The 144,179-nt window shown below is 44.0% G+C and overlaps 1 protein-coding gene across 1 annotated transcript; it reads left to right on the forward strand.

Moving 5' to 3' along the window:
* The first annotated feature begins 49,514 nt into the window (after positions 1 to 49,514).
* UBE2H (ubiquitin conjugating enzyme E2 H) lies at positions 49,515 to 116,632 on the forward strand. The gene is made up of 7 exons (XM_073652507.1): positions 49,515 to 49,951; positions 84,581 to 84,657; positions 91,364 to 91,438; positions 98,913 to 98,952; positions 100,854 to 100,906; positions 107,545 to 107,673; positions 111,247 to 116,632. Exons 1-7 carry the CDS (start codon positions 49,899 to 49,901, stop codon positions 111,369 to 111,371), a joined length of 552 nt encoding a protein of 183 aa, XP_073508608.1. The 5' UTR covers positions 49,515 to 49,898; the 3' UTR covers positions 111,372 to 116,632.
* The last annotated feature ends 27,547 nt before the right edge of the window (positions 116,633 to 144,179 follow it).

Below are 144,179 nucleotides of genomic sequence, written 5' to 3' on the forward strand. Positions count from 1 at the left end.
TGTGTTCCTGTCCTCTGAGCAGATAAACTGCAGTGTAGGAAGATGCTGTTTATACTATGCCTACTCTGCCTGCAGTGTGAACTATCAACCCTGTGAGGGGCCACAGTCATGTGCTGTGACCATAAATGGAGTGTTGGGATTTCTGGACTCAGTAAGTTTGGTGACCCCGGTAAAGGCCACACTCCCCCACCAGTTGATCCCAGGGAAGTATGTGGGCATCCGCTGTATCCACAGGGACGCCAAGGACTACCCCGTCACCCGAGTGACAATAAAAACTGACTGTGGGGCTGAGTCGCATGAGGTCTGGGTGGTTGAGGGTCTGCTACACCCGGTAATAATAGGGCGGGACTTTAGCCTGTTCTGGAACTTACGGCGGAAAGCAGGCGTACCATGTGACGTAGACAAGAAACAGTTCCGCCATGTTGAATCCTCAGCGCAGTCAAAGGCAAATTAATTTCCCCTGTGTGTCCTTGCTGGTGACGAGGACAAGACTGTGACCCAAGAGGCAGAGATTCAAGAGTTGGGAGTTTTTGGGGAAATTTTGAGACTGCTCAAATGGAGGACCTTACGTTAAAAGGGGCATGTGACAATGTGACGGTGATAAATGGACTTGCCCAAGAGTCGGGGCTGACACCATGTTTCCCTATTTTTCAGTGCATGATGATTTGCTATATCGGGTCACTAAACAGAGAGGGGAAGTGTTAGCACAGCTATTGATACCTGGTCCCTATAGGCATATGGTACTAGACGTAGCCCATTCTCATGTCTTGGGTGGGCATCTGGGCGTAGACAAAACCCAGGAGCAGGTCCTTCAAAGATTTTACTGGCCTGGGTGTCATCGGGAGGTGGTTAACTATTGTCGATCCTGTCCTACGTGTCAGTTATCTGCTTGCTATGGACCTTGTAGGGCCCTTAGCCAAGTCTGCCAGGGGACACCAATACATCCTGGTGGTGCTGGACTATGCAACATGGTACCTGGAGGCTGTACCACTGAGAAACTCCTCTGCCCGGAGTATAGCGTGAGAACTAGTCCAGATCTTCTCCCGGATGGGCCTGCGAAAGGAGATCCTGATAGACCAGGGAACTTCGTTCAAGTCAAAGGTGATGAGGGAGTTGTGTAAGACTCTCCAGATTACACAACTCAGGACGTCAGTGTACCATCCGCAGAAGGACGGCCTGGTGGAGAGATTCAATAAGATCCTAAAGTCCATGCTTAAAAAGATCGTGGGGAAGGTTGGCCACAACTGGGATTGCCTACTCCCCTACTTGCTATTCTCCATTAGAGAAGTACCACAGGCCTCTACGGGGTTCTCACCCTTGAAGTTACTATACGGATGGCACCCTCGGGGACTTTTGGACATTGCGAAAGCGACCTGGGAAGCCGAGGCAACACCCCACCGGAGATTCATAGAGCAAGTGGCCCAGATGCAAGACCGGATCGCGAGGGTTGATGCCAATTGTAAGGGAAAGCCTCCTACAAGCACAATAGGCCCAGGCAAGGGTCTACAATCGATCGGCGAGATTGAGACAGTTCAGCCCTGGAGACCGGGTGTTGGTGTTGATCCCAGTGGTAGAGAGTAAATTCCTGGCCAAGTGGCAAGGGCCATATGAGGAGGTCGAAAAGTTGAGTGACGTCAACTACAAGGTCCAAATACGAGGAAGAAGAAAGCCGTATCAGGTATACCACGTTAACCTGCTCAAACCTTGGCGAGACAGGGAGCCGGTGGAAGCTACGTGCCTGGGGGTCCATCCTGAAGTCAGAGTCGAGGATGTCACAGTGGCGGAGACATTATCACCGGCCCAGAAAGAAACAGTGCCGAGAGCTGCTTCAGCGCAACCGGGACCTGTTTTCAGAGCTGCCAGGTTGTATGCAGGTAGTCGAACATGAAATCTTGACAGAACCACATGTGAGGGTGAATCAAAGGCCGTATCGGATTCCTGAAGCCCGCCGCGAGGTGATCTCCAATGAGATGAGGGTTGGTCCAGACTCATTATTCTGGTGCCAAAGTCGGACGGAGAATGGCGGTTCTGTAATGACTACAGGAAGCTGAATGAGGTGTCAAAGTTCGACGCGTATCTGATGCCCTGTATCGATGAACCTATTGAGAGGCTAGGGACAGCCAGATATATTACCACCCTGGACCTAATGAAAGGGTACTAGCAGATTCTTTTGTCCCCAAGTGCCAAGGAGAAGACAGCCTTCTCTACTCCTGACGGGTGCTTTCAGTACACCAGGATGCTGTTCGGTCTGCATGGAGCCCCAGCTACCTTCCAGAGGGCCATGAACTGGATCCTAGTCTTTCATAAGAAGTACGCCGCAGCTTACCTGGATGACATTGTAATATTCAGCCCGGACTGGGGAAGTCATTTACAGAAGGTCCACGCAGTACTGGATGCGGTAAGGAAGACAGGGTTTACGATAAACCCAAAGAAATGCGCCATCGGGAAGCAAGAGGCAAAATACTTGGGCTACATCGTCGGAAGGGGCGAAATAAAGGCACAAGTAAATAAGGTGGAGGCTATCCGAAATTGTCCCCAACCGAACTCCAAGTTCGGGTGTTTCTAGGAATTGTGGGGTATTATCAGCGATTTATCCCGAATTTCACCAGGTTAGCTACCCCCCTGACTGATCTTCTTAAATTCACGAAGACATCGATAGCCAAGTGGTTCCCTGAAGCGGAGATGGAATTCCAGGAGTTGAAGCTCGCCCTATGTAAGCAGCCAGTCTTAGTGGCGCCTGACTTCACTAAGGAGTTCGTGGTTCAGACTGACGCCTCCGAGGTCGGTTTGGGAGCTGTGTTGTCCCAGGAAATAGATGGGGATGAACATCCAGTCCTACTCCTGAGTAGGAAACTCTCCTCCTTTGAAAAGAACTATACCATCGTAGAGAAGGAGTGCTTGGCCATCAAATGGGCAATTCAGACTCTAAGATACCTGTTGGGCCAAAAGTTCAGGCTAGTATCAGATCATGCGCCCCTGAGATGGATGAGGAAAAGGAAGGGGAAGAATGCCCGGGTGACTAGGTGGTTTCTAGAACTCCAGGACCTTAATTTTCATGTGGAGCAAAGGCCAAGGAAACTACATTGTAATGCAGATGTCCTGTCCAGACTTCCCTGCTTAGCAAGTAAAGGTGACAAAACCCCCGGCTTTGGGCAAGGGGGGGGGGGGGATATGTGACAAAGTCACTGGTAAGGTGCTGGAGGGGAGATATGTGTCTCTGAGGCTGTTGGCTTCAGTGAACTAAAACCATTACGTTTCCTCCAGCATGTTATTTGTTGAGAGGGGTTAAGTCCATAGTAAAGGGTGTGTTTTTTGTGAATGGCCATTGTAAAGGGTGGGAGGTCATTCACCATATCTCCGCCTCAGGGTGTGGTCTGGAGGAGTTTAAATACTCGGTCAGCTGAGGCATTCAGTGTCTGGAGAAGCTCCAGAAGGGAGCTTGTGTTTGTGTTATGTTCTGCTACCAGAGCTAAGGAAAGAGAGGAGATCTGTCCCTACGATAGAACTCAGCTAGATCCCTACGATGTAACAGGGAACCTGATCCTGCGATCAGACCTGCTAAAGTCCTCAGCTAGTCTGTACGGAGACCTATAGATGTGGGGAAGGAATCCCTACAAGTACTAGGGACTGGGAGCAAAATGGACATCTCCTAACAGAAATAGTAGCAGACAGACGAACAAACAAAATATATAGAACACAGAGGTCCGGAGACCAAGCAAACTAACAGAGTAAGATTCTGAGCACAGGCTAGCTAAAGTGTAGTAATACAATGAAGTCCAGCAAAGCCAGAAGGGCGGAGCAGGACTAAATAGGCCAAACAAGGTCATGTGACCAACAATAGAAAAAACCTAAGAGCAAGGTTCTAACAGTACCCCCTCTTCTAAGAGGATCCTCCGGATCCCCTAGGACCAGGCTTATCAGGAAATCTCCTGTGAAACGCTCTGATAAGTCTGGACGCGGAAACATCATCCGACCTCACCCATGAGTTATCCTCGGGTCAGAAACCTTTCCAGGCCACGAGATACTGCAAACTACCTCTATACCGTCTAGAATTAAGGATGCGAGAAATTTCATATTCCCCGTCCTCCACCACCGGAGGAACAGAGGCAGAGGCGTCACCATCCGACACAACAGCTTTTTTTAACAGAGAGACATGAAACACCGGATTAATTCTCCAGGAGGTAGGAACCTCCAACCTAACAGCAGATTGGTTGACAACCTGAAGCACCTTAAAGGGCCCTACAAACTTGGGACCCAATTTCTTAGAAGGAATCCTCAACCGCAGATTCCTAGAGGACAACCAAACCATGTCACCAACAGCGAACAAAACCTCCTGTCGTTTCCTATCAAAGTAATCTTAAGATTTTCTGTTAGCCTCCTGAAGATTACCACGCACGTCCGTCCAAACTCTCTCCAAATTGCCGGAAAAATTCTCCTCCTCAGGCACGGCAGATACCAACTTGGAGAATGACCCAAACGACGGATGTCTCCCAGAACAACAAAAAAAAGGCGAACAACCAGCAGAAGAAGATGTATGATTGTTCAGAGCAAATTCAGCAAGTGGCAGAAACTCAGACCACCCCTCTTGATTGTCTGCCACAAAACAACGCAAGAACTGCTCAACATCCTGGTTTTTCCTTTCTGTCTGGCCATTAGATTCAGGATGATATCCGGATGAGAACGACAAATGAACTCCTAACCTGTCACAAAAGGCGCGCCAAAAACGAGCCACGAACTGAGGTCCCCTATCAGAAACAATGTCAGTAGGAACGCCATGAAGTCTGACAATTTCCTTGACAAAGGCCTTAGCGAGAGTCTTAGCGCAGGGCAGTTTGACGAAGGGAACCAAGTGACACATCTTGCTAAAACGGTCCACGACCACCCAGATGACAGTGAAACCTTCAGAGGGGGGAAGGTCAGTTATAAAGTCCATAGCCAAATGTGTCCAAGGAGCACTGGGAACCTCCAGAGGGCAAAGCAACCCCGCAGCAGGAGTATGTGAGGACTTAGATCTAGCACATATAGTACATTGACGCACCCACTTAATGACTTCCTTCTGCCATCCAGGCCACCAAAAACTGCGACCCACCAGTCTCTTGGTCTCAGAGATTCCAGGATGACCTGCCAACCGAGATTCGTGACACTCAACAAACAAATCTCTCCTAAAGATCCCAGGCACAAACAACCTCCCATGGGGAGTGTTAGATGGGGCATTCTCCTGTGCTTTAAGAATCTCATCTTCCAAAACGGAGTCCAAAGCAGCTATCACAACACCTTCTTGTAAAATGTTCTCCTCTTTCTCAGCACCGACTATGGGAGAAAAGCTGCGAGACAAGGCATCCGCCTTAACATTCTTAGTACCTGGGATGTAACAGGGAACCTGATCCTGCGATCAGACCTGCTAAAGTCCTCAGCTAGTCTGTACGGAGACCTATAGATGTGGGGAAGGAATCCCTACAAGTACTAGGGACTGGGAGCAAAATGGACACCTCCTAACAGAAATAGTAGCAGACAGACGAACAAACAAAATATATAGAACACAGAGGTCCGGAGACCAAGCAAACTAACAGAGTAAGATTCTGAGCACAGGCTAGCTAAAGTGTAGTAATACAATGAAGTCCAGCAAAGCCAGAAGGGCGGAGCAGGACTAAATAGGCCAAACAAGGTCATGTGACCAACAATAGAAAAAACCTAAGAGCAAGGTTCTAACAGTTTGTTCCTGAACCACATGGAGTTACTGAACTCTCAGCAGGCGGATCTCTGCTACTACAAGGATTGTGTTCTTTGTGTGACCGATTTTGCTTTGCTTTCCTGTTTTCCCAGCGGGCTGTGTTTATTTTCACGGACTAAATGTTGGTTTATGCCACATTACAATAAACCAACCAAAGATTTTAAGAGACAGCGTACCTGTGTCTACCTCCGTGTGCAGCCGAGTAAGCAATCTACCACAACTGGTGGAGGAAGTAGGCATCCTGGGTGTCTGCTGGGGATATGGCAAAACGATGGAGATGGACACATCTTGATGATATAGTTAAGGAAGGCCCTGAAAAAGATGAACCCACCTAGGAATCTATCTGATAAATAGGAAAAAGTTACTCTCAAATGAGGTATAAGAAGATGGGAACATCTATATAGTATTCAGAGAAGAAGACCTCTGTGATCTAGAAAAAAGGAAAAGATAACCTCCCATCTAAAAAGCACCTTATTTGTGGAGAGCGTATTAGTTCCAAGTCTGGCAGCAGTCTGCTGGGCTGAATACTGGGATGCTAATAGGAAGCAGGCGAGAGGAAGATTTTCTCATGTATTAAGGAGTTGATGCCATAGCCGCTCGGGTGAAGGGAAAACTAGTGAAAGGGAAGGCTGAAAACCAATGTGTTCTACAGGAGAAAGTAACTCTTGCTGCTGGTTGCCTCAGAGAAGATCTCAATAAATCTAGTACCAAATGTGAGTTCCTGGGAATAGCAAACCTACCAGGTATCCTTAGAGGCTGCTTCTGCAGCGTGGGTAATTCAAAATTGTAAAGTGCTGCGGAATATGTTGGCGCTATATAAATAAAAATTATTATTATTCAAAAACCAAAACAGAAACAAAATAAATAAAATAAAGAAATACCCTGCTGTAAATAAATAAGTGTGTCCATGTTTGGGACCCGATCCTTCTCAGCCCTTATTCACACAGGATGTCACTATGACGCAGGGTATGGTTTTAATATTAGAGATTAGGACCATCTCAAACTTGGGTACACCGTGACGTTGTTGGGATGGCTTCTACCCTTTTTTGATCAAAAATGGTGTTTACTAAGTACCCAATGTTATTTATATGCACTATTGCTTTTACTTATTTATTTATAGCAGGGTATTTATTTATTTTGTTTCTGTTTTGGTTTTTGTCTGTTTTTAGGCCAGTCTGAACATGCTTCTATTTGGCATGTATACCAACTTGACTCCAGTTCATTTCTTTCGATTTAGTGTGGGTATTCAGCCAAGGACCTTGTGAAGTCCAACAATCTCACCAGTAGCCTGAGAAAACTATCTGGAAGATAGGAAAAGAAGCTGTGTGAAGTCAAATGATAATATGGACAATCTGATTGCAAAGATCAGAACATTCCTGGGTACTGGCATAAATGCTTGGATTAAGTAGAGACCGCTTCAGAAATCTTAGGTGGCTGTGAGGGCTAGATGACAGAACTGAGCCACTTTGAGGGCAGGCTTCACCAGTGGCTTTATGTGTCTGTCCATCATTGTATCCACCTGAGAGGGCAAGTCTACTAAGTAGTAAAGTCAGCTGAAAACAGGATACGAAATAACCGGACAGTTGGTCTTCTGGAAATGTCTGTCCAAGTGTTTCCATTTTCTGGTCAGATATACAACAAAACAACTCTGAATGATTGCTGAAGTGACTAGGAGTGCACGTCACTCATTTGAAAAAGACCCTCTTAATGAAGCTGTTGACCACGTCCCTCAATTAGAGGAATGGTCCATGACAAGGTTGGAATAAGAAACAAAATAAGAGATGTCCTCCGCCTAAGCAAGTGGAGCTGGAGAGAGACTACCTGAATTGCTTGCAGTATTTATTATTCAGAGAGGTCTCTACTAGTGGTGCGACTACCACTGGAAGTATTCACCCTAAAAAGCTTGTAGGATTTGCAATATTGAGAGGTCTCTGATGGTGCATATGACTCACTCCAGGAAATGGTCAGAGCACCATCTTGTTCGCTTGCATAATATGCTATAATGTAAAGCCTCTGCTAGTGGGTCTGACTTAACCTGGGAAGTGGTCAGAGAAGTGTCTGGTTCACTTTCACGAAATGTGTTGTAGAGAAAAATTAAAATCCATCTGACTTAACCTGGGAAGTGGTCAGAGAAGTATCTGGTTCACTTTCATGAAATGTGTTGTAGAGAAAAATTAAAATCCATAAAGATATCTCCAGATATGGGACTAATCATACTCACATTGAACATATGGGATTAATTGTACCTGGGGAAGTGAAAAGAGCTGACAATTCAACCTCCATTGAAGTAGGACCTCCTGCCATGAAGAGGTTATTACAGCATAGATCTGCTCTAAGAGCTAGTCAACAAGTCTTGGATTTGTGTACTCACAGGCGAAGAAGTACAGGGACTTCCTATGTTCAAAGGAATCAGCTTCCTCTGTTTAATGGATTTGTCTAAGATGCTCTGGAGCCAGTGGTCAGTGATGAATATTGAGGTTTGCATTTATCCAATATATATGGGAGATATATTTTAGGAGTTGTAGCAAAGGGATGAACATAATGCATTCACTCACATCAGCGTAAGGCAAAGCGAACGCCTCCAACTGAATAGCAATAAATTGGATGATGCTATCCATGCCATGTGTCATCTCTATAGAAAGGTAAAATCATGATAGGAAACATGACAACAATATCTCCCGCCTGGGACCTCCAGGGGCAAAGATATCCTGAAAGTTGGGGATCTCATAAAATTCTAAAGGACCTAGCACATTCCACGATCAGCCACCATATGAGCTCACCAAGGGGAGATATGTGGGTGTAACCTTGATCTAATAAAAAGCTGAGTTTTGGTCCCTGTCATTTGTCACTCCTGGAAGGTACAGCTTCCTGTAGTTCTGCCCGTTTCCTGAAGGAGTACCTCCCTCCGCTTAGCTCTGAGTCTGAGCTCTTTTTTTTATCCCTTTTAAAGCATGTGATTATATATACCATATTATTTTGTTCCCATTTTGTAACATCTTTGTATATTTTTTATAAAAATTCTTGACTAGGTTCTTGACTAGGTTATTCCAACCTTGTCATGGACCATTCCTCTAATTGAGGGACATGGTCGACAGCTTCATAAAGAGGGTCTTCTTCAAATGAATAAAGTGCACTCCTAGTCACTTCAGTAATCATTCAGAGTTGTTTTGTTGTATCTCTGACCAGAGAAAGGAAACACCTAGCTCTGCCAAAGTCCCCCGTTACCATTTACAGGGAGCTGCGTTAAGAGTATTCCCAGCCCACAAGGGCTCGCCTGGCTGGGCAGCTTGTGCCAAGTGCATCTGTGGCTGCGCCTTTGCTGGTTTGGTGCCAGTCTTTCTGGATCCCTCTGCAAAGTGAATAACACAATCAGCCTGTATAAACGATTGATGGTGGCAGCTAGTAGTTCCTTTTGTTATTGTGGAGTTGGCAGTGATCATATCGGGGTATATATATATATATATATATATATTCCATGCGTTGGAATCAGAGGTGTATATACCATACGCTCACTGTGTGTTCCCCAATAGCCCGCCTAGTAGTGGAAAGAGCCATCACTCGTCCTGATGATTGAGGGCAGCGGAGTTGCCTTTCCTGACAAACTGGTGGCAGTGGTGGGATTTGCACGATTAACCCTTCTGCTATACCTTGAACTCGCAACAACGCTGCTCCCTGTTACTGGAAACCAAACGCTGCCGGGGGATTAAAGTACATTTTTCCCAGCAGGGTTCAGCTAAGTGCCGGCGCCGGGCAGGTTCAGAACTCTACTAACCTGCAGACTAACCCGATATCAGCAGGTTAATAGTGTGTTTTTCTGGTGACAGGTTCCCTTTAAGATAAGAAAAATTATACATAAAAAAGAAACATATCTGGAAAACCCAGATCTGTGTCTGCCTCCTATGTGAGACCAAGCTAAACTTGGTTAGTCCAGTGCCAGTAGGCGGGTGTAGCTTGCACGGGAGGAGCTGTCTTGGTTCCTGTGCCCCCCAATGAAGCGACCGAGAATATATAATTACACTCAGTAATTAAATTTTACAAAACCAATGCCACCACCATGAGACCCCCAAAAACAGAAACTTGCCATTATAAAAAAGTAGAACAGCTCAACAATGCCTCGCAGCTTACAGAACAAATTGAGATTACTGTATTTAGAAAAAATCCTAACAATTTAAATATAAGCATTTTTTTTTGCAACACCGTGTGCCAAAAACCTCCAGTACCAGAACTAAAGAAAAGGGAGGAATTGAAAGGGGGTCTAGAAAATCAAATAACCTGTGAGTATAATCATTTTTTCTCTTCAAACATGACAGCACCAAAAGAAAGATCAGATCCAGACAAAAAAGTTCAATCTACAGTGGTGAAGACATTAAATAATGCAAACAAAGTAACTCCACTTAAGCTGCTACCTAAAGCTACCACCTTTTCAGCCCATGTTTACAAAGATCTAATAGAATGAGCCCTTAGGTCTATAAAAAAAATTCTCCCAGGGATATATAAGCCATTCCACTATCTGTTTATTTATTTGGGCTATTGTTAAGGCGATCAGAAGCCATTAGGTCAAAAATGGCTACAACATACAGATCTGGCACTCGCCATTCCATCTGGCAGATCCCAAAGTAAACCCTTGCCTTTACACTTTAACCCCCAAATAAGAATCTGGACTTACAAAGAGATCTGCTGGATTGCTCCCATGGACTAGCTGATGGCTGGAGAAGCAAGCCTCAGGCAAGAGAATCTAGCTAGGGTAACTTAAATTACAGATCAAAAGACAGAATTAGAAATGAAATGCTGACGTCAGAGGGTTAGCCATAATCAGACACCAGGTAATCAATTAAAATGTAATCAGACAGGCCTAAATCAGGAGATGATTACACCTGATGGGCTTCTTGACAGCACACACAAATTAGTCTGTCTTAGCGGAATCAGAGGTCTCAGCCAGAATAATTTTTGGCTGGACAGTGTCTGCACACTCCAGAGTTACTGGCTATAATGTCTCTTCCATTGCTGCCCACAGTGTAAATAAGTGCCTGGCGAATAGAGCATATGCCGCTGGAGCAGATCCAGGTAGAGATGTGACAGGTACACAATATTTACTAGTCCCCTGCCTTATTTAAGACCCTAGAACTGTTGTATAAAAAGACAAGTGGCCTTTCACAAGCTTTAACCCTGCTGTTCTGCTCGTATTGGCTATACACTTGTACTATTCGGGTCAATATGACCCGACCTATTAAAGTCTGTTAATTTTGACATTTAGCTACTCTAAGCGTATTATTTGAATACCAGTTGCATTATTTAACTGTATGTGAATATGGTTGGTCAAAAACAAATGAAAAATAAAAATCAAAACTTCAGTTTTCTAAAGAAAATAAAGCAAAGGGCTGTACAGGTTCACTTATTGCTATAGTCAGGCATTCTTACATTCTGCACAGAAATAACTCACATGTGCTTTACATAAATATTTACTACAACTAGAACATGTAATATTTGTTTTATCACACGAAGATGGACAAATGCTGCATCTTTTCCTTTTTAGTGTTTTTCCAGTGCCGGTGGAGGCCGTGGGTTCGCTTTGTTGAGCATGCAGCTGGATACTATGGCTGCTGCTCCTTCACTTTGGGGGTTTTACTTTTCTTCCTAAAATAGATGGCATAACAAATGACCTTCCTAATTCGTCCAGAAAGAGTCTTCATTTATGCAGTTTATTGGTGTTCCAATCGGGGTTTATTTCACACTGTAAAACAAATGCATTGTAGGCAGATACATTAAGAATGTTATGAAGTAAAACCATTGACCACCAATTGGTTTTACGCTTGTGTACGTAGCTATTAGTTGATCCAGTGTATCAACTGCCCCTCTGGTGGAATTATAATCTAATATCATCTGTGGCTTTGTCATCTCGACTACTTACTGCATTGTCATGGTGCATAGTGCTCATCAGAATTACTTTTTTGTTTTTTATTTTTGGGAATGTAAGAAACCACTGTCGTATCTTCAGTAATATAAAACGTTGAACTATGAACATCTTTTTTTACCAAGGATACCCTGCGGCAGTTCAGGCTTGCTTTTTCTTATAGGGCACAGCATTGCAAGTTTTCGTTTTAGCCACAGCTGCCCCAGTTGGTGCAATGTAAAAAAGTTGTCACCTGTCACTTTTTGCCCTTTTAGTCCATACGTCAAATCTAAAATGACTCGCATACCCTGATTCTTTTCAGGTTTTTCTCCAGGCTTTTTTCCTGCACATACCTGAGCACTTCGCCCCGTCATGCATTTAAATTGTCACTGCATGTAAACACACAGTGACAGTTCCATGCCGATAGCTGTCACAGACAGCTGATCGGTACAGGAAGAGGTGCAGAGACCCATGCCAGTGGTCCCCGCACCCAGATCGCTGTGATCGGTCAGTCACCGATTACAGCCACTCACTGGCCGCTCACAGGCATCATGTGACCTCCGGCTGCAGCCGGCTTTGACATCCATTGTTGTCATGACAAGTGCTGGCAGCAGCCGGGGGTCTTCCTAGTTCCACGGTGGATGCCAGGCTGTCGGCGGGGTTACCCCCGCGTCACACCCGGCATCCATCGCGCGCTCTCCCTCTTCTCATTCATTGGGAAAGCACGCGGTGGATGCTGGGTGTGACCCGGGGGTAACCCCGCCCACAACGCAGCAGCCACCGCGGGGACCCCAGCGCTGAGTCACACCTTACTTGTCGTGACGTCAGCGCGGGGTCATGATGCCTGTGAGCGGCCACCGATACAAAGAGAAATCTCTATTATGTTTCCACTGTGCATGTGTGGATTATATATGGTAAAGACCAATCGGAAAGTCATAAGTTACTTACCGGTAACAGCACCACGAGAGAGGGGATCCGCCCACCAAGGACAGGAAACCTACAGGCTTAAAAGGGGGCGGCCCTCTCTCTCGCCTCAGTTTGGATTACAGAGCATTTAGAGGACCACCAGGTTAGTAGACATAGCAAACAATCATAAAAATAATATTTTTATACAACACCACTAAGTGAGAAAATTGTAATTAAGAGATGAGGAGTGCTCCCATAAAGTGAAGGGAGGGAATATAAGGGTGCTGTCATGGTCTCCGAAAAATCCCGTTACCGGTAAGTAATTTATGACTTTATCGGTCGACCATGACAGCACCACGAGAGAATTGCAGAGATGAAAAAGTCTAGGGAGGGACCACAGCCTGGAGCACCCTTCTTCCAAATGTGAGGTCAGATGAAACACCCAAATCCAGTCTATAGTGCCTATAGAAGGTAGATGGAGAAGACCAGGTAGCAGCCTTACATATGTCTTCCATCGAGACACCCGTCTTCTCCGCCCACGAGGTTGCCACTGATCGGGTAGAGTGAGCCTTCAACCCCTGTGATGCTTCCTCACCGCTGGAGACATAGGCTGGGTAATAGCCTCCCTGATCCACCTAGCTATGGTGGACTTAGCAACCTTAAGCCCCTTTCGAACCCCTTGGTAGGAGATAAACAAGGAACTATCTTTCCTGAAAGCCTGGGTGACCGAAAGGTACCTAATCACACATCTTCTTACATCTAAGGTATGGAACTCTGCCTCTTTTTGGTTACTTGGATTAGGACAGAATGAGGGTAGTATTATTTATTGGAGTCTATGGAAACGGGAAACTACTTTAGGGAGATATGCTGGGTCAGTTATAAGAATTATTCTATCGTCCAGGATCTGAGTGAAAGGTGAAGCTGAAGACAGAGCCTGGATATCACTAATCCTTCTAGCTGATGTTAGGGCTATTAGACGCGCTGTTTTAAGGGAGATGGACTTAAGGGATGCTGAATCTATTGGTTCAAAAGGTGAACCAGTTAATGCTTTTAGAACTAAATTTAGATCCCAGGGTACTAAATTGCTTTTGATAACAGGCCTGGATCTAAACACAGCTTTGATAAAGCGAGAAATCCAGTAATTTCCTGCCAAGTCACAGTTATATAGGGCACCTAAGGCAGAGACTTAGACTTTAAGGGTACTTGTTGCCAACCCCAACTCGAGGCCCTTCTGTAAAAATTCTAAAATTTTACCAATTGGCGCCCCCTCACCAACTGTAGAACCCGAGAAAGATAAAAAAAATGTCCAAGTTCTAGCGTAAATCCTGGTAGTGACAGGTTTTCTACTACGCATTAGTGTAGCCACTAGATCTCGGGAGAATCCTTTGCGTTCTAACAGAGACCTCTCAAGTTCCACACCGTCAAGTGGAGGCCAGGAGCTTGAGGATGGACTATTGGACCCTGGCTGAGGAGATCCGGAATTTCGGGTAGGACCCAAGGATCGGAGATGGACATGTTCCTCAGGCATGAGAACCAGGGCCTTCTGGGCCAAAAGGGGGCGACCACAAGGACCCTCGCCTTTTCCTCTCTGATCTTTCTTAGGACCATGGGAAGGAGATTCAATGGGGGGAAGGCATAGGCCAGACTGAAATCCCAAGTTATTTGGAGAGCGTCCACTGCCAGGGGGTTTTCTCTGGGATTTAGGGAGCAAAAGAGCTCTGTCTTTCGATTTAGCCTTGTGGCAAAGAGATCTACCACCATAAGTCCCTATTTTCGGACTATTTGTGAAAAAATGTCCTGCTTTAGTTCCCATTCGCCCTACTTCAGAGAAAAATGGCTTAAGTAGTCAGCCTTTATGTTTTCTTTTCCTTTGATGTGGAGGGCCATTAAGGAAAGGAGATGGCATTCCGAAATCTGAAAAAGATGATCCGTCACTCTCATCAGTGATCCAGAACGTGTACCCCCCTGATGGTTCACGTAAGCTACAGCTATCCTATTATCTGAAAGGATTTTAACGTTCTTATCATGAAGGAAAGGCAAGAAATGATTAATCGCCTTATCCACTGCTAGCAGTTCTTTAGTGTTGGAGGAAAGACCCTTTTCAGCGTCTGACCAGGACCCCTGGGCAACCATATCCCCCAGATGGGCCCCCCACCCACAGAAGCTTGCATCAGTTGTAATTATTTTAGTGACTCTAAACACCCAGGGAACACCTCGTGACAGGTTCGCCTCGTTCACCCACCACTGCAAGGACTCAACTGATCGGGGTGACAAGGACATTCGTCCTTCTAAGTGCCCATCTAACAAAACCTCATTATGTAGAACGTCCCATTGTAGAACCCTGGAGTGGTATTATGCCCACAGAACCCCGGGAAGGCAAGATGACAGGGTACCCAACAAGGACATCGCAGCTCTAAGGGACATGACCGGGTTTGATAATGCTTTCTCTACTAGAATTTTAACCTTTTTTTTTTGGGCTTCCGGGAGGAAACATATTTGAAGGTCTGAATCCAGCATAACACCCAAGAACTGTTGTATTTTTGAAGGCACTACCCTGGACTTTTCTAGATTTAGGATCCAGCCCAGACTTTCTAAGATGGAGGATACTAATTTAAGATGATTATCACATTGGGAGGCTGAGTCTCCAACTATCAAGAAATCATCCAGGTAAGGGATAATTAAAATATTATGCTCCCTAACATGAGCTATGACTTCCGCTATAACCTTAGTAAATACCCTGGGGGCTATGGCCAGACCGAACGGTAAGGCTCTAAACAGGAAATGTTTAATTTCTCCATCTATGATCAAAGCCACCCTAAGGTATTTCTGGCAATCCGTATGTATAGGTACATGGTAATAGGCGTCTTTTAGATCTAACACTACCATGTAACAGCCTGAAAAAAGTAACTTTATTGTAGATTTAATGGATTCCATCTTAAAGGTGGGAACAAACAAAAACTTATTAAGGGCTTTAAGGTTAATTATGCACCTAAAAGAACAGTCAGGCTTAGAAACCAAAAAGAGAGGCGTGTAGAATCCTAGCCCCTTTTCTGCTGTCGGGACTTCCACTAGGACCGCTTTATGAACCAAGTTCAGGACTTCCACTTGTAGGGCCGTCTGCTCTAATACTGAGGAACGGTTTGGGGTCAAGTTGAATCTCCCACTAGGAATCTGCTGAAACTCGAATCTCAGACCCGAACCTACCAGATCAAGGATCCAGTTACTAGAAGAAATTTTTGTCCAGGCAGGTAAGAAGCCCAACAGCCGGGGCCCTCGGTTAGAAGGAGAAGAGCCGAATAGGAGCCCTCTACCTTTCGGTCTGCGGTCTTCCCATTTCTCCTGACCCTTCTGCGGTCTTTTTCGTAGAAACCTTCTCCTATGGAAAGGACGTTTATAAGCGGGGATAGACAAGCTAGGGAAACCTTTCTTTTTGTCACTAGCTTTATCCATAAGCTCGTCCAGAACAGGCCCAAAAAGATGCTCTCCTTCACATGGAATAGTACAGAGTCTCGTTCTTGTCTGAATATCACCTGGCCAACATTAAAGCCACAAGGCTCTACGGGCTGAGTTGGACATGGCGGCTGACCTCACTGCCAATCTGACTGAATCCGCAGAGGCATCCGCCAGGAAGGCTGCTGCCCCCTGTAGGAGTGACATATTTGATAAAATCTCCTTCCTGGGGGTGTTATTTCTCAGATGGGATTCAAGTTGGTCCAACCATATCATTAGGGACCTGGCAGTACAAGTAGCGGCAACCGCTGGCTTTAAGGCCCCCGCAGACGTTTCCCATGTCCCTTTGAGAAAGGTGTCAGCTTTCCTATCCACAGGGTCCTTAAGAGCCCCCATATCGTCAAAGGGGAAAGAGGATCGCTTAGATGCCTTAGCTATAGCCACATCTATTCTTGGGGGCTTTCTCCCTGGAGGAAGAAGCTGAGTCTTCAAAGGGGTATTTTCTTTTAAAGAACGGAGGGAGAATATCTTTTCTCTCTGGCCTTTTCCATTCTCTACGTATCAAGTCCTGAAGTTTATCGTTAAAGGGAAAACTTCTTCTTTTCCTTTGCCACAGCCCCCTGAACATTACGTCCTGGACTGATTTTTCCGGTCTGGCCTCTGTAATACCCATGGCTGACCGAATCGCTTTAATCAAACCATTAACTCCATTAAGTGGGAAACAATGCTGACCCGCACCACTGTCTGAGGAAGTGGATGATGAAGAGGCTGAGTTGTCCGAGTCCAACTCATAAGCCGACGACAAGGAGTCATCAGGGGCTGGGGAGATCTCACCGTCTATATCCACCTTTCCTTTAGTCTTTTTAGAGAGGATTTTACTAATTTCAGACTTGACCAAGGTTTTCAATCCTGAGGCCAAACTAGGGGTCTCCTCTGCTAGCGTCTGATTTATACAGGACTGACACAATTTTTTGGGATATGAGTCGGGAAGGACGGTGTTACACAATGCACATTGAAAATACTTGGTCTTGGAGGTACACTTCTTCCCCTATTAAAAATAGAAGGGGAGAAGGGATACTCCATTACTAAGTGAACTTTCTCGAAGATCACTTACCCAGGCGGCTCAAAAGGGCTGGTACCGATTTGGAGGAAGGACCCTTCTCAGCCGGGGGATCATCCCTGGATCCTGCAGATTCGTCCATCCTGCTGGAGCCGTGATGACTGGACTTAGACGCCGAACCTCGTTTTCCTGAGGACCGGGCATTATCAGTAGCGCGAGGGCGATGCACTTTTTGGAGCTCCCCAAACAGCCGCTGAGATGGTGGAGATGGCGGCCGCTGAACTTGCTGCTGCTGCTGACTATCAGACTCCATGATCGGGAGAATGAAGCTGGGAAGCCCTGAACAGCGGTGCCTGGGCCAGTTAAATAGCACTTGTTCCACCCTTCAGCCACCTGACTTTAATCAAATATATCTCCCCCATTTTTTTTTTTTTTACTTTCCTACAGGGACGCCGCGGTTAATACAGCACGGACACTTAGATGCACGTGACCGGACTTCCGGGTCCCGGTCACGTGACCGCCCCGAGGCGCGGTGATGTCATCGGACCGCGACTTACAGGAGGAGGCCGGAAGTGCGCGCCCGCACGAGCCTCGCGCCGGGAAGTTCCAGTCGCCGCCGCTCCAGGTAGGCTCTGCTAAGACCGACGGGCCTGCTACCCCAGATCAGGGCGCAGCCTCCCGGATATCCAGCGCGCCGACTTCCGCTGGGTGTCGATGGGGACGGCATCCCACATCATCTTCAGGGCGATGGTGGGCCTGCCACCCCAGATAGGGGGGCAGTCCCACTGTAGTCCGGATCAGTCCAGGGGCAGACCCCCCCACAGAAAGGGGCGCAAACCTGGCTGAAGCAGATGATGAAAGGGCTGCCACCCCAGATAGGGGCGCAGCCCCCTGCTTATCCGGTGCAAGAATGCTCTGCCTTTCCCAGATATGGGTGGACCCGCATAGCAGATGCTGGAGCTGCCGATCCCAGATAGGGGCGCTGCTCGACAGCTGTCGCCATCCAGTTCTTCCACGAGCCTGCAATAGGTTCCCTCCATCAAGGACAGGAAACCAAACTGAGGCGAGGCGAGAGAGAGGGCCGCCCCCGTTTAAGCCTGTAGGTTTCCTGTCCTTGGTGGGCGGATCCCCTCTCTCGTGGTGCTGTCATGGTCGACCGATAAATTATAGATACATCACCACAAGAAAAACCGACAAGGAGGTCAATGATAGGTGCAGTATATTGAAGATTTTATTTTAATAAAAAAAATGAGTGAACATGGGTGGGAACAACAAACAGGAAAGCGGGCACATGATCCGGAGGACAAGTAGGTGATCACAAATATATAAATTGAAAATCCTATTAAAATATCTGGTAATGGCTGTTTAATCAGATAAAAGACAACAGAATAATAGAAAAAATAATAATAAATAAGGTATGGACACATATATGGACTAAAAATCAAAGTGAAAGGAAGACATAGGGACATGCACATACATGCTGGAAGAGGTAAAATGGAATATAAATAAACCACAAATGGGTAAGTATATAATGAGTGTGAATACTCAGAGTAAAGTGCTGCTGTGCAAGAAAGTGTCTCTGTGCAGGGGTAACAGACACGTGATTGAGTGAGTCAGTACATTTATAATCTCATATGTGAGGTAAATAATATCTACACTACACGTAATGCTGTTAGATGTTGTCCATATGAATATATGGTAACCCTATAGTACTATCCATGTAAGTATATTGTGTCCATATAAGTATACCTGTATTTAGGTCAGCCACTTAGCTCCCAGGATGCGCCCACCCCAACGAGCATTTCGGGGTGCATTGCAATACAATCTAGTGCATTCCAATACATTAAACCTGTGGAAAAAGTGAAAGTCCCATAGTGGAACTAAGTAAAAAAGTAAAAACAAAATTGTAAAAAAAAACCCAACAACAACAAATATTACACTAATAAATACACATTTTTATGTAAAAAAATAAAAATAAACAAAAAAAGTATACATATTTGGTATTTCCGCATCCGGAACAACCCAATCTATAAACGTGTCACACTAGTTATCCCCTTCAGTGAACGCTGTAAAAAAAAACATGGGAAACTACGCTTTTTCATCATATCGCTAAAAAAAGTGGAATAAAATGCAATTAAAAAGATGAATGTAAATAAAAATGGTACCGCTGAAAACGGCATCCTGTGCAGCAAAAATCAAGCCACCATACAGCTCCATCAGCCGAAAAATTAAAAAGTTACAGCTCTCAGCATACAGCGATGCAAAGATGATTATTTTTTCTATAAACGTTTTTATTAGGTAAAAGCGCGAAAGCATTAAAACAATTACATAAATGAGTTATCGCTATAATCGTACTGACCCAAAAAATAAAGCTACCTTATCAATTTTACCACAACAAAAAAACACAAAAAACAATTCCTGAATTGCTGGTTTTTGTTCATTCTACCTACCCAAAAATCAGAATAGAAAGCGATCAAAAATGTAATTTGCCCGAAAATGGTACCAATAAAAACGTCAACTTGTCCCGCAAAAAAACAAGCCATCACATGACTCTGTCGGCCAAAATATGGCAATTCAAAAATTAGTTTTTGCAAAAAAAGTGTCTTTTAGTGTGTGACAAAAGGTGGATGATGACGAGACACAATTGCCACGAAGTGAGGAGGAGGACCGTGGTGCAGAAGTGGAAGAGGAGGAGGTGGTGGATGATCTAGTAACTGACCCAACGTGGCAGGAGGACAGCAGCACACAGGGGGAGGGAGGCAGAGTACCCCAACAGGCAGGAAGAAGCAGTGTGGTGGCCGCAGACAGAAGGCGGGCAACCATTCCCCGTAACACCAACACGAGGGACGTTGCCAGTACAGCCGGTAGGTCTTCCAGAGTCTGGAATTTTTTTAAAGACTCTGCTGATAACCCCAAAAAGGCCATTTGTACCACCTGCCAGGCCAGCATCAGCAGGGGTGACAAAACTACCAGCCTGACCACCACCAGCATGATCAGGCACATGTCAGCAAAGCACCCGACTTTGTGGGGCGAACCCCAGGGTCCACGACCAGTGTCAGCGGGTGTCACCACTGCTTCTTCTGCTGTTGTGCGTGTAAGAGAACCCCCTGTTGTGCGTGCAAGGCAATCCTCTGTCCATACTGCATGCAAAGATGCCCCCTCCTCTCAGTCTTCACTTGTTATGGCAGTTTCTCAAGAAACAGCATCAACGTCCAAGTCCACGTCCCACCGCAGCTTTGAATTGTCCATATCCCAGACCTTTGAACGAAAGCGCAAATTCGCAGCCAAAGCCCCACAGGCCACAGTCCAAAATTCGCACATTTCACGACTGCTTGCGTTGGAAATGCTGCCTTTTAGGCAGGTGGAGACGGAATCCTTCCACAACCTTATGGCGGTGGCCGTCCCTCAGTACTCAGTCCCCAGCCGACACTATTTTGCCCGGTGTGCCATCCCCGCACTACACAAGCACATGTCCCAAAACATCTGCCGTGCCCTCAACAACGCAGTTTCTGGGAGAGTCCACCTGACAACGGACACGTGGACAAGTGCTTGTGGCCAGGGACGGTACATCTCCCTGACGGCACACTGGGTAAACATAGTGGAAGCCGGGACCCAGTCTGACCTTGGGACGGAACACATCCTCCCCACACCGAGGATTGCGGGCCCTATGTCAGTCAGAGTTGCTCCCACAGTGTACAGCTCCTGCGCATCATCCCCCTCCTCCTCCTCATGTTCAGCCTCCATCTCAGATATCACCAGATCAGTTACAAGCTGGAAGCACTGCAGTACTGCCTCAGCCAAGCGGCAACAGGCTGTGCTGAAACTCATAAGCTTAGGTGATAAACCTCACACTGCTTGTGAGTTGTGGACAGCTGTGAAAGAGCAGGCAGATCTGTGGCTGAGACTGCTGAACCTACATCCAGGCATGGTTGTGTGTGACAATGGCCGTAACCTGGTGGCGGCTCTGAGGCGAGGCGAGATCACACACGTACCATGCCTGGCTCATGTGCTTAACCTCGTGGTTCAGCGGTTTCTTAAATCGTACCCCGAGTTGCCAGATCTGCTCGTCAAAGTACGCCGCCTGTCAGCTCATTTTCGCAAGTCGACTACAGCTTCCGCCGCCCTTGCTGTGTTGCAGCAGCGTTTGCAACTTCCGGCACACCGACTGGTGTGTGATGTCCCCACACGTTGGAACTCTATCCTCCACATGTTGCAAAGGATTTGTGAGCAGAAGAGAGCAGTTGTGGAGTACCAGCTGCAAGAAGGCCGTCGATATTCAGGTCAGACTCCACACATAAGACCTCAGGAGTGGACCTGGATGTCTGACATATGTACCATCCTGACAAACTTTGAGGAGTCCACCAAGATGGTGAGTGGCGATGACGCCATCATTAGTGTCAGCATCCCACTTGTCTGTCTTTTGCAACGCTCTCTGCAGAGAATTAAAGAGAAGGCATTGCAGCCAGAGTATGATGAGATGGATCAAGAAGCCGTAGTGGGCGATTACACACAGCCCAGCCTCATCTCATCCCAACGTGCATTGGGGGACATTGAGGGAGAGGAGGAGGAGGAAGAACAGGAGCTGGTATCATGCGCTGTAGACGGTAGTACCTGTACAACTGTCATACAGTCGGTTCAGCGTGGGTGGCCTGAGGACAGGAGGGAGGAGGAGGAGGAGAGCATGGTCAGTCGTCATCTTGGTGAGGACACGGAAGACTTGCCCGTTACCAGTCTGGCACGCATGGCTGACTTTATGTTACGCTGCCTTAACCGTGACCCTCGCGTTGTCAAAATGTTGGGTGACAGTCATTACTGGTTGGTAACACATTTAGACCCAAGCTACAAGGAGAACTTTCACTCTCTTGTTCCTGAGGTGGAAAGGTCTACAAAAATGGGGCAGTACCAGAAGGCCCTTGCTGCAGAACTGTTAAAAAAATTCCCATCTGAACACTCTAGCGGCAGAGGTCACAGTTCGTTGCCCAACCAAGGCGTACATGCGAGAGAGACGCAACTCCAATCCAGCAGAGGCAGGGGAACACTGTCAACGTTCTGGGACAGTTTTCTGAGACCCGCCCAGCTTACAGGCCCTGAGGCGCGGGGTACTCTCACAAGGAGTGGAAAGTTTCAAAAGATGGTGAGGGAGTACCTTGCCAACCGTACCAGCATCCTCCGTGATTCCTGTGTGTCTTTTAATTATTGGGTATCCAAGCAGGACACTTGGAATGAACTCGCTCTGTACGCCTTGGAGGTCCTGGCCTGCCCTGCCGCTAGCGTGTTATCGGAGCGTGTTTTTAGTGCCGCTGGGGGAATTATAACTGATAAGCGCACTCGCCTGTCAACTGATAATGCTGACAAGCTGACCCTTATCAAAATGAACAAGGGCTGGATTGGGCCAGACTTCTCATCACCACCAAATGACAGCAGAGTAACATAAAGTCAAATCCACTGTGTTATTTCGGGAGGTGTATTCCCATGCACCGCTTCACACCCACACATGGGTATACGCTTCCTCATTTCGGCTGTTTTTTACTCTTCTCCTTATCCTCAGCCTCCACCACCACTATACCACTAGGGTGACCGTGGTTCGTGTTGCCAGCATTGCAAGTTCATCCGTCCTAATTTTTGGCAGTTTTTGCTTGGAAGGCATAGGCAAAGACTATGGGAGACCCACTCCCCAATAATGGGAATAATGTTTTTAATATGCTGTACTGCATGGCTCTTGTAAGGGACATTGCAAGTTCCTCCGTCCTAATTTTTGGCAGCTTTTGCTTGGAAGGCATAGGCAAAGACTATGGAAGACCCACTCCCCAGTAATGGGAATAATGTTTTTAATATGCTGTACTGCATGGCTCTTGTAAGGGGCATTGCAAGATCCTCCGTCCTAATTTTTGGCAGCTTTTGCTTGGAAGGCATAGGCAAAGACTATGGGAGACCCACTCCCAATAATGGGAATAATGTTTTAATATGCTGTACTGCATGGCTCTTGTAAGGGGCATTGCAAGTTCCTCCATCCTAATTTTTGGCAGCTTTTGCTTCGAAGGCATAGGCAAAGACTATGGGAGACCCACTCCCCAATAATGGGAATAATGTTTTTAATATGCTGTACTGCATGGCTCTTGTAAGGGGCATTAAAATCGTCTTGTTAAGCTACTGTGACCTCCACGTCTCTTCCAAGGGGCATTGATATTGTCTTTTTATTCCACTGTGACCTCCACGTCTCTTCCAAGGGGCATTAAAACCGTCTTGTTAAGCTACTGTGACCTCCACGTCTCTTACAAGGGGCATTAAAAACGTCTTGTTAAACCACTCTGAACTCCACGTCTCTTTCAAGGGGCATTAACATCGTCTTTTTATGCTACTGTGACCTCCACGTTTCTTCCAAGGGGCATTAAAACCGTCTTGTTAAACCACTCTGAACTCCACGTTTATTCCACTGGGACTTCCACCACTCTTCCAAGGGGCATTGATATTGTCTTTTTATTCCACTGCGACCTCCACCACTCTTCCAAGGGGCATTGATATTGTCTTTTTATTCCACTGGGACCTCCACGTCTCTTCCAAGGGGCATTAAAACCGTCTTGTTAAACCACTCTGAACTCCACAGCTCTTCCAAGGGGCATGGAAATGTTGTTTTTAATTACCTCTAACCTCCACGACTCTTCCAACGGGCATTGCATTTCCTCCTAATTTTAGTCAGCTTTTGCTTTTCAATGCATAGGCGAACACTAAGGGAGACCCACTCCCCAATAATGGGTAGAAGGTTTTTAGTACGCTGTAATCCACGTCTGTTTCAAGGGGCATTGCAGTTCCTCATAATTTTTGGAAAGCCTTCCATTCACTGCTTAGGCCAACAGTGTACAGGAGACCCAGTTGCTATTAATGGAAAAAACGGTTTAGTTAAGGCCCTCTGACCTCCATGTCACTTCCAAGGGGCATTGGAGTGCCTCAAAATTTTTGGTAGGCATTGCACTCACTGTATGCCCTATAACTGTGTAGCCGAACCGCTCCTTTTAGTACAGAAACATATCCTACAAGACATGTGTGGTTGACTGGCCTGATATTGATGTGAATGGTCCCTGTTCCTCCTGCTCTTTCTCCTTTGCCACCACCTCATCCATCATTCATCACCTGAAGCTTTGTTTTAACGGGAGTCATAGAGCTGGGATAGTAGCAGGAAAACATCCAGCAATCCTCGGAGGAGGTAGGATATGCGCCAAAACGCTGACCACCTCAGGCCTAGCCGCTACTACATGATGCGCTTGCATTGCAAGGAACAGAAAGCTAAGGAGATGGATGGCCTCATGATCATGAATAATTTGCTCATTGTGTAGGAGGCCGACCACTGCTGCTGTCTACCTTCTGAACTTTGTGCTGAAGCCTGATTGACCCAGGACCCGCAATCCTCTATGTCTGGAGGACGTGTTGCATCCCAGTGTCCAACTGTGTCCCGACTCCACAATATTAATCCAGTGTGAAGGCGTCAGTGAGATGGACCATCCCTGGCCACATTCACTTGTCCACGTGTTTGTGGTTAGGCTGTCCTTCCCACTAAATGCACTGGGGAGGGCACAGGTAATGTTTTGGTATGCGCGCTTGTGTATAAGGCGCACCGGGACAAATAGGGGCGGCTGGGGACCGTTTATGGACACCCGGCCGCCCCCAGGCGGCTGGGGACCGTGTGTGAACACCCGTCCGCGGGGCGGCTGGGGACCAAGCGTGGACACCCGGCCGCAGGGCGGCTGGGGACTGAGTATGGATACCAGGCCGCCGACGCAGCCATGACGTGGTGGCCAGATTCCGCCTCCACACGCCTAAAAGGCCCAATTTCAAGTGCAAGCAAGCAAGCAGTATGGTATTGCAGCCTGGGGGTGGGTGGGTGGCAGGCTGCATACTTGCGCTTGCATTGCAAGGAATGGGGGAGGTACAATTGAACATTGCCCTGGGACAAGGACTTGAACGGGGATAGTTGCAAGTCTGCAATGACAGGTGCAGGGCGGGAGGCATCTTCGCATGTGCCATGAACAGGGGGTTGGCGTGCACACACTACAGCGGAATAGGCTGTCCTTTCCACTAAATGCACTGGGGAGGGCACAGGTGATGTTTTGGTATGCACGCTTGTGTATAAGGCGCACCGGGACAAATAGGGGCGGCTGAGGACCGAGTATGGACACCCGGCCGCCGGGGACTGAGTATGGATACCAGGCCGGCGACGCAGCCATGACATGGTGGCGGACGTCTGCCTCCACAAGCCTAAAAGGCCTCATTTCAAGTTCAAGCAAGCTAGCAGTATGTTATTGCAGCCTGGGGGTGGGTGGGTGGCAGGCTGCACACTTACGCTTGCATTCCAAGAAAACAAAGCAGATGCTAACTTCTATCATCATCATCATGCTCCTCACCTTGGCACTCTCAACTCCCCTGATGGAGAAGCTAGGGCCCACCAGAGGAGTCTGGTTGTCTGGTGGGCTCGTCCAATGCTGCCCTAAAGCAGGCCAGGCTAAGAAAAGTGTGGGGAAGGTTACCGGGACAAATAGTGGCGGCTGGGGACTGAGTATGGAGACCTCGCTGCCGAAGCAGCCATGAGGTAGTGGCCAGCTTCGGCCTCCTCCAAACTAAAAGGCCCCATTTCAAGTGCAAGCTAGCAGTATAGTATTGCAGCCTGCGGGTGGGTGGGTGGTTGGCTGCATATTTGCGCTTGCATTGCAAGGAATGGGGGAGGTACAATTGAACACTGCCCTGGGACAAGGACTTGCACGAGGATAGTTGCAAGTCTGCATCTTCTGATGCGGCTAGGATCACTTCTGATGGACACACTTTTAGGCAGTGACCTGGGAGTCAAAGATGCTTCCAGGGGTCTTCCCCATGCTGTTCCCATGTCTTTTCAGCACTGTATGCATGTGTCACACAGCACATGGCCAGATAAGGTTGTAAAATGTTAAAATGACATTTCCCAGTGAATGCATTTGTCACGGTTGAAAGCAATACAAAAGTGCAAAAACGCATAAAAAATGCTACTTGTGAACATAGCCCAAGGTGTGGAGGAGTATTTTTGTTTTTGGTTATTTATTTTACCTTATACACAAGTCTTTACCCTGGAAAGGATGTTCCTTAACATATTTCACAGGAAAAGAGTTTCAGTTTCGTTTTTGAACGTTTTATTGTGAGCCCGTGAAAGTGGCTTAATACCTCTGACCACGTTGTTGACAGCAGTGACCTGGCGGTCAGAAATGCTTCCTGGGGCGATCCCCATGCTGTCCCCATGTCATTTAAGCACTGTCACTATCGTTTTGGGCACTTTTTAGGCTTTCTACAGACTGCCGGGGGTGCCGCCGCAAAAATGCTCGGGTTTCCCATAGACTAACATTGGGCTCGTTGCTCGGGTCGAGCACCCGAGTATCACGGTGAGCTCGGCCCGAGCTTCGAGCACCCGAGCATTTTACTGCTCGCTCAACACTACTCATAATAAATAATCTGCAGCTTCACAAACTTTTTTTCTCGTCAAATAGACCCGAACAGTACAGCAGGGTTAATGAATGTTTTTATCTTCGGTCAGCTAGACCAGACCTGGGCAAAGTGCGGCCACCGGCCCATATCGCCACCTGGCTGTTCCAGTCCGGCCAGCGGACTGAGAGAGCCAAAGTGCTGAAACAGTGGTCCACGGGCCACACCATGCTCTCCACAGTCACCGCTATCCGCATACTCGGGATGAATACACCGCATACAGCGGTGAATACATCGATGGAGGAGGGGCCGCCAGCACCTTCTTTCACCAATCAGCATTTGAGACAGCTGACGCGATGATGTAATTTCATCATGTCAGCTGTGCACTACGACAGTCAGTGCATCGGAGAGAGCAGAGACAGAGAAGCTGAGGAATGAGACCGAGCTGAGTATGAGGTGTGTTTTTTTTTTCATGTGTATGGGATATCTGTATGTAAATAGAAGGTTATGTGGGGCTCATGCTGTATATTGTAGTGCGGCGGTGTTCACACTGTGCAGAAAGGAGGCAGTGACCCAAGGAAAGTCCAACTTAAAAAGCTTTATTCAGCAAAACTCACAGTTCAAAACAAAAGCTGTCCTCCGGATCGCAGCCGGGATGTCCACACAGTTCGTAAGACCCTGTTGCCGTGGGAGACGGCCGCGCCGTGTCACTCAGGGTGCGTCAGATGCAGAGCCTTCACAGGCCTGTGTTCAGCCTCACACAAGCCTGTACAGAGCAGAGCCTCTTGCTCTGCTGCTTGCAAACCAAAAACTGACACACCCAAACCTTCACAGCAGGTTTTTAAAGGGAATCTGTGGCCATGAGCCACTTGTAAGACCCGGGCTGGAGGGAGTGGACCACCCCACTGCCATTCCTGTAGTCCAGTCCAAGAATAAAAGCCCATTCTGGGTTTTCTTAAATCCAACTCCGCCAAATAGCTTGACTAAGTTCAAACTTTAGTTTTACGCTGCACTGCAATCACAGCTGTGTGTCTGTAATACCAATGCACTCCAGTGGGTTCAATATGCTTCGGTGTGCATTCTGGGGGATATATATCGTCCCTCACATATAATTCCCGTCACTGCCTCACATATCCCCCCCCTCTGTTCAAACTTGTGGGGTTGAACACTTGTCACCATACAGGGTGCCCGTGACAGGGCATCCGCATTTCCCTGCGACTTCCCAGCCCAATATTCCACTGAAAAACTTAAATTTTGTAGGGACAGGAACCATCTGGTGATCCAAGCATTCCTCTCCTTTGCGTTTCTCATCCAGGCGAGGGGTGAATAGTCTGTAACTAAGCGAAACTGTCGCCCGAGCAAATAATAGCGTAGGGACTCCAAGGCCCGCTTCATTTCCAAGCACTCCTTCTCCACTACGCTATAATTTATTTTTGCCGGGGTAAGTTTCCTGCTCAAGTAGGTGACCAAATGTTCTTCTCCGTTCACTTCCTGCGACAGTACTGCTCCTAGGCCTACCTCTGAGGCATCCATTTGCACGATGAAGCCTTTTTTGAAGTTGGGGCTGGTGAGGACCTGCTGTCTGCACAATGCCAACTTCATAGCCTGGAACGCTTCCTCCGTCTGAGGGTTCCACCGAACCATGACTGACTTCTTCCCCTTTAGGAGATCAGTCAGGGGTGCCGATCTCCCAGCAAAATTAGGTATAAACTGGCAGTAGTACCCAATGATGCCGAGAAACGCTCTCACCTGTTTGGTAGTCAAAGGCCTGGGACAGTTTTGAATGACCTCAATCTTGTTTACTTGGGGTTTGATAACCCCACGGCCAATCACGTACCCTAAGTATCGGGCTTCCTCAAGACCTATCGCACATTTTTTTTGTGTTCGCTGTTAACCTCGCGACTGAGTGAATCCAGCACCGCTTGCACCTGGGACAGGTGGGTATGCCAGTCGGTACTAAAGATGATGATATCATCTAAATATGCCGACGCATACTTCTGATGAGGCTCTAATACTATGTCCATCAACCTCTGGAAGGTGGCCGGGGCCCCATGTAAACCAAAAGGCAGGACGACATAGAGATAGAGGCCCTCTGGTGTTACAAAGGCGGTCTTTTCTTTTGCCGATTCTGTCAGCGGCACCTGCCAGTATCCCTTGGTCAGATCGAGCGTGGTGAAGTACTGGGCCTGCCCCAGTCTCTCAATCAGCTCATCTACCCGAGGCATTGGATAAAGGTCAAATTTTGACACCTCATTCAATTTACGGAAGTCATTACAAAATCTTAATGACCCGTCTTGGTTCGGAATCAGCACAATGGGACTAGCCCACTAACTCCTAGATACCTCGATGACTCCTAACTGGAGCATTTGTTTCACTTCAGCCGCAATGGCTTGCCTCTGGGCTTCAGGTACACGGTACGGTTTCATCCGCACCCTCACCCAAGGTTCGGTGACAATATCATGTTAGATGACAGAGGTGTAGCCAGGTAGTTCAGAGAATACATACGTATTCTGGTGTACTAACCTCCGAGCCTCCCGCCGCTGCTGTTTGGTGAGAGAGTCACTTATCTTTACCTCTCCTCCGGTCTCCGCCCGGGCCGGTGTTGGAGGGTTCACAGACGAAATGACTGGAGTAGCATCCGTAATCATACATTCCTGGTTTTTCCAGGCTTTAAGCAGATTGACATGATACAACTGTTCGGGTTTCCTCTTACCGGGTTGGTACACTCTGTAATTTACCTCCCCCACCTTTTCCTGGACTTAATATGGCCCTTGCCACTTGGCCAAGAGTTTACTCTCAGCAGTGGGCACTAACACCAATACCTGATCCCCTTCTTTAAAGGACCTGACTGTGGCCTTTTTATTATATGCTCGGCTCTGTGCTGCCTGAGCATCCAGGAGATGTTCCTTTACTATGGGCATTACCGCCGCGATCCGGTCCTGCATACATGCCACATATTCTATTACACTCCTATGTGGGGTAGGCTCCTGTTCACATGTCTCTTTGGCTATGTTCAACAGACCCCTAGGATGCCTGCCATACAGTAACTCAAAGGGTGAGAACCCCGTGGTAGTCTGTGGTACCTCACGGACAGCGAACATTAAATAGGGCAGTAACATGTCCCAATCCCTCCCGTCCTTGGAAACTGCCTTTTTCAACATGGAATTGAGGGTTTTATTGATCCGTTCTACTAACCCGTCGGTCTGTGGGCGGTACACCGACGTGCGCAACTGTTTTATGTTTAGCAGCTTGCATAGTTCCTTCATCACCTTGGATATAAAAGGAGTCCCCTGATCCGTCAGGATCTCCTTAGGTAACCCAAGGCGACAGAACATGGCAAACAGCTCCCGTGTAGTGATGAGCGAGTATGTTTTGTTAACCCTTTCGCCGAGTATACTCGGCCGAGCACAGAGTATTTATAGCGTGCTCGGGCTTTAAGTTTTCGTCGCTCCGTGAACATGATTTGCGACTGTTTGACAGATTTAATACATGTGAGGAATGCCTGTTTTTCCAGCATTCCTCACATGTATTAAATCTGGCAAGATTCGCAGTACCTCTGGACCCCAGCGTAAATCCCAGGCCAAAAGAATCGCTGCAAGATGCGTTCTTGCGTCTTTTTAACCCCCAAGTGTCCACCCAGCGAGTGTGTGTGGGCCATCTCTAGCACCACCCAACGGTACGTCTGAGGCACTACTAGTTGTTCCACGACCTCATCACGAATTTTGTCAACTCGATAAAGTAACTCTTGGTCGACCGCCACGCGCTTAAAGACAAACCTTGCTCCCGGTTGCTGAGCCATCCCATTTACCTGTATTACCCTTTCCCGGGCTCGGGTCAAGGTAGGATCCTGTAGCTGAGCTGTCCCAAACGCTTCCCGGGACACTTCCAGCTCTGGGATCAATGGGGTCTCCACGACCTCTCCTGCCAACACCTCTAGGGAAAACCTATCGGGTTCACACTCTATCCCTAGGTTGGAGACCCCTACGGCAGGTACCCCTGACTCGGGATCTTCGGGTTCTGCGCCCGGACACATCTTTTTTCTGGGAGGGTTCATTTTAGTCTCCCAAAAGGACCAAAACAGTGGCAAATATCTTCCCAGCACAGTCTCGTAAGGAAGAGTCTTTACCACTCCCACCACATGTTTAACCTCTCCACACGGAGTGAAAAAGGTAGCCTCCGCCGTCGGATACTCGCGGCGTTCGCCATGTATGCAAACAACCTCGACTTTACCCCCAGTGGTTTCTAATCCCGAGATCAATGACCCATGGACGAGGGTCACTAGGCTCCCCTAGTCCAAGAGAGCCTCCACTCGATGTCCATTGACGCGCACTTGGCACAGATGGGGTTCGCTTGTTGGACCTACAGGGTCCGCGGTGTAGACGGTCCGGGCATACATAGACGACCTGTGGTTGTACCCGCAGTCCATGGGTTCAACAGTCAGGGGGCAGTTGACAGCCATATGACCTGGCCTCTGGCAACCCCAGCATCTAATAGCAGTGGCCTCCTGCCACCCTCACTCCTAGGTACCCCCTCAGTATGGGCTCGGTACTGACTGTCCCCAGCAGAGGGACGTGGCCCTTTCCCAGACTCCCGGACTTGCATGGGCTGGCATGCCATTCGCATTGGGGCAGAGTCCCGTACAAAGTCCTGGGTGGCCGTATATCTCTCAATCAGGCTAACCACCTGGTCCAGGTTACCTGGGTCCCCTTGCCCCACCCAACGCTGTATAGCAGCTGGTAGAGTTCTCACAAGCCGGTCGACCACCACCCTCTCTACCATCTGGGATGGAGTGAAGGTCTCAGGCTGGAGACACTTTTTAACCAGCTGCAAGTCATACGCCTGAGACCTGGCGGGTCGGGACTCTGCATAGGACCACTGGTACACACGTTGGGCTTGCACATAGGTATTAACCCCCAGTCGGGCAAGGATCTCACCTTTTAGCTTCCCATAGTGCTGGGCATCTTCTCGACTGAGGTCAAAGTAGGCCTTCTGTGCGTCACCCATCAGGAACGGAGCCACCACTTCAGCCTACTGGCCGGCTGGCAGGTTTTCCCGCTCCGCTGTGCGCTCATAAACAGTGAGGAAGGCTTCTACGTCGTCCTCTGGACTCAGCTTTCTTAATGCGGAACGGACCTTGTCCCGGGCCTCACGACGTTCCGGAGTTGGTGATGGTGGCGTCTCTCGCAGAGCCGCAATCTGCTGCACAATCAGTTCATTAATGCGCTGCTGCTGGAACTGCTCTTGCTGCTGCCGCTGAGTGAAGACCAATTGCCTTAGCAGTTCCTCCATTTTGTCTGCGGACTTGGGTTGCAAGGTGGCAGGCCTAACAACAGACATGCAGCTGCCGTTGGGGTATGCCTCAGTTCACACTGCCCGCATTTTCCACCATACTGTAGTGCGGCGGTGTTCACACTGTGCAGAAAGGAGGCAGTGACCCAAGGAAAGTGTAACGGGTCTGGGAGGTGGAACCTCTGAGCTACTATACAAAGGGGCAGTCCTTGTAAGGAAGCGGGTGGCTCCCAGGGAAGGCGGGCAGGTAGTCACGGCAAGTGACAGGAACAGTCACTGGGTAGAAGGGCAGGAGGTCACGGCAAGTGATGGGAACAGTCTCTTGACAGGCGGGTGGTCACGGCAAGTGACAGCAGGGTAAGAGTCTCTAGACAGGCAGGTGGTCACGGCAAGTGACAGCAAGGTAAGAGTCTCTAGACAGGCAGGTGGTCACGGCAAGTGACGGCAGAGCCTCCAGGTAGGCTAGCAGGCGAATAGCAGGTGAACGCTCCCAGGTGAGCGGGTAAGAGTCTCTCGGCTGGCTGGTGGTCACGGCAAGTGACGGCAGAGCCTCCAGGTAGGCTAGCTGGAAGGTAGCAGGTGAGCGCTCCCAGGTGAGCGGGTAAGAGTCTCTCGGCTAGCTGGCAGGTGGTCTCAGGCAGGGATCAGGCAGGTGCTTCCTGATCCACTGGCGGACTGGTCCATAGACAGACTGGCGGATGCAGGTAGACAGACTGTCGGACCGCAGGAATGCAAGCAGGTAGACCAGAGCTGGAAAGCAGACTGGCAACGGAACCTGAGGTCTGAAGCAGAGGTGAAAGGCTTTGCAACAACTTTGCTCGGGCACCTCCATTTTGGAGGAGGTGCCTTATATATGGGAGCTCCACTGGCAATTGGCCGGGGACTCCTTAGGATGGCGCGCGCGGCCCATTTAAGAGAGAGGGAGCGCGCGCCCTAAGCACAGTGCCCGGGAAGCGGTGAGCGCTGCCAGCAGCGCGGGAAGAGGACACCGAGGACGGAGCAGGGAGGTGAGAGGAACGGCATCTCTGCCTAGCAGGAGGCAGGGACGCTGACGCTACGGTACCCCCCCCTTTAGGCCCCCCTTTTTTAGGCCGGAGAGAAATTTATCAAGGATGAGCGGGGCATGGATGTTCTCCCGGGGCTCCCACGTTCTCTCCTCAGGACCAAACCCCTTCCAATCCACTAGAAAAAAGGTCTTTCCTCTTACCCTTTTGGTGGCCAGAATGCTCTCTACCTCAAACTCGTCTTCAGCGGAAACCGGAGCAGGAAGCGTACCTGTAGACTTGGAAAAAGAGTTAAGTACCACAGGTTTGAGGAGAGATACATGGAAGGAGTTAGGGATCTGCAAGTTGGCCGGGAGTTTCAATTTATAGGCCACCGGTTGATTTGTTTGATAACTTCCAGTGGGCAGATGAACCGAGGCCCTAACTTGTAGGAAGGAATCTTGAGCCGGACATACTTGGACGAGAGCCAGACTTTATCTCCAGGACGGAATTGGGGCGGATCCAGACGTCTTTTGTCAGCCTGTTTCTTCATCCGCTCGGAGGATTGAAGAAGTGCGGATCTGGTACTCTCCCAAACGGAGGAGAATTCGCTAGCAAGAGATTCCACGGCCGGATTATCCACCGAGGCGGAGACGGGAAACGGGATCCGAGGATGTTGACCGTAGACAATAAAAAACGGGGATTTGGAGGAAGACTCGCTCTCGTGATTATTATAGGAAAATTCGGCCCACGGTAAAAGATCCACCCAGTCGGAATGGTGGGCATTAACAAAGTGCCGGAGGTAACTGGTTAAAATTTGGTTGATCCGCTCTACTTGACCATTGGACTGTGGGTGATAAGCAGAGGAGAAGTCCAAGGTGACCCCCAGCAATTTACACATGGCTCTCCAGAAGCGAGAGGTGAACTGAACTCCTCGGTCAGATACGATGTGGAGAGGGAGACCATGAAGACGGAAAATATGATGGATAAAGTCTTTAGCCAATTCAGATGCAGACGGAAGGCCCGGCAGGGGAATGAAGTGAGCCATCTTAGAGAAGCAGTCAGCGACCACCCAAATGACCGTACAACCAGCAGAGACAGGGAGATCCGTTATAAAGTCCATGGCTATATGCTGCCACGGGGCAGCAGGTATGGGAAGAGGCAGAAGGCGGCTGGCAGATGTCTAGGAACCTTGTTGCGGGCGCAGGATGCACAGGCTGAGACAAAGTCTATTACGTCCTTGTGCAGGGTAGGCCACCAGTAATGCCGGGTAATAAGCAGGAGGGTCTTTTTCTGGCCAGCATGGCCAGCTAGCTTAGACGAATGTCCCCAGTGTAGGACTTTCTCACGATCAGGTACTGTTACGAACGTCTTACCGGGTGGGAGACGATTTAGATCCACGGGAGCCACCAGCATTACCTTGGCGGGGTCAATGATGTGCTTTGGCTCCTCCTCTAGATCGGAGAACAAAAAGGATCGGGACAAGGCATCAGCTTTGATATTTTTGTCTGCCGGGCGAAAATGAAGAATGAAATCAAAGCGGGAGAAGAACAAGGACCACCGGGCTTGGCGCGGGTTAAGTCTTTGGGCACTCTGGAGATAAGCCAAGTTTTTGTGATCCGTGTAGATTATTACCGGGTGAAGAGCCCCCTCGAGCAGGTAACGCCACTCCTCCAGTGCCAACTTAATGGCTAACAATTCTCGGTCTCCTTTAGAATAATTGCGCTCAGATGAGGAGAAGAGTTTGGAGAAGAAGCCGCAGGTTACCATTCTTCCGGATGACGACTTTTGGGTGAGCACCGCTCCGGCTCTGGCGGAGGAAGCGTCTACTTCTAAGAAGAATTGTTTGTTGCTGTCCGGACGGTGCAGCACAGGAGCGGAGGAGAAAGCTTGTTTCAAAGACAGGAAGGCCTCCTCTGCCTCGGGCGGCCATTCTTTGGGATTAGCGCCCGTACGGGTGAGCGCAGAGATAGGGGCAGTCCGGGAAGAGAAGTGCGGAATGAAGAGGCGGTAGTAGTTGGCGAAGCCCAGGAACCGCTGGATAGCCTTCAACCCCTCCGGTCAGGGCCACTTCTGGATGGCAGAAAGTTTCTCAGGATCCATTCGTAGACTGGTCTGAGAGATGATGTAGCCCAGAAATGGAAGCGAGGTCTGCGTAGAGGTGGTTTTGCCTGAGCCTGAGCAGGACCTGACGAACGTCCCTCCGGTGTGTAGGGAGATCCGGAGAGAAGACCAAGATGTCGTCCAGGTATACCACCACGCAGGAGTAGAGAAGGTCACGGAAGATATCATTGACCATCTCTTGAAAGACGGCGGGAGCATTACAGAGACCGAAGGGCATTACGAGGTATTCATAGTGGCCGTCCCGGGTGTTGAATGCCGTCTTCCATTCATCCCCCTGACGGATACGAACCAGGTTATAGGCCCCACGGAGATCCAGCTTGGTGAAGATTCTAGCACCCCTCAGACGGTCAAATAATTCAGGAATGAGCGGAAGGGGGTATTTATTCTTCACCATGATCTGGTTAAGGCCTCTATAGTCTATGCGGGGACGAAGTGAGCCGTCCTTCTTTTTAACGAAGAAGAAACCTGCTCCCGCCGGGGAGGTAGATTTCCGGATAAATCCCCGGGCCAGGTTCTCATTGATATATTCAGACATGGACCGGGTCTCAGCAGCGGACAAAGGGTAGATATGCCCTCGGGGCGGAGTAGCGCCAGGTACCAAGTCGATAGGGCAATCGTATGGTCTATGAGGAGGTAATGTCTCTGCTTCCTTTTTATTAAAGACATCAGCATAAGACCAATAGGGTACCGGCAGGCCGGGTAGATTGGCTGGGGGAGGAGAAGGACGGGCAGGACGAACGGGAACTAAACAAGTCTTATGGCAGTCCTGTCCCCAGCGAAGGACTTCTCCGGTCTGCCAATCAAGCACGGGTGCATGTCTCTGGAGCCAAGGTAGGCCAAGCAAAAGGGCATGAGAGAGTCCAGGTAGAACATGAAAGAAGATGCTCTCAGAGTGCAGCATTCCCACCTGCAGAGTTATGGGTTCGGTGATAAGTTGGATGGGATGCGGTAAGAGACCCCAAGCCACGGAGGCGACAGATAAGGGTTCGGCCAGAGGTTTGGTGGGAATGCGGTATTTCTTTACCAGGGACTGAGAAATAAGATTTCCGGCAGCTCCAGAATCAAGTTGAGCTAGTTCAAAGTAACGGTTCTTCCCGCAGATGATAGAGACCGACAGCATCAGAGATGGAGAGGGTTTATTCTTGTCTAGGACGACCTCTCTGAGCGATCCTAGACACAGGCGTTTCCCGACCTCTCCAGGCAGGAACGGATCCAGTGCTCCTTACTGCCACAGTAGAAGCAGCTCCCCTCGGCACGGCGTGACTCTTGACGGGTTTTGACCATCTTGGTCTGGTCGACCTGCATAGGCTCGGGTGAGTGCGCCTGTATAGTAACAGAGGAAGTGACGGGATTCCGGAAGGTAGGAGCAAGGCGAGGAAACCTCCTCTCACGGGTGGCCTCTTTGGTACGCTCCTGGAACCGAATGTCAATAAGGGTGGCAAGTGTTATTAAATCTTCGAGAGTGGTAGGAATGTCCCGACCGGCAAGTTCATCCTTAATCCGGCCGGATAGACCTTCCCAGAAGACGGACAAGAGGGCGTCGTTATCCCAGGCAAGCTCAGAAGCAAGGGTACGGAACCGTATGGCATATTGGCCCACGGTGAGACTCCCTTGACGGAGGCGTAGCAGAGATGAGGCGGATGAGGTCTTTCGTCCTGGTTCGTCGAAGACTTTCCGGAAGGCCGTGAGAAAGGCTGGCAGGTTGGACACCAGGGGGTCTCCTCTCTCCCATAGAGGATTTAGCCAAGCCAGCGCCTCCCCAGTGAGATGGGACATGATGAAGGCCACTTTGGCTCGGTCGGTGGAAAACTGGTGTGCCAAAAGTTCGAAGTGCAGGGTGCACTGGTTAATGAAGCCCCGTGCCTGACCGGGATCTCCACCAAAACGAGGCGGGGCGGAAAGGCGGGGACCGGGAAGGGATGCCATGGTATTGATGGGCAGCGGTGCTGCCGGGGTAGTAGTTGTGTGAGTGGAAGCAGCTCCCGACGAGGCAGTCAGTGTGTCCAGGCGGGAGTGAACACTACGCAGGTGGCCCAAGATGGAGTCCTGTTGGGACCTCTGACGGGAAAGTTCATGACATAGGTCCGAGAGCGAGGGAGCTTGGTTGCCACCGGGTTCCATGGCCAGAGCAAACTGTAACGGGTCTGGGAGGTGGAACCTCTGAGCTACTATACAAAGGGGCAGTCCTTGTAAGGAAGCGGGTGGCTCCCAGGGAAGGCGGGCAGGTAGTCACGGCAAGTGACAGGAACAGTCTCTGGGTAGAAGGGCAGGAGGTCACGGCAAGTGACAGGAACAGTCTCTGGGTAGAAGGGCAGGAGGTCACGGCAAGTGACGGGAACAGTCTCTTGACAGGCGGGTGGTCACGGCAAGTGACAGCAGGGTAAGAGTCTCTAGACAGGCAGGTGGTCACGGCAAGTGACGGCAGAGCCTCCAGGTAGGCTAGCAGGCGGGTAGCAGGTGAACGCCTCCAGGTGAGCGGGTAAGAGTCTCTTGGCTGGCTGGCAGGTGGTCACGGCAAGTGACGGCAGAGCCTCCAGGTAGGCTAGCTGGCGGGTAGCAGGTGAGCGCTCCCAGGTGAGCGGGTAAGAGTCTCTCGGGTGGCAGGTGGTCTCAGGCAGGGATCACGCAGGGATCAGGCAGGTATCAGGCAGACAGGTATCAGGCACGCTGGCGGACTGGTCCATAGACAGACTGGCGGATGCAGGTAGACAGACTGTCGGACCGCAGGAATGCAAGCAGGTAGACAGAGCTGGAAAGCAGACTGGCAACGGAACCTGAGGGCTGAAGCAGAGGTGAAAGGCTTTGCAACAACTTTGCTCGGGCACCTCCATTTTGGAGGAGGTGCCTTATATATGGAAGCTCCACCGGCAATTGGCCGGGGACTCCTTAGGACGGCGCGCGCGGCCCCTTTAAGAGAGAGGGAGCGCGCGTGCCCTAAGCACAGTGCCCGGGAAGCGGCGAGCGCTGGCAGCGCGGGAAGAGGATGCCGAGGACGGAGCAGGGAGGTGAGAGGAACGGCGTCTCTGCCTACAGGAGGCAGGGACGCCGACGCTACAGAAAGTCCAACTTAAAAAGCTTTATTCAGCAAAACTCACAGTTCAAAACAAAAGCTGTCCTCCGGATCGCAGCCGGGATGTCCACACAGTTCGTAAGACCCTGTTGCCATGGGAGAGGGCCACGCCGTATCACTCACGGTGCGTCAGATGCAGAGCCTTCACATGCCTGTGTTCAGCCTCACACAAGCCTGTACAGAGCAGAGCCTCTTGCTCTGCTGCTTGCAAACCAAAAACTGACACACCCAAACCTTCACTGCAGGTTTTTAAAGGGAATCTGTGGCCATGAGCCACTTGTAAGACTCGGGCTCGAGGGAGTGGACCGCCCCACTGCCATTCCTGTAGTCCACTCCAAGAATAAAAGCCCATGCCAGGTTTTCTTAAATCCAACTTAGCCAAATAGCTTGACTCAGTTCAAACTTTAGTTTTACGCTGCACTGCAATCACAGTTGTGTGTCTGTAATAGCAATGCACTCCAGCGGGTTCAATATGCTTTGGTGCACATTCTTGGGGATATATATCGTCCCTCGCATATGATTCCCGTTACTGCCTCACAATATATAGAGGGTATGTGGGGGCTCATGCTGTACATAGGGAGACTATTTGGGGCTCATGCTGTATATGGCGAGGCTATGTGGGGCTCATGTTGTATATGGCGAGGCTATGTGGGGCTCATGCTGTATATGGAAAGGCTATGTGGGGCTCATGCAGTATATGGCGAGGCTATGTGGAGCTCATGCTGTATATGTCGAGGCTATGTGGTGCTCATGCAGTATATGTCGAGGCTATGTGGTGCTCATGCTGTATATGGCGAGGCTATGTGGTGCTCATGCTGTATATAGCGAGGCTATGTGGTGCTCATGCTGTATATGGCGAGGCTATGTGGGGCTCATGCTGTACATGGGAGGCTATGTGGGGGCCCATGCTGTATATAGGAGGCTATGTGGAGGCCCATGCTGTATATAAGAGGCTATGTGGGGGCTCATGGTGTATATAAGAGGCTATGTGGGGGCCCATGCTATATATAAGTGACTATGTGGGGGCTCATGCTGTATATAAGAGGCTATGTGGGGCTCATGCTTTATATAAGAGGCTATGTGGGGGCTCATGCTGTATATAGGAGGCTATGTGGGGGCTCTTACGGTATATAGGGGCTGTGTGTGGACTCATATGTTATATGGGGGGGCTGTGTGCAGGCTAATACGGTATATAGGGGGCTGTGTGTGGGTTCATGAGGTATATAGGGGGATCTCAGCATACTTAATTCTGTTCAATATTAAGTGATAATATTAATATAAAATAATTAATGTGTTAATATTAATATTGAGCAGAATAAATTTCAGTCTATTGGTTCTGCCCTCCACAACAATCATGGTCTCTCATGTGGCTCCTTGGGAAAATAAATTGCGCACCCCTGATCCAGACAATTAAATCACTTCTCTTTTCTGGCAATCTTTTGAAACTCAAATAATTATAATATACGAATTAATCAATCTCAGCTGATACTCCCTCCCTGAGCTTCCTATATTTAGACCAGGTATCACACTAAGGGATTACCCCTGACGAAGCTGCTAGTGGGCAGCGACACTAGTTGGGCTACAACAAGCAGGTATGCTGACTCTGACCTCTCAACAGTGCTTGTAAATATTGTACATTGTTCATTCATTATATACTGTTGCATTTCATGGTTACTAGTATTTGCATGTTGGGATGTTGATGACCAAACTTAATGGTCGTGATTATTAGATGACCTTAGTAAACACCCTTTATTCTGACCTCTCAACAATGCTTATTCATATTGTATTTTGTTCATACTCTATATACTATTGCACTTTATAGCTATATACTATTGCACTTTATTATCATGAATATTTGCACATTGGGCTGTCTATGATTAATCTTATGGTCAGTATAATTTTTTAATCTAAAATTAAAATTGATTATAATATCATAAACTATAAAGTACCTGTTGGTGCATGTTTGGGATATCATACCCTTACACGGGTCTCTTTCTTCCTTTTAATTGTTTTTAATGTTTTTTTGTTTGATTTAATGGTCGTAGTCAAATCCTTGTCTAATAAAATATATATTTTCATAATACAAATATTTGGGTGTGCCCGGCTTTTTGTACCTGTGGCTTTCTCTCCCTCTTTACAATCTTTTGAGACTTATGACACCATGAAATTATATTATGCTGAAAGGTTGGTTAGGTTTGGTAATAACCCCCTTTTCACCAACATCCTGGAAGATAAGGTTAACAGACAAGGAATACAAGTCACCTACTCATCTGACTGAGGTAATGTCCATCTAGAAATGATCAAATCTTACAGCGGTTTTCAGATATCACAATATTGATGGCCCATATTTAGGTAATAAACAGCAAATTGCTGGAGGTCCGACGCTCAACACCTCAGCCAATCAGCTTATTTGAGGGGTTTGCAGCCTCTAAAATGGTTACATTGCCCCACCTAATACATACCATCCACTTTGTAGCAGCTATGCTGGGTATTGTAGCTCTGTTGCATTTAAGTTAATGCAGAACATAGTCGCTACTAAGTAGATGGCGTGCAGATAGACAAAGCAATGTAAATAGTAAAGGTTTCAATGCTTGCACAAGATTCACTGGCCTATGAACAGCTTATCAATGGGTACTGAGAGTTCCCCTGTACCAATCCTGAGGTTAGGCCAACAATATTGTTTCTTCAGAGAACTTAACTGGGTTTGGTGAATTAAATAAGATTTAGTGCTAGTAAATGTAAAGTCTATAACTTTGGTTCATTGTCACGCTAGAAAAAAACATGTTTGGAAAATTATAATAGCCATATATGCCTTGCTGGGTTTATCCCATAAGATTTATAAATACAAAGAACTTTGCAGAAAACAAAAAGAGTCTTGTTGATATAGATAGCCATGTCATTGGTTTCATGCTATCAGCTGTTGTACAAGTTTCACATAATAAATTGGTCAGAAGAAGTGAGTACAGCTGGTCATCAGACTGAAGGACAGTTATTTGGTTTCACACCTCTGAGAGATGTTAAACATATGTCAGCTGAAATCAACTACTTGTATGTAAATGCATTTGTTAACAGGTGCAGTTGAAATTTTACAAAATTGCTCAAAAACATCACGACAAATGAATAAACTCTAAGGGTCAACAGATCAAGGTCTTTCTCTCGCAACTGTATGTCAAGTCTATATTTTCCTAATTTGTTTATCTAATATTTGAATAAACATTAAATTCAATCTGTTGGAAATTGGACATTTTCACCTTTTCCTCAACAATGTGTGATACATATTATTATAAGCAATTCAAGCTCTTGCGCACAGCTCTGCTTTCTTAGATCAGATTTAACTATGGCAAAGGATGTCCCCCACCCGCATTTTAGTATGAATGCAAGGAGTCTGAGGCTCAATTTACATTATTATCAATGAACTGACCAAACTGACCATAATGCCACGATCGCACATTCAGTATTTGGTCAGTATTTTGCATCAGTAAGCCAAAACTAGGAGTGGGTGAAAAATACAGAGATAGTGACGTGTTTCTATTATACTTTTCCTCTGACTGTCCCACTCTTGATTTTGGCTTACAAATACTGATGTAAAATACTGACCATAGTTGCCATGTAGCTCTAGCATAATGTGATAAACAGGAATCTAAAGGTGCATGTTAGTAACCTGTCCGAACTCCAGTGCCAGTCTTTATTACATTCTTCTCTTCCGGTTTCCTCTGTTCCTGTACAAGCTGTTTATTTTGCCAGTTAGTCATAGCTCAATATGCTGGACAGCAAAAGACAAGAGTATTCAAGTAGTTAGACGTTCATGCGCTTTCTTTTGGGTACTGCTCAAGGTATGCCTCCTGTATATACTCCCATCCCAAGTGTACTGTCTGGAATCTCCAGATCTGCTGTTTCAACTAGCTACAGATGCCATCTGGCATTTCCAGCTCTGCTGTTCCATTCTGCTCCAGGTGCCGTTCGGTTTATCCAGCTCTGCTGTTCCACACTGCTCCTTGTGTCACACAGCAAATCTGGCTCTACACCTCCACGTACAGTCCCACATATCCAGTTCTGTTGTTCCGCAATGCTTCAAATGACATCTAGTATACTCAACCATGCTGATCCACGTAACTCCTGGCGCCATCTGGCATATCCAGCTCTCCTGTTCTACGCTGCTCCAGTGCAGTACAGCATATCCAGTTCTCCTGTTCCTCAAGCATTCAGGTATACCGGTATATCCTGCTATGCTTAGCCACGCTACTCCGGGTGCTGACCAGCATATTCAGCTCAGCTGTTCCACGCTGTTTCAGGTGCTGTTCAGCATTTCCAGCTCTGCTGTTCCCCTTGCTGTTTAGCATAATCAGCTCTACTGTTCCATGTTGCTTCAAGTGCCGTCTAGCATATCCAGCTCTGCTGCTCTACACTGTTCCATTTGCCGTCCAGCATGTCTAGCTCTCCTGTTCCAACGTATTGTCCAGCTTATCCAGCAATTCATACAGCTCAAGGTACCATCCAGCATAACCAGCTCTGCTGTTCCCGGAGCCACCCACCATTTCAGGCTCTGTTGTACCAGGAGCATTCCAGCTTTTCCAGTTCTGCTATTCCTCAGAACACCAACAATATGCGGTCTGCGCTGCACATCCAGATTTAGAGGTTATAGAATCCACTTCACCAGGTGAGCCATCAGACGAACTCTTGTTCGGCCAACTGTCATTTTTGCCACGCACATAGACATTATGCTCTGCTCCATCAGGAGAATTGAGTAAGCCGCTGCCAGACTGATCTGGCAATAGTTAAGTCTATATGAAAAACAAAAGGATAAATGATTTAAATTGCTCAATCTCTATCGCCCTTGACATCATCTGTCAGGAGAGAGTAGGGAGGCCACATATATTTGTTAGATGTCTGACCAATCCCAATGAAATCAGTGGGAAATTAACTTTATTCCCCCGGCAGTGTTCTCGTCTCAGTCACGGAGGCAGCACCTGCAGAAGTTCAGTTAATTTGAGTAAACATAGCAGTGGCTATAACCACGCCCCCGACCCTGACTCACAGCCAGCCCCAATGCAGAGCGAGTGTCAGTCAAGGACAGGAGCGCGGTTACAGCTGCCACTCTGTATACTCAGAGCGGTGACTGAACCCACACCCATTACTGAAGAACGCTGTCGGGGAGAATAAAATTAATTTTCTCTCCGCAGCGTTCGGCTATGTGCAGGCAATAATAACGCTATTAAGACCGCACTGACTTGTTTCACGGGTTATGGAAATGTAAAATAATCCAAATTTTTTGGAAGAGTGTCAGGAGCCTGGTTAAGGAGATCTGGGGGGGGGGGGGGCATTGGATCCATACTTCTGGATTTTTCATTACGGAGGGGATTGAAGGGGAGGGCATAGGACAACTGGGGCGCAAACACACTCTAGTACACAGCATTATGATCTTGGCAAAAAAATGCATTCTATGGAACTGGATATCGTAGAAGGCTCCCACTGTGAAGGAAGTGTTGTCCAACCTAAAACAGCTGATGCTTTTAGAAAAATTGGAGGCAGAAAGGCACAAGACTAAATTGACCGGGAAATTCTTTGAAAAGTGGAGACAGTTTCTGGAAAGGAAATGTTCACGCGATGAAATCATTGCAGTGGTTCAGCCATTTGCTCATTCCGAGTGGTATCTATTAAACGACATTCAAGGCAGTTTTCGGATCCTGAAGGTTTAGACCGGTTTAGACACTTGTAGTTATGGAACGTGGATAATAGGGCGGACAATATTGGAGATCGAAATAGAGTTGACTGGGTAGGTGAGTGTCCAACAACATCAGATTTGGATGACATTATACATTATCTAAACTGCTGCATTCCGGAAGGGGAGAAGGGTAGAGGAAATTTTATTTTATTTTTTTCTTATATTTTCTATCTTTGAGTATTCATGTAAAGCTTTGATATGGAGTTTTTGTACACATGCTTTGTTCAAATGTTAAAACGTTTAATAAAAATGTTTTGTTCAAAAAAAAAATAACGCTATTAAACTGGAGATTAACCCCCATATCTGAAGGTTAATAGTATTTTTTCCTGGTGACAGGTTCCCTTTAAGGCGATATAAGGCAGTTGTCTTGTACGAAACAAGTAATTAAAGGGAAGCTGTCAGACAATTCATGCTGCCTAAACTGCAGGAAGCATGAACTGCAGGTAGGCCGCACAATTGCAGCCAGGTATATTATCTGAAACGCTTCGGTGTTTCAGAAAATGTATTGTTTGAAGATCTACCTGTCTCGGCTAGAGGTGATGGACGGGTCTCTCCAGGGCCACCATCAGGGCATTACTGCCCTTGCTGCAGTATGGGCCCGGTGAAAAGCAGTTAAGAGCAGGGCCCCCCCCCCCTCTTGTGCTTTTGCTCACTGGGCCTCGGGTTGTCGCGTGCTGCTGTGCCACCGCCGTATATCTTGGCGCAGGAAGCTTCTGCCTTGGAGCTCTCAAGGCCGTGCAGCTCCAAGGTCTTCCCTCCGCCTCTACTGTGAAGCGTTGGAAGTCGGCGCGTACGCGATGACTCTATTGCGTATCGCTGGCATTGAGCACCAGTATGCCAGTCCGTAAGTGGAACTGCGTCTGCAGGGATCCTGTGAGAGGTAAGTATGAAAAATTTTTTATTTTTTTTTAAAAAGAACTATATGATGAACTGGGAGCGGGCAGAGCATACATGATGAACTGGGAGCGGGCAGAGCATACATGACGAACGGGAGCGGATGAGCATATGATAAACTGGGAGCGGGCAGAGCATATGATGAACTGGGAATGGGGGTGAGGAGAGCTAATGATGAATTAGGAGTGGAGGGGGGAGAGCAAATGAAGAATGGGGGTGGGGCGAGCAAATGATGAATTGGGAGGGATGGAGGCGGAGCTTGGGTGTAGGCGGAGTATGGGGCCCTTAAATTCCTGGTGGCAGCCCTGGGACTCTCCCCATGTATACACAAAGGAAAGACCTGTCAGTCACCTGCAGTGGCACTGGGAAGAGCCGGCCAGAGGCGGAACTCGACTAGACTTGTCTTCGGCTATGGTTCCCGGCCAGATCTTCAAACAAATTTTTTTCTGCAACAAAAATGCTTTTCAGAGAAAAACATACCTGGCTGCAATCGTGCATCCAGGTTGAGATGTATGCTGCCCGCGATTTTGGCAGCATAAATGGCCTGACAGGTTTCTTTTAATCTTATAGGACTCTGAACCCAAGCTAATGTTAACACAGGTACCTACATTAAAAGTGTCACAATGCAGATATTGCTGGGTACAATAACAAGGGAACAATCTGGTGTTATTGCTGTAGATAAGGAGTAAATACATAGTGGAGGACAGATGTAGATTACAGATGATTTGGTTAACCTAAATTAAACTTTTAAGACTATTATATCAGTGTAATTCAAAATTACATAGGCATCTCTGAATAGCTTATTTTTCTGGGGCACACTTAAAAATCAGGAGGGTACAGATCAGAATAAGGCTGGCAGTCCACATTAGATAGCTGTCGGCCGAACAATGCTTCAGCCGATGGCCAATTCAGACAACTATCCTATACACAGCAGCGCTTACACAGTCAGCCAAACCCGACGATATCGGAGGGTTCAGCCGACATTAGTCTTATGTGTATTGTTAATAAGATCTCTAGTTGGCCTTGTTGACAGACTCAAGGAAATGGTTAGGTAAATTGAAGGCCACTAGTATAGGCTAATTTCAGCCCATAAACAAACTGAGATCGACTATATACAAATCAATCAATGTTCAGTAATGTGGTAATGGCCTGTTCACATGGACTGACACATACTGTATGAGGAAAAAAACAGTGAACTGTAAATACAACTGCTCTGTCCCCATACAGCATATACATTGCCATTGCCATTCTACAAGACGATGTGCTGCTGACAATGATTTACAAGGAACCGGTCACCAGAAAAAATGCTATTAATCTGCAGATATGAGGTTAATAGCATTATAATATTGCCCGGCGTCTGCACATAGCCTAACGCTGTGGGGAGAAAATGAACATTATTCTGCCCAGCAGCATTTCTGTTTCAGTCACGGAAGCGGCGCCGGTTCAATCACAGCTCTGGGTATACAGAGAGGCGGTGTATCCGCGCTCCCGGCCCTGACTGACACTCCCTCTGCATTGGGGCCGGCTGTCAGTCAGTTCCATGGGCGCGGTTACAACGGCAGCTCTGTATACATAGAGTGGTGACTGAACCTGCGCCGTCGCCGCCCTCCTGACTGAAACGGGAACGCTGCTGGGGAGAATAAAGTTCATTTTCTCCCAGCAGCGTTAGTCACCTTCAATAGTGACTGTGCATTCAGCCAACAACTATTTCGTTTAAACCCCTTACAACATTCTTAACACATGGTTAGTTCAAAGAGCAAATGTGTTTTCGAAGTAGAGAGTGAAGAAAGCTGATGGTAACTTATCTACCCTGAGAACAAAAGGATCGGTGCTGAAATGCAACATGCCTGATTATTTTTTTTCCCCTCGACATCGTCTGTAAGGGAAGAGCTGGGAGGCACTATACAGAATAGATGGTCTCATGTAATGGGTTCTGCTGGCCTAAGTCTATTGTGTATGGGCACCTTATGGATCCCCACTGGGGTTCGCAATCCAAATTACTTTTCACTAGAAAACTCGTGTTTTTACACTGCCGGAAAAATGAACGAAGTGCACAGCAATGTAAAAACGACATTGCAGAACACATGTTCAGCCTATTGTTACTTCTTTTAGCAGCTTCAAAAACCATGAAGCAATTAAAAGTAGCAAGCTTATTCTTCAGGTGTCTTCGTTCGGAAGCCCCCGACTCTTTGAAAGTATAAGGAAAAAACAACAGTGGCAGTGCCACTGCATAAATGACAGCAGAGCTGTCCGTGAAGCAGCTTCAAGGAAAAGACGGCTAGCTTCTTCCTGAAGGGGCTTAGCCTAAGAAAACTTCTGTGGGTCCACCTTCGAAAATAAAGGGAATCTGTCACCAGGTCTTTGCTATCCCATCAGAGAGCAGCAAAATGTAAGGGCAGAGATTCTGATCCCGTAATATGTCAGTTACTGGGCTGGTTAATGCATTTTTGAAGAAACCATTGTATTATCTACTCCAGTACTGAATGCTGAGCTCTCTATTATTCCACCCACCACTGATTTGCAGCTTTCTGCCCATGCACAGTGTACGCAGAAGGCTGCCAATCAGTGGTGTGCAGGGTTATACAGGGCTCATGAATGTGCTGGACTACCAGGCAGCAGGTTTACTAGTCCTCGAATGATAATCTCCTGCTGACAAAACAGTGATTTTATCAAAACTACAGCAAACAGTAACACATTGCTGGAATCAGGGTCTCTGTCACTTCATTATGCTGCTCTCAGATTATAAGGCAATAACCTGCTGACAGATTCCTTTTAAGGCATTGTGTGTACATACCCCAAGAGCTGTTTCCATGTCATCTGCTATATGTAGTTTGTTACCTCTAGACCAGTGGTCCCCAACCTTTTTTGCACCAGGGACCGGCTTGAAGCAAGATCATTTTTCCATGGCCCAGCAAGGAGGGGGTGGGGTGGGCAGGGCTTTGGTCATATGGGGGCGGGGTAATGGAGGGATTTGGAGTTTAGTGCATACTTATCATATAGTGTAGACCAGGTCCCCGCCAGGAGCTATGCCAGGAGCCCCACATAATGTGCTGTGCCAGGAGCCGCATCACTGAGGCCCCATCACGCCCTGCAGCAGGACAGGGCAGCTGTCCTGACAGCTGCTGTTCAGCTGCATTTACTTCATCCCAGGGGCGGACACAGACTGTAGTGGGCCCCTGTGCAAGAAATTTTTGGGGGCCCCCCCCGCCCTTCATAAGGCAACAAAGTTATGTAAACATAACCCCCCCATGTGCATCTCTCACCCCCCCATGTGCAGCTCACCCCCGTGCATCTCTCATCCCCCCCGTGCATCTCTCATCCCCTCCGTGCATCTCTCATCCCCCCCGTGCATCTCTCACCCCCCCGTGCATCTCTCATCCACCCCCCGTGCATCTCTCATCCACCCCTCGTGCATCTCTCATCCACCCCTCGTGCATCTCTCACCCCCCCGTGCATCTCTCATCCCCCCCGTGCATCTCTCATCCCCCCCGTGCATCTCTCATCCCCCCCGTGCATCTCTCATCCCCCCGTGCATCTCTCACCCCCCCGTGCATCTCTCATCCCCCCGTGCATCTCTCATCTCTCCCCTCCCCCCATGTGCATCTCTCATCTCTCCCCTCCCTCCCATGTGCATCTCTCATCTCTCCCCTCCCCCCATGTGCATCTCTCATCTCTCCCCTCCCCCCATGTGGATCTCTCATCTCTCCCCTCCCCCATGTGCATCTCTCATCTCTCCCCTCCCCCCCATGTGGATCTCTCATCTCTCCCCTCCCCCATGTGCATCTCTCATCTCTCCCCTCCCCCCATGTGCATCTCCCATTCCCCCCACTCCTAGTTAATTGTATTTAAAAAAAAATAAAACTTGTTATACTTACCCCCATGCGATCCCTGCAGAATCCTGGCGCTCGTCCAAATCGCTGACACCAGGTTCTCCTGACTTCCGGCCATGTGACGGCGCCGTCACATGACCGGAAGTCAGGGGAATCATGAAGGTGCTGCCGCAGCAGCGCAGCGCTAAGATGTCCCGGCGCTTAGCATGCGGCCGGGGGCCCCATGAGGAGAGAGACGCACAAGAGGGGGGCTCCGAGGGGGCTCCTACCGGCCGGGCCCCATACTGGAGTCAGGGCAGTCATGCCCTGATGGCGGCCCTGCTGGAGGCTGGAGGGGCCCCCTCTCCCCGCGGACCGGCTGAAAAACCCCAACGGCCCGGTCCTGGTCTGCGGACCGGCGGTTGGGGACCTCTGCTCTAGACCACCGGTGGACAGTCAGGAGTGGGCCCCTGTGCAAGAGCAATATATGGGCCCAGTAGCTCATTATAATGCACGATTCTACCTGCTTTGGAGGTGGTGGTGGCCCCTTACCTCCTGGGTCCCTGTGTGGCTGCACAGTTGCACCAATGCTATCTCCGCCCTGCTCTAGATATTTATTTTATGCAAATTCATAACCTCCTTACTATAACCGGCCTCCTGTCATACACCACTGTTAGTCCACGGCCCCACTACCAGTATTTGGTCAGTATTCTTTCTCAGGAGCCAAAACCCGGTGAGGAACAATCAGAGAAAAGGTATAAAAGAAACAAGTCACCAATTCTGCATTTATCACCCACTCTTGGTTTTGGCTCCCACTCCTGAGAAAAAATACTGACCAAATACTGATAGAGGGGCTGCGGCCTTATGCTTACACTAAAAACTGAGACCCAGGTGGAAATTCATTGCTTGCACTATTGGGGAGCAGTGCTGACAGTGCAAGCTCCCACCTGCTCACTTTATTTCACTCAGTGAGAGAAACAAACAGTCTTGCAGCCACAAACAAACTGACTACAACTCCCATAAGGCTTCGTGTCTCCCTTTAACGCCATCTTCGATATCAGCCGCCAAATGTTCCTCGCTCACATAGAAGCCGACTAGAAAACAGGTAGTCCCTTAAGTCCAGAGCGAGGCTTGGAACTCACTATAGATCACTCCGCCCATCTAGTTTGACTCCTCCTCTCCCTTCTCTGTTTTTAAGTCTTCCTCCGCGACCGGCGCGTCATTATTTGGCGAGGTCACGTGACAGCGGTTCGCGTAGTCGGTTGTATTATTTACGTGTTTGGAGGGGAGTCCCCCGGAGAGCGAAGACGTCGGCGGCGCTGACAACACCGACAGCGGGGTCCAGGGGGAAGCGACAGTGAGGCCCGACCCCTCAGTCACATATATAAACACCGACTGAGACTAAAGCTCCGGTTTGCCGAGCCCGGGGGAGAGAAAAATAAGTCCAGCTTTCTGTGTCAACGACGAGCCTATTTTCCAGTCCTCAGCACTGCGGCCAGCCGAGAGGGAGACCCCGGGGGGGAGCTGAAGCCATGTCATCTCCCAGCCCGGGCAAGAGGCGGATGGACACGGATGTGGTCAAACTGTATCCTTCTCGGGGTGCTGGGGATCTGGGGGGCGGTGTGAGGACTGCGGCTGGGAAAGCTTCATTGTGGCTGCCATCTTACCTTGTCATGGCTGCTGGACAGCAGTGGTGGAGTGTAGCTATGTAGTCTACGTGTCCTATGTGCTCCCAGTGCTGGGGGATGGGGCACACTGTATATATTCTATATACTGTATATGTGTCTTCCTATTCAGGGGCTCTGATTACAAGGCTGCTCAGCCCCAGGGCTGCCATGGCTCTTGGGCCCATTAGATTATATTGGGTGGGGGTGACAGATCTGGAGATCTGCCTGGTTTGTGTTGAGCTGCTTTCTTGTGACCATTTCCATAAGCTGATCTTTGTACTTCCAGCACTTTGCTTTGTCCCTTTAAGAGCTGTCAAGACCTACTTGTTGGTGTGAGCTGCCCCCTGCCTTGTGTGACACGTCCTATATTAATAATCTGTTGTGTCAGTCACGTTGTGTCATCAGGGCTGGACGCACTCGCCTTATTTCTGTCCTGGTGGTTTTTCTTGTTGTAAGGCAGCACACAAAAGGCTGTTGTCACATCAGAACTGGATCAGGCCCCCATTGCTGATCCTTTCTCCTTAGTCTCTGTTGTAGATTAATAAAACAGATTTCTCGCTGATCTGCAGGTTCTTCACCCCAGAGCTTAAATTAGATTGCTAACCACAGGGTACATTGGTGCTTTCACGCACCGTTTGGGCGAGAGGCTTTTAGACTACACGGCTGCTTCTTTGTTCATTTCTAGCTTCAGACACAATGATTTCTGAAAGTGTCATTACATTAAATGAACACACAGAATCCTATTGGACTTTTCAGGTCTGCAATGCAGGATCTCCGGTAAAGAATGGTCACCGGTCTCTACTATACATTATACATGGAGATTATTCTTTACGCTGTATCTTTTTGTGTATAGGAGCATTTGGGCCTGCATTAAGTAGCTTTCCCATATCGAACACCCCCCCCCCCCCCTTCCTTCCTTCCCTGGGGTGTTCAAAGTTAACTTTGGTATCTAAGATTGCAGACCTTGTATGCTGCCTAGGGGTCTGTCTGGCACCAATGGCTTTAAGGGGGCTGTGCTAAAGGAAGGGGGGGGGGGGGGGAATGGCTCAGAAGCTGTTTTGTATGAATGTTATTCCTCTCCACCCTTTTATTTTGCTGGAAGTCCATTTGCCCCAGTGTATAAAGTGGGAGAGGACACTATAGGTTTGTTTTGCTCCAAAGAAATGAAGGTGGTGGGTTTTTTGCTGTGAAAGGGAGTTTTGTTGAATATGTTTGGTGAAGCAAAGGAGGAATGTGACCCTCCAGTCTCCTCAAGCCTACGTTAAGCATCCAAGCCTAAATTCAGCCGTAGTTCTGATCCAGGAGTTATATTTTAGGAAATAAATTTTTATAGTCTACGTGAATAGTGTCCAGCCTGGTAGGGAAGGGTTAATGTATGGTTACCTTTTTAGGAGCTGTTTTAATACTGAGGTGGAAATGTTTAGGGCTTGGTAATGACAACCAGCCACCAGAAATTGTGAGTCACTGATTTTCATTCCCCCTCCCTACAGCTGGCCCTATTTTTATGCCTATTACTTATGACATTATTCTTGGCTTAGGTTTCTTGTCGGGCTTAAGAAGTTTGTTTTGTTTTTGTTTGGGCTTCCTTGTTTTCTGTCATGGAGCTGAGAAGATGCATCTTGTTCAGGAGAAAAGTTTCTCCAAGTTCAGCACCTATGTAGGGAAGAGGTCACATCTAAGGTTTAAAGGGCCTTGCCAGTATCTGCTGTAAATATGTAGCCCCTACCCCCTTCTCTGACTTCCTCTCCTCTTAAACTGTTGCATATTACTAGAGCAGAGCTGGAGTGCTGAGCTGCTTGTTTTGTCAGCTTGCTGTCATATTATTGGCTGCTCTGTTACTACCCGGAAGTAGGGAGAGAGGAGGGCCAAGCAAACAGCTGATCGGTGACAAAGGAAGCTGTTCTGTGTATAGGGCAGACTAGCCATGCAGGCTGTGTACATAGTTGGGAAGTCATCTGGTGTTGCCGAGTAATGACCTTAGCTTCACTTTATTTTTCTGGTTGCCGTTTTAGTTTACACATTGTGAGGACCCTTCAGCTCTGATGTGATGATTGCATGTTGTTACCTTGGTGCAATTGGAAATTAAAACCAATAATTTATTTGCGTTTTGTATGCAGTGATTGACATGGAGCAATTATGTATCGTCCATGATCATAGTGTGTTTTTATTGTAGTTTGAGTGTTTGTTTTGTACCTCTCTGTAATTATAGAGTTTTTTTTTCTGCTCTGCAAAAAAAGGATTTTTTTTCCTCCCATAAACATGCATGATTGGCTTATGTATGTTCAAATCCATCTAGCTCCATTTTAGTTCATTCTAATACCAATTATGAGATAGTTGAGGTGCCTTATAAACATGGTTCGGGGTCTGATGAGAGCGTTTTATGTTTATGGGCATCTTTAGTGTGTGGTAATACTTTGTGACCAACTTTTACAAGGGCAGAGACCTCACGTGGCATGATGTTTATACCCTCCGAGTCTTGCATGATTTAAGCTCGCCATGCACATTAGATAGGTGTCAATGAAACGATAACTTGGCTGGCCGCTATATCTCCCAGCTTCCCCATACAGAGGAGTCCTCAGCTAAGACGACACTTCTAGAACTATCTGGCTTATCTCCCCTCACCGCCGAACAAAAGGATTGGTTGATTGAATGCCATCCGCCTGATCTTTATGTCCCCCTCTACATAGTATGCCATGCCAGGAGTGAGTAGGGAGGCTCCCATACACATTAGATGGTTGGCTGACCTGGCAGGTTTGTTTTTTGCCACCTCCAACATGCTGAGAAAGCTGATGGGTTTTAGGCCACAGCCACATGGTATACAGTATTCAGCTGTGTGACACCTGTTGAAACAAGGAGGGTTACATTTAGAACAGATACAGCAATTTCCATGAAATTTATATGTGTGCATATTTTTTTTGTCTGGGTTGCACAAAAATGTACAATCTTCATTCCCAAGGGAAAACTTTATCTTCCAGAAACCAGATATTCTCCACTTATAATATGATGACCTGTGCAATGTCTTGTGGCCACTTCCGAATAGTGTAGATCAACTCGTACAATTTTCAGTGCCTGGCAGCGGTTGCTACACATTGACTAGAGATGTCCAGCTGATCGGTGGAGGTGTGGCAGTGCTTCCTGTCAGACCTTCACCAATCTTTTATTGATAGCCTATCTTCAAGATTGGCAATCAATATTATATGCCAAGAAAAACACTTTAACTCCTTCTCGACATTTGAGGTACCCATGAGGTATGGGTGCATCATGGGGATCATGTGGGTGCAGAAGCTTGTGCCCACTTGATCAGCGTCTGAAGCTCTGCTTAACTGATAGCTGAGCTCCTACAGCAGCAGTAAGGGTTGCAGTCGGCACCAATCCAGGGTGTTTAACACTCTATATTCCACGGTCAGTAGCGACAGCCGCATTCAATGGTTGTGAGAGGTAAAAGACTTCCTCTTACCCCATTGCTCCCCCTACCCCTATGCAAATAAAGGCCAAGCATTGACTTCTGGGTATGCCCGGAGGGTTTTGCAGGCTGTTACACAGCTGGGCTCCTGCTGTAACTGCTAGGATCAACATTCTTGTTGATCCTTGCAGTTTAATGCCGCATATGCTGCTGCCATATTGACAGCTGCATATGCATTGTTAAATGAAATCGCTCCCTGTCAGCCCATCGGCACCCTACGCAGCACGATCGTGGAGTGCTCATGGTTGCTATACAAACCAAGACCAAGCATTGACCTCTGCGTATACCAGCTGGGTCTTCAAAGTTGTTACCCAGCTGGGCTTCTGCTTTAACTGCTAGGATTGGGTTTCTTGCCGATCCTAGTTGTTAACCACATCAAAGGGAAATTGCTCCCTCTGTCATCTCATCAGTACCCCTGCAGAGTGATTGAGGGGTGCTGATGGATTGCTATGGCAGTTTATTGCCTGACACAGGCCTCCAGCCAGGTTTACCGTTCGCGAGGTGATGCCTCACTTAAGCACTGACAGGATAGTGTAATACACAGCCCTATTGTAGAAGCGCTGTGTTATAAGGGTGCTTTCACATTACATCCAGTGACACCCATTCAGTGGCTTGCGTCCGAACAATAGTGTATTTCTCTTGGCTTAACTAATCTAGATGTCTGGCTGATTAAGAGTAGAAGCTGTTTCATCACATTGCTCCCCCATCTTAATTAGCCAGACATGATAGGATCCCAATCATCCTTCTCCACTTATTGGGGACAGCCCATTAGCATGTCTTTAAGCACAGACACGAATGTAACAGGTCTCACCTTCATGAGAACAAAACTTTGCATCATCCAGTTTCCTCAGAGCATATTTCATGTCTTCCTTGCGAATAAACTCCATACGTAATTGACGAGAACAGACTCGTATCCATTGCGTCCACACATGCCGTCCTCCGCATCCTGTGTTTCCTGAATTAAATCCCATGAGTGCCTGGTATTCAATCCGTTGAAGCTGGCACAGCTCCTGTAGTTGCAGTTTCTTGTTGCTGCTGTATATCCTCTCCAGTCCTGTTCCCAAGGCCGGGCTGGTGGGGTTGGACACGGTAGCATCCGAAACCCGCTGTGTATGCCTCACCTATGGTCTGCTGGGTCTGTCGCTATACCTCCCTGGTTGTGGAGCCCTTTGGACGGTATGTGCTAACACCAGTCCCCTTGCAGCTCCACCAGATCTGCTGGGCTGAGTAGTATCCCACTGTTGACACCAAACTGCAACAAAATATCTTTGTTAAAAAGGTAATTTTATTGTGCAAAAGTAGTAAAGTGACAATAAAAGTGACACTTGTGGGAAAAAAAAAAACCCATACAACTGTCTATGGAAGAATAAAACTTTTACAGGTAACAGAATGACAACTGCCCCCTCCAAAAGAAAAAAAAAATCTCTGGTTTAGTTATCTTAAATTTAATTTGTTTTTCTCTTGTTACTAAAACATAAAAAAAAAAACTTCTGTGGATGGATACAATAATGACAATAACCTATTTATATAAAGTTAATATGTAAATTAAACTGAATAGTGAACAGTCTTTAGAAAAGCAAAACAAAGTCCAGAATTGCTGTTTTTGTATGCTTTACCTCCAAAACTGTAATGAAAAGATTGTATGGACCAGAAAATAGTACCACTGAAAACATGTCATGCAAAAAATAAGCCCTTATACAGCTCCATTAATGGAGAATTGTAAAACGTACGGCTCTCAGAATGTGGTGACACAAAAACTATTTTTTTTCAAGGTGTATTTATTGTACAAAAGTAGTAGTAAAAGTATCGATATATGAATTGCCATAATTGAGCAGACTTGTAGAATAATCGTATATAGACACGATGCGTCACACTGCGATTAATGAATACAGGAACTACAAGATTTCTGTAAACGTTAAAAAATGTATGGTACTTGGTTAACGATTTTTATTTATTTATTTATTTTTTATCAAAGGGGGGAAAAAGCCATCCAACCACATCAGGGTGTACCTTTTTTAATATGGATGGTCCCGAACCACTAAATGTCCTACCCCTGTGCTATGCAAGGTTTGCCAAACCCACAGTCTCTTAATGTGTATTGATATAAATCCCTAGGTGTGGGGCATCCATCCATCCATGATTAACATGTTTAAATAGTTGTCTGCTTTGGACAATCTCCATTTGTGGTCAACTGATTGTCAACGGATCCTTCTTACAAAGCTTCCCTGCTGCTGGTACTCCTTGTGATCATCTGTAATATGTGGGAACACCTGGTTGAAAGTGTTCGGTGTCGGTATAGTTCTACCGTAGATGAAATTGCGCATTGCATATTGCCAATTGAATTGAATGGATTGTCTGAATAAAGGACAAGGTATCTCCACAGTGAGTAGCCACATATACATATAAGCCAAACTTCTATAATGGAGACATGATGTCAAAGACTTTTCCTTCTAAACCTCCAGCTTCCCATTATTATGCCCTTTACTTGCATTAATACTGTCCTTTTGTTGTCCTTAACAATTAAAGCTTTAAATGCAAAACCAAGTTTTAATGTACCATAATTGTGATTCCACTAACCTGGCTCCAGTCATCAAGGTGGTGCCTCATACTAGAACCAGTCCAGCTACATGTTCTGTAGGCACTTCGGGAGGGTCTTGATTGATGCTCTCCAAACTACCCCATATCATGGTTGTAGCTAGTAATGTAAGATCCAAAATGTTTTCTCCCTTGGTATGTACAGTAGCTAGTCTGAATTGTGGTTCAGAAGAGGACCTGAACGCTGCTGACAACAGAAGGCAGCAACTGGTAATTATATTAAGATATGCATTGTGTAAGCAACGGGTGCAAAGAGAATAAAAGACAAACATTTTCATGGGAGTACTTTTGTAAAAAAAATTGCACACCTTGTAATACAAAGATGGATTAATTAAGGGGTTTTCCACTTTAAGAAAAGTGGACCTTATATGCTTTTATATACATATCCTAACAAAAGATCAGGCACTCGCCCTCGCTGGGTTCTAAGTCACTGCTTTGGTCTGAGTGTTCTGGCTGCAGTGGTGACGTCATGTTGGCAACTCTCATCACAACTACAGCCAATTCCTGAGCTCGGCGGCGTGTGCCATCTATATCAGGGATAGGCCTGAAGTGTGTTTAAAAAAATCAATTCTGCAGTTCTAACTTTGATATTTTAAATTTTATGTTATTCACATGCTGCACAAAGATGTTAACTGTTCTGTGCATCAGCAGGATTATGGCGATAACAAATGGGTTAATTTCTGTTTGAGTTTTTCTGGATTAGAATAATTTTCATTTGTTGCCATATTTTGAGAGCCATAAGCTATACAATATTTTTTTGGGACTGAAGCTATGTGTGGGCCTCCTTTTTGCATGATAAGTTATAGGCTTATAGTAGCATTTTCTAGTGCATACAACAATTTTGTGGCGATGAAATGTAGAAAAGAATCAGCAATTCCTGAATATTTTTACTCTACTTAAAGTAACATTCAGTTCAAAGTTTATATGGGCTAAACCCTTGTGAAGGTAAAATAATAATAATAATAATGTTGATTGTTATCTTTATTTATATAGCGCCAGCATATCCTGCAGCGCTTTACAATTCATGTATGTAGTGTAGGTTTATTAACATACTTGCCGACCGCCGTCTTCTCCGGCGTACATCTCTGGTCCTCTTCTGAGACCAAGGCTCTGTAGGCCTATATTTTGTTTGCCGGAAGTCACTTTTACAAAAATCCCTATGTGAGCCAGAGAGTGGGAACATCAGTCACGCATCTCAAGAGGACCAGATCAGCGGTGGACACCGGAGAAGACTGCGATTGGTGAATATATTAATACACCTGCTCTACACTACAGATATATTCACACAGGTTTAGTGAATAAATATTTTCATGGGAGTTCTCCTTTAAACACAAATTACTATTTAGTATAACTGACATATAAACTTCATTTTTGCAGGTCGATGCTAAAATAACAATACCCAATTTAGAGTGTGTGTGGTTTATTTTTGCGTAAAAAATAAAAAAAAATTGCTCATTTTATTTTACTGTAAATAGTTGTATGAGAGGTTTTTCGTGTGGGAAAAGTTGTAGTTTTCACCTGATCATTAAGCTTCTGGATTTTTTTTTGCATTTTTTTCTTCTGTTGGTAAGATTACAGTGATATCCACTTCATATACGGTAATTTTTTTTTTAAATTATACTTTCAGTTGCACAGGAAATATATTTTATTTTTTTGCATCAGTCTGAGTCTTAAGGCTTTCATTTTTTTTCTTCGTTGATAAGGCTTTGAGAATTTTTTTGCATGAAGAGCTGTAGTTTTACTGGTAAAATTTTGGGATATATACAACTTTCTGAACACTGTTTTTTTTTGTGATGTAGGATGAATAAAAATGGGAATTCTAGCATTGATTTTTTTATTTATTTTTGCACTCATCAGTGCGTGATAAATGATACAGTTGTACTATACATTATTACAGATGTGTGAAACTATCAAATGTGACTTTTTAGGTACATATGTGTTTCCAAAGATTAAACCCTTTTTTATTAGGAAAATTGGGATTTGGGAGAAAGTGTTTTTTAAATATTTTTCTAAAATCGTTTTAAAATAACTTTTCTTTTATGATACTTACTAGCTCCCTCCTCACTTGTTGCATGGGTAATTAACTGACCTACTCAAAGGGGTTGTGCCACCATAAAGAATACTTTTAACTAAGCAGAATATGTTGAAATAAATGGTTTTGTAATTGACATTTATTAAAAATTATGCTCCATTCAAAAAATAAGCTTTCATCTCCTGAATTATGCCCCCTGGCGTTATTCCATTCCAGCGGCCGATCAGCTAGCCGAGCATGCACAGTTACTGTCATCGGAAGAGTTCCAACCCCCCCCCCAACTCTCCACCCCCAGTGTGCGCAACGTATGCTCCCTGCGCTCACACAGGTCTGACCGTCTGCATATGAAGCAGAACGATCTCATCCAGAGGTCAGACCTGTGAGTGCGGGGGGAACAAGCACTGACACGCTTCCGTGCTTCAGCTATCTGCCCCCTGTGCTCGCTGTCAGACCTGTGTAAGCGCAGGGAGCATACGTTGTGCACACTAGGGGTGGGGAGTTGGGGGGAACTGTTATGATGACAGGAACTGCACATTATCGGCCACTGAGAGGCCGGAATGGAATAACGCCAGGGGGCATACTTCAGCAGATGAAAGCATGTTATTTTTAAAATGGAGCATACTTTTTAATAACTGTAAATTACAAAGCCATTTATTTCCACCTTTTATGCTTAGTCAAGTGTATTGTTTATGGTGTCACAACCCCTTTAAGTAATGTAGTGTATTACTTTGTCCTGTTAGTGTTTGACAGCCTATCAGACCCTACCTACAGTGGGATCTGATTGACTGTGGTGTATGGCAGATCCAAAAGCCTATGTCAAGCTTTTCATTGCTATAGCATCCCATTGGCACTGCACAATCACACAGTGGAGCTAATGGGTTGACAGAAGGAGCACTCTCCCTCTCTCAAATTCCTTAAGTACTGGTGTCAATAGTGCATGGTAAACTGCTGTTATCAGTATGCACACTGATCTGAACAGTTACACCAGGACCTAGCCATGTATGTCTGTTGGGCTTGTGCAGTTGATAACACTGTTACAGAAACCATGTGGTCAGCATGACCTACGTTTCTCTCAAGAGTACAAGGTGACATGTGCGCGTGATAGATATGTCAAATGGCGCCAACGGCGGCCCACAGTGAATTGGGGTTACCTTCATGAGATCACCACTAGCACCGTGAAAATTTTCTCACTGAACTGTGGTCATCTCACTGAGGTCACCACAGTTCAGGGGGCCGCTGGCTGCAGCTCATTTTCCCCTGGTTTGCAACATGAATGGTCGCATCAGTATGGTGACCGGTCTGCAAACAATGTCCTATGAGGAACGGTTAGAGGATTTGGGAATGTTTAGCTTGCAAAAGAGAAGACTCAGACTGAGAAGAGACTTAATAGCCCTTAAGATATTTGTAGATAGCTATCACACTGTAGAGGGATCAGCTTTATTCTCATTTGTACATGGAAACACGAGAAGCAATGGGATGGAACTGAAAGGGAGAAGATACAGATTAGATAATAGAAAAAAACTTTTTGACAGTGAGGGTGATCAGTGAGGGGAACAGGCTGCCACAAGAGGTGGTGAGTTCTCCTTCAATGGAAGTCTTCAAACAGAGGCTGGACAGACATCTGTCTGAGATGGTTTAGTGACTCCTGCATTGAGCAGGGGGTTGGACACAATGACCCTGGAGGTCTCTTCAAACTCTTAACATTCTATGATGCTATTACATATGGATGTCATCAGTGTGCACGGGTGCAGCACGCATTTTGTCCGTGCTGCGCAAAAAGAACTGACGTGGGGTTTTCACATGGACCATGTGCGCACACCCATTGAATACAATGGGTGTGTGTATGTCCGTATTTCCTTTTTTTAAAAAACGGAGCGCAAACGGACATACAAAACAGATGTGTGAAGGGGGCCTTAAGGTTGGTAAGATAACTGGTAATTTTGTAATATTCACTTTGTGTTATTAGCTATTGGTGTTTTGTTTCCATTGTATGAATCAAAAATGTTACCTTTTTAAAATGTAGCTTTATTTGGAGAATTCCCAAGCTGCGTGAATTTGGTCCTTTTGTGAAGTCTTGTATAGCAAATGTAGGTCTTGCCAGGCTGTGTTACAGTTATAGCAATTACTTGATGGCATAAAATATATTGATGGATGACTAGATGAGAAAAACCTTTTCAGTAAGCTTACTACATAAATGTGAATGCAGTCTTCAAATTGTAAATTTAAAGTGACATTGAAATTGAATAAGCTCGATACGTAGTCTGCTTGAAGTCTGTGTAATCTTGGTAATGCAGGTGTTAAAACATTGGGGTGGAAAAGAGTTTGGTTCCTGTTACTGTATTAGTGTATTGAAACAGGCAGATGTATTCCCTGGATGAGATGGAATGAAGCCTGCTGTAGAAATTCTTTAGTCAATTCAGATACTTTGATATTAGTCAGTAGATGCACATTCTGTTTTTCAAAACTCCAGTGCTACATGGAATATCTAATTACTGTCAGAGGACACTGTATCTTCGATGGATGTTTACCTCTTTATCGCTTTTAAGGGCTCCTGAATAAGAATCTGCCTCGGTCGATGTCCGCACCCTGAATCTCACTTTTCAGTGGGCTATACAGATATACCACAAGCACTAGTTTGTAGGAAGAAACCCTATCCCCTGCTGCCTTTTCTCTGTACCATTAGCATTATAAGGATAGCGTTCCCAGGTGGAGTGCTCCCATACGTCAGCCCTGCCTATATTATGTTACAGGAGTGGCCAGATAATATACAGTTATGGCTGAAAGTGTTGGCATCCTTCAAATTGTTCCAGAAAATGAAGAATTTATTGATCACCCATGACAGCACTGCGAGAGAGGGGATCTGCCCACAGAGGACAGGAAACCTACAGACTTAAATAGGGTGGCACCTCTCTCCCGCCTCAGTTGGTTTCCTTGTCCTGATTATCTTCAACAGGTAAGCTTGCAGCAGGTTCCCCCAATAAGACGTCCTTCTGTCCTGTGCCGGCCAGGTAATAGGCAGGGACCCCTTCTCTGTCCTGGCCAGCACAGGACTCTGAACCATCACTTTGCGCTCAAGAGGACTGGCACCGAATGGTAAATCGAGCTGTTGAGCGGCGTCCCCTGCCTGGGGTCTGGCAGCTCCAGCATTGCGCAAGCGGCGCTGTGTCCTGGGCCCCCCGCCGTAGCCACATGGGCCGGTTCCGGAAGTGCCGTGCACCTGAGAGCGGACAACGTGTGCTGGGACAGCAGGGGTTGCGTCTGACGCACCTGATCTCTGCATCGGATGGGAGGACGGGTCATCAGCTCAGGAAGCAACGCAGAAGTGACTCGGAAGTGTTCTGGTACAGGGAGCAGGTGCCTCTATTTAATGGTGAGTCACCATTGCTCTGGGATTCCCAGCCCCATCTGTACCCTATTATTGGTAAGGAAATGGCGTGAGCAGCAGTTGCGGTGGCAACAGCAGTTGCCGCCACCACAGCCGCTGCATGGGAAGCCCCAGGAGCGACAGTGTCTTCGGGTAAGCGGCAGCAGCCAGACAACGGAGAGGCGAGGATCTGTGAGCAGGTCCAGTTAGCAGAGCTCCAGCAGGATGGATGAATCTGCAGCCTCCAGGGACGATATCCCAGCTGAAAAAGGTCCTGCCTCCAAACCGGTACCAGGCATTTGAGTCGTAAGGGTAAATGATCTTTGTGGAAGTTCACTTGGTAATAGGGTGTCCCTTCTTTCTTGTCTATTTTTACTAGGGGAAGAGGTGCCTTACTAAATCTAAGCACAAAGAATGTGCGCTGTGTGAATCCCTATTAGCGGACTCCTATCTGAAGAGGCTGTGTCAGTCCTGTATTAATCAGGCTGAGGCAGAAGAGACCCCTAGCTTCGCACCTGGTTTAAAAACCATTGTTAAGGCAGAATTCAGCAAGGCCCTTTCTAAAAAAAAAAAAAAAAAAAAAAAAAAAAATTAAAAAAGGAAGGTGATGGGGATATTGCTCCAGTTTCTCAGGTCTCCCTCCCATCAGGCTAAGAGTATGACTCGGACTGCTCTTCATCTTCGGCCTCTTCCTTGGATAGTGGCTCAGAGCGACACGGTTTTCCATTAAATGAAGTTGATGGACTAGTTAAAGCAGTCCGTTTGACCATGGTTATTATGGACACTAGACTGGAGAAATCAGTTCAGGGTTTCATGGCCTAGAACAGAGGAAGAGGTGGTGTTTTCTGGTCAATGGCAAGATCCAGGGGCTGATGCAATAGAAGCGGAAAAGACCGGACGGAGAGGAAGGGGCTCCCTTCCCTCTTCTTTTAAGAGAAAATACCCCTTTGAGGATTCAGTTTCGTCCTTTTGGGAAAAATCCCCAAGACTAGATGTAGTGATAACTAAGGCATCTAGAAAATCCTCGCTACTCTTTGATATGGGACCTCTTAAGGACCCTCTAGATGGGAAAGCGGACACCTTTCTCAGGAGTACTTGGGAGAAAACAGCGGAAGCCTTAAAGCCGGCGGTAGCAGCAACGTGCATGACCAGGTCGTTCATAATCTGTCTGGAGCAGCTAAAATCCCAACTGAAAGAGGGGGGCAAGAAAAGAAGTATTATCCAACATTGCGCTGATGCAGGGCGCAGCAGCCTTTTTAGCAGATACCTCGGCAGACTGTCAGATTGGCTGCGAGGTTTGCCTCCCCTTTCCAATTCTGCCGGTAGAACCTTGTGGCTGAAGTGTTGGCCGGGAGATATCCAGGCCAGAACGAGACTGTGCTCTATTTCATGTGAGGGGGAGTATCTCTTCGGTCTGGCTCTGGATGAGCTCCTGGAAAAAGGTGAAGTGAAAAAGGGTTTCCCTAACTTATCCATGCCTACATATAGGTGATAATTCCGTATAAAAGCTTTGTCCGTAGAAGACCAGATCGGGACAAATGGGAAGATCACAGGGCAAAAGGTAGAGGGCTTCTGTTCGGTTCTTAGGGGTCCCCAAAAGCCGAGTCAATAACTCCCAGCCCAGGTGGGGGAAGGCTTTCGGCTTCTTCCTTGCCTGGAAAAATATTTCAGCCAGTAACTGGATCCTCAGTCTGATTTAATTCAGGTCTGAGGTTCAAGTTCCAGGCAGTCCCACACAAAAAATTTGTGTTGACCTTGGTCCATTTCTCCCTGAGAGAGCAATTGGCCCTACAAAAGGAGGTTCTGGACTTGGTTCGGAAGGCCATCCTGGTGGAAGTCTCGGTGTTTCAAATAGGGATGGGATTCTACACCCCCTTCTTTTTTATATCTAAGCCTGACTGCTCCTTTAGGACTATTATCAATTTAAAGTCCCTGAATAGTTTTCTGAAGGTTCAAACCATTAAAATTAAGTCTCTCAGATCAGCAATAAAACTACTTTTTTTCTAGCTGTTAATGGTGGTACTGGATTTAAAAAATGCATATTATCATGTATCCATATGTGAAGAATTGGCAGCAGAGAGACCCTGCAGAATCCCACCGCAGCCACCACTTGTGATGGATATACCACCCGCTTGACGTCACTTTTACGTCAGACGGATCACGTGATACGGATCTGCCCTTTGCACCAACGTGACATTCGGCACCCCCTCGAGGACGCGTAAGGTCAGATTGGTACAGTTGTACGCAGACACCCCCGTCCACACGGGTACAGGAAGGCACCAGGAAGTGAGAAGAGGTGGCCCACTCAGTCACTGATGTGGCACCACACTCGCTCACACCCCTGACAGGCTGAGTCTCCTTCACTAGCTCCAGTGAAGCAGAACCTTGTCGGCCTGGGAGAGCTGCCACCAGTTTCTATTAGATAAAACGGACTTGTATCGGGCTAGAAACCAGCCCGGTGGCGTGTTCGTCGGATCGAACGGATGTGGAGTTCATGGATCGAAATAAGAGCAGCCCAAGGTTAAATTATATATTTAATCTCTGTAAGGGCACACTAGACATTACACTATATATACATATGGGTTATACATACATAATGGTCAGAGATGAAAGCACACTAGTAGTGGTGCAAAAGATATAAGCTGCCTTAAGACTCAATTACCAGTCAGGTGAAAGGCCTGGCTTGTGGGGGAGGGGCTGCCACATGGGAGGCTTGTGAGGCCCTCTTTCTTTGTTGCAGGACTTTGCCTACACAATGTAACCTCGTGACTTCCCAGTGACAGACACTGGACTCTAGCTGCAGGGGCTCTTAACCTCTCTGGGTCACTCCCCTTACTGCCCCTTGGTTGAGCCTAAGTCTCCACCCCTGGTTTCTCTCAGCTAAAAACTCCCAAAAACTAAAACTGGCTATACCTCCTTAATGTACGGTCCTAGGGTGCCAGTTCTGGTGTCATCGGACCCAGCCGGGTCCCTGCTACACGTGTGTACCTAGCATTGGGGCCCAAGGGGCCCCTGCAAGGCTGTGCCGTGTATCTCCCTTTCCCTACACGCTGGACTTTGCTGAAAGCCAGGGTGACATTCCCAATTCTTTTGGGTTTCCAAAAATCTATTTGGTGTATCACTGGGATGTATCATATTCCCATAACTCTGTATTGAATTATATCTGACACAAAGGACCGCATGGCTTGGGGGTCCACAGGGGGTCTTTCTGTGCAGCTCACAGCTGCTTTGAGGTATGTCATTCCTTGCCTCTCGGCCCCCTCCCTTGCAGGAGTGTCGAATTACACTGTACATTGAAGATCTCTATAATTCCTGCCAAACAGGGCACAATGATTGATTGACATGGGATTATCTTGAATATTCTTCATACCATACATGCGGAATATGAGAAATACCTTAGATGGCTATAGTCATGGATGGGGAAATTGGTCATTTCCAGTTTAGGGCCCTGCCATTTGGACTAGAAATAGCCCCTAGAATGTTTACAAAGGTAGTGGCTGAGGTCATGACTCGTATCTGGGAACATGATATTTTGATTATCCCTTATCTGCACGATTTTTTAGTGGTGGGGAATTCGGCCCACCAATGTAGTAAACACCTAGAGGACGTAATGACCATACTAAAAAAAAATAAAAAATAAATAAATCTGGGCTGGTTGCTGAATGTAGAGAAATCCAGATTAGTGCCCACGAGAGTTCAGCAGTTTTTGAAGATTATGCTGGATTTAGAAACTCAGGAATGTTACCTCCCAGTATCTAAAATAGGAAAAATTAAGGGCCCTGGTGGAAAAAGCTATAGCAAATCCCACCATGTCCCTTAGAGGTGTAATGTCTCTGCTGGGTACCCTGACATTGTGCTTCCCAGCGGTACTATGGGCACAATACCATTCCAGTGTTCTGCAGCGGGTTGGGTTACATGGTGAATTTTCCCTTAAGGGGCACTTAGAGGGAAATATGTCATTGTCCCCCTCGGTCAGTAGAATCTTTACAGTGGTAGCCGGATGAGACAAACTTGTCTCGGGTGGTTCCCTGGGTTCTTAATAACACTCGAACGATCACCACAGACTCAAGTCCCATGGGGTGGGGAGACCATCAAGGGAAAGAGGTAGTCTGGAGAACCTGGACAGAGTGTGAAAAGATCCTTTCCTCCAATGCGAAGGAACTACTGGCGGTGGATAAGGCGGTAAACAGTTTCCTGGTATCTCTACAAGGCAAGAATGTGAAAATCCTCTCGGACAATCGCGTAGCGGTAGCCTACGTGAACCGCCAGGGGGTACACGGTCTAAATCATTGATGAGGGTGACAGATTCTCTTTCAGATCGCAGAAAGACATCTCCTCTCCTTGACTGGCCTCCATATAAGGGGAAAAGAAAACACTAGATTGGATTTCCTAAGCTGCCATCCTCTAACGCAAGGGGAATGGGTACTGAATCAAGAGGTATTCACCCAGATAGTACAATGGTGGGGTCCTCCGGTGGAAGATCTTTTTGCCACAAAGCTGAATTGGAAAGTGAGGAACTTCTGTTCTCTAAACCCCTGGGAGAATCCCTTAGCGGTAGACACTCTCCTGATACCCTGGGATTTCAGCCTGGCGTATGCCCCCCCCCCCCTATTTTGTCACTGCTTTCCATGGTCATAAGAAAGATCAGGGAAGACAAGGCGAGTATTGTGTTGATTGCCCCCTTCTATCCAAGGAGGCTTTGGTTCTCATGCCTGAGGAGCATGTCCGTGTCCGATCTGTGGGTCTTCCCCGAGATCCCTGACCTCCTCTCCCAAGGGCTAACATTCCATCCACAAGCAACCGGCCTCCACTTGACGGTGTGGAACTTGAAAGGACACTGCTAAAACCAAAAAGGATTTTACCAAAATCTCATAGCCACTGCTGCAGAGTAGAAAGCCTGTTACAACCTGGATATATGCTAGAACCTGGACATTTTTTTTTTTAATCCTTTTTCAGGTTCTAGGGTGGAGGAGGGGGGCACCAATAGGAAAGATTTTGGAATTTCTACTAAAAGGCCTTGAATTAGGCTTATCCACCAACACTCTAAAAGTTCAGGTGTCAGCCCTCGGCGCTCTGTATTGCTGCGATCTGGCAGGAAGCTATTGGGTTTCACAATTCATTGAGGCAGCTTCTAGATCTAGGCCCATTGTTAAGGTGAACTTAGTGCCATGGGACCTAAATTTAGTTCTAACAGCCTTGACTAACATGCCGATTGAGCCACTAGAGTCAGTAACCCTTAAAATCCTTTCCCTTAAAACAACCTTGCTAATAGCTTTGACCTCAGGGCCTGGATGTCGCTAACCCTTCTGGCTGTCTGGAGCACCACCATTTACACAGATCCTGGACGACAGTGATATTTAGACCAGATACAGCCTATCTTCCTAAGGTAGCCACTCGTTTCCATAGGCTTCAGGAAGTTGTTCTACCCTCCTTTTGTTCTAATCCAAGGAACCAGAAGGGGGAGAAAGTGCATACATTAGGTACCTTTCAGCTACTAAAGACTTTAGAAAGGATAGGTCTTTCTGTGTCTTGCCAAGGGTCTAGGAAAGGGTTTAAAGTCGCAAAATCCACCATTGCTAGATGGATTAGGGAGGCCATTTCTCTAGCTTAGGCTTCAAGCAGCGAGGAAGTACCGGAAGGTTTAAAGGCTCATCCCACTTGGGCCATGGCAACCTCCTGGGCAGAGAAGGTGGATGTCTCGATAGAAGAGATTTGTGAGGCCGCTACCTGGTCTTCTCCGTCTACATTCTATAGACACTATAGATTAGATATGGGTGTATCTGCTGATCTCACCTTTGGGACAGGGTGCTCCAGGCTGTGGTTCCTCACTGGATCACGTTGGTCTCTGTAATTCTCTCGTGGTGCTGTCATGGGTGATCGATAAAATCTTAGTTACTTACCGGAAACGGGATTTTTCGAAACCCATGACAGCACTCTTATATTCCCTCCCATCATGTTTATGGGAGCACTCCCTAAAATCAATTATAGTCTCACACTTAATAGGTGTCCTATGGTGTAGGTAAAGTTGTTGTAATAACCCGGCGGAACAACACAAAAAAACAGAGAAATTGGACATAAGTTCACACAACTCCAAAAATGGGCTGGACAAAATTGTTGGTGCCATAAATAACTGCAACCAATCGCTTCCTATAACCATCAACAAACTTCTTAGACCCCCTCAACTGGAATTTTGGACCACTCTTCTTTTGCAAACTGCTCCAGGTCTCTCATTTGAAGGGTGCTTTCTTCCAACAGCAATTTTAAGAGCTCTCCACAGGTGTTCAATGGGATTTGGATCATCTGGAGTCATTGCTGGCCACTTCAGGACAGGACTCTCCAGAACTTTGTTTTCATCCATTTTTGGGCGCTTATTGAAGGATGTTTGTGGTCACGGTTTTGCTGGAAGACCTGTGACCTAGGACGCAAACCCAGCTTTCTGACACTGGGCACTATATTGCGACCCAAAATCCTTTGGTAATCTTCAGATTTCATGATGCCTTGCACACAATCAAGGCACCTAGTACCAGAGTTAGCAATACACCTCCAAAACATCTTTAAATCTCCACCATATTTGACTGTAGGTTCGGTGTTCTTTACCCCTAATTCCATTTTCGGTAAAAGATAGAGCTTTTTGGTAAAGAACATCATTCTATCTTGGTCTCCTCTGTCATATCACACTTTTTCCCAGAAGGATTTTGGCTTACTCGCGTACTTTTTGGCAAACTGCAGTCTAGCTGTTTTATGTCTTGTCAGCAGTGGGGTCCTCCTAGGTCTCCTGCTATAGCATTTCATTCAAATGTTGCCGGATAGTTTGCGCTGACACTGATGCAACCTGAGCCTGCAGAACAGCTTGAATTTTTTTGGAACTTGATTGCGGCTGCTCATCCACCATCCAGACTATTGTGTTGCAACCTTATATCAATTTTTCTCTGCCGTCCACGTCCAATGAAGATTGGCTTCAGTGCCATGTGTTGTAACTTCTTGATTATGTTGTGCACTGTGGATAAAGGAACATCAAGATCTCTGGAGATTGCTGTTGTTTTTCAACAATTTTGGTTCTCAACTCATCAGACAGTTCTCTTCTCCTCTTTCTGTCTGTGTCTGTGTGTGTGTTTCTGTAGGTTAATTTTAACATTGAAAGAGAATATCCTAAAAAAAAATCAAGAAAATCACATTGTATAAATTTAGATAAATTTATTTCCATTTTGCAGTGAGATATAAGTATTTGATCCCTCTGGCAAACAACACTTAATACTTGGTGGCAAAACCCCTGTTGGCAAGCACAGCAGTCAGATGTTTTTTTAGTTGATGATGAGGGTTGCGCACATGTCAGGAGGAATTTTGGTCCACTCCTCTTTGCAGATCATCTCTAAATCATTCAGATTTTGAGGCTGTCCCTTGGTAATTCGGAGCTTTAACTCCCTCCATAAGTTTTCTATGGGATTAAGGTCTGGAGACTGGCTAGGCCACTCCATGACCTTAATGTGCTTCTTTTTGAGCCCCTCCTTTGTTGCCTTGGCTGTATGTTTTGGGTCATTGTCTTGCCGGAAGACCCAGCCACGACCTATTTTTAATGTCCTGGCAGAGGGAAGGAAGATGTCATTCAGGATTTTACAGTACATGGCTCCATCCATTCTCCCATTGATGCGGTGAAGTAGTCCTGAGGCCTTAGCAGAGAAACACCTCCCAAAACATAATGTTTCCACCTCCATGCCTGACAGTGGGGACGGTGTTCTTTGGGCCTCTCCTGGTAGCGCCTCCAGCCTCTGGACACTACGCTGACAGACACAGCAAACCTTCTTGCCACAGCTCGCATTTATGTGTCATCCTGGATGAGCTGCACTACCTGAGCAACTTCTGTGGGTTGTAGAGTTGGTCTCATGCTACTACGAGTGTGAAAGCACAACCAACATTCAAAAGTGACCAAAACATCAGCCAGAAAGCATTGGTACTGAGATATGGTCTGTGGTCCCCACCTGCAGAACCACTCCTTTATTGAGGGTGTCTTGATAATTGCCAATAATTTCCATCTATTGCCTATTCCATTTGCGCAACAGCATGTGAAATTGATTGTCAATCAGTGTTGCTTACTAAGTGGACAGTTTGATTTCACAGAAGTTTGATTTACTTGGAATTATATTCTGTTTAAGTGTTCCCTTTATTTTTTTGAGGTGTGTGTGTGTGTGTGTGTGTGTGTGTATGTATATAGAATATAAAATATATATATATGTATATTATAATATATTTATATTATAATATATACAGGGTGGTCCAAAAGTAGGTGGCCAGAAAATAACATTTATTTTGATTTATATATAAAAATATTTACTAACACAAGCATAACATTGACAATTAAATTTTATTCTGAACAATAATACAAAAGCCCTTAAATTTTATTAACGCAGGTGCTCAAACTGTTTTCCATCACAATTTGCACAGCTTTGAAATCTGCCTCTTACGCTTCGACAAACTTTTTTCCACAAGTCTCTTTGGGTATTAATTTCTTGAAATGCATCTCTTATGTAATTTTTCAAATCACTGACACTTTTTGGTTTTCGACTATAAACTTTGTCCTTGAGTACTCCCCAAAAGAAAAAATCCATTGGGGTCAAGTCTGGTGAACGTGCCACACGGCCAATCAAGTGGGCTTCTTCGGCCAATCCATTTATTAGGAAATGTTTCATCAAGATACTCGCAGACTACTCTTGAATAATGTGGAGGGGCCCCATCTTGTTGGAAATAAAGGTAATTTGAATAGGGCTGTTGCTGTAACTGGGGAACAACTTGATTCATTAGAATTTCGTGATGCTTATCTCCTGTGACTGTTCCATAACCTTCATAACCTTATTACACTTTCTGTCCACCTACTTTTGGACCACCCTGTATATTATAATATAAACATATATATACAGTGCATTGTGAAAGTATTTGGGCCCCCTTGAACTTTTCTACCTTTTGCCACATTTCTGGTTTCAAACATAAAGATATAAAATTCTAATTTTTTGGGGAAGAATCAACAACAAGTGGGACACAATCGTGAAGTGGAATGAAATTTATTGTATATTTTAAACTTTAACAAATTAAAAACTGAAAAGTGGGGCGTGCAATATTATTCGGCCCCTTTACTTTCAGTGCAGCAAACTCACTCCAGAAGTTCAGTGAGGATCCCTGAATGATCCCAATGTTGTCCTAAATGACTGGTAATGATAAAAATAATCCACCTGTGTAATCAAGTCTCCGTATAAATTCACCTGCTCTGTGATAGTCTCAGGGTTCTGTTTCAAGTGCAGAAAGCATCATGAAGACCAAGGAACACACCAGGCAGGTCCGAGATACTGTTGTGGCGAAGTTTAAAGCCGGATTTGGATACAAAAAGATTTCCCAAGTTTTAAACATCTCAACTAGCACTGTGCAAGCGATCATATTGAAATGGAAGGAGTATCGGACCACTCCAAATCTACCAAGACCCGGCCGTCCCTCTAAACTTTCATCTCGAACAAGGAGAAGACTGATCAGAGATGCAGCCAAAAGGCCCATGATCACTCTGGATGAACTGCAGAGATCTACAGCTGAAGTGGGAGAGTTTGTCCATAGGACAACAGTCAGTCGTACACTTCACAAATCTGGCCTTTATGGAAGAATGGCAACAAGAAAGCCATTTCTCAAAGATATCCATAAAAAGTCTCGTTTGAAGTTTGCCACAAGCCACCTGGGAGACACACCAAACATGTGGAATAAGGTGCTCTGGTCAGATGAAACCAACATCGAACTTTTTCGCCACAATGCAAAACGATACGTTTGGCGTTAAAGGAACACAGCTCAGCACCCTCAAAACACCATCCCCACTGTCAAACATGGTGGTGGCAGCATCATGGTTTGGGCCTGCTTTTCTTCAGCAGGGACAGGGAAGATGGTTAAAATTGATGGGAAGATGGACAGAGCCAAATACAGGACCATTCTGGAAGAAAACCTGTTGGAGTCTGCAAAAGACCTGAGACTGGGACGGAGATTTATCTTCCAACAAGACAGTGATCCCAAACATAAAGCAAAATCTACAATGGAATGGTTCAAAAATAAACGTATCCAGGTGTTAGAATGGCCAAGTCAAAGTCCAGACCGGAATCCAATCGAGAATCTGTGGAAAGAGCTGAAAACTGCTGTTCACAAACTCCCTCCATCCAACCTCAATGAGCTCGAGCTGTTTTGCAAGTTAGAACGGGCAAGAATTTCAGCCTCTCGATGTGCAAAACTGACAGAGACATACCCCAAGAGACTTGCAGCTGTAATCGCAGCAAAAGGTGGTGCTACAAAGTATTAACTCAAGGGGGCCGAATAATATTGCACGCCACACTTTTCAGTTTTTAATTTGTTAAAGTTTAAAATATCCAATAAATTTCGTTCCACTTCACGATTGTGTCCCACTTGTTGTTGATTCTTCCCCAGAAAATTAGAATTTTATATCTTTGTCCCCCTTGAACTTTTCTACCTTTTGCCACATTTCTGGCTTCAAACAAACACTTTCATAATGCACTGTGTGTGTGTGTGTGTGTGTGAGTGTGTGTATGTATATATACAGTAATATGTGTGTGTGTGTATATATAATATACACACACACACACACACACACACACACACACACACACACACACACACACACACACACACACACACACACACAGTGCATTGTGAAAGTGCATACATACATACATAGTACAGACCAAAAGTTTGGACACACCTTATTTAAAGATTTTTCTGTATTTTCGGGACTATGGAAATTGTGCATTCACACTGAAGGCATCAAAACTATGAATTAACACATGTGGAATTATATACTTAACAAAAAAGTGTGAAACAACTGAAAATATGTCTTATATTCTAGGTTCTTCAAAGTAGCCACCTTTTGCTTTGATGACTGCTTTGCACACTCTTGGCATTCTCTTGATGAGCTTCAAGTGGTAGTCGAAAACCAAAAAGTGTCAGTGATTTGAAAAATTACATAAGAGATGCATTTCAAGAAATTAATACCCAAAGAGACTTGTGCAAAAAAGTTTGTCGAAGCGTAAGAGGCAGATTTCAAAGCTGTGCAAATTGTAATGGAAAACAGTTTCAGCACCTGCGTTAATAAAATTTAAGGGCTTTTGTATTATTGTTCAGAATAAAATTTAATTGTCAATGTTATGCTTGTGTTAGTAAATATAATTTTGTATATAAATCAAAATAAATGTTATTTTCTGGCCACCTACTTTTGGACCACCCTGTATATATACACATGCACGTTCTTCACAGGTTTTTATACTTTTTTTTTTTTTATCTCCGCAATACTGAAAGTGGTATTAGGAAGTTAGAGCGGCACTTTTTAGAAATGGCTTGGAAAAGTGTGTTATTACTCTGTACCAAGCTGTTTGAAGCTGTAATTTAGCACCAGTAGGAGTCTAAGGCCATACTTTATGGTTTTTGCTTTTAATTTCTTTACTTTTTTTTTTAATTAATCCATTGAATAAAAATTTGTCCATAATGGATACGTATTTTCCCTAGAAGTATTGCTTCTAGAGGGGAATATGCTTAAAGGAAACCTGTCACCATGAAAATGCAGTATAATCTGCAGGCGTCATGTTATAAAGCAGAGGGAGCTCAGCAGATTGATGTATAGTGTTGTGAGAAAAGACTAGGTATAACCTGTATTTTCATCATTTAATCCTCTGCTCTTTCTGGGATTTTTTGTCCAGTGGGCGGGGCTATCAATAACTGACAGCTATCTTTGTTTGCACTTTTATATAGATAGCTGTCCGTCACTGATAGCCCCGCCCACTGGACCGGAAATCCCAGATAAATCAGAGGATTAAATGATGAAATCACATGTTATACTGAATGTTTTCTCACAAAATCACATAATTCTGCTCACCTCCTCCTTCTCTAGAACATGGTGCCCGCAGATCGCATTGCATTTTCTTGGTGACAGGTTTGTTTCAGGTGAGATCTCAAATTATCACTTTACTAGCAGTATTTGGATGACTGACAATCACGCCTACATGAGCTTGTTGGACGTTCCGTTCTGAAAACTTGGGGGGTAACTCTTTAAGGCTTATTACAACCCGGTTTTGTGTTTTAACACAAGTTACTGCTGTATTGTTATGCAGTTATTGGTGCTCCTGTATTTTTTTTTATTTTTTTTACTCTTAAAACCTTGTGACTACATGTGTTTTACTGTTGAAACCCCACATATTATTATTATTATTATTATTATTATTAGCATATTAAAATTCTAATAAAAATGTATGCCTTTTGTGCAGCATACTACCACTACTACATGTGAATCCAGCCTTTACATCCTTGATTATTCACCTCTGCAATAGCGCATGAACTCAACATTGAACCGTATCCCCACACTATTGGCTGTATAGGGTAGCGCACTGAGGTCCCATCAGTTTGGCTTTTTTGAAGCCATTCCTTTTTCCCCATAGACAACCTAAAGGTTGCTCCATTGTTAATAGAATGATACAATATTCTAAACATGAAAAAATTCTCCAAAGCAGTACAGAGTAGGGCATATTTATCAAAACTGTCTAATTCTTACAGTGTGAACAGACAAGACAGTTTTAAAAAGCTCCAAATTTGTCAAAATGGTTCATGCAGTTTGATAAATGGTTTACACCACCAATTAGTTGACTTGCTTACATTGTGCCTTGTATGGTGGGCAATCGCTGTTCGACGGGCAAACTGCATGTGTCACAGCTGTCTAATAGTAATGACACTTGCAGGCGCAGCGACAGTAAAGGAAATGCAGAGCACGTCAAAATACCCGGCGAACACCCGAGCGTGCTCGCAGAAAGAGTTAATGAAACATACTCGATTATCACTAGTTGTGACCCATTTAGCTTGAGAACTGTGACCGATTATGTGGATAGGATGTAATTTTGTCTTACTTGCTCACGGTCTCCATATGGCCGCTACATTTTAAATCTTGGCAAATAAATGCAATTCTGCTACTTTTAGATCCTGTGTAGTGGCTGTTTACTGTAGGCAGATATGGTTTCCATTGCTGTTCTGTGCTTTTAGAAAACTTTCAAGCTCTTGGATTTGGTTGTCAGCACTGGTCTATAAAAGACCCTTATGCTCAGCGTGGCAGTTCATTGTTGGCTTTGCTGACCTTATACGTTGCATACATGTGGCCAGCTCATTTGTTGTAAAATGGTCCCTTTACTCCTTGACTTTTTCCTGTTTCATACAGTAGATATGTGAGCTGTGTATAGGTGGCATTATATATTATAGTTGTCCCTGACTCAGTCTTCAATTTCTTTATATATATATATATATATATATATATATATATATATATATATATATATATATATATATATATATATATATATATATATATATATATATATATATATATATATATATTTTACATAGGTCTATATATTTATGCTTAAGAGGTGTCTTTATATAAGTAGCATTCTATATAATGCAGTTTTATCATCTTGGCCCCAGGCCCAGTTCTTTGACTTGTTAATAACATTTAATTTTTTTTTTTTGTTTTCTAATTCTACAACAATTGGCACGGAAAATGTTTTGTACATGTGCCAGTAATTTCTGGAGTTTGGATCCGTTTAGCATTGTGCATTGACATAGTTACTGCCTGTGCTCCTAGTTCTACTTTTCCAGTCTTTCTCGGGATCACATTACCTGCAGCCTCTCATTTGTATACAGATAGCTATATTTATAGCTGGCAGAGCTCCGTCATCCTATAAAATGTCATGACAGGAATGCATCCCTTTAAGATAACCAAGCCTGGAAATGACCTGTATGCTTCTGCAGTAGATTGTCGTGGCAAGTGCATGGGTCTCGGTACAAGCAGAGGGAGAACCTTTAATTTGGTTTATTAAAAGGTGGTAAGGTTCTTAGGATAGTACGTGCCAGCATACTGAGTGTGAGTGTGTTTGCTCTCAGATGAGTTAACCGAAAAAAAAAAAAATGAAATGGAGTATAGGTTGGTATGCATGCAAAATATAGAAGCATATTCACACTAGCCATTAAACAGACAAAACGTAAGATAGAAACAAAATGAACATATACCCTGCTGTAAGTAAAAGCAAGTGTGTTTATACAGGTGCTTCTCACAAAATTAGAATATCATCAAAAAGTTAATTTATTTCAGTTCTTCAATACAAAAAGTGAAACTCATTTTATATAGTCATTACAGACAGTGATCTATTTCAAGGGTTTATTTCTGTTAATGTTTATGATTATGGCTTACAGCCAATGAAAACACAAGTCATTATATCAGTAAATTAGAATACTTTATAACAACACCTTGGAAAATGATTTTAAAATCCGAAATATTGGCCTACGAAATGTATGTTCAGTAAATGCACTCAATACTTGGTCGGGACTCCTTTTGCATCAATTACTGCATCAATGCGGCGTGGCATGGAGGAGATCAGCCTGTGGCACTGCTGAGGTGTTATGGAAGCCCAGGTTGCTTTGATAGCAGCCTTCAGCTCATCTGCATTGTTGGGTCTGGTGTCTCATCTTCCTCTTGACAATACCCCATAGATTCTCTATAATAGATTCTCTATGGGGTTAAGGTCAGGCGAGTTTGCTGGCCAATCGAGCGCAGTGATAGTGTTGTTTTTAAACCAGGTATTGGTACTTTTGGCAGTGAGGACAGGTGCCAAGTCCTGCTGGAGAATGAAATTTCCATCTCCAAAAAGCTTGTCGGCAGGGGGAAGCATGAAGTTCTCTAAAATTTCCTGGTAGACGGCTGCGATGACTTTGGTCTTGATAAAACACAGTGGACCTACACCAGCAGATGACATGGCTCCCCAAACCATCACTGATTGTGGAAACTTCACACTAGACCTCAAGCAGCTTGGATTGTGGCCTCTCCACTCTTCCTCCAGACTCTGGGTCCTTGATTTCCAAATGAAATGAAAAATGTACTTTCATCTGAAAACAACGTAGTCCAGGTCTTTTTCTCCTTGGCCCAGGTAAGATGCTTCTGATGTGGTCTACTGGTCATGAGTGGCTTGACACAAGGAATGCAACACTTGTAGCCCATGTCCTGGATACGTCTGTGTGTGGTGGCTCTTGAAGCTGAAGCAATGACTCCAGCAGCAGTCCACTCCTTGTGAATCTCCAAATTTTTAAATGGCTTTTTCTTAACAATCCTTTCAAGGCTGCGGTTATCCCAGTTTCTTGTGCACCTTTTTCTACCACACTTTTTCCTTCCACTCAACTTTCCATTAATATACTTGGATACAGCACTCTATGAACAGCCAGCTTCTTTAGCAATGACCTTTTGTGGCTTACCCTTCTTGTGGAGTGTGTCAATGACTGCCTTCTGGACATCTGTCAAGTCAGCAGTCTTCCCCATGATTGTGGAGCCTACTGAAACGGACCTTTTTAAACGCTTCGGAAGCCTTTGCAGGTGTTTTTTGTTAATCATTCTAATTTACTGAGATAATGACTTTTGTGTTTTCATTGGCTGTAAGCCATAATCCTCAACATTAACAGAAATAAACACTTGAAATAGATCACTCTGTAATGACTCTATATAATGAGTTTCACTTTTTGAATTGAACTGAAATAAATTTAACTTTTTGATATTCTAATTAATTTTGTGAGAAGCACCTGAATATAACATGGGATACTTGGTAAACACCGTTTTTTATTTAAAAAAAACCCAAAAACACACAGCGTAAAAGCCATCCCACCAGCGTGAAGGTGTACCCAAATTTGAGTTTTGTCTGTTTTATGGCGTGATATGAACATGCTCCTATATTTTGCATGGATACCGACTTATACTCCGGTTCATTTTTTTCCGGTTAAGTTTCAGGTTTCTGCACTTGGTGTAGGTAAGGATGTGGCCTCCCTTTCTTTGAGCTGGACATTACGTTTATATAGCTTCCCATGGCTGGGTATCCATATTTGCGACCTGGTCCTGCTCTGCCCTTATCCACATTGACGTCACTTTGACACATGGTAAGATTTTAATACTAGAGGTTAGGACCATCCCGAATTTATGTACACCTTGATGCTGGTGGGATGGCTTTTACACTTTTTTTGATCAAAAACTGTATTTACCAAGTATCTTACATTATTTATATGCACTTTTGCGTTTACTTATTTCCTTACAGCAGGGTATGTGTTAATTTTGTATCTATCTTAGGTTTTGCTCTCAGATAAGGTAGCAAAAACCTGCTGACAGATTCCCTTTAAAGAATCTGGGGCCCTAATGTTTTTAAAACTGGTGTTTCATATGGCAGTCTTAATGATGGGTGTGGAGGAATAAGATGCACCTAGTTCATCAAGGGACGCAAGTCATTTAATGTATTAAGGGCATCTTAGAGGTTTGCGCCTCCATGCACGTTGCCAGAAATGTTACTCCAGTCAGGGACTTTTTGCATATTTTAAGTAAATTTCACAACGTTGGAGAGGAGCAGGAGAATGTGTCAAATGTCACACAATATCTTTTAATATACATAAAATTATACATTTTTATACATAACATTTGTGAACATTGAACACACAGGTTGCAATATTCATGTATTTGTTCCACGCCCTTTTAAGAGGGCTGTGGCCTGTCTTAAGGAAGTGCCTATTTTTTGGACTTTTCTATAGAAACTCATTCATAAAGGAGTTTCACACTAAAGGGTTAAGCACATCTTTTTTTTTTTCCCTCATTTTTATATTTGACACACATACTGAAATTTGGTGTCTTGGCGTAAAACATTGATGAACTTGAAGCGCATCTAAACTCGGAAATGTCGCAAATTGCAAACACCAGTTTATTCTGAAAAATGTTTTTGCTGTAGCAGATTTTTCACAGGTGGTTGAGCCTACAGTATATGCAGTTTACATTGCCTTTTATGTGCAGGCATGCAGAGCTGGCAATCACAGGGTTTCGTTTTCATTAATACACAGGGTGCAGAAGCAGTACGTCCTTGAGGCTTTGTATGGTCCCAACCTCATGGCTAGTTATACGAAAGAGTACTATAACCAATGTATATGTTTTTGTTTTTTATAGATTCTTGATCTTTGCTTATTGCACTATAAGAGCCAAGTGCCGCTTGTCTAGATTTTTCTCCATTGACTTCAGTGAACTGCCTAGAGATTGTGGCAGCTGGGAGTGGGCCAACAGGGTCACCAATTTCTCTTCTCATGTTTGAGTCCCAGGGGAAACACATACACCTGTCAGGCATTTATCAGAAACATTCATATAAAGCTCTAATCATGTTACTCCATATAATTTTTCTCTAACAATTCTTCATTTTCAAGACCTTTGTCCTTACCCTGACTGCAAACAAATGGGGCAGCTGTCCGTCGCATGATCACATACTACATTACAGCCTCAGTTGGCTCAATATTGTTGCAGATTCCCCTGTGAAAGCGCCATGAATAACTCATTTGGGGCTTGTCCCATTCTGCCATAGTGTATCTCAGATTTCATATATTTATTGTTTTTCTATGGGGGGGAGGGGTGAGTGTGATGCCTGCATTATTGAATGCTGTTCTACGGCACTAATGTCCAGAGTCCCTGTGGCTACTTGGTACGGAGGCGGAGGAACTCTTCATCTGTTTGGCTTCTGAGCACGCAGCAGGGATATGCTTAACCTCCGACAAGCTGTGCATCTTACTGCAGGACCAGGGCAAATTGTCATTCTCTACCAGAAACAGTTTCTAGTTAGTGAATACAAGCAGAGATCTTATACGTAACAAGGAATTGCAGAACTTTTCATTATACATAGTTTGCGTTTTACTTAAGACTGCTTTGTTTTCTTAAAAGGGAGTCGGTCACACCAGAACACTAATAAAACAACTTATGCAGGTATGTAGGGCACTTGGCCCCTATAACAATCTTACCTATAGTATAGATTAAAGTTTCCAGAAAAAAATATATGTATATTGTCTGACTCTGAGCACCATAACACAATTTGAACTTAATCTGTGGTTCTGTGCTCCTACATGGACAATGCAGGAGCCCAGTCGCACTCAGTCATTGCAGGCTTTTATCACTGACTCTTGTCTGTAGCTGCCCCTCGGGACTGGAGAGCAGGCAGGAGCCAGAAAAGAAAGCCAGCAATGACACTGAACGCAGCTGGGCTGCTCCATGCGGAGGTGTAGATCTGCTGATGGAGTTTAGGTGAGCACCACGGCTGTGGAGTTGGAGTCGTGGAGTCGAAATCTCAGTCTGTATAAAATGGACCGACTCCAACTCCTAAAATATATAATAGAGTACAGTAGTTCAATGCAGTTTGTGGGGAATATTTTTTTCATAAGAATATGGAAAAGTTATGAAATGTCCTATTCCTGATCTAAGGGTCTAGACTTTTAGCTGAGATTAATCTGTGCTACATTAAATTTATCACTTAAACATGAGCCATGTATGAGGGAGTTGGAGTCGGTGTTATGGAAATTGAGTCGTCGGAGGTTTGGCTTACCGAATCCACAGCCCCGGTGAGCACTGTCAGTCAAGATATGATAAAGTGATCAGTATGCAAATTGAGTGGGCAAATTGGTGCACTGAGCCCTTGGCCATGCCAAGGGTGCACCAGAGCCCCCTCAAAAATATAATGTATATAATAGTCATGGCCGAGAGTGTTGGCACTCTTGAAATTGTTCCAGAAAATGAAGCATTTCTCCCAGAAAATGATTGCAATTACACATGTTTATTTCCTTTGTGTGTTAGGAATAACTCAAAAATAAAAAGCAAATTGGACATAATTTCACACACAACCTCAAAAAATGGCCAGACAGAATTGTTGGCACCTTTCCAAATTTGCAGATAAGCAACTTTGTTTCAAGCATATAATGCTCGCACAAACTCACCTGTGGCAAGTAACAGGTTTGAACAACATGAAAATCACACCTAAAGCCAGATAAAAAAGGGGAGAAGTTGACTCAGGCTATGTGCCCACGATGCAGAAATGCTCCAGATTTTTTCCTGAGCGTTTCTGCATCTCCCTGGCAGAAAAAACACATGCGGATTGTACATGCCTATTGTACATGCGTTTTTCCTGCCAGGGACAAGTGGATGTGAAGCGTTCTTCACATGCATTTCCGCATGCGGGTTGACAAGCGCTTTCCAAGCGATTTTAGCATCACTTGGAAAGTGCTTGACAACTTGGTCACACTATATAAATCCATGCAACCGGCATGGATTTATATAGTGTGACCGTAAAGAATGGTAAAAAATGAAAAAATAAATCTATGCTTACCTTCTGATGGCCCCCGGAGTCTTTATTCGATCCGTCCTGGCTTGCCGGCAGCTCGCGGTGCACTGAAGGACGTGCCCTCACATGACTAAATGACGTCAGCGCAGGTCCTTCAGTCCACCGCGATCTGCCGGCAAGCAAAGACAAGCACACCGGGGCCATCAGAAGGTAAGTATCATATTTATTTTTTATTTTATTCTTTTTTTTTTTTTACAGGTTCTATGGTACCCGGGTCCGGAGGAGAGTCTTTTCTCCTCCAGACCCGGGTACCATCTGCAAATTAAAACACATGTAATCCGCAAGTACAGATCCAGTGATGCGGATTACGTGCGTTCCAATGCAAGTCAATGGCGGCGAAACCGCAGCGCTTCCGCAAAATAATTGGTACTGCTGCATTTTTTTCCACAATGATAATCTGCAGATTATCATTGGGGAACTTGGCAGGCCTTCTACCAAGCGTTTTTTTTAAGCGTTTCTGCAGCGGAATTGCCTCTGCAAAAACGCTTAAATGCATAGTGGGCACACAGCCTCAATCTTTGCATTATGTGTGCCGCACTAAGCAAGGAGAACTGAAAGAGGAGAAGAGAACTGTCTGAGGAGTTGAGAACCAAAATTGTTGAAAAATATCAGCAATCTCAAGGTTACCAGTCCATCTCCAGAGATCTTGAAGTTCCTTTATCCACAGTTTGCAACATTAATCAAGAAATTTACAACCCATGGCACTGTAACTAATCTCCCTTGGACATGGACGGCAGAGAAAAATTGATGAAAGCTTGCAATGTGGGATAGTCTGGATGGTGGTTAAACAGCCCCAATCAAGTGCCAAAGAAATTCAAGTTGTTCTGTGGGCTCAGGGTGCATCAGTGTCAGCGCGATCTATCCGTCGACATTTGAATGAAATTAAACTTTATGGTAGGAGACCCAGGAGGACCCCCACTGCTGACAGAAATAAAAATGCTAGACTGCAAGAAGCTCACAAAATTGGATGTAAATAAAGCGCTGGAAAGTTCTGAAGTAGCCAGCAGTGATCCACATGATCTAAATCCCATTGAACACCTGTGGAGAGATCTTGAAATTCCTTTTGGGAGATGGCGCCCTTCAAATGAGACCTGGAGCAGTTTGCAAAAGAAGAGTGGTCCAAAATTCCAGTTGAGAGGTGGCAGAAGCTTGAGATGGTTATAAGCGATTGATTGCAGTTATTTATTCCAAAGAGTGCGCAACCAAATATTAAGTGGAGGGAATCAACAATTGTGTCTGGACCCTTTTGGGAATTGTGTGAAATTTTATGTCCAATTTGTTTTTTTTGTTTATTTTTTTGTGGTGTTCCAATACACACAAAGGAAATAAATGTGTATAATTGCAATTATTTTCTGGGAGAAATACTTCATTTTCTGGAAGAATGTCAAGGGTGCCAACACTTTTTGACTGTATATTATCTGCCTACTCCTGTAACACAATATAGAACTGCTGTGGCAGGGCCTTAGTATGGGAGCACTACTCCTGGGAATGCTAACCTTACAAAGCTGATGGTAGGGGATAGGCAGCAGGGGATAGGGTTTCTTCCTATATATAATATATATCTGACAACTAAACCACTAAAAGCTATGCTACAAGTATGATTTTAGTAGGGGCTTATTCCCCTACATGCCTATAGCACTCAGTGACTGCAGACTTCCGTTTCATGAGGGCGTGCGGTGTGCACGCTGGCAGGATTCTCTGGTGTTGCCGGGTGGTCATGTGTGCGGAAGTATGCTACTCACAAGCTTGTGGTCACGTGATTGCTCTCACTGGCAGCACCGGAGAATTCTGACACTGTGCTGTCAGGATTCAGAGGTCTGCAGTCAGTGTGCCTGCAGGCATCACAAGCCTGGACAACCCTTTTTGAGATGAAAGACGTAATATAGTTTTCTGTACTCTACTAGTTTTAATCACATAGCTTTCACAATTGTGCAGACTACTTTAATATATTTATGTAATATATGAAGACTGTAGCTTTAAATTGATAGCCATTTGGCAGGTCCGAATTTCTAATGGCTGCTCACTTCTATCACAAATGAAGTGAGCTGGAATGTCTGCTCAGCATGTTTGTACAGGTATGCTGATGTCTTCATGTTGATTTATATATGAAGCATATGTGATATGATCTGTTTCATGCTCAGGTATGGACACTAGGGCATTTGGCTGTAGTGTTAGAGGTTAGTACACCGTCATTCTGACTTTGTATTTTTAGCTGATGTTGTATGTCTTCTAGCAAAAAATACAAGCTGTCATGTAATGGCGGCAGTGCAGATTCCTGGAATAGATTTTTCATTTGTGACAAGAGGCTCCTATGTGTGTTAGTGAACATCGTGTGCTGGCTTTGATTTCTGTGTGGTGGCTATCTGTAGGAGAACATAATGTGCCTGGCTCTGTGATTCCTGTATGGTGGACTTTGGGTAAGACCTATTGTGTGCCTGCCTTTGAGTCCTGCATGCTAGGAACAGTTTAGTCTTATAGCCAGGGTTAGAAATACAAGCTGGGAACAGTTGGTTGTGGAGAGTTGTTTTTCCGTGAAGACCTCTATCAAAGTGTACCTACCTACTTGTATTATTAGAGGAATCTATTTCTACGCAGAAAAATCTACAGGACACCCCACATACACCTTCAAATTAATTATGACAACTTTAAGTTTTGCATGCTCCTTAGCAACTTATTGTTAGTTGTCAGAATTCTTAAAATTATTTATTATAGATCTGGCTCATTGACAGTTACTAAGGAGTTTTCAATGGCACTTAGCTTGGGTGACACGTATGAGTAGATAATGTGAATGAGCTTTTGTAGGAAATCTCCTTCCCTAGTGATTGCCCTCTCCCCATCTAAACATACCAGCTATCACCCGACAGAAGGTCAAAACACTTGGTGATTGTATCATTTATGCTAGCAAAAAAAAAAATAGTTGTCAGTAGCACGACGCACCCGTAATTAACAGGATACTGCATGGTGACAGAACCATCATATTATTGCTCATTCTGTCCCCATCATTATCCATCGGCCTGTGTAACAGCCAGGGTGAATGCACCTTTAGTTATGCATTGTAATGTATAATTATGTTCCTGTACTCCTAAGTATTTATGCCTGTTTATTGAGGTGTTAAAACAATTATCACTTACTTGCTTACTCAGATGTCTAGTATTAGTACCAACATCTGGGAGACCTTTGCCTTTTTTTTTTTTTTGACCCTTTACTTGGACAAATAGCAAATAGGACCAGAGCATGCCTAGGAGAGACTCTCATAGAAGTGAATGAATATCTCTAGTCTGCTGGTTCCTATTACTATGTATGTGGCTGCTATAAAAACTCTCAAAATGCTCAGTTAGTGCCAGCAAGATGGCCGCCCCATAATCGTGTACATCAAATAGAATACAAGCATACAATTATGAAATAAAAACTAATTAAAAAAATATTAGTATCTGGATTTAATTGGATAAGGGACTTGGTTTGAACAGTCATTCTGTGCTTGGTGCTTCACGGACGCGCCAGTCATTTATAGACACCTTCACTCCTGCTTGTTTTCCCTCGATCTCCACCTCGCGCTTCTTTGATCGTTCTGGCTTCATAGAGGCAGAGCTAGAGGGAGACCATGCAGGTGGAAAGATGAATATAGATGACTGGCCCCGTCATGAAACACAGAGCGCCTGTACTTGGGTTGAACAGTCATTCTGTGCTATCAGTTCCTTTTAAAAAAAAAAGTAATAGGTGATGTATTCCTTTTAAAGTACTGGAATCAAAAGCACACGTCAAGTGTCTCTTCTTAGTATCTTATGTATAACTCCTTGAGCTGTAGAATGTTATAATCCATTATTTTTAGTGGTGTTCTCCTTAACATACTGCTTTTAGTATTGAAAGCAAACATGAAGTCACAATCCTAGGAGGTCTAAATGAATTTATAGTGAAGTTTTATGGACCACAAGGAAGTAAGTATTACGATCACGTTTACCCCACTTCTTCCAGGTATAATCTTGGCTCTTACATCAAGGTAAGGCTGATCAGTGATTTAGTATAATTTCTTGATACACTCAGGAGTGGGATTCACATTTTCCAGTAGGCTTCCCTTTTAGCTGTTAAAGCTATATGCACGGGTTTGCCCTTGGTGCAGTATGCCACAGAAAATTATCCCTCAATTAAAGGGAACCTGTCAGCCACCTTGTTATTAGACCTTTAAACGAATTTCATCTATATAAAGCATCTGAAATGTTGATGATTTCTATACTTTTGTATTATAAGTCTTCTAACCGTGCAGACCAGACTTGACTTCTTCTGGCCAGGCTCCTGTACAACTACTCAGGGAGCCTGATGATATTGCGCTGCATGCATCTCACAGAAGATAAGTGGCAGGGCTGGGAGACCAACTCTGCTTCTTTGTACCTGTCAGCACTCTCAAATGTATATCCATTCCAAGGACACCGATACTATTGAATACAGATTATAACTAGCGCTCTGAGTCTTGGTTTTTAATAATTCTGTGAATTAACTGTGGGTTTATTTTTTGTAACTTAAGTCAAAATGGAAGTATAGTAAAATTAAAAATCCAATCATTAAAGTTCTAAGTAATGTGTCATTGGTATTAGAGGTTGTCCAGCACTTTCCAAAGAGCCACATTGCCTGCACTTTTATTTTCCGAACCTGCTTTTAATGGCAGTGCCCTGTTTGCCTATTGCAGCCACAGTTCTTGTATGCCACGAGTCTCTGCGGCATCAGAATGCAATGTCAGCAGTGACGCCTGCAGTATGAGCAGGGCTCTTTAGGACTGCTCATTTGGGGAAAGGAGAGCCTAGCTCGTACAACAGACGTCATTGCTGACTTACTTGGATGCCGCAAAGAATTATGGGGCATATGAATGTGACGTAAGTGGAAGTGTTGAGGATCCAGATAGTGCATTCAGAAGATTATTATTATCATCATGGGACACTACAGCTAAAGAAAATCTATTAGTAAAATAAAAATGCAGGCAAATTGGCTCTTTAGAAAGGCTTTTAATAGTACTGGCCGAAAATGAAGTCAAAGGTGTGTACCAATTTTATGTTTAGATACCCTTTTTTGCCTGTCATGACTGTAAAATGGTCTAGTGAAAGGGTGCTGTTGGGTGATAAGGTGTGCCTTTTTTTTCTGTTCAAATATAGAACATTGTTTTTTGTTGTTTTTTTTTAATCTACTTACAAATGACCGGTCCTCTTTAATAACAGATTTCCAGTTATATGAAAACATAGTAACTATCTGTAAAAAGTAGAAAACAGAAACTTTGTGTAATCTGGATTCCAAAGTCTAAAAAGTTTTCTAGGGTCAAAGCATACAATAGTCTATACTGGTCAGTTTCATAGTTTCTGCAGTGTCAACAGGACAGGGTCACTGCAACCTAAACTTGGAAATAACTACCAGTTCTTTGTTTTAAGAAAAGAAAAAAAAAAGAATCAACATAATATTGAAATTTTTGGCTTTTTGAAAGATTTTTCTGAATGTTTATCAAATTTTAGTATTCAGTGTATTCCCTTTTTTTATACGTTTACAGAGCACATAAGGGTTGCTTTGGGCAGGTGGGCACTGCACCTAGGTTTTAAAGTGTAATTTCAACCAAAACTGTGTAACCAGTAGCTAAATGTTACAAAAGCAACCTCAGCCATACTGGTTGTCACTTCTTGTCCATAATGGAGACTAATTCAGATGAGCATCGCTAAAAATAAAATGGGCTACTTCTTAGACATTCTAGTGTTTTCATATTGTTCTAATACTCTGGATGTAAATCTGATTTATTTTTATAGCCCCTTATAACTGAGTTATGAATGCTATTTCTTGACCCAAATTGAGAAGTGGATACAGTAGATGTATCCCTCTTTCCTTACGTCGTCTTGTTGGCTTCATATTTTGGCTTTGCCTCAGAAAACTGCATGAAGAGAAATACAAAACCTGATCCCAGCCTTTAAACATTTTTTTTTGGGGGGGGGGGGGGGGGATAGGACTTTGAAAATTTGTTGGCTTTTAACTGCTTGTAATGGGAAAGTGTCATAAGTGCTTTTGCTCCAAACACTTCTATTTTTTTATCTGCTTTTAACCTGAGTAGAACAGTTTTCATGTTTGTTATATTCTATTGCCTTAGGGCTTTTTCACTCGTCCGGATATCCATGTCCATGTGACAACCTTGTGCCGCATCAGTATCACACGTACTGGCACTGTTCCCAAGCGCCAGTTGCTGAACGCTGCCCTCATCATTGTCCCCTGCTTGCGCTGCGATCATTGCCAGCAGGGCACAATGTTGAGAGTAGTATGCTGCTCATGCTGTCTACTAGTATAAAAATAAGAAAGTAAAAAAATCCTTATATTCACCTGTCCGAAGATTAAATAAGTGTCCTACACTGTAATCAATGTGACCGCACACGCTGAGGAGAATGACTCGCTCCAGCGAGCAGGCCCCTGACCTGCGCTGAGCTCAATGAGCAGTGTCCAGTCACTCACTGAGCTCAGCGCAGTTCAGGGGGCCCGCTCGCTGCAGTGAGTCCATTCTCCTCTGCTCCTAAGCGTGTGCAGACGCCTCAAGCCACCGCAGACGCTGATGCAGAATTGTCATTCAGATGGATTACAGCGTGGGACAGCCTGTCGGACAGGTGAGTATTATGGTTGTTTTTTTTTGTTTGTTTTTTTTTACAGGGGAAAATGGTTTCAGGGAATTGGGTGTAAGGCCACGGCTCCACTATCAGTATTTGGTCAGTATTTTTTCTCTGGAGTGGGAGCCAAAACCAGATGAGAAACAATAAATGAAAAGTTATAATAGAAGCAAGTCACCAATTCTGCATTTATCACCCACTCCTGGTTTTGGCTCCTACTCCTGAGAAAAAATACTGACCAAATACTGATAGTGGGGCTGTGGCCTAACTCTGAATATAATGTTTGTTTTATTCTTATTTTACACTTGATGAACACAGCAAGGGCAGAATACTACTCTCAACATTGTCCCCTTCTCACGCTGATCTCAGCGCGAGCAGGAGACAATGATGAGATTCCTCTGGCATTTGGGAACAGCACGAACTCTACCGCTGATTCCCAGGTGTCGCTACTTGTCATCCGTGTGTGGGACTTTTTGTGGCCCGTGCTACGGAAACACGGTCCATGTAAACACACTGACATGTGCACAGACCCATAGATTTGAATGGGTCTACGTGTGTCAGTGTCTCCAGTACGTGTGGAAACTCACACCACACATACTCGAAACATAGACGTGTGCAAAAGCCCTTAGACGGTGTTACAAAGGTTTGACTTTTTTGCCCGTGTTTAAAATGGATCTGTCCCCATATTTCACAATACAAATTGCATACATTACTAAAAGGGAATTTGTCATGACAATTAAACCCCTTCTTCCACCCTAAACAAACCACTTGTATTGTCATGTTACTCATTGACAGATTAGCCAATTTTTATTTATAAAGTCCACTGCTGCGTGACCAACAAAATCCACATTTTAATCCGCATGAAAATAAAGCTGAAGTGCTGTGGGCATGATCAGAGTATGTCCCAAACTTCTGCTTCCCCTGCTCTGTTCACTACAACCTTTTTTATTTTGTGTGATGATTCACTTGCTTGACTACTCAGCCTGTGAGCTGTCATTCCAGCATAAGGAGGTGGTGCTAGGCAGGGAATAGAGTCGGGCAGGCAGTGGCTCGGGAAATGCTCAGATCATCTCCAGAACCCTTCAGCCTCATTTGCATACAATTAAAAAGTGGAGTTTTTGGGTTATGGCGTGACCAGATTTTTAAAATGATGTACTTCTTTTGTAATTCTTTGTCAGAATGGCTGAAGGTGTAATGGATTTGCCTCATCACCATAAATGGGTAAAAATATAGATTGCATTTATCGGCCACTTGTGAACTCTTATCAATTTTGATTACCATACTAGGCAAGGAGCAAAGTACTTACAAACTTTTTTTCCTATAAAGTCTTTAATCCTTTAATCTGAAGCTAACGATCTTGAGTGCCACTTCGCTCCTCTGCTCCTCCAAATGTGTAGAGGCAAAGCTGTTTCTACCTTCAGCACCAGAGCGCACTGTTTGGGCCAGCAGCGCGATAATTCCATTGTACCAAACTGGAAAACAGACACACAAACGCCATTCGCAAGAAGGATGACATGAGGGAGGAGTAGCCATGCCCTCCTGAAGATCAATGTTGAGATTAATCCTTTAAAGGGAATCTGTCAACCGGTATTTGTTATTTAACCTGAGAGCAGCATGATATAGAGCTAGAGAGCCAGATTCCAGGGATGTGTCGCTTACTAGGCTGTGTGGCATGGTTCCAATACAATCAGTATTTTATCAGCAGGAGTTTATCACCACAGGACTAGGTCTCACGTGCAGCCAAGTCAGGCTAACTTGTTTAAACCCACCTTCACCACTGATTGGCAGTTTTCTGCTTATTCACAGCGTACATAGGAAGCTGCCAATCAGTGGTGTCTGTGGAGTTATACACAGCTCGGCATTCTGACCACTGCTACACCTGCAGCAGTATAAACAGGGATTCTATCAAAACTGCACCCTAGAATCGGGCTCTCTGCCCCTACATCATGATGCTCACATTCCATAGTAAAGACCTGCTGACAGATTCCCTTTAACTTGTTCCCCATCCACCTAGCCTGATTGTAGCAGTAGGGTCACTGAGGATCTGTCAGAGATCTAACACTGCTCTCTACAAGCTGCAGCTGTGAATCAGGCTGGGTGGTGGAGATGGAATACACTTGAGCTCAAGAGCTGTTTCAGTCTGTAGCTGGACTCCTCCTAAAATGCTTATCTTAGAGGGGACACAGACACTTGCACTTTTATTTTTTGGTTCTGTTACAGCCATCCTTGTGGTTTTAGCGTTTACATCCTGAACTTTCTGCCAGCTCTCCCATGGTTTGCCTCTATAGAACATTTCCCAAGTGGGAGACTTATCTGTCCACTCAGCTCATGCTCTCACCCAGTCACCCTACAAAGCACCAACCGAACACTTCTATACAGTCTCAAGATTGATAAAGCACCGCACAATATTTCTCCCACTTCACCTAGTATGTTCTGTCCTGAGACTCGTCTGTAATGTTACAGGTACGGACGCTGACACTGGCACCACGTAGCTTGTGTACTGCAGGGGAGTAGAGTCCTGTAGCATAGTGAGCTATAATGTAATGTCGCACTCTGAATTGCCCAGCTCCACCTGTGTCCAGTAGTTCTCCATGGAGCCTGCAGTGCCTGTGTGGCTTCTGCTCTCCTTCCCTGTATACATCCACAGTCGCTCCCAGCTGCCTGGGGTCACTGGGCAAGCCCCCTTGACATCACCTTCAGAGCACACTTGTTGGCTGAACAGTTCAAAGCACAGACAGGAAATATTTTTTTTTGTTTCCTTTGAACAGATAAAGGAAGTGGGGAGCTGCAATTCACATCACCACATGTGACGGCTCAAGACCAGAGCTGAATTTTACCAGTATCTTAATTGAGATATCTACATTTCTGATGGCTTTGATAATCTGTGTTCCTAGTAAACCCCTTTTAAAATCCATATAATACAACCACAAATGTCAGGCCTAAAAGATCTGTTTAATAATCTATGCAGTTTGTATTGTGAAATTTGGTGACAGATCCTCTCTAAGGCATACCATACTGCAAGTTACAAATCTGAGGATTGTAGTCCTCTTTACATTACCAAATGTGTGACTGGTTACTGGAATGTGCACCAGTGGAGTCTGCAAAATGAAAAATGAAATGTGCATTGGCATACAAAGCAAACAACTGCACCCTGAGCGTGCTAATTTAGGAATATGTTACTATGAATACTGAACTGCATTAGTGCTATATAGATTATACTTGGCAGAGTTTGATCAGACGGTGTGAGCCCATCACTGGCGTCCATCTGGGATCGTCATATGAATAGAATCACTTTCCAGTACTGACACATGTTGTTAGGATGTTTAGAAACCATAGACTTCATAGAAGGGGTTCCTTGGCTTGGGACTCTCTCCATGAGCCAGCAAACTGCTTTTATCTAATGGGTTGTCGCTCTCCTTTAGGAGCTGCAAATAGTAAAATTGTAACTGATAACCTAGAATAAAAAATGCTTTCTACCTATCAATTAAAACACAAGGAGTGCTATTGCATGAGGCATGTAGTATGTTCTGAAATTACTAATTAAATTGAGGTGAAGTTGATGTTTGCAAATATACAGTAATGTTGCAAAAAACCCTTTAAGGCTCACTTACATGTGAGTAAAATAGTGAAGTGCTGGTTTCTGAGGAAGGAGTGCACACTTGAAAGTGACTGGGTCCGGCTAGCTGTAGTGTCCCTGTGGTCCTACATAGCTGCCCCTGCTATCTGCGCTCATGACGCTGGCTCGCCCTTCCAGTCTCCAGGAGAGGACCTTCTCCCAGGAGGCAAGAAAGCGGTGTGCTCCGGAGGATGGATTAGAACAAGCCTTTAATGGATGATGGTTGAATACGTAAGTTGTTGTTTGTTTTTTTTATCGCGAAAACGGATCTTCTCCAGCATCCCCGGTGAATGAATTGAGAAATGTTCTTTGTTTGACATCATGAACAGATTGTTTGTTTATGCGCCACATGATTTCCTTGTGTTTGGAAAGCTTTAGTCATACTTGGTCTTTTCTTCTTTATGGCAGCACCATATGAAGGTGGCGTGTGGAAAGTTAGAGTTGACCTTCCTGATAAATATCCTTTCAAGTCTCCTTCTATAGGTAGGTATTGCTTAAAATTTCTTGGTGTTATGCTTTTTTTTTTTTTTTTCTTTTATGGCATACCTGAGTCGTTCTAATTTGCAATCTGATATCACTTATGTTCTCTCATTTGAAGGGGAAAAAGGAATTTTTTTTATTTTTTTTGCATTCTGTTCTAAGGTTTAAGGAAATGAATCCTGATTCTCCCGATGCATAGCAGTGCCTAATGTGTACGTTGTAACATATGATGTTTCTGTTGTGCCATGAACAGACTCCTCCTTGGGTTTACATTTATTACCCCCTTTCAAACTTTGGGTGATTATTATACATGTACAGAAGCAACTAGTTACAGCTGTTTTTTTTTTGTTTGTTTTTTTTGTGTGTTTTTTTTCACAAACCAGCTTAGATCCGAGCAAAATTAGTGTAGAGGACAGGTTGGTGTAATTATTGCATGTCTAGTATGCACCTCCATTCTATGTGGCAAGAAAGTATTAAAAAAGATGGACCCCATTCCCCAAAAAAATGCAAACACCCTCCCCATCCTCAACTAGAATGCTCCACCATTTGTATGTTCACCATCAATAAGTACATCGATGTGTACTGTGCTTAGCGGTGCTGTCTGAAGGTAAAGTAGAAGACCACTAGTTGGTTTTTCCTGCTGTTGGGAAAATGTTTGAAAAGTATCGTTCATTTTTAATTTTTTTTTTTTTCATTTTTTTGTAATACATCCTATTACAGAAATTCCCTTTTTTTCCCCTCACCCTGGGGTGATCATTCTCAAAATTCTCAGTTCATGGGTAAAATCTGTCTTCAGCTAAGAGAGAGATCACAGTTGGTGCTCATAAAGTTCTATGGAGAACTGTAACTATGTAAAATTTGCAGCAGAATGTCTGCGTCTAGCTTCTCCCTCCATAAAATCTTATCAGCACACTGTCCTTTTTTTTTTTTTTTTTTTCGTAATGGGAAAATTTGTGCTAACTGAATAATTTTACCCATGAATTGAGTGACCTATAACCCAGAGAGTAAGAAGCAGATTTCTCTAAGATATATCACAGAGTTGTTTATCTTCACATGTACTATGCATTTATGAAATAAAATTTAAAATGACGATTAGTCCTTTAATACTGGACAACCCCTTTTAATTTTTGCGCACCTGAGCAAAATGTGTTCATCCCTCACAGTCTTATGTTTGGTTCTTATGCAACGGAAGGCGGGTTTTGTTTTTTACTAATTTACTTTACTCATTTTATACATACACTACTGGGTTAGATCACATCTGCGCCATCTTTTCTGCTGTGCCTACATACAGCTCCACTGATCTAATGGTAATTGCTCATTAGGTCACTGTTATGTGTAGAGTCAGCTTGTCCCCTGCATGTCTCCGAACCTCCTCTGCACAGGGAATACCTGTGACGTAATTGCTGACATAATGGATTCCTTAGCAACCAGAGAAATGCGGGATCAGCCCTTCTGCATTCAGGAACACTGCACTTAATATGATTATTTCAGAATCCTGGTATAATATATTATTTGGCTGCCAGTGTGATAGTCTGATCCTATTGATGCTGCTATTTGCTGGAACGTGCAACGCCATCAAAGGCAGCATGTCAATTAACAGGTTTTGGCATTGTGCCATTGGCCTGATGATTTGAAGGGGCTAATCTTGCTAAACTGTTTTAGGTATTTGGAATATTTCCAAATCGAGCAAAATTCAGAAATTCATTAATTGCCTCCATCAAAGCAACATCTTTCAAAGGGTTTCCTGCACTTAGGCTATGTGCCCACGATGCAGAAAATTTCTGCAGCATTTCTGCATCTCCCTGGCAGAAAAAACGCATGCAGATTGTACATGCGTTTTTCCTGCAGAATACATGCGGATTCACATGCTTTTCTGCATGCAGATTGACAAGCGCTTTCCAGGCGATTAGCATCACTTGGAAAGTGCTTGACAACTAGGTCACACTATATAAATCCATGCAAACAGCATGGATTTATATAGTGTGACCGTAAAACAATGCTTCAAATAAAGCTATACTCACCCCCGAGGCCCCGGCGTGGCTGCAGCGCTGCTTCCTGTCTGGTTCCCGGCTGCAGGCATATCGCGAGACACAGCGGTGAAGGGCCTGCGGTCACATGACTGTGACTGCCGGCATGCAGAGAGAAGCCGTTGGACAGGTGAATATAAACTTTATTTGTTATTTTATTCTTTTTATTTTTTTTACAGGTACAATGGTACCCAGGTCTGGATGAGAGTCTCCTCTCCTCCAGAACTGGGTACCATCTGCACATAGAGACGCATAGAAGCCGCTTGTACAAATGTACAGACACGGATTCTATGCGTCTCAATGCAAGTCAATGGCGGCGCTTCCGCTGCGCTTCTGCAAAATTAATGAACATGCTGCGGATTTATGAGCGCTGCAGAAATGCTGCGGAAAAATCCGCAGTATGTGCATTGACATTGCGGAATGCCATTGGGGACCATGGGGTGTGGATTACCATGCGTTTTTGATGCGTTTCCGCTGCAGAAATTCCGCAGCATAAACTCATGAAAAACGCATCGTGTGCACGCAGCCTAACATTCTACCTGCACTACAATGACTTTCCACTCTTGGGTCTGGGCTTTCAGGACCTACTTTCACTCTGAAAAGAAAAAAATAAGGCTTCATTCACACGGTTGTATTTTGCATCTATATTTTTAAGTTGGTGCTAGAAGTGGTCTCAAAGTATGGAAGTTGCAGATCTTTCCATAAAGGTATTTCTGTTCGTATCGGCCTTGGTTTCGATTTCCAAATACTTTTACAAAATCCTAAAAGCCCTAAGTATTAAAATGTGAATGATGCTTAAGGTTTCTGCAGTTCATTCAGATGTTCAGTCTGAAACCGACAAACCGCCGATGGGGCCATATAATACAATGAAATACAAATTAAATCCGTTTGATTTCCTCTGAACTTGTCAGTTTGTTTCAACTGAGTTCATCTGTTCATCTCATTGTATTGTATGGCCCCAATGGAGGTTTGTCTGAATCCTGTTTTAAGGGGAATTTGGATGCAATGCAGAGCCCCAGTTTAAACAACTATCAACAAAAAGACAAGTTGGAAGGGGATGGGGGGGAATCTGGCACGAACAATTAACCACAGATGCTGTGAGATCTACAGTTCAAACATTTTATCTTTTGACGACAAAGCATTTTACCAGATAATATACAGTGGCATGTAAAAGTTTGGGCACCACTGGTTAAAATTACTGATATTGTGAACAGTTAAGCAAGTTGAAGATGAAATGGTCTCTACAAGGCGTAAAGTTAAAGATGACACATTTACTTTGCGTTTTAGGTAAAAAGTCTTTTTTTTTTTTTTTTTTTTTCATTTTAAAAATTAAAAAAAGGAAAATGGGCCGATGCAAAAATTTGGGCACCCTTGGAAATTTGTGTGCTTAAATAACTTTGACCAAGGTTTCAGACCTTAATTGGCTTGTTCACTATCCTCGTTAGGAAAGGCCAGGTGATTCAAATTTCCCAGTTTTTTTTTTTTTTTTTAAAAACCCAGCCACCTCTAACCTTGTGCCAAAAAACAGCAGCCATGGGTTCTTCTAATTAGCTTCCTAGCACTCTGAAAATGGTGGCGGCCCACAAAGCAGAAGGCTATAAGAAGATAGATAGTAAAGCGTTTTCAAGCTGCACTTTCCTCAGTTCAAAATGTAATTAAGAAATGGTAGTTAACAGTGGTCGTCAAGATTAAGGTCTGGAAGACCAAGAAAAATTTCAGTGAGAGTTGCTCATAGGATTGCTAGAGAGGAAAATCAGAACCCCCCCCCCCTCTTGACTGTAAAAGACTTTCAGAGAGATTTAGCAGACTCTGGAGTTGTACTGTTCAGAGACACCTGCACAAATATAGCTTTCATAGAGTCATCAGAAGAAAACCTCTCCTGCGTCCTCGGCAAAAAATTCAGCATTAGAAGTACGCATTTTGGAAACAAGTCCTGTGGACCGATGAGGTTAAAATAGATCTCTTTGGCCACAATGATCAAAGGTATGTGCGGAGATAAAAGGGCACCAAATTTCAGGAAAAGAACATCTCGCCAACCATTAAGCATGGGGGTGGTTCAATCATGCTTTGGGGTTGTGCTGCAGCTAATGGCACTGGGAATGTTTCACGGGTAGAGGGAAGAATGGACTCAATGAAATTTCAACAAATTCTTGATGCAAACATAACACCTTCTATAATAAAACTGAAGTGAAAAAAGGATGGCTTCTATAAATGGATAATGATCCTAAACACATTTCAAAATCCACAATAGACTATTTCAGAAGGCGCAAGCTGAAGCTTTTACAACGGCCCTCACAGTCCCCTGATCTGCACATCATTGAAAATCTGTGGCTAGACCTCAAAATAGTGGTGCATGCAAGACGACCCAGGAATCTCACAGAACTGGAAGAATTGATGAAAAGCCCTCAAACAAGAATTGAAAGACTGTTGGCTGGCTACAAAAAGCATTTACAAGCTGTAATACATTCAAAAGGGAGTGTTACTAGGTACTAACCATGCAGGGTGGCCAAACTTTTTCATTGACACATTTTCCTTTTTGAAATATATAAAAGATGAAAATGTATTTTAGGCAAGAAAAATATATATATAAAGGAAATGTGTGATCTTTAACTTTAGGCCTTTTTAGAGATCATTTCATCTTCAACTTGCTTAACTATTCACAATAACAGTAATTTTTACCAGAGGTGTATTTTTTTTTTTTTTTTAATTTGTCTCATTTTTTAGCCTTATTTTATCTTTTCATCTGTCTTTTTGAATCAATGTAAGGTATTCCCCAGAACAGTGAAGTTTAGGTCTTATCCATAAGATCTGCCTTAAATGCTTAATAGGTGGAGTAAAAGCCTCTGAGACTCAAGTTGATCATCACAATGCAGAGGTCCCAGTTCTTCAGCATGAACGTCTGTGCACTATATCTTGACTAGTGATGGACTAACCCCTGACTGTTCGGGTCTGGCGGGTTCAGCCGAACAGTTTATTAAAAGTTCCAGTACCAGAACAGTACCCGAACACGGACCCCATTCACATGAATGGGGGACCCAAACATCCAGTGTTTGCCACGCTTTCGTGCTTGACAGCGTGGCAAACACTGCCTCTAATCGGCGGTAAGATAATTACCGCCGATCAGAGAGCTGCGGTTCCCACGGTGTCAGATGACAGCGTGGGAATGAGGGGCCTGAACATTGGGTGTTTACCACGCTGTCATGTGCATGATGGCCCGGCAATCACTGCTTCTGATCGGCAGTAAAATTAACCCCACCGGTCAGAGGGCTGCGGTTCCCACGCTGAAAATGACAGCGTGTGCCAGCAGATGTGACCGGAGGTAAACTTTTTACCTCCGGTCATAGGCGTCGGCAGATGGGACTACTACACCCATCAGCCTATGCACACTGTCGCAGATAACAGCGAGAGCAGGTGCGGCTGATGGGAGTATTCATCTGCCTGCGCTGCAAATAAATTTAAAAAAAAAAAATTATATATATAATGTAATATGTCATGGGGTCCCCATCATTTTTGGCAACCAGCCAAACTAAAGCCGGCAGCTGCAGGCAGGTATTCTCAGGCTGGTAAGGGGCAATGAATATTGCCTCCCCCACAGCCTAAAAAGAATAGCCCATAGGTTCATCTGTTAGGCCAATTCTAGTGCTTTGCTCGGCACTCCCCTGTGGCGGTGGCAAGTGGGGTTTGTCACCTTTGTATTGTCCGGTGACATCAATCCCTCGTGTTAGTAATGGAGAGGCGTCTAAGATGCCTCTCCATTACTAATCCTATAGTTTATATTGTAAATAAAACCAACCAGAATAAAGTATTTTATTTGAAATAAAACACACATTTACTTTTTGTATTTAAAAAATAACAAACCATTATACTCTCCTAACACCCATTCCATTGAAGCCCTCGTCTCCTGTAAGAAAAAAAAAAAAAATATCCCTTACCTGTCCAAAGTTCTGTCCCACTCCATAATCAAAGTCTGGGATAAATAGTTTTCAACCTGGATGGTGACAAGATGCGACAGTCCTGGCTGAAAACCACTGAGGAATGAATTGCTGCGAGCTCAGCCTCAGTGACTAGCGGTGACATCATAGAGTTCACTGAGGCTGCGTTCCCAGCGGGCCGCTAGCGGTGATCTCAGAGGTCACCGCAGTTCATTTCCTTGGCTGGGAACGCAGCCTCAATGACTGGCAGTGAACTCTATGAAATCACCGCTAGTTACTGAGGCCGAGTTCGCAGCAAGCAGTTTATTCCTCAGTTTTCAGCCAGAGCGGTCACATCTTGGCACTGTCCAGGTTGAAAACTATTTATCCCAGACATGAATTACGGCGTGTGACAGAACTTCGGACAGGTGAGGGATATTGTGGTTTATTTTTTATTTATTTTTTTTTACAGGAGACATTGGCTTCAGTGAATTGGGCCTTAGGTAAGTATAATGGTTTTTGGTACGTTAAGAATCCTAAATAAAGGAGTCTGTGTCACTATCTTAAATAAGGTACTTTTATTCTGGGTGTTTTTGTTTTTTTTTCTTTTTACAATTTGACTATGGGGTTAGTAATGGGGGCGTCTTATAAACTCCTCACCATTACAAACCTGAGCTTCATATCCGCTGCCAATACAAGGCTGACATGAACCCCAACCCTATTACCCCACTTGCCACCGCCACAGGATACGTGGGGAGAGCGAAGCTAAGCACCAGAATTGGCACATCTTATTGATTTGCCATTTCTGGGGCTGTTGAGAGCTGATATTTTTAGCCTCGGAGGGGACCAGCATCCAAGGCCCCTTCCCTGGGTATTAATATTGCCTCACAGCTGTCTGCCTAGCCTTTGCTGGTTAGATTTTATAGGGGGACCGTACGTCAATTTTTTTTTCTGGGGTTCCCCTGTAATCTAGCCAGTAAACGCTAAGCAAACAGTTGTGGGCTGTTAACAGCCAGGGAACATCTTTGGCTAATGGCCCCTTCCCTGGCTAGTAATGTCAGCCCCTAGTGGTCTGCTTTCCCTCTGCTGTTTATGAAAACTACATGGGAGGCCACTCAGTTTTTTCATTTTTTTTATTTATTAAGTACAGTATAATGCGCACACACAAGGTAACCTTAGTTCACAGCTAAGCTTCATGGAGAACCCCTTCAACTCTTTCACCTTTAAGCCAATATTCACATTTTTTACATAATTAAACAAATTAACTATAAAATAAAAATAGTATTTCTCCATGTATTCTCTAAAAGACACTTGTCACATTGAGAACAAGTCATGGGCGACTTCATTCATTTTGTTAGGGACATATAAACTTTCATACTTTTTTTAAAAAGTTCGACCTAAGCTCAACCACATCTAAAAACAAAAGATGTGCGAAAATCATGTACAAAACTTTGCTCTAGCTGCAGCAAGTGTTCAACATCATGATATATTACATACATACTTCATAGTTAAATATCTATTTTTTACCTTTCTTTTTAGGATTTATGAACAAAATATTTCACCCCAACATCGATGAAGCGTAAGTTACCCTTGAAATTTTCATAGTCTAATTACATTAACAAAACCTCTGAAGAAAAAGTATTGGTGCATATGGAGAACTTTTATCTTTTGTAATTACTTACTTTTTTTTTTTCTTAAATTTTTCTTTTTTGAGTTGCCATGTTATATTTTAATGGGGGCTGTCTGTTCCTTGGCTTATCCTATTTGACTTCAATAATGTAGTATTTCTGTAACATGCCAGTTATTTACTGTACAGCCATGAGGTACATTTATATTAAAGGACCATTCCCAAGAAGTGGACTATTGGCTAAACCTGTGTTTAATGTATAGCAATAAAATACTTACCGATCATCTTCCCCAGTTTCCCGCTCCGGTCTTCTTCTCACTCACCTGACTGAAATTCCATCTTGTTGGATTACGCTGGGGTTTAGGTGTGAGCTGGAAGTCATTTTTACAATGTAAGCTCATGGAGCCTCGTACAGAAATTCCATATACTTTATTGCGAAGGCAGCTACTGGTTCACATACAAATCCAGGCGTGAGTCTGAACAACCGTCACATCAGTGAGAAGAGGAAGCCGATCGGTATGCATTTTATTGTACTTTCATTGCATACACACAGATTTATTCAGTTTAAAAAAAAATGAAATTTCTTGAGTGCTTTAATATTTCATCTCTGAAGTCTGAGTTTAAAGCAGGGCTGTGGAGTTGGTAAGCTAAACCTCCGACTCCTCAATTTCCCTGACTCCGACTCCCTCATACATGGCTCATGTTTAAGTGATAAATTTACTGGAGCACAGATTCATCTCAGCTAAAAGTCTAGACCCTTAGATCAGGAATAGGACATTTCATAACTTTCCCAAATTCTTCTGAAAAAACATTCCCCACAAACTGCATTGAACTACTGTACCCAATTTATTATATATTTTAGGAGTCCGAGTTGGTCCATTTTATACCGACTCCACCAAAATGGACTTCAGACTCCACTGCCCTGGTTTAAAACATTCCTTGCTGGCACAGTGTAGCCTTCCAGGCACTATGTAGTAATCTGGTGCTAAAAAAGACAAGCCTCAATTCATCAGGACTGACTATATTCACGCCGGTCTTGATGAGGGAGACGGGTAGAGTCACACCTCTTAATGAATCAGGAGCATCTGACAAGTATCATGCACCGCACCACAAATCGTACTTCAGTCAACGACTGTAGTAAGACTTCTGCCATAAGGAATGCTACAGCTCTTCTTGAATTGGATGAGCTGAGGCGTCACTCCCCTCAAGCCTCGCTTCTATCCCTACCACCCAGCTCTATTCATTTTGGCAGTCAACCCGCTCCCCCTCCCCCCACTCTCCATGCGCTTCCATCCCAACCCAGCTCTATCCATTTTGGCAGTCACTCCACACCCCCTCCCATGCACTTCTGTATCCTGTATCAATCCAGCTCTATACATTTTGGGAAAAGCTGGTGTGTAAACTCTTGAGCAATTTACACCAGAATTATGGTGAAATTGATTTGATGATTCAGCCCCATAGCCTTTACAATGTCAAGCATGAGGCTACAATCAACTATAGAAGTGTGGCTTTTTGCCACAGCAGTAGGGCCCGCAAGCTCCACTTACCGCAATGAATACAGGCCTCAAGGCCCACCAACACCACCACCAATAGGAAATCCTAAAAACCCAATTTGTTGGTGGGGTCGTGAGAACTGTAGTGGAGGAACACTGGTTTAGGAGTAGCCCTGCCATTAATAATTATAATCACACACATAGCATTATGCAGTGCGCTTCTGGTCTTCTCTGGTATTATGCAGGACTGTGCTATCAGGTTGGAAATGTCTAAGTGTACTTTATTAGCAATGTCCCCTGGGCTCTTAATAACTATGTGGTGCCATGATCACGTCATTATAATGCTTTGCCTCTCCACAGATCAGGTACAGTGTGTCTAGATGTCATCAATCAAACCTGGACAGCTCTGTACGGTGAGGGTTTTTTGATTTGTTTTTTCTGGTGCACCAATTGTGCAAAATCGACATTTAAAGTGAACCCTTCGGGTTGAATAACACTAATCTGCAGGTTAGTAGCGTCATGGGGGTGCCACTGTACTGAAAGTGTGGCGCCTAGGAGAAAATTAACTTTATTTCATGCAAGCTGCCGGCTTTCAGTTATGCTGGCGTGGCTACAGTCACTGCTTGCTATACTTCGAGCACGCCCTGGCACTTTAACTGACAGCTGGCTCTCCACTGATGCACTGCAGACCCGGGGCTGTCAGTCAAAGTGACGGAGCATGCTTACAGCTGTCAAAACAGTGTAGTGAGCGTTTACTGTATCCACGCTGACACGCCTCCATGACTGAAATCTGGTGGCTCCCGGGAGAAATAAAAGTTCATTTTTTCCTAGGTGTTGTACTTTCAATACAGTGGCCAAGCATCTTCTTAACGCTTTTAACCTATAGATTGATCCTATATCTGCAGGTTACTAGCATTCTGACGTGACACACTTCTTTTTAAAGAGATTGTCCACTATTTTTTCATTGCTCTAGCTCTAGGATAGGTCATCAATGTCTGATCGGTCGGGATCCGACACGGAGCGTCCCCATGCCGATCAGCTGTTCTCGGCGTCTGCCACTGTCCGGGACTGCTCTATTGTGGAGCTGCTCAGTCTTCTGATGGTGGCCTCGGCAGGCTACACAAATCCGCCTCCTATTGATTTGAATAGGAGGCGGATGTGCAGTACCCTGATGCGGCCACTTTCAGAAGATGGAGCAGCTCCGACACCGAGCACAGCTGATCTGTGGAGGTGCAGTGTGTTGGACTGATCAGACATTGATGACCTATGCTAAGGATAGATCATCAATTAAAAAGTAGTGGACAACCTCTTTTAAAGGTCAATTTACACAAATCAACTGGCGGCATGATACAACCAACAATCTTTAAACTTTTACAGGCAGACCTAAGCAAACGATTCACACTGAGTGATCTATACTAGATCGCTCAGTGCGCATAGTCTGCCATGGTTCTCGGCAGTGTGAGTCCTGTTTACTCGGGATGATGCACCGCCGGGAATGATTTATCCTTTACACTGCGCAAAAGATCATTTCACCCAATTAACAAGCATTTTGCTCGTTCATCAGGTCATCTGCAGCCTGTTTACACAAAAAGATAATCCTGAAACAGACTGTTTTAACAGTGCGCGTTCACAATGCGCTTTGCAGTGGTAATGCCCCTTAAGTTTTTTTATTTTTGATTCGATAAGAGTGCAACTTTTTAATAGGTTGCTGAACATGAGTAATGTTTAGTTTGATATACAGGTGCTTCCCACTAAATTAGAATATCATCAAAAAGTTAATTTTATTTCAGTTCTTCAATACAAAAAGTGAAACTCATATTATATAGAGTCATTACAAGCAGAGTGATCTATTTCAAGTGTTTATTTCTGTTAATGTTGATGATTATGGCTTATAGCCAATGTAAACACAAAAGTCATTATCTCAGTAAATTAGAATACTTTATAACTGCTTGAAAAATGTTTTTAAAGTCTGAAATGTTGCCCTACTGAAATGTATGTTCAGTAAATGCCCTCAATACTTGGTCGGGGCTCCTTTTGCATCAATGCGGCGTGGCATGGAGGTGATCAGCCCAGGTTGCTTTGATAGCAGCCTTCAGCTCGTCTGCATTGTTGGGTCTGGTGTCTCTCATCTTCCTCTTGACAATACACCATAGATTCTCTATAATAGATTCTCTATAGGGTTAAGGTCAGGCGAGTTTGCTGGCCAATCAAGCACAGTGATACTGTTATTTTTAAACCAGGTATTGGTACCTGTCCACACTGCCAAAAGTACCAAGTCCTACTGGAGAATGAAATTTCCATCTCCAAAAAGATTGTCGGCAGAGGGAAGCATGAAGTGCTCTAAAATTTCCTGGTAGACGGCTGCACTGACCTTCGTCTTGATAAAGCACAGTGGACCTACACCAGCAGATGACATGGCTCCCCAAACCATCACTGATTGTGGAAACTTCACACTAGACCTCAAGCAGCTTGGATTGTGGCCTCTCCACTCTTCCTCCAGACTCTGGGACATTGATTTCCAAATGAAAATTGGAACTCAATGACCTTGTGGAGTGTGTCAATGACCGCCTTATGGACATCTGTCCAGTCAGCAGTCTTCCCCAGGATTGTGGAGCATACTGAAACAGACTAAGGGACCTTTTTAAACGCTTAGGAAGCCTTTGCAGGTGTTTTTTGTTAATTATTTTAATTTACTGAGATAATGACTTGTGTTTTCATTGGCTGTAATCCATAATCATCAACATTAACAGAAATAAACACTTGAAATAGATCACTCTGTAATGACTCTACATAATGAGTTTCACTTTTTGTATTGAACTGAAATAAATTAACTTTTTGATATTCTAATTTAATGAGAAGCACTTGTATATGATGGGGTTTCTCAAAAAGATAATTTGGGCTAGGGGCAACTCTGTAAAATCTGATTTGTAAAAGAATAGACTTTTGTTGTAAGATAGTTGGTGATCCTTACTGCAAAAAAAGCAATGGATCTTTCACTGGAGTCGTGATATAATTGAATAGGGTTCTTTAAGACCACTACTCATGCCAGTTAAACATACACTGACTATTCTGTTTTTTAATGTCTCATGTTTGCAATATTCTCAAATACTTTTAATTCCAGTTTTATTAAGAGAAATCTGATTTTGCTTCTTTCTTGATTTGAAACAAAAAAAAAAAGCATAATATTGGTAACCAATTCTTTTGCGCCACCATTTATGTACTGTCAGATGCAGCTAAAATCGAAACCTTTTCTTCAAGTTGTGGTCTATCCCATCCTAGCTGACTGCGTTTGTACAGATTCCTGTACATAGTGGGTGAATCACACCAACAGGTTAATTGGATTACCTTAATGTATGCATTGAAAAGGTCCAAAGCTAGCCAGTTCCTGTAACTGCATTTTGTAGATGGCTAAGGAGCATCTTTCTGTTTCTGGTGAATGTATGGCTTTTCCTTTTTAGATGGTCTTACAGCTGCTGTAGGTCTTATCAGCTTAACACAATTCTTGAAAGGCCTTTTCTGCCTCTTGACTGTGTTGAAGTAGACTTACTATACTGACCAATTGCAAATAATTTATTACTAACTAAATACAGGGGCTGAAAGAAGTATTGAACACGTCACCAATTTTCTAAGTAAATAGATTTCTAAAGGTGCAATTGACATGAAATTCTCACCAGATAATCTATGGACATCTATGATTTAATTTCTTTGCTTAAGTTATATGTAATAATAAGAAATTACACCAGGAAAAAGTATTTAACACATGAAGAGAGGTGCAAAAAGCCATGGAGACTCATGACACCAGCTGAAATCTATCAGTGTTTGTAAAGCAATCCTATCCTGCCACTTGGTGGTCAATATCAGCTGTTTTAATTGATGGCCATAAAAAGGTGCCACACAGGAAACATCTCATGATGTGTAAAACCATTGAGCTGTCTCAAGCCCTTTGTAACCTTATTGTTGCAAAACATACTGATGGCATCGGTTACTGAAGGTTCCAGTGAGTACTATTGGGGCCATAATACGGAAGTAGAAAGAACATCATTTCACACACAAACCAGCCATAACCAGGTGCACCCGCAAGATTTCAGAGCGAGGAGTGTAACAAACTTTCAGAAGAGTTGTTGAAGAACCAAGGACCATCTGTGGAGAGCTACAGAAAGACCTGGAATTAGCACGTACAATTTTTTTCAAAGAAAACTAGAAGTAATGCACTCAACCTCCATGGCCTGTATACACGCTCACCATGCATGACTCCATTGCTGAAGAAAAATAATGTTCAAGCGCTTTTAAGGTTTGCTTAACATTTAGACAAGCTGGTGAAATACTGGGAGAATATAGTCTGGTCAGATGAGGCCAAAATGTAACTCTTTGGATGCCATAATGCACAGCATGTTTGGAGACCAAAAGGCTCTGGAAATCACCCAAAAACACCATACCAACAGTGAAGTTTGGCGGTGGGAACATCATGGTGTGGGCTTGTTTTTCATCATACGGAACTGGCAAACTCCATGTAATTAAAGGAAGGAAGGATGAATGCACAGATGTACCCAGATATTCTTGATAAAAATCTGCTGCAATCTACCAGGAAGATAAAGTTTAAACAAGGGTGGAGATTTCAGCAAGATAATGATCCCAAGCACACAACCAAGGAAACTCTCTCAAATGGTTTCAGAGAGAGAAAATAAAGCTGCTGGTATTGCCTAGCCAATCACCTGACCTGAATCCAATAGAAAATTTATGTAAAGAACAAGAGTTCATAACAGCCCACCAACCCTTCAGTATTTGAAGAGTGTTTGTTTGTGTGGAAGAAAGCACCAAAATCACACCGGAGCAATGCATGAGACTAGTTTCTCCATACATGAGGCATCTTGAAGCTGTCATCACCAACAAAGTTTTATTCAGAAAGTATTCAATAAATAATGTCAGTAAGCGTGTTCAATACTTTTTTCCCTGTCCGTTCTCATTATTACACAAAACTTAATTTATGGTCATCTGTGGTTTGATTTCTTTGCCTGTGTGAATTGGATGGATTGTTAAAGACATCAGGGGAGAATTTCATGTCAATAGCAACTTTTTAGAAATATATCTACTTAGGAAATTGGTGACGTGTTTAATACTTATTTCACCCGCTGTACATATAAAATAGAGATTGCCGATAATTGCTGGTAATGTCCCCATAGGGCACAGATAATATACAAAAACCAAGAGACAAAAAATTTGTGCTGGGGACGCAAGTCATAGACCAATATATTGTCTAAAAAAAAAAAAAAAAAATCAAACTTTGTTTAAACTGTAATTAAAACAATGTACACAAGACAACACCTTATACAGACATATTAAAAGAGAAAAGTTGATTGGTGAGCTATTGTGGAAAAAATACCTGAAAAGAAATGACTCTTTCCAATTACACATGCATTGCAAAATTTGCATCAGTGTAATTCGTGTGCATTAGTGCATATTTTAACAAAATGCATGAAAAAGTACATATAGCCTTAATACATATGTTAAAAAAGTCACTGTATATGACTGTAAATTATAATAATATGCATAAATATGCCAATATCCATTTATAAATATATAACAAGTAGATAGTCATATATACGAAAATATGCAATGGTGATAACCATTTTCCACAAGAAAAATCACTAGTAAGAAATCCTTTAGATATAATGGGTTATCAATACCAAATTTACATAGCAATCTCACCCACCAAACACCCATATATTTACTTAGGAAATTGGTGATGTGTTCAATACTTATTTCACCTGCTGTACATTTTATAAAATGGCATTGGAATGAACCCTAAGGCAATGTGCCCACGATGCAGAAATGCTCTGGATTTTTCCTGAGCATTTCTGCATCTCGCTGGCGGAAAAAATGCATGCGGATTTTAAATGCATTTTTTTCAGCCAGGGACAAGCGTTTGTCACGTCTTTTGCACATGCGATTTCGCATGCGGGTTGTCAATCGCTTTCTAAGCGATTTTAGTATTACTTGGAAAAGTGCTTGACAACTTGGTCACACTATAAAAATCCATGCAACCGGCAAGGATTTTATATAGTGTGACCAAGTTCGTGGAAAAAAATAATAATAAAAAAAAAACACATTATACTCGCCTTCCGATGGCCTCCGGTCTCCTTCTCCGATGCGTCTGGTCTACCCAGTGTTTTGCGGTGGTGTAAAAGGACCTTCCATGACGTCATTTAGTCATGTGACAGGTCACGCGGCCGCTGACGTCGGCGGTCGCGTGACCTGTCACATGACTGAATGACGTCATGGAAGGTCCTTTTACTCCATCGCGATCGACTGGGGAGCCAAGACGTACCGGATAGAAGACCGCGGGCCATCAGAAGGGGAGTATGTGTTCTGGTTTTTTTTTTTTTTTACAGGTACTATGGTACTTGGGTCTGGAGGAGAGTCTCCTCTTCTCCAGACCCGGGTACCATCCGCACATTGAAACGCTTAATATCCGCATGTGCACATGTAGTCATGCGGATATTAAGCGATTCAATGCAAGTCAATGGTGGCAAAAACTCTGTGATTCCGCAAAATAATTGGTGGTGCTGCTTTTTTTTCGGCATTGATAATCTGCAGCGGAAATTTCCACAGCATGTGCACAGCACATGCGGATTATCATTGGGGAACATAGCAGACCTACTAACAAGCGTTTTTTAAGCGTTTCTGCAGCGGAATTTCCTCTGCGAAAACGTATAAAAAACGCATCGTGGGCACACAGCCTTACTCCATACATGGAGTACATGGTCAGAAGAGAGAAGAGTGTGTTGCCAAAGCACTGAATAGTCTCATACCTTCCCTGTAGTATAGTGTAAATATACACCACTATACTGTATATTTATAATGTACTGTTCCTCCAACATTTGAATCCCTTCAGACCCGTCTTTGAAGTGTGCCCAAACTCATTGTGCCGCTCGATGATTCAGCAAAGTAGTTTTGACATTTTTGAGACTGACAGATAATCTTTTAACTAAATTGAACTTTGGAAAAGTATAATCAGGATGTCTAACTTTGTTTTTTTATATAAATATTGCAGATCTTACCAATATATTTGAGTCCTTTTTGCCCCAGCTGCTGGCTTACCCCAATCCAATAGATCCACTTAATGGAGATGCTGCAGCAATGTATCTGCATCGACCAGAGGAGTACAAACAGAAAATTAAAGGTAAATGTGCAATTCTAAGAAATGGCCGGCTAGTGTATCTTTAATAAAATGTGTACAACCTTAAGGACTGTGGGTTTTTCCGTTTTCGTTTTTTGCTCCCTGTCTTCCCAGAGCCATAACTTTTTTTATTTCTCTGTCAATATGGCTTATTTTTGCGGGACGAGTTGTACTTTTTGAACGACACCATTGGTTTTACCATATCATGTACTGGAAAACGGGAAAAAAAAATCCCAAAAAAAGTGCAATTCCACAATAGTTTTCTATTAAAAAAATAAATAAATAAAAATAAGAATTTTCCGTGACCCTTAGCGTCTCCGCTTTTTTTGAAACTGCGGCTGGGTGAGGTCTTAATTTTTGTGTGCAGAGCTGATGTTTTTATTGATATGATTTTGGTGTAGATACGTTGTTTTGATCACCTGTTATTGGATCTTATTGCAATGTTGCAGCGACGCGAAAAAAAAAAAAAAAAAAAAGTAATTCTGGCTTTTTTGATTTTATTTATTTTTTTCTTGTTACGCCGTTTACCAATCTGATTAATTCTTTTTATATATTGATAGATTGGGCGATTCTGAACTCGACGATACCAAATATTTGAACTTTTTTTTTTTTTATATATATATATTTTTTTTGTTTTATATTTTTAAAACTATTTTTTTCTTTTTTTTTAATTTACACTTGCTTCAATAGTCTCCTTAGGAGACTTGAAGCTGCGATTATCTGATCGCTTGTGTTACACATGTCAGGGCTGCAGCCCTGTTATGTGTAACAAAAGTGCTCATCTTCTATGAGCGCCGACCACGGGGCGGCGCTCATAGCAGTTTGGCAGTGACAGCCACAGGGGTCTCCTGCAGACCCCGGGTTGTCATGCCAACCCATTGGCGCCCTCCGATCATGTGACTGGTGACTGGTGCGCCGATGGGCGGAGTGAATGACGTGCATTCGGTTTGCGTGAGTTAAATGCCGCTGTCAGAGATTGACAGTGACTGATAGCGATTCCACCCGCAGCTGTTAGGGGCACATGATAGCTGATCAGATCAGCTGTCAAGTGCTGGAAAAGGTGCGAGCTCCGCGTCTGAGCCCGCACCAAAGAGGGGGAGACTACCTATGACTGATAATCATATTATAGGTCGTTAAGGGGTTAACCCAAAAAAGAGTACACAAAGTTTCAACATCAGTTGTTATAACATTCCATCCTAAACAATCTCATAATGCAAAAGGGTAAACATTGGCGCACTTACCACTTGCACCAGGTCAGTCAGGCAAGTTACCTTAGTGACTGTATAGTTTCCATTAGCTGAAGCTATATGGCCCCTAGTTACTACAGTAACTTTTCCACTGGGCGGCATCAGGACACAGTGCAGCACCATGGGGCATTAGTAACTATAGGAGTCTTGATATGGCTTCTGAATTGATTTTGCCATCTGGTCTGGAAGTTGGTAATAAATTTAGGGGAGAAGATCTCCATGACACAACCTGCCATGGAGCAGCCACAATTGGTTTTCACTGATTCAGATGGAATTAGTCTCATACAACTTTAACTCATGCATAGCTGTAATAAGTCTGCATGAATGAGCACTTACTCATATAATGAAATAAATCACATGCCCGGATCTACACACTTGTGTATTTCATGTGCTAATCCTTTTTAGCCAGAAACCGCCTGTATCAACTATAAAGAGGATACTTTCTAACTTATGGTTCGGTGAGATACAACCAATCCGCAGAAGAATGGCAATTTTTAACCCGGTTGGGGACCAAAATTCCACATTCTGCCAATTTATGTTGGTCCCAGCGGTCAGATACCCACTGATCAGCACATTATCAACAATCTCGTGGATAGGGAATAACTTTGTCACTGGACAACCTTTTAATTTCTTAACCATAGACTTTATAATGTGGAAATCTCTTGTGTTAAGCACTTGACATCCCTCCCAAGTGGAAGTGATTTAAAAATGTTATGTATTATACTGCACACATGGCACACTAATTGTAGGAGGTGAGGAGCTGACCTTGTACCTCTTGGGCAGGGGGTAGAAAAGGTGGGGAGAAAGTAGCACAAATAGGGTCGCATCCGACAAACAATTTAAAATAATTATTAGATTATGCTAACCTGATGTAGGTAGGTAGATAGGTAGAGATATACACATGCATGCATACATACATACACACACGTTCAATAATTCTTAGTATTTGACAACTTCAACAATCGGCAACGCGGAAAAGACTCCCCAAATTCTCCATACCTTTACCATGGGAGGGGGTGTCGGCTGTGTGCCCACTATGCATTTTTTAAGCGTTTCCGCAGCGGCAATTCCGCCGCAGAAACGCTTAAAAAAAAACGCATGGTAGAAGGCCTGCCATGTTCCCCAATGATAATCCGCATGTGCTGTGCACATGCTGCGGAAATTTCCACTGCGGATTATTGTGGAAAAAAACGCAGCACTACCAATTATTTTGCGGAATCGCAGCGTTTTCGCCGCCATTGACTTGCATTGAATCTCTTAATATCCACATGACTACATGTGCACATGCGGATATTAAGTGATTAAATGTGCGGATGGTACCCGGGTCTGGAGAAGAGGAGACTCTCCTCCGGACCCGGGTACCATAGTACCTATAAATATATATATATATATATATATATATATATATATATATATATATATATATATATATATATATATATATATATATATATATATATATATATATATATATATATATATATATATATATATATATTAAAATAAAAAATAAACATTATACTCGCCTTCTGATTGCCCCCGGTCTCCTTAGCGATGCGTCCTGGCTCCCCGGCAGCCGCGATGGTGTAAAAGAACCTTCCATGACGTCATTTAGTCATGTGACAGGTCGCGTGACCGGTCACATGACTAAATGACGTCATGGAAGGTCCTTTACACCAACGCGAGACACCGGGAAGACCGGAGAAGGAGACCGGAGGCCATCGGAAGGGGAGTATAATGTGTTTTTTTTGTTTTTTTTTTAACTAACTTGGTCACACTATATAAATCATACCGTTTGCATGGATTTATATAGTGTGACCAATTTGTCAAGCACTTTCCAAGTGATGCTAAAAACGCTTGACAAATGCTTCTACCTGGCAGGAAAACGCATGTACAATCCGCATGCGTTTTTTTCTGCCAGGAAGATGCAGAAACGCTCAGGAAAAATCCGGAGCATTTCTGCATCTTGGTCACATAGTCTAACATACAGTTAACACTACACAATAGTGTGGCTGAACAAGAGACCAGTCAGAATTGTGGAGCATTAAACGTTACATTTGCAATTGTTTAGTTGCTCATAAATTAAAATTTTTATTTTCAACCTATATTAATAGTTAACATGAATGATATTAGAAAACTTGAGAATGGAAACATTCACATATATAGGCAATCTAGCATTTGTGTGTGTTGTGTGGAGTTTTTCTTGAGGACAGTTCCTTTAATTTTCTGTTTTGTTTTTTTATTGAGATCACAAGTTTTTCTTTCATGTACTGACCATAAAAGCGTTCTCCAGATTTAATGCTTTGCGTTTTCTTCTTTTAATGTCTAGAGTACATCCAGAAATATGCAACAGAGGAGGCGCTTAAAGAACAAGAAGAGCGCACAGGCGACAGCTCATCTGAAAGCTCAATGTCTGACTTCTCGGAAGATGAAGCCCAGGACATGGAGTTGTAGTAAATACAATCTGCTTTTCGGACGCGAAAAACAAATACAAAGACTTATTTCCTAACCCTGAGAAGCAGACTATAATATTCATATTTAAACAAAGCAATTTTTTTTATTACTAAACAAGGTTTTTATGAATAATAGCATTGATATATCATCACCCTTTAGGTCTTGATTTTCCTGATCATTTTGCAACCCAATGTGCATAGCGTGTGCCCCTTTCCCCCACATTCCATTTTGGTAGCTGTGTGCATGAGTTCAGCAGTCCAACGTTGTATGCTACTTGAACTGAGGAAAAAGACCACAAATATAGCAAACAAATAACAATTCTGACTGCTTTGATACGTAGTTTTCAAGTAGTTTTGTCCTTTTTATCAACACCCTGCCAAGTGGATCATGCCTCGGACTCTGCTGGAATAGTATATTCTCTAAAACCATATGGTGTACATTGTGGCCAATTGTGCACAAAGGAAAAAAAACTTGGGAATACAAACTTCCATGGAATGTGTGCTTTTGGGGGGCACTGGTTGGTGTTGCCCTTGTCCTTCCCCACTTTTTTTTTTTTTTTAATTCCGATTTAGTTTCAAAGAAACAAAAAAAAAACAACTTAAAAAGACCCCCTGTGAATGGGTTTCATACATGCCTGTCCGTTTTTAATTAGTTTTTTTTTTCTCCTTTTTAAAATTTATTTACCACCCTTCTTTAAAGCCAAGAGGGCTAAAAATATGACAATGTTTAATTTGTTAATATGGTGACTTGCTCCATCTTGAAGGAATTTATTCATTTGGAGATGGGTTTGTGGGTGTGAAAAAACAGTGGTGAAGTGACCCATTGCTATTGTTTCCCTTTAGAGAAAGAGGGTGGTGAATTGTATGACTTAATTTACTTTCAAATATAGAGACAACTTCAAATATGTGTCATATTCACGGTTTTTCATCTCGCGTTTGTACTGGTGTAACCACATCTTTACACTCCCAATCATTCAAAATCTACTAATTAATAATTCCTCTGCAGTTTAGTATGCTTTCAAGGTTTACCATTCAGTTAAGTCCACAATAAAGACCTATATGCCAAGGTTTCTAAATACATGAGATTTTTTTTTTTTCTAATTACATTAGAATTTCACCTTCCGATTTGTATTCCCTTCCCCTCCTCATTCTGGATAGACTGGCAACATTAGAGCTGTCTGATCTTTTTGGTCTCATTGGGAATAATTAACAAATTGGACCTGTTGTGAGAGATAGATGCTTCAAAGAACTTAGACCCTTGTGTACAGTATTGTGGTTGAGCCCTCTCCTTAAGATGGAAAGCTTTGAAGGTAAGTTGCCACACATACACTGAAGATGCAGCCGTTGACCTGTCACTTTGTCAGCATGAATGAGCTTAAGTTATCTTCTCACTCAGCCTGACAGGTTTACTACAGGGACAGGAGGTAAAAACTCGTTCTGCCCTGCTCACTGATTCTCCGTGCTCTGCAGTGAACTGTCATGTTGCCCGTTTACAGCAGAGAACAGAGACTGTCTGATACGTTGTGCTCCTTCACGATGCTGCTCCTCAGCCTGACAGACACTTGCTTTTACTATATCCTATAACCATGGTCCAATTTACATCACCTGGAATTGAACAATGAAGATTTGTATTGAATGATAACACATGGAGACCTTGAAAAACTGAAATAGAAGGTTATATAGGAAAATGTTTTAACATTCTTTCTCATTATGCAAAGAATAACAACTTTTTTTTTGTTTTTTTTTATTGTTGATAAAATTCTTCCTTTGACTTTTAATAGGGAGTTGCCACTTGCCAGATTTGTTCCCTTTGGCAACTGTATGTGCTGATGACAGCAGCTATTCACACTACATTGTCTTCTACACTTAAAAGCACCATTGTGTGGCCTGCAACTTTTAAGGTTAAGCTGTTGTCCACCTCAGTCATAGAGGCACGGCCGGCGTGACTTCAGCCACTGGTCAGTACGTGGGGAGTGTCCGCTATAATGATGGCCAAGCACTGACTGACAGCTGGCTCAGCAGTGCATCAGTGAAGAGCTGCCTGTCAGTTCAGTGTTGCGGCATGGTTAACCCCTTCATAACATAGCAATTTTTCTGTTTGTTTTTTTCCTCCCCTTCTTCCAAGAGCAATAACTTTATTTTTTCCTGTCTAATATAGCCGCATGAGGTTTTTTTTTTTTTTTTTGTGTGGGAATAGTGGTACTTTTAAATGACACCATTCATTCTACCACTCCTTGTACTGGAAAAAATATCCAAATGTGTTGAAATTGCAATGAAAATGCAATTTGACAATTGTTTTTTTGGGTTTTTTAGTTACCATGTTCACTATATGACCTGGGAATATGAGTCTCCAGATCAGCATGAGTTCGCAGATACAAAACATGTGGGTTTTTGGGGTTTTTTAACAGGTGATATGGGGCTATTTTGAGCTGACTTTTTTACTGATACCATCTTGGGGTAGAGACTTTTTTTGGCAGCCGTAGCATTGCAATAAAGGAAGATCAAAAAATCATAATTATTGCATTTTTTTTTTACGTTGCGCCATTTGACAATTGTAAAAGTTTATATAAAATTAATTTGAACCCAGCAATACCAAGTATGTGTGTATATGTATATATATATATATTTTTTAATTTTATTTTTTAATGGTGATTTGAACTTTTTTTTTCCCCAATTTTTTTTTCACTTTTTTTACTGTATTTAATAGTCTATTTAGGGGACTTGAAGCTGCAGTTGTCTGATCACTTGTGCTATACATGGCAGTGCACCAGCAATCTCCTATGAACACCAGCCATGGGCTGGTTTTCACAGGAGGATCGTAATGACAGGCATGGGGGTCTTCAGCAGCCCTCCAGCTGTCATGACAACCTATTGGCGTCCTGCGATCACATCACGTGCACGCCTATGGGAGCGTGGAACGACGCTCCTCCCTGCTGGCTCGTGTTAAATGCTACTGTTGGAGATCGACAGCGGGATCTAGCAGGTTAACAGCTGCGTGGGGAGCCGGCGGCTGTTAGAGGCACGTGTTGGCTGATTGAATCACTCATCATGTTCTGGGAAAGATGCGGGCTCAGCCTGCAAGCCCGCATCAAAGGCGGGGACATGACATAAACGTATGTCGTGAAAGAGTTAAAGCTGCCGCTCAGTATGTACAGGGCGGTGACTGAAGCCATGCTACAACGAATGACAACCTGGAGGCTTCCGGGAGGAAATGAATTTTATTCCTCCCAGAAGCCTCCAGGTTTTCATTCGTTGTAGCACCCGGACTTTGTGTGGCAGCTGTACGGCTTCTGAGTACTATCAACTTGAAGATTAATCCCATATCTGCAGGTAATAACGTTTTTTCATGACCGCTTACCTTTCACCTTTAAATTTGCAGGCCACACAAATGGTACTTCTAAGTGTAGAAGACAATGTAGTGTGAAAATCATCTGTGGGAGGTTTTGTGCAGTATTTACTACTTTGCAAACATCCGCTCAAAATCATTGTTAGAGATTGCTGTGGAATAAATATCGCTCATGATTAGGGGTTTAAGAAACCGTGGTTATTCTTTGTAGTAACGGAGGGTGATCCTCCTCACGCTTTGTGTGTGTCAGTTTGGTGGATAATAGGGATAAGCTCCTTGCGTCGTTTTGCTTGGTAGTATTAGATTTTCACTATTTTAAAATAAAAGTGGGGGAACATAGGAATGCTGAGCTATGAGTCCTGAACCCAACGTTAATTCCCAACCCTAAAAATCCCTATGGCAATATTCTAATGGCAAGCCCTCCTGTAAAACCTGCTTCAGAGGGCCGTAAGGCCTCCACACATCTGTGTTTCCAGTACGTGTGGTATCCATGTTTGTTGTTTTTTTTTTTTCACGAATACCACATCTACCCATTATAACCTATGGTGCTATGCACATGTCCGTGTTTTTACACCGACCATGTCCATGGAAAACAGATGGAAACATGTCTGTTCTATTGCTGCAGCAGGGATGACAAGGGCATATAAGTCTATGGGTCATTATAAAAAACCCATACAGAACACGGATGGTATCTGTATGCTGTCTGTGTTTTAACATTACAAAAGCTTCTCCAAAACTTTGTAATTTATTTCTTTTATCCATACTGGAAAAACACTGATGGTAAAAGCGGACACCGGTAAAGATAGACCTATGAAGGAGGCCTAACAGTTTTACTGAGCCAAATTTAGAATGCTATATATTGGATCTGGGTTTGGCTTTGTACAATGGTAGAGCGAGTGTATGGGGTCTCTGGTTGGGTACACTTCAGCTAAACGTATGCTATTCATTGGCTTTTCAGTGTGCAATTTGTGACAAGTATTAGCTTGCTGTCATCTTTTGAAATCTGTGCCATGGTAACTTTTCTGGGGCTGTAGATTGGACATAAAATACCCTCATTCACATCAGTTGTGGTCAGAATGCTGTGAAGATTTGGATGCAAAATTTCTGCTGAAAAGAAGCCTCCCTCTTAACAAATTGGCTTTGTTCTTTGAATTTTTCACCAATTGGCAATTTTAACATTCCTGACAGGTAAAGTGAATAGTATTGATAATCTTGTGACACCTGTCAATGAATATAGACAGTAAGTGATTGGTCAGTTTGTGAAATTGTGTTGGAGGCAAGAGAAATGGGAAAGTGTAAGGATCCGAGCGACTTTGACAAGGTCTAAATTGTGATGGCTAAACTGGTTTAGAGCATTTGCATTTCCCAAAAGGCAGGTGGGGTGTTCCTGGTATGTAGTGGTTTAATCCTACCAAAAATGGTCCAAGGAAGGATAACTGGTGGCAGGGTCCCGGGCACCCAAGACTCACTAATGCATATGAGAAGCTGTTCTGGTTCAAGAAGAACTAATGTAACCCAGTTCTAGAAAAGTTAATTCTTGGTTGTATAGCCATCTAGTGCACAATATTAGGTGCTTTCATTGTAATGGCTGGTTGGTGTGTATATAGCAGTATGTTGGGTAGAGGTGTTTGCACAGCTTATCTGAATGTGGGTCACAATGTCAAATCTAGCTCCACCATTACCTACAGAACAGATGTACTTGTCTGGTCCACATAACATTTTTATTTCCTTATGATCTAACTAATAGTAGCATGTAATATAGAAAATTGCTTCCTATGTATGTAGCTGACCTGCAGTTTTTTGTTTTTTTTTTAAATGTAAGGCTTCATAATTTACATTTTTATTTTGTGCCAAATTCTTCAAAATGGCATACGTGTTTCATGAATTTTGAACAAAATAAAAAAAAATGCTCTAAATTTGTTTTTGACCTGTTTTGCAACTTTAGTGTAAAAAGTTGAACACCTCACTAAATGGCTTAAAATTTGCACATGCCTGGTGTACAAAAATCACTCTTGGCTGGAGAGGGGGTGAGAACAAGTAAATTTCTGCCAAAGTTTGACTTAGCCAATTCTTTGTGACTTTTTGATAACATCTGGAAAACAAACCGCCTACAATGGTGAACAAAAAACGGGCAGACACATAAATAGGCTTAAAAAAGGTGAAAATTGAGAGTTGGGCTTAAATAAAAAATTAGACAAGGAACAGGTGCAAATGCAATAATGAATGGGGGGCTTACGTCTTTTGTTCAAGTATAGTATAATAAACAGCACTAAAGACCCTAATATAGGGAACTGTAAATGTCTATTTGTGAGGGAAATTATTTCAGATGTTTCAATCCAATAGCAGCACTTTTGAGTCAGGTACCACTACCATAGGTCACAGTCGCATCAAAGTGGGAATAGAGACAGAGCGACAGCACATGATTTCTCTGATGCAAAAATAGCATGGGTGTCATGTACAGATCCAAGGTCACCAAAGCTAGGCTTACGTCTAGACCTCCCCCACACAAGGGGATACGGGTGTATGCTTCGACGGGACCATAGAGTATAATAATTTTTCAGCGTATAAGTCTACTGGAGGCGGACAAATCAATCGCTGTCTACGATGTCTGAATGGCTGCCTCCAGTAAGTGTATGCTCCTGAAAATGATGCATGACAGAGCGCACGCTCACTTTGTCGGTGCATACGCCCGAATCCCGTTTTGCAGGAGGGGTGAGGGGTCCTGAGATAAGCCCTGATGGGACAAACGAACAGGTGACAAAACACAATATGAAAGAACCCTAATAGAGAACATCTGCATGTAATAGATATACAGATACACAACCAATAATGCAGACTGCAGAAAGGATTTGAAAAGGATAATAAATGGCATGTTTCACATGTAAAGCGCCATGGAATGAATGGCGCTGTAATAATGTGGTTCAAAAACACTGTACATGGCACAGCATAACCATATGTCAATGCAGACCTCAGAGGGATAATTGAACTAGCTAAAACCCTGCGGAGCAGTATACCTTATAATACACCTGTATATATTGGAGTAAAAGAGAAACTATTGCCCAGCTAGGTCTGGGTGAGGTGATGCAGCACACAAGTATGGTACGAGGTAGACTAAAACATAGGGGTAAGTAAATGGTGTATGATGGTGGTACATCAATCTATATCAGAGGTACAATTCACTGTATAACTTAGGATAGGTACACATTACATTTGTGTCCAACATAGGCATGCAACAGTGGCCACAGTGGAGATGGATGCCAAAGATCCATCCTCCATAGGGACCCATTGTAAAAAAAGTTAATACAACCTGGTACAGTAGTGTTCAAAATAATATCCGTCCAATATGACTAACCAGATAAATCACTGTTTTTGGTTTAAATTATATTACCAAATGTTAGAATCTACTGCACCAACTGGTAAATTGTTTAAGAAAACCAACAGACTCCGCATTCATGATCTGCATGTTTTTGAGTCTTATGTATTTGAATAATTGAAAGAGGTGTGTTCAAAATAGCAGTGTGGAGTTCAATTAGTGAAGTCCATCACTCTGTAAAGAAACAGGTGTGAATCAGGTGGCCCTTATTTAAGGGTGAAGCCAGCTCAAGTTGTACATGCATTTCTCCTTGAAAGCCTGAGAAATATGGGTTGTTCGAGACATTGTTCAGAAGCCACCACAGCCTCCCAGACACTGTTCCGAGAGGTGTACTGTTTTCCCTTCCTGTAGATCTCACATTTTATGATGGACCACAGGTTCTCTATGGGGTTCAGATCATGTGAACAAGGGGGCCATGTCATTATTCATTCTTCTTTTAGACCTTTGCTGGCCAGCCAGGCTGTGGAGTAGTTGGATGCATGTGATGGTGCATTGTCCTGCATGAAAATCATGTTTTTCTTGAACGATACCGACTTCTTCCTTACCACTGCTTGAAGAAGTTGTCTTCCAGAAACTGGCAGTAGGTCTGGGAGTTGGGCTTCACTCCATCCTCAACCCGAAAAGGTCCCACAAGTTCATGTTTGATGATACCAGCCCATACCAGTACCCCACCTCCACCTTGCTGGCGTCGGAGTGGAGCTCTCTGCCCTTTACTGATCCAGCCTCTGGCCCATCAAGAGTCACTCATTTCATCAGTCCATAAAACCTTTTAAAAATCAGTCTTAAGATATTTCTTGGCCCATTCTTGACGTTTTATCTTATGTTTCTTGTTCAAAGGTGGCCGTTTTCAGCCTTCCTTACCTTGGCCATGTCCCTGAGTATCGCACACCTTGTGCTTTTTGATACTCCAATAACGTTGCAGCTCTGAAATATGGCAAAACTGGTGGCGAATGGCATCTTGGCAGCTTCACGCTTGATTTTCTTCAATTCATGGGCAGTTATTTTGCGCCTTTTTTAGCCAACACGCTTCTTGCGACCCTGTTGGCTATTTGCTATGAAACGCTTGATTGTTCGGTGATCACGCTTCAAAAGTTTGGAAATTTCAAGACTGCTGCATCCCTCTGCAAGACATCTCACAATTTTGGACTTTTCAGAGCCCGTCAAATCTCTCTTCTGACCCATTTTGCCAAAGGAAAGGAAGTTGCCTAATAATTAAGCACACCTTATATAGGGTGTTGATGTCATTAGTCAACACCCCTCCTCATTACAGAGATGCACATCACCAGATTTACTTAATTGGTAGTTGGCTCTCAAGCCTATGCAGCTTGGAGTAGGACAACATGTATAAAAAGTATCATGTGATCAAAATACTCATTTGCCTAATAATTTTGCACACAGCGTATCCTGTAGACTGTGCAAGGATTGTGTGTGCCTAGCCTAAGGCTGCTATAAATGGCGTGAGATTTGGCCTCTGTAGAACAGCGTGTAGTACTGAGGCTACGCTAATGAAACCTAAAAGTCACCGTTTTCTGCAGCCATTTGTATGATGACTGCTGAAGGAGAATGGCAGACTGGTGTGGTTCTAGTAGAATAATGCACCAATGGCAACAGAGAAGTGCTATGGAGAAGAGGCACAAAGTGTTAAGTTATCCGTTCCGGAGTCTGAATTGGGATGAGATGTGGCATGGATGTGCCAAGACAAAATAATTTTGACTATATGCAGTGCTGAATTTTTTTTTTTTTTTTTTTTTTTAAGCATGTAGTTTGCACATAATGGAAAGTTCAAGTAATGTAAGTGGTCATGTGTGGACTAAAACTGCATTACGAGTATTTATTAGACCTACTTTACTGTGAAATTAATTGGACATCCTAGATCATAAGAAGGAAGACTAAAGAATAGTGCAAATTAACATGCATTTTTGATGGCTTTTTATCTTGTACTTGGGGTTGTTTAATGATATTTTACTGACCGACACATGGAACAAGCTAGCGGTCGATTCTGGCTCAAGTGAAAACAAAACAATCCATTATAAATGGTTTCATTTACTACGTGACTTGTTCCTATGCTGGCTGGAGAATATTGGATTACACTTCAAAACAATATTCTCTCAGATGAATTGTGAGTTTAAGGGAAAAATAATCTTGGTCAAATTTTTGGTTTGCGGTCTTAGATATCTCTATTTCAGAATGTATGGAAACATGCTTGACGACCCAGTTCTTCTGATATCAAGTCCCTGTGTTTGCAGTAGTTGTCAAGTCTTTCCTGTTGACTTTGACCATTTTTTTTAATATAATAGTCTGCCTAATTTTTTTTTTTTTATTATTCCTGTTGTATCCTGTTTTGATCTTTTTATGTTGATTTGAACACTGCTTTATATCTTAAACAGTGAGAAACTTTTAAAAAAGATATTTGTTACGACAGATGCATAAAGCGGCCTTTCCGTCTAAAAGTTTGTAGCGTGGGTCTGGTTATCATGGCTAAAACAGCTGTTGAGATAACGAGACTTTGGCTGAATTACTTAGTTAAGATAGTTGAAAAAAGACAACAACCACCCTTTTCAAGCGAGCGATGGGACAAGGCAAAGGAAACAGGCACATGCATAACCACAATGCATTATCCAGGCCAACCCAATTGACAAAGCTCACCATCATTGGATTCAAGCTAGATAAACAATGCAAAAGTGCAATAATGTCTTATCCAAGTAATAAAGAGAAAACAAAGGGTAGGTGTGCTCACCTTACAGGGGAAGAGGATGCAGAAATGATGGTTTGATGTCAACACGTTTCATTGACTCCGAAACGCATTGACATAAAGCCAGCATTTCTTCCACTCATCGTAGCTTGTCATTTAACCGGTTTGAGACCGCCCACTGTACATAAACATCGACGCTTGCTGGGCTCTGTGCAGTGCGGACGTTTATGAATGGTTGGTGGTCTCGCAGGGCTCACGACCCCCAGGGTCCTGTAAGTGCTGCGGTTCCGGTGCAGAGCGACAGCTTTGACAGGTGACATCATTGGGACCTGATTGGATCAGGTCCCCATGATGTTAACCCGTTCCTATCTTCTAGATGCTGCGATAAATAGCAATCGCGGCATTTAAAATAGTGACAGCCGGTTTTGCGGTGATTTGGACCCCCACTTACCTCTATAACACGGGGATCCCGGCGCAGAACACTGGCTGTGACCCCTGACCTCATTGAGACCTGAATGGTTCAGGTCCTGATGACGTCAGCATCACGCCAGCCAATGAGAGTGATCACTGGGAAAGGTTTTTTGTAGCAGCAAACTTTCATGGGCGATCTGCCTCATAAAAATGCTGTTTCTAACAAAATAGTCCCTTTTTTTTTATATATATATATATATATATATATATATATATATATATATATATATATATATATATATATATATATATATATATATATATATATATATATATATATATATATATACATAGATAGATAGAGAGAACTTGTTTTGTTAGACATGTCATTCTAGGTAATAATCACACGTACACAAACTTGAAACAATAAGTTTATTGACTTTATAAACATTGTGTACAATATATGGTTGTGTAATTGGAAAATACTTGGATGATTTATTTTTATGAATATTCTGCTTTATTAATGTAAAAATCTATAATATCTATCAGTTGAATATGCATTATTCTCAATGTAAAAGGTCTATTTGTTAATAAACAAATAAAAAAAAAAATTCTCCTCTGATCAGTGAGCGATCAGGGGAGAAACAGTGCGACAAGTGCTGCTGACAAGAGCTGTGTCAGTCAGCGATTTGCTACAAAAAAAAAAAATCAAGAAAGTGAGTTAGGCTAAAGCTAGGGGTAGGTTAGGGTTGGGCTTGATCTCAATTGATTTACCAATAATTTTGGTAGTAGTCATGTCAAAAAATATAAAAATGAATAAAATGGCCAATCAGTCTTATACTGCAGAGGAGGTGTATGCCCAGTTATATTTTGACAGTGATGAAAGTGCATTGTCAGATGGAGATGTGGATTTCGAGGGCTTTAGTAGCGGCGACAGTGCTGTCTCAGAAATGAGCAGTGATTCTGGTCCATCCTCATGCCCAAGGACCAGTACAACAATAGGGGCAAATAGCACTACTGGAGAAACGTCTCCAAATCAGGGAACACTGCCCAGTATAAGCGCTGTCCCTAGTGCTAGTGAATTGGCGCACGCCAATGTACAAGGGGCTTTGCCACTTGATGTAGCATTTCCCAGATTGGAGGCTTCAGATTCGGCGCTCCATTCAGCCCTGATTTTTAATGCCATTCCTGGTATTATTGTGGAAGATTTTGGACCAATTGATTTTTTAATTTGTTTTTGACAGATTGCTTGCTAGAGCATATTGTCCCGCAAACAAATTTATACGCTTCCCAATTTATTAGCCAGAATCCACAATCCTATTATGCTAGGGCAAATTCATGAAAGCCAACTAATGTTCCGTAAATTAAACATTTTTTAGGACTTACATTTGCCATGGGGCTTGTTAAAAAAAAAAAAAAAAAACGCGCATTCAGTCCTACTGGTCCAACCCATCCCTATGTTTTCTGTCATTCTGCCTAGGACTCGTTATGAAATGCTCATGAGGTTTTGGCATTTTAACGACAATAGTCAATGCTGGCCCAGAAATTCCCCAGAACGTGACAGATTATATAAAATTAGACCCATCATCAAAAACTTGACAGAAAAGTTCTTAAGGCTCTACACCCCAACACAAAACATTTTCTATTGATGAGTCCCTTGTAAAATTCAAAGTAAGACTGCACCTCAAGCAACTTATTCCATCTAAGAGGGCAAGGTTTGGAATAAAGCTGTATAAAATGTGTGAAAGTTCAACCAGATCCACATCAGCTTTTTACATTTATGAAGGGAAAGAAAGCCAACTAAACCCACTAGGATGCCCTACTTATCTGGGGACATCTGGAAAAATCATTTGGGAGCTAAGTCCATTTTTACAAAAAGGCTACAGTCTGTATGTGGACAAATACTACACCAGTATACCCCTATTTAAAAGTCTGGTTGAACACAACATAGGAGCTTGTGGGACCATTCGTAAAAACAGTTAAGGGTTTCCACAATCATTGGTTAATGTAAGGGGCTGTACGCAACGGAGAGCTGCTTGCCCTCAAGTATAGGGATAAGAAGGATATTTTTGTCCTCGGCTCAATCCACAGAGATGCCACAAGGGCCACTGTGGAACTGGAATCCCCTACTCCAAAGCAAAAACCTGTCAGTCATTGACTACACCAAATACATGAGCGGTGTGAACCTTGCAGACCAGGTTCTACAGCCATACCAGGTATCAAGAAAATCATATACTTGGTATAAAAAGTTAGTCATTTACTTGTTTCAGGTGGCCACTTATTATTTTGTGTTATACAAAAAAAGCAGGAAATTCAGATACTTTCCTTGATCATCAGGAAAAGGTAATTGAAAATCTTGTTTTTCAAAAATGTTAGCCCCACTCATCCATTAAAATCTGAGGTTGTGAAAAGACTCACTGAGCGACATTTTATTGCACTCATTCCAGCAACAGAAACAAGAAGGAACCCCCGGAGAAAAGGTGTATGTACCAAGAGAGGAATGAGGCGTGATACCCGCTGCTATTGCCCACAATGCCTATCATTACCAGACTTAGGCATCACTGACTGCTTTAAAATCTTTAAAATGTATTCCATTTTGTCATTCAAGCATTTGGTTTATTTGGTGAATGACACATTCGAGTAGATCTCACTTAATGTCCAGGGGAGGGTTTTTTTTCTCCCGAATATAAAACTTCCACTGTGTGCTTGTTCCTGGAAATAATCCATGGAGCTAAAATTGTCACTAAACCCATAGATGAATTCCCAGAGGGTTGTCATTTTCAAAATGGGGTCACTTCAGGGGGGATTCTGCTGTTCTGGAACTTAGCGGCTCTGAAGAGTGCAAGAAAAGCAGAATTCCCCCTGGAAATGAGATCCCTCTGGGAATTCATCTATGGGTATAGTGACCATTTACCTATCTACCTATTTTCCCATGTAAAATCTGAGGTTAAAACAACATTTTAGGGGTAAAAAAGTGGTAACTATTTTTTCTTTACCGCCCAATGGTACAAATTTCTAAAGAACAGCTGTGGTGTCAGTATGCTCACTGCATCACTAGATGAATTCATTCAGAGGAGTAGGTTGTAAAATACAGTCACTTTTGGGGGGTTCTGCTGTTCTGGCTCCTCAGGGGCTCTGACAATGTGACATGTCTCCCACAAACCATTCCATCAAAATCTGCTCTCCAATATGGCGCTCCTTTCCTTCTGAGCTTTGCACTGTGGCTAAAATGTAGTTTCCGACCACATATGGGTATTGGCGTACTGAGGAGAAATTGCACAATCGACTGTGGAGTCCATTTTCGCCTTGTGAAAATGAGAAATTTGAGGCTAAATCAACTTTTTTCATGAAAAAATATATTTCAGTTTCGCGTCCCAATATTTTTAAATTCTGTGAGGCACCTGTGGTATCAAGATGGTCATCACACCAGCAGATAGATACCTCAAGGGGTGTAGTTTCCAAAATGGTGGTCACTTGTGGGAGGTTTCCACTGTTTAGGCACCTCAGGGACTCTCAAAACGCGACATGGTATCTATCGATTACAGCCAATTTTGCATTCCGAAAGTCAAATGGTGCTCCTTCCCTTCTGAGCCCTGCCATGCTCCCAGACAGTAGTTTAACACCACATATAGGGTATCTGTGTACTCAGGAGAAATTGCACAACAAATTTTCAGGTCCATTTTTTCCTGTTACCCTTGCGAAAATGATAGAAATTTGGATCTAAAGTAAAAAATTTTGTGAAAAAAAAGTTTAACCGCTTCCCGACCGCCCACTGTAGATAAACGTCGGCGCTGCCTGGGCTCTGTGCAGCGCCGACGTTTAAAAACGGTGGGTGGTCCCGCAGCGCTCAGGACCCCCAGGGTCCTGCAAGTGCTGCGGGTGCGGTGCAGAGCGATAGCTCTGACAGGGAACATCATTGGGACCTGAGTGATGTTAACCCTTTGCTATCGTCTATATGCCGCGATCTATAGTGATCGCGGCATATAGAAGATAGTGAGAGGAGAGGGGGTCGTCTACTTACCTCTCCGACGAACCCTGATACCTTCCAGGACCTGGCGTTGTTATGGCAGCTGGAGGTCACATGACCGCCTCCAGATCTACCATATATGGTGTCCTGCTAGGCTCAGCCTGCAAGCTGAGTCCAGCAGGAGACAGTGTGAAACTGTCAGCAGTGGTCTCATACAATGTAATATGTCTATTACATTACATGAGATCAGTGATCAGAAAAATAAAAATTAATGTCCCAGACAGGGACTAAGTAAAAAAAAAAAAGTAAAAAAAATAAATCACAAAATAAATAAAAAGAAATAAAATCTAAAACCGATAAATCCTTATATTTATGCAAAAACAAAAAAAGTACACATTTTGTATCGCCGCATCCGAAACAACCCGAGCTATAAAACTGTCACACTAATTAACTCCTTCTGTGCATACCGTAATAAAAAATAAAAAACGGAGCAAAAAACTATGCTTTTTCCTCATATCGCCAAACAAAAAGTGAAAAAAAATGCGATAAAAAAGCAAAATGGAAATAAAAATGGTACCGCTGAAAACGTCATCTTGTTCCGCAAAAAAAAAGCCGCCATACAGCTCCATCAGCCGAAAAATAAAAGTTATAGCTCAGAATAAAGCGATGCAAAAAAAATATTTTTTCTATAAAATGGTTTTGTGTAAAAGCGCCAAATCATAAAAAAATATACAGTAAGTGTAGTATCGCTGTAAACGTACTGACCCGAAGAATAATGCTGCCTTATCACTTTTACCACACGCAGAACGGCATAAAAAAAAAACCTCAAAAAACAATTCCTGAATTGTTGGTTTTTGTTAATTTTACCTCCCAAAAAACGAAATAGAAAGCGATCAAAAAAGGTCACGTACCCAAAAATGGTACGAATAAAAATGTCAACTCGTCCCGCAAAAAACAAGCCGTCACATGATTGTTGGCCAAAATATGGAAAAATTATAGCTCTCAAAATATGGCGATGCAAAAACTAGATTTTGCAAAAAAAAAAAAGCGTCTTTTAGTGTGTGACAGCTATCAGTCATAAAAATCCGATATAAATCTGGTATCTCTGTAATCACACCGACCCGAAGAATAAAGTAATCTCATCACTTATACCGCACGAGGAACGGCGTAAAAAATAAATAAAACCAATTCTTCACCTGCTACTGATTTGTTTATTATGTCTCCCAATGTGCTCACCACACATCTAGATAAGTTCCCTAAGGGGTCTAGTTTACAAAATGGTGTCACTTGTGGGGGGTTTCCACTGTTTAGGCACATTAGGGGCTCCCCAAATGCGACATGGTGTCCGCTAATTATTCAAACAAATTTTACATTCAAAAAGTCAAATGGCGCTCCTTCCCTTCCGAACCCTGCAGTGTACCCAAATAGTGGTTTTCCCCCACATATGGGGTATCGGCATACTCAGGAGAAATTGCACAACAAATTTCATGGTGCAATTTATCCTGTTACCCTTATGATAATGCAAAATTAGGGGATGAAAAACATTTTTGTGGGAAAAATGTGAAAATTTTATTTTACAGCTCAATATTATAAACTTCTGTGAAGCACCTTGGGGTTCAAGGTGCTCACCACACATCTAGATAAGTTCCCTAAGGGGTCTAGTTTCCAAAATGGTGTCACTTGTGTTTTTTTTTCACTGTTTAGGCACATCAGGAGCTCTCCAAACGCAACATGGGTCTGCTAATTATTCAAACAAAAAGTCTAATGGCGCTCCTTCCCTTCCGAACCCTGCAGTGCGTCCAAACAGTGGTTTTCCCTCACATATGGGGTATCGGCGCGCTCAAGAGAAATTGCACAACAAATTTCATGGTGCAATTTATCCTGTTACCCTTATGATAATGCAAAATTAGGGGATGAAAAACATTTTTGTGGGAAAAATGTGAAAATTTTATTTTACAGCTCAATATTATAAACTTCTGTGAAGCACCTTGGGGTTCAAGGTGCTCACCACACATCTAGATAAGTTCCCTAAGGGGTCTAGTTTCCAAAATGGTGTCACTTGTGTTTTTTTTTCACTGTTTAGGCACATCAGGAGCTCTCCAAACGCAACATGGGTCTGCTAATTATTCAAACAAAAAGTCTAATGGCGCTCCTTCCCTTCCGAACCCTGCAGTGCGTCCAAACAGTGGTTTTCCCTCACATATGGGGTATCAGCGCGCTCAAGAGAAATTGCACAAAAAATTTTGGGGTCCATTTTTTCCTGTTACCCCTGCGAAAATAAAAAAAATTGGGTCTAAAGTAACATTTGTGAAAAAAGTTAAATGTTCATTTTTTTCTTCCACATTCCAAAAATTCCTGTGAAGCACCTGAAGGGTTAATAAAGTTCTTGAATGTGGTTTTGAGCACCTAGAGGGGTGCAGTTTTTAGAATGGTGTCACTTTTGGGTATTTTATGTCATAAAGGCCCCTCAAAGTCACTTCAAATGTGATGTGGTCCCTAAAAAATAATGTTTTTGTAAATTTTGTTGGGAAAATGAGAAATCGCTGGTCAACTTTTAACCCTAACAAAAAAAAATTTTGGTTCCAAAATTGTGCTGATGTAAAGTAGACATGTGGGAAATGTTATTTATTAACTATTTTGTGTGACATATCTCTCTGATTTAAGGGCATGAAAATTCAAAGTTTGAAAATTGCAAAATTTGCCAAATTTCTGATGTTTTCACAAATAAACGCAAGGGATATCGAAGAAATTTTACCACTATCATGAAGTACAATATGTCACGAAAAAACAGTCTCCGAATCAGGGGGATCCGTTGAAGCGTTCCAGAATAATTACCTCAAAGTGATAACTCTTGCGTTTGTGTAAAAAACGGAAAATTTTGAAAATTTTAATTTTTATGCCCTTAAATCAGCGAGATATGTCACACAAAATAGTTAATAAATAACATTTCCCACATGTCTACTTTACATCAGCACAATTTTGGAACCAAAATTTTTTTTTTTTTTGATAGGGAGCTATAAGTGTTAAAAGTTGACCATCGATTTCTAAATTTTCCAACAAAACCATTTTTCTTTTTTTAGGGACCACATCACATTTGAGGGGCCTTTATGACAGAAAATACCCAAAAGTGACACCATTCTAAACTGCAACCCTCAAGGTGCTCAAAACCACATTCAAGAAGTTTATCAACCCTTCAGGTGCTTCACAGGAATTTTTGGAATGTGGAAGAAAAAAAATGAACATTTAACTTTTTTCACAAAATGTTACTTTAGACCCCAATTTTTTTATTTTTGCAGGAGTTACAGGAAAAAAATGGACCCAAAAATTTGTTGTGCAATTTCTCCTGAGCATGCCACTAGCCCACTACCTCATATGTGGGGGAAAACCACTGTTTGGGTGCACGGCAGGGCTCTGAAGGGAAGGAGCACCATTTGACTTTTTGAATGTAAAATTTGCTTGAATGATTAGCGGACGCCATGTTGCGTTTGGAGAGCCCCTGATGTGCCTAAACACTGGAAACCCTCCACAAGTGACCCCATTTTGGAAACTTCACCCCTCAAGGATTTTATCAAGGGGTATAGTGAACATTTTGAACCCAGAGGTGCGACACAGAATTTGATAACATTAGGTCATCATATTGAATAAGTTGTCATTAGTCTTGAGCGCAAGTGCTCGCTACTTGAGTTTGCATAGGGTACTCAGTCATGCTCCATGACATACTCAAGTGACATGCTAGAGTCCCCGCCCACATGTTTCACGGTTATTAGACACCCCCAAAAAAAACCCATGCAGGTATCGCTCATGCATGGCAGGCAATCCCCGCGAGGTTTTTTTGGCTGTATAAGGCTGTGTGCCCACTATGCGTTTTTCAAGCGTTTTTGCTGTGGAATTTCCGCAGCGTAAACGCTTGCAAAACGCTTAGTAATCCGTGCCCCATGATCCCCAATGAAAATATGCATGTTCTGTGCCCATGCTGTGGAATTTTCCGCAGAGGATTTTCCTTGCGGAAAAAATCCACAGCATGTCCATTATTTGTGCGTTTCTGCATGCGGATTTGAGGTCCCAATGCATTTGAAAAACACAAGTCAAATCCGCATGTTAAAACGCTTGTAAAATCCGCAAGCATTTTTACTGCCAAGAACATGCAGAAACGCTGCAGAAATTTTGTGCTTCATTTCTGCATCGTGGGCACATACCCTTACAGCTGCAAAACATTTGGGGCGGAGACTCAAGCATGTCACTCCAACACCCGCGATGCTTGATACATACCCAAGCACCTGATGCAAACCCAAGTAGCGAGCATTTTTTTTTTTTGCATCGCTATATTTTGAGAGCTATAATTTTTCCGTATTTCATCCGACAGAGTCATGTGACGGCTTGTTTTTTTGCGGGACAAGTTGACGTTTTTATTGTTACCATTTTTGGGCACGTGACTTTTTTGATCGCTTTCTATTCCGATTTTTGGGAGGGAGAAAAAAGAAAAAACAATTCTGGAATATTTTTTTTTTTTTTATATACCATTCCACGGGTTGTAAAATTGATAAGGCAGCGTTATTCTTCGGGTCAGTATGATTACAGCGGTAGTACATTTATTATTATTGTTTTATGTTTTGGCACTTTTACACAAACTATTTTATAGAAACAAAAAATATTTTTTCGCTTTATTCTGAGAGCTATAACTTTTTTATTTTTTGACCGATAAAGCTGTATGGAGGCTTGTTTTTTTGCGGGACAAGATGACGTTTTCAGTGGCACCATTTTTATTTGAATTAGTCTTTTTGATCGCGTTTTATTGCATTTTTGTTTGGCGGTATGCTGATAAAGCATGTTTCTTTTTTTTTGTTTGTTTTTTTACAGTGTTCACTAAAGGGGTTAACTAGTGGGACAGTTTTATAGGACAGGTCGTTCCAGATGCGGCGATACTATATATGGGTACTTTTGTGTTTGTTTTTATTTTCAGAATGTGAAAAAAAAAAAAAAAGTGAAAGTCCCATAGTGGGACAAGGTGTAAAAGTAAAAAAAAAAAGAATCAGATCGCCTGTATAGCATAGAGAGCAGTAGCGGCTCCCTGTGCTATATAGGCTGTCACTGCTTCAGAGGGAGAAGATACTTTGGTCATGCACTGCGCATGACCAAAGTATCTATCTTCTTGCTGTCTGGTAACCCGGATGTTGTCATGACGACATCTGGTCGTGATGGCTACATCCGGGAGTCGCGGCAGACACCGTTGAACGCCGGCAGGAGAGGAGAGGTGAGTATCTGCGATCATCTCCCCTTGCCCCCACAATGCTGCGATCGACTTCGATCGCCGCATTGAGGGGGTTAATGTGAGGTTTGCGGTTCAGGTGTCAGCTGTGACAATCAGCTGACACCCGGCGCCGATTGGACCAATGGCGTACTATTAGGTCATATGGCAATCTGCCCAGGTCACCATGACGTACTATTAGGTCACACGTCAGTAAGGGGTTAAAAACACCGGCAGTGGCAGCTGTCCTCACATAGCTGTTAGCATGTAAATTCTTGTTAAAGAGTAGTGTAGGATTATGGAGAAGATAAAAGGTGGACAGTATTGCTAACACAAACCCTTTATGGACAATCATTGACACTTGTACACATTACACATACAGAAGCTTCTATTACATCCCATTCTATGAAGTTGGTTAACCCCTCCACACCCCCCCCCCCACTCCCCTTACACCTAAAACAGCTTCTACTCTTCTGGGAAGGTTCTATTCCTTGAGTTTTGTGTAAATGGGCAAAAATTTCCCAGGAGAGGTCAGACACTAATGTAGGATGACCGGGCCTGACTTGCAATCTCTATTCTAGTTCAACCCAAAGGTGTTTATTAGGGTTAAGGTCAGGACTGTGTGTGTGGGCAGTCAACTTTTTCCACACCAAATTCACCTAACCATGTCTTTATGGACCTTACTTTATGCACTTTGGAAAGTATACAATTGCGCAAAATGTCTTGGTATACTGAAGTATTAAGAATTCACTTCAATCAATCTAAAGGACTAAAGGGAACCACTGATAATCCCATAGCATTATCCCTCCTCCACCAGACTTTACAGTTTGGAGCAATTTAGTCAGCTATCTAGAATATAACGCTACAAGCGTCCCTCTGTCTGAAGCCTCTATAGACTGCACAAGCGCGACACACCTGCGCAGTCTGGCTCCAGACAGAAGTACGCATGGAGCCGTTACAGGTAAGAGAAGTGTATGGCGCCAGAGATCGTGGTATGTGTAGACACTGAACGCATACCACGATCTCCGGCACCATACTTACCTGACCAGGAGGAGCGTTGCCGCGGCGCCTCTCTTCTTGCCAGAGACCGGGGCAGGAGTAAACGTGTCTGTCTGAGTCGGCGCATGCGCATAGCACTATCCGGCGCCTTTTTACTGAAGACACATTTGCAGTGCGTCTTCAGCAACATGGCGCTGGACAGAATGATATGGGCATGCGCGTACTCCGGCGCCACACTCCTCCCTCGGCCTCTGGTAGAACAGAACACTGCAGCGCTGGAGCACAGGGAAGAAAGGTGAATATTAGGCTGTGTGCCCACGATGCGTTTTTAATGCGGAAACTCATTAAAAACGCATGGTAGAAGGCCTGCCATGTTCCCCAATGATAATCCGTATGTGCTGTGCACATGCTGCGGAAATTTCCGCTGCGGATTATCATTGCGGAAAAAAATGCAGCACTACCAATTATTTTGCGGATGCGCTGCGTTTTCGCCGCCATTGACTTGCATTAGAACGCGCCAATTCTGCAAGACTGTATCTGTACTTGCGTAATTGGCGCGTTCTAATGTGCGGATGGTACCCGAGTGTGAAGAAGAGAAGACTCTCCTCCACACCCAGGTACCATAGAAACTGTAAAAACAAGAAAAAAATAAAAAATAAAGATTATATTCACCTTCCGACGGCCCCCGGTCTCCTTCCCTGTGCTTGCGGGCAGGACTGAAGGACCTGCGGTGACGTCACAGTCATGTGACGGCAGGTCTTTCAGTGCAGTGTCCCGTGATCAGCTGGCAGCCAGGAAGGAGCACAGCAACACAGGCCGGGCCATCGGAAGGTAAGTATAGGTTTATTTTTTTTAATTTTAACCATTCTCTCGGGTCACACTATATAAATCCATGCTGTTTGCATGGATTTATATAGTGTGACCTAGTTGTCAAGCACTTTCCAAGTGATGCTAAAATCGCTTTGAAAGCGCTTGTCAATCCGCATGCTGAAATGCATGTGAATCCGCATGTATTTCGCAGGAAAAACGCATGTACAATCCGCTTGCGTTTTTTCTGCCAGTGAGATGCAGAAATGCTGCAGAAATTTTCTGCATCGTGGGCACATAGCCTAAGTGGGTTTTTTTTGTATGTGTGTGCAGTGTGAAAGGGATGAGGGGGCCACGCATACCAGGATTGGGGGTGAGGGGGGCCACGCATACCAGGATTGGGGGTGAGGGTTGCCACGCATACCAGGATTGGGGATGCGGGGTGCCACGCATACCAGAATGAGGGGGTACCATGCATATAAGGATAGGGATGAGGGGTACCATGCATACCAAAATAGGAATATGTGGTGCCATGCATACCAGGACTGGGAATGAGGGAGCAATACATACCAGAATTGGGATGATGGGTACCATGCATACTAGGATGAGGGATGGGGTTCCATGCATACCAAGATGAGGGGTACCATGCATACCAGGATGAGGGATAGGGTGCAATGCAGACCAGGTTGAGGGGTACCATACATACCAGGATTGGGGGATGAGGGGTGCCATGTATATCAAATTTGGGATGAGGGGGCTATGCATGCCAGGGTGAGAGATGGGGTGCCATGAATACCAGGATTGGGGATGAGGAGTGTCATGCATACCAAGATGAGGGGTACCATGCATACCAGGATGAGGGATAGGGTGCAATGCAGACCAGGTTGAGGGGTACCATACATACCAGGATTGGGGGATGAGGGGTGCCATGTATAACAAATTTGGGATGAGGGGGCTATGCATGCCAGGATGAGAGATGGGGTGCCATGCATACTAAGACTGGGGATGAGGAGTGCCATGCACGCCAGGATTGGGGATGAGGGGTGCCATGCATGCCAGGATTCGGATGAGGGGCCATGTATACCAGGATAGAGATGAGGGGTACCATGTATATCAGGATGGGGTGCCATGCATACCAGGATAAGGATGAGGGATGGGGTACCATGCATACCAGGATGAGGGGCGCAATGCATGCCAGGATTGGAGATGAGGGGTGCCATGCATACAGGACTGGGGGTGAGGGGTGCCATGCATATCAAGATTGGGGGTGAGGGGTGCCATGCAAACCAGGATGGGGATGAGGCACGCCATGCATACCAGGATAGGGATGAGGGCAGCACATAACAGGATGGAGGAACAGGATGGGGGCAGCATAAATACAAGGATGGGGGCAGCACAAATACCAGGATGGGAGACCATATGCCAATAATAATTCTCGCCACCCGGGCGTAGAACGGGCCTAATAGCTAGTATAATATTATTCTGGCATTTGCTAAATCTAGTCCACCAGGCTAATATAGAAGCATGGTTCATGACTCTATGGACGACATTTCCAAAGCTCCAGTGGTGGCATCTTTTACACCACTCCTCTAATGCTTGGTATTTTGCTTTGTGATGCAGGCTTGCATACAGCTGCTTGGCCATGCAAACCTATGTAAAGAAGATCTGGATGCACCATTTTTGTCCTGATAAATGGTATGGACCAAAATTAGAACATACACCCTATTTACAGGATACAGTTGGGACCCCCACCGATCCAAAGAACCGGGAAGAGCCCTGTCTGAATATAATGGAGGTTTGCCATGCGCACTTCCATTAAGAATTAATGTAACAGAGGTGTAAGAGTCAGCCGAGTGCAGCGTTCAGGGATGTCCATCGGTACCATTGAGAATGAATAGAGTGGTGATATGCATGCCCAGCCTCCGCTCCATTCAAACAGGATCGCAGGGGTCATAACAGTCAGACGCCAGTGATTGCAAAGTGGTCTCTATCTTATGTATAGAGGACAACTTCTAATCTTGGTCCATACCCTTGCTAGAGGAGGTTTGGAGCTCTGCAGTTATTGAGGCAGCAGAGTATTGCCAACTCTTATTCACTCTGCACCTCGACAACCTCAAATTTTGTCGTGTGCCACTTTGTGGCTGACTTGCTGTGGATCCTAAACGCTCCCACTTTTCAATAATGCCAATCACAATTGATGGTGAAATTTTTTTTCCTCCTAAATTTTCCACCAACTGACTTGTTACAACCGTGGCATCTTGTTACAGTACAGTTTCCTTCTTGAATTCAGTGATCCCTTTAGAGCCCATTTTTTCCACAAAGGGAAGTAATGGTAGAATACATGTGTAGCTGCTGGATTTTATATATGTTTATCAGCTTTAGTAATAGAACTGAGGGAAAAACCTGAATTTAGTGATTGTTTCCCGATACATTGGTGTACTTAGTGTATGCATGCCTATGTCTCTGCCTAAGGCCTCATTCATACGTCCGTTCTCATGTACAGGTGGTATCTATTCACTGATAGTATTTGTACCTATAAGGCTATGTGCCCACGATCAGGAATAGCAGCGTTTTGGACGCAGCATATTTTCGCTGCCGCCAAAACCCAGCGTTCTAATCATGCAGGTAAATCGGCATGTGGTCAGTGAGCCATGCAGAATTACTGCATTCAATACATTCTATTGTGAAAATTTCTGCTGCGGAGACTAGCGTTTCATTAACACAAATTGACATGCTGCGGCTTATAAACCTGCGAGTGATTACGCAGCGTCAAAAACAAGTACAGTGGGCATAGGATTTCTATAAATCCCCATCCACTGTGCTTGTAATGTAGAACGCAGCGTTTTGGATGCAGCACAGGTGACCTGCGTCCAAAACGCTGCTATTCCTGATCGTGGGCACGTACCCTTACAGTCTATTGAGCTGTTTACATGTCAGATTTTTTCCTTGAGCCTAGTGGTCCGTGCAAAATGCCTGGAGACATCCAATATTGATCCAAGTGTCGGATCATAATCAGCAATGCAAGTCTATGGGTCAGTGAAAGAAAAAAAAAGAAAAAATCACAGCATTTGGATGCCATCTGTGTGCAGTCTGTTTTTCACTGACTGACACAAGGTGGAGAAACTTTTTTTTTTTCTCATCTGTGAAAAAAATTGTTGAAACTGCCCAAACTCTGAAGAAACTGTAATGAAAATCACTGATTAAACTCTGTCTGTTTTTCTCATACGTCAAAAAACCTGATATGTGAATGAGGGCTCTGACACTTGTGTTGGCATTGCTGTTATGGTATGTTGAGGATCGTCTGTCAGCACAAAATAACTGTTCAAAGCAAACACAGGTACTCCGTACACTTTTGGTGTGGCTAAACAATTCAGTGCACCTTCCACCTATCTCCACACCCTACTTCCTTGATTGACACCTGGCGGCTTTACAGAAGTCAGGAGGGGGGAGATGAATAGAAAAGCAGTAGGTGGTGAGTGCACTTAAATGCTTAGGCAAGCCAAGGATGCACTGATAGCCTGTGCTTGGTGTGAACAGTTGTTTTGTGCAGACACTCTCTTTAAAGGGACAGAATAACTGTTCAAACCCAGTACAGGCACTCGGTGCTTCACGGCGGGGTCAACCAATTAAATACACCTTTCCACCTACTTGTTTTCTCTCTGTCCCCCAGCCACTTTCTTTGATTGACAGTTCTGGCTTCATATAACCAGAGAAGGAAGGAGATTGATGGAAAACAGGCATAGTGGAAGGTGCACTTAATTGTTTGGCCACGCCTTGATGCACTGCGCGCCTGTACTTGGTTTGAGCAGTCGTTTTGGGCTGACACATTCTCGTTAATGGGCTGCCATTACTTTTTTGACCTCAAATATTTGTGGCCACAACAGTTGTAAATAGCACCACCATATAGGTATTAAGTATATTGTTTAGGAACAGTATGCTGATGGATTTTGAGAGATGGACAAAAGCATGTAGTAGGGAACAGCTGCCCATTATTGTAGATCACAGATTGTCTCAATATAAAAGGAATGGCTGACTATGTAACAAGTTCCAAAGATGTGTATATGTTGCAGGCCATGGATATGACTGTGTAGCCGCAAGACTTACTACACTAACATATATACAGTACAGACCAAAAGTTTGGACACACCTCATTTAAAGATTTTTCTGTATTTTCATGACTTTGAAAATTGTACATTCACACTGAAGGCATCAAAACTATGAATTAACACATGTGGAATTATATACTTAACAAAAAAGTGTGAAACAACTGAAAATATGTCTTATATTCTAGGTTCTTCAAAGTAGCCACCTTTTGCTTTGATGACTGCTTTGCACACTCTTGGCATTCTCTAAATGAGCTTCAACAGGTAGTCACCGGAAATGGCTTTCACTTCACAGGTGTGCCCTGTCAGGTTTAATAAGTGGGATTTCTTGCCTTATAAATGGGGTTGGGACCATGAGTTGTGTTGTGCAGAAGTCAGGTGGATACACAGCTGATAGTCTTACTGAATAGACTGTTAGCTGCTTTTTTCTTGCCATAATACAAATTCTAAGTAAAGAAAAACGAGTGGCCATCATTACTTTAAGAAATGAAGGTCAGTCAGTCCGAAAAATTGGGAAAACTTTGAATGTGTTCCCAAGTGCAGTTGCAAAAACCATCAAGCGCTACAAAGAAACTGGCTCACATGAGGACCGCACCAGGAAAGGAAGACCAAGAGTCACCTCTGCTTCTGAGGATAAGTTTATCCGAGTCACCAGCCTCAGAAATCGCAGGTTAAGAGCAGCTCAGATTAGAGACCAGGTCAATGCCACATAGAGTTCTAGCAGCAGACACATCTCTTCAACAACTGTTAAGAGGAGACTTTGTGCAGCTGGCCTTCATGGTAAAAGAGCTGCTAGGAAACCACTGCTAAGGACAGGCAACAAGCAGAAGAGACTTGTTTGGGCTAAAGAACACAAGGAATGGACATTAGACCAGTGGAAATCTGTGCTTTGGTCTGATGAGTACACATTTGAGATCTTTGGTTCCAACCACCGTGTCTTTGTGCGACGCAGAAAAGGTGAACGGATGGACTCTACATGCCTGGTTCCCACCTTGAAGCATGGAGGAGGAGGTGTGATGGTGTGGGGGTGCTTTGCTGGTGACACTGTTGGGGATTTATTCAAAATTGAAGGCATACTGAACCAGCATGGCTACCACAGCATCTTGCAGCGGCATGCTATTCCATCCGGTTTGCGTTTAGTTGGACCATCATTTATTTTTCAACAGCACAATGACCCCAAACACACCTCCAGGCTGTGTAAGGGCTATTTGACCAAGCAGGAGAGTGATGGGGTACTACGCCAGATGACCTGGCCTCCAGTCACCAGACCTGAACCCAATCGAGATGGTTTGGGGTGAGCTGGACCGCAGAGTGAAGGCAAAAGGGCCAACAAGTGCTAAGCATCTCTGGGAACTCCTTCAAGATTGTTGGAAGACCATTTCCGGTAACTACCTGTTGAAGCTCATCAAGAGAATGCCAAGAGTGTGTAAAGCAGTCATCAAAGCAAAAGGTGGCTACTTTGAAGTACCTAGAATATAAGACATATTTTCAGTTGTTTCACACTTTTTTGTTAAGTACATAATTCCACATGTGTTAATTCATAGTTTTGATGCCTTCAGTGTGAATGCACAATTTTCAAAGTCCTGAAAATACAGAAAAATCTTTAAATGAGAAGGTGTGTCCAAACTTTTGGTCTGTACTGTATATATTATAGTCATGTTAATGTAATAGGAAATTTCACCAACATTCTATGCAGCACGTATGCATGTAGGGACATTTTGACGCAGAGGGGACTTTTTATTTATTTATCATGCTCATTTATATAGCGCCAGCATATTCCACAGCGCTTTACAGACATCATGGGCACTGTCCCCTTGGGGCTCACAATCTAGATTCCCTATCAGTATGTATTTGGAGTGTGGGAGGAAACCGGAGAACCCGGAGGAAACCTGCCAAACACCGGGAGAACATACAAACTCCTTGCAAATGTTGTCCTTGGTGGGATTTGAACCCAAGGCCCCAGGGCTGCAGGGCTGCAGTGATAGCCACTGAGCCACCGTGCTGCCCTGTATTTTTTCAAGCACAATGAGACAATTCTCATAATGTGAGCTCCTATATATAATCTGCCAGTTGCAGTATCACATATTATGGAAATCTCCTCTGTCTTGTGTTACTTCAATATTACATGGTCTACCCAGGAACAACCTTTTTCCCTGACCCTCTGGCGTGCCCCCACAGCTCATATTGCAAGTGTCCAGGATACACGGCACTCGGAAATACAGAACAACATCAACAACGTGAGGACATTGTGTGCTCGCTGCTCCAGCAATGCCATTTCTTCCACTACACTGTAAGGACACTGTTACTGCTTCTGGTGTAAAACAAGCTATGACCTCAATTCCACTTATGGTAATGGGATACGTTAACACTTACAAGTCCTGACTACAGGAAAGCAATGTCGGCTTATTGTGATTGTTATGCCAAAGAAGATTAATCTAAATGTTACACATGTCCCAATTCTCAGCGCAATAGGCTAATCATCAATAACTCCATGCAATATTTCTAATCTTCTTGATTTAGGTTAGTCCCAATAGTGCACGGATTCTCAATGTAAGAAGGTGACGTATTAATCGAGCAAAACAGAAAAAAAAATATGACGTCTTTTAGGGAGTCTGTTGTATTGAAAATGGTATCTGATCTGCAGACAGGATGTTACAGAGCTGGAGGAGCTGATCAGATTGATAGACATTTTTGTTAGAAAAGTTTCAGTAAACCTTTTATTCACTCAGTGATTGACAGTCTGCTCTGTAGGGCTATGCATTCAGTGATAATTGTCAGTCACTGAGTACTATGGACTACTATGCATCCAGACAGCAGGGATTTCAATGAATAAAATACAAGTTATACTGAATCTTTTCCCACACACCTATATATCATCCTGCTCAGCTTCTTCTCTATACTATGATGTCCACAGGTCGGATTGCATGTGCAAAGTGACCTGTTCCCTTTAAACATGGAAAATCTATTGCTGGAAGAAAGAAATACACTGAGTTCACTTCATTGTACACATTTCTATTACTGATCGCATGTAGGAGGAATTTGGAGTCCTAATGCTTATAACAATGTAATCTTTATTAAATACAAAATGTATAGTACATTTAATAAAGATTACATTTTTACAAGCATTAAGACTCCAGAGTCTTCCTACATGCTATCCGTTCCTTGTGGAGTTGCACATGCCTTGAGCTGATCCTTCTATCATGCTCACTTTGAACCTATTGGGTTTTTGTTTAACAATTTCTATTACGGAGTAGGAACCTCACCATCTTACAGGTGAGAAGATGTGCTGGGAATACTCCAGTTCATAGATAACAGAAGTTCAAATGAATGTTACTTTGATCTGTACCATCTGCCCAAGCAGTTGTACAAAATAAAGTACACCCCCTCGTAGCATCATTATCCCCTTATGGCAAATCTGGACATGGCACATTTGCTTGTGGATATTACCCATCACAAACCCACAAAAAAATTACTGTACAACACATGGATGGGGCCACTAAAATACCACCCACCTGTTGCCGGCATTTTCTTATGTACAGCACCATGGAATCAATGGCGCTATATAAATAAATAAATAATAATAATTTTCAGCATGACAAATTGAGCATATTGTGGATTTTAAAATCTGCAAAAGGCTCAACCTGTTGTCAAGTTTCACTGCATTTTTCATCTCTGCAATGTATGTACAATCCATGGTGCAGACTCCACAGTATTGTGGGAAAATCCACAGTGGAAAAAATGTTGCTGTGTCTGGCAGTGACCTCTTTCAGATAATGTGCCAAAGATTCTTCAGGAGTGGTTTAAAGGGAGACTGTAAGCATACAATGACTGTTCAAACCAAGCACAAGTGCTCAGTGGCGCTCTTGTTTTCCATGTGCTTGATTTGAACAGTCATTTTGTGCTGATCTACTCCCTATAACATACTTAAAGCGTTCCTAGATTTAAATTGGCCCTAAAATTTCCAAGATCTCAATCTGATTGAGCATTTGTGGGATGTGCCGTAAAAAACAAATATGAAGGCACTATCTTACAACTACAGGCCCCCATACACATTAGCTGGCTGAACCCACCGATATAGATTGGTTCGGCCGACCGGCTATGATGTGTATCGTGGTGTTGGCATACCAATGCTCAGGAGGGATGTCGATCGCGCATATCCGATTTTGAACTAATCACATTGTTCTCCCAGAGATAAAATGACAGACCACATGCTGGTTGGCAGCTTTCTCATAGACAACACAGGAGCGCTCCTGTGTTTGGGAGGGTTGGCTGAGATGACTGTCGGCTGATCGATCAGCTGAATCATCATTTGACCAACAGCCTTCTAATGTATATGGCCAGCATTAACGTACTTTATCTGTCACAACATCTTGTCAGAAACCGCAGAACACCTTCAGAAGTATTGTGGAGTCCAATCCTCCTTGAATCAGAGCTGTTTGGCTACACAATAAGGACCTACTCAATAATATCTGTACTGTGCTTTGCAGAAGAATTATTATTGTGCCCAGTAGGTGGCAGCATTGCTATAGACTTACATTAGATGCGGAAAATCTGCAGGTAAAAAAAAACAAAAAAACACAAACACATGGGTTTTTAGTGTGTTTCTGCAGCGGAAACACATCATAACCGCATGTAATCCGCACAGAAGTTTCTTAATGAAGTTTTGTCAAAGCAAAAAAATAGGAAGTATCAAAACAAAGAAGTTTTATTTACAGCATGACACACCAAAAAGCGACATAAAAACGCAATAAAAAAACAAGTAACCTAATTTATATACTAGGTGCAGAAATTCTGCAACATCAAAAACGCACCAAAATCTCATCGTGGAAATGTAGACTAAATGTGAAGTGGTCGTCCTTCCCACCTTATAGCTCACCTGCCAATATAAATGGACTCCTTTGCGGGACTGAGCTGACTGCACAGGTCAGTTGCTTTGTAAGCCGAGTAATTACACAGGGAAGTCATGAAGCTCAGGAAGATCCAGCCTCCCTGTGTTCTGTACAGGTATATGCTTCAGTGAAATCAGGTTTCAGTCACTAAACTCAAAGCAAAACCACAATAAGAAGAATTAAAACTTCCCCCAAGACTCAAGAAAAAACAGAGCAAAAAAGGCAAGAGTGTTTACCAGCCAAATCTCAGAACTAATGCACTCAGCATGCAGAAAACCCATATAATAAAGATGGCGGCAACGCAGGTGCAAACTACTGATGAGACAATCACTCACAACCTACCATTTCATGGAGGGGATAATTGCTTAGTATTAAAATTTGCACACAAAAAGGCTTGTATAGAGCGCTGTTCACACCAGGCCCATTAGTGCTGGCATTGTAAACTAGGGTCTCTGTTCTCATGGGGTGCACTTGGATAGTACCGGGCAGTCCGCCTAATCTAATAGTATGGGCGTCACTAATAGGCTGTAAGCCGGATACTGTGCACTACCCAGGTGTGAACGGCGCCCTATACAAGCCTTTTTGTGTGCAATTTTAATACTAAGCAGTCACCCCCTCCATGAAATGGTAGGTTGTGAGTGATTGTCTCATCAGTAGTTTGCACCTGCGTTGCCGCCATCTTTATTATATAGGTTTGCTGCATCCTGAGTGCATTAGTTCTGAGATCTGGCAGGTAAACACTCTTGCCTTTTTTGCTGTGTTTTTTTTTTTTTTCTTTCAGTTGCCCTCCCCAACTCAAAAGCCCCTACCATCTAATGTCCCCCTCTAATCCCCAAAAGCCCTTGCCGTCTAGTGTCCCCCTCTAATCCTCAAAAGCCCCTGCCGTCTAGTGTCCCCCTCTAATCCCCAAAAGCCCCTGCCGTCTAGTGTCCCCCTCTAATCCCCAAAAGCCCCTGCCGTCTAGTGTCCCTCTCTAATCCCCAAAAGCCCCTGCCATCTAGTGTCCCTCTCTAATCCCCAAAAGACCCTGCTGTCTAGTGTCCCCCTCTAATCCCCAAAAGCCCCTGTCTCCCAGTGTGCCTCTCTAATCCCCAAAAGCCCCTGTCTCCCAGTGTGCCTGTCTAATCCCCAAAAGCCCCTGTCTCCCAGTGTGCCTGTCTAATCCCCAAAAGCCCCTGCCATCTAGTGTCCCCCTCTAATCCCCAAAAGCCCCTGCCATCTAGTGTCCCTCTCTAATCCCCAAAAGCCCCTGCCATCTAGTGTCCCTCTCTAATCCCCAAAAGCCCTTGCCGTCTAGTGTCCCCCTCTAATCCCCAAAAGCCCCTGCCGTCTAGTGTCCCCCTCTAATCCCCAAAAGCCCCTGCCGTCTAGTGTCCCCCTCTAATCCCCAAAAGCCCCTGCCGTCTAGTGTCCCCCTCTAATCCCCAAAAGCCCCTGCTGTCTAGTGTCCCCCTCTAATCCCCAAAAGCCCCTGCCATCTAGTGTCCCTCTCTAATTCCCAAAAGACCCTGCTGTCTAGTGTCCCCCTCTAATCCCCAAAAGCCCCTGCCATCTAGTGTCCCTCTCTAATCCCCAAAAGACCCTGCTGTCTAGTGTCCCCCTCTAATCCCCAAAAGCCCCTGCCGTCTAGTGTCCCTCTCTAATCCCCAAAAGACCCTGCTGTCTAGTGTCCCCCTCTAATCCCCAAAAGCCCCTGCCATCTAGTGTCCCTCTCTAATCCCCAAAAGCCCCTGCCATCTAGTGTCCCTCTCTAATCCCCAAAAGCCCCTGCCATCTAGTGTCCCTCTCTAATCCCCAAAAGCCCTTGCCATCTAGTGTCCCTCTCTAATCCCCAAAAGCCCTTGCCGTCTAGTGTCCCCCTCTAATCCCCAAAAGCCCCTGCCGTCTAGTGTCCCCCTCTAATCCCCAAAAGCCCCTGCTGTCTAGTGTCCCCCTCTAATCCCCAAAAGCCCCTGCCGTCTAGTGTCCCCCTCTAATCCCCAAAAGCCCCTGCTGTCTAGTGTCCCCCTCTAATCCCCAAAAGCCCCTGCCATCTAGTGTCCCTCTCTAATCCCCAAAAGACCCTGCTGTCTAGTGTCCCCCTCTAATCCCCAAAAGCCCCTGCCATCTAGTGTCCCTCTCTAATCCCCAAAAGCCCCTGTCTCCCAGTGTGCCTCTCGAATCCATACTAAAAGCCCCCCCAAAAAAGACTTTGGAAGGTTAAGGTATTGTCATTGTGTCAAAAATTGCAGTGGCGTGCTTAGCGTGCAAAAGTATGTTACCTTCTTTCTTGACTTTCGGAGTAGGTAGGTATGGTACAAGGGCAAACATACCAATGGTGCAATCTGCGCAGCCACACAGAAGCCCAAAAAGTAACAGGAACCATTTCCACCTCCAAAGCAGCACATAAATGGGGTGTATTATGAGGACCGATGGGACTGTAAAAGGCCCACATATTGTTTTTGCACAGTCTCTGTGTTTACCTATGGTATAGCATATGTATCTGAGTAATCCTCAGATGTGGCCACCACCGCTCAGAAATAGTTATTTTCAGTCTCCTCTTTCCTCTCAAGCATCGCCTCTATATACAGCAGCCAGAATACCCAAATATTACAAAGAACTGCTACTGAGACACCGATCTGCTGCTTAATGAACCCGCTGCCCAGCATATGAAACCCATCCAGGGGCAGAAAGAGAAGAGGCAGTGGAGACCGGAGGGGAGAAAGGGCCTGTGCTATCTGCTATATCTGGTGCTTCAGGGGGTGGGATATGTGCGATAATCTTGTGTGCACTCTACCAGAACACTCGAAGCGCGGCCATATGACTGCATGTCAGACTGGCTTATTGAGGCATATTACCTACAGGCTGTACATTAGTAAGTGATAAATCATGCTAGAATTAAACAATAGAAACACTAGAGAATAAGATCTGAAAACCCCTGTAACCATTTAGTAGCTGGCCTATTATGAGCTTCAAAGGGGTTACCAGATACCTATAA

Source organism: Phyllobates terribilis, unplaced genomic scaffold, assembly GCF_046119375.1.
Source record: "Phyllobates terribilis strain yellow unplaced genomic scaffold, ASM4611937v1 Scaffold_11__3_contigs__length_659146591, whole genome shotgun sequence".
Lineage (NCBI taxonomy): Eukaryota > Metazoa > Chordata > Amphibia > Anura > Dendrobatidae > Phyllobates > Phyllobates terribilis.

Coding starts and splice junctions, on each gene's coding strand:
- UBE2H (XM_073652507.1), top strand. CDS start 49,899: ATGTCATCTCCCAGCCCGGGCAAGAGGCGGATGGACACGGATGTGGTC. Junction 84,658..91,363: donor GTTTTATGGACCACAAGGAA/GTAAGTATTACG, acceptor TCTTTATGGCAG/CACCATATGAAGGTGGCGTG. Junction 100,907..107,544: donor AACCTGGACAGCTCTGTACG/GTGAGGGTTTTT, acceptor TAAATATTGCAG/ATCTTACCAATATATTTGAG.